The sequence below is a fragment of the Hesperophylax consimilis genome, chromosome 5 (genome assembly GCF_061612785.1).
Source record: "Hesperophylax consimilis isolate HC1 chromosome 5, BYU_Hcon_1.0, whole genome shotgun sequence".
NCBI lineage: Eukaryota > Metazoa > Arthropoda > Insecta > Trichoptera > Limnephilidae > Hesperophylax > Hesperophylax consimilis.
The window spans coordinates 36,333,547-36,457,269 of record NC_142840.1 but is presented as its reverse complement, the minus strand read 5'-3'; the positions used below and the strand labels follow the sequence as shown (position 1 = coordinate 36,457,269).

At 34.0% G+C, this 123,723-nt stretch overlaps 6 protein-coding genes and 1 pseudogene across 7 annotated transcripts; 3 read left to right on the top strand and 4 right to left on the bottom strand.

Annotated features, from left to right (window-relative positions):
- Positions 1-3,516: 3,516 nt before the first annotated feature.
- Positions 3,517-5,037, bottom strand: SkpA (S-phase kinase associated protein 1 SKP1-related A). The gene is made up of 2 exons (XM_089632162.1): positions 4,897-5,037; positions 3,517-4,749 (listed from the first exon to the last, which is right to left on the bottom strand). The coding sequence occupies exon 2, from the start codon at positions 4,747-4,749 to the stop codon at positions 4,261-4,263; it is 489 nt and encodes a 162-aa protein (XP_089488288.1). The 5' UTR covers positions 4,897-5,037; the 3' UTR covers positions 3,517-4,260.
- A 2,293-nt stretch (positions 5,038-7,330) lies between these two features.
- LOC149423867 (non-canonical pre-mRNAs endonuclease FASTKD5, mitochondrial-like) lies at positions 7,331-11,202 on the top strand. The gene is made up of 3 exons (XM_089632161.1): positions 7,331-9,110; positions 9,466-9,689; positions 11,088-11,202. The coding sequence occupies exons 1-3, from the start codon at positions 7,463-7,465 to the stop codon at positions 11,166-11,168; spliced, it is 1,953 nt and encodes a 650-aa protein (XP_089488287.1). The 5' UTR covers positions 7,331-7,462; the 3' UTR covers positions 11,169-11,202.
- A 60-nt stretch (positions 11,203-11,262) lies between these two features.
- On the bottom strand, positions 11,263-34,754 carry LOC149423866 (mitochondrial ornithine transporter 1). The gene is made up of 7 exons (XM_089632160.1): positions 34,613-34,754; positions 34,205-34,311; positions 25,486-25,730; positions 23,337-23,480; positions 17,869-18,001; positions 14,014-14,211; positions 11,263-11,526 (listed from the first exon to the last, which is right to left on the bottom strand). The coding sequence occupies exons 2-7, from the start codon at positions 34,275-34,277 to the stop codon at positions 11,402-11,404; spliced, it is 918 nt and encodes a 305-aa protein (XP_089488286.1). The 5' UTR covers positions 34,278-34,311; positions 34,613-34,754; the 3' UTR covers positions 11,263-11,401.
- An 829-nt stretch (positions 34,755-35,583) lies between these two features.
- Positions 35,584-45,395, top strand: Hmt4-20 (Histone methyltransferase 4-20). 2 transcript variants are annotated; one of them, XM_089631839.1, is made up of 3 exons: positions 35,584-36,212; positions 36,709-37,038; positions 37,990-45,395. In XM_089631839.1, the coding sequence occupies exons 2-3, from the start codon at positions 36,718-36,720 to the stop codon at positions 39,877-39,879; spliced, it is 2,211 nt and encodes a 736-aa protein (XP_089487965.1). In that variant the 5' UTR covers positions 35,584-36,212; positions 36,709-36,717; the 3' UTR covers positions 39,880-45,395. The 2 variants fall into 2 exon arrangements, with proteins under 2 accessions (XP_089487965.1, XP_089487966.1); XM_089631840.1 differs by lacking the exon at positions 35,584-36,212 and adding an exon at positions 36,223-36,583.
- A 149-nt stretch (positions 45,396-45,544) lies between these two features.
- Roc1a (Regulator of cullins 1a) lies at positions 45,545-51,757 on the bottom strand. Its single transcript, XM_089631841.1, has 5 exons — positions 51,539-51,757; positions 51,424-51,451; positions 51,020-51,141; positions 48,328-48,413; positions 45,545-45,751 (listed from the first exon to the last, which is right to left on the bottom strand). The coding sequence occupies exons 1-5, from the start codon at positions 51,629-51,631 to the stop codon at positions 45,739-45,741; spliced, it is 342 nt and encodes a 113-aa protein (XP_089487967.1). The 5' UTR covers positions 51,632-51,757; the 3' UTR covers positions 45,545-45,738.
- Positions 51,758-52,505: 748 nt separating this feature from the next.
- On the top strand, positions 52,506-57,581 carry LOC149423863 (UDP-N-acetylglucosamine--peptide N-acetylglucosaminyltransferase 110 kDa subunit pseudogene; annotated as a pseudogene).
- Positions 57,582-83,830: 26,249 nt separating this feature from the next.
- Positions 83,831-93,425, bottom strand: OtopLb (Otopetrin-like b). The gene is made up of 12 exons (XM_089631908.1): positions 93,388-93,425; positions 92,514-92,628; positions 91,668-91,770; positions 90,767-90,856; positions 89,742-89,902; positions 87,923-88,089; positions 87,079-87,247; positions 85,813-85,936; positions 85,156-85,313; positions 84,959-85,073; positions 84,625-84,785; positions 83,831-84,154 (listed from the first exon to the last, which is right to left on the bottom strand). The coding sequence occupies exons 1-12, from the start codon at positions 93,408-93,410 to the stop codon at positions 83,831-83,833; spliced, it is 1,710 nt and encodes a 569-aa protein (XP_089488034.1). The 5' UTR covers positions 93,411-93,425.
- Between the last annotated feature and the right edge of the window lie 30,298 nt (positions 93,426-123,723).

Below are 123,723 nucleotides of genomic sequence, written 5' to 3'. Positions count from 1 at the left end.
GGCGCTATATAAATTAGCCAAATATTATAAAAAAATATTTTTTGGGAATTATTTGGGATTGCTGGCCATAGATAATATGAAATATTTGTTAATGAAACCTTTTGATTTACCTTAATTACTATAAAAGGAAACTGACTTTAATTTTTAATTACGTAAAATGGAAATTCACTTTCGTTGTGATGGCAGCCAGAATAATTTCTGTTGATGATATTTTCTTATGTTGGTATTCTTGATACCATGAGTGGCTAGAATTTTTACCATTTACTCTATGCAAATACTTGGTAGGTACTATTTTGGCTGAACTCGAAAAATAAAATAAAGGTATTTAGGCATGTTTTATAAATAAATATTTTTTTTAAAAGGTTAGATATATATAGGTTATTTTAGTTTAGGTTAGGGTGTTATAGGTTAGGTTATTATAGGTTAGGTTGAGTTATTATAGGTTAGGTTAGGTTGGGTTATTATGGAGTAGGTTAGGTTTGGTCATAGGTTGGGTCTGTCATCACAACGAAAGCGAATTTTCATTTTACGTAATTAAAAATTAAAATGCTAATAATAATAAATATATAGCACGGTCAAGGGAACCAAATACTTTGGAAAGTATGCGAATAGTCAAGGCCATGTCAAGAGTCAGAATAACAAAAGGGTATGTATGAATATGAATGTGAATGAAACAGGGAGTGCCAAGACAAAGTTGATTGGCGGCCCATCCTCTCTGCCTATCCCTTAGAAAACGAGATGGTTAGTTAGTAATAAATATAATCATGTTTGAAAGAAAAATTAAGTTGAAAACACGTTAGTTGATCTCTGCCATTGAGAGCTCCATTGTAAAAAGTAACAGTTCATAGTCACCGAGAATGAGTTTAAAGAGAAAAAATAATTTGTTTTAAATCTCCATTCACATAAAATCTATCAAATTTTTACTATGTTTAAATTTAATATTTAATTATTAAAAACCAGCGGACCCGGCAACACTTTGCTATTGCGAATATTTCCCCCCGGCTTCTCTGACTTCTTCCACTATTCACTAATATATACCACAATGTTACTGTTAAAATAACTACATTATATCAATGTTAATTAGACTCCGTATCTCATTCCAGTGCAGAGAGATATTGCATTAAGTATTCCTCGGGCACCTCCGACTTCTTCTGCCATTTAAACCACTCTCTAAAAACTCCTGGTGCTAGTGAGAAAAAACTTTGAAATTTTCAGCAAAATCGGTTGAGTAGTTTTGAGTCTTTTACGTAAATAGATGTAAAAATATAGGAAAAGTGATAAAACCCAAACAATGTTTTGTGCACCCAATAATAATTTCTAATTGACTTTCACTTTCCCCCAAGGCCCTCACAATGACATTATTCGAAAGCTAAATTTGGCTAATTTTATAAAAGCTCGCACGAAAGCTCCAAGCAAAATGTCAAAAGCAGAAAATGCTAGCATAAGGTGCACAGAGTAAATATGAATATTTGGACTCCATCCACAAGACAGAAAATTTTGTTTTATCAAATGTTCTGTGTTCAGCTCTCTGTGCGTCTTTTTTTAGTTTTTGCTATTGTTTTACTGAATTTGCATGACGATGCAAGAAAGATGACGTGGTAACAAAAAACCACAATTGGATTGGTTTATTAAAATAATTTAATTTGCAGATGGAGCTATCACAAAGAAGCAATCAGGCATTACTTTCCCATATTTGGGATGAGTATTCTGGGATTCATCACCACGGTAGTTCTGTGTCTCCAAGCCGGCAACATGGCCTGCAGTTCTGACACCAACCACATGCAGAGCATTCCCCGCATTATCAACATTATTGACATGTTGCTAAACTCCGAGAAGAGTGATAACTATCATGGTGTTTACTAATGAAAAATATTAAAACTTTACGAGTGTTGAAATTAAATATTGAAAAACAATTTTTCATAATCATATAAGAAAATCACAAAAAAAAATTTTTTGTTTCGACCACGATTTCAACTTCGGCACTCTGGGTAGCTGCTATAACCACTGAGCTTTTACATCAATCCTCAGTCCCACCACATTTCCCCGACACGTACAGTGTTAAAATGAAGTTGAAATTATCAACATTACAGTTCTGCCTTATTCACCCCTACACCCCCTACCCCTGACTTGAACACTCCTATGGGATGAAGCCAATAAAAAGAAAGAGTTTTTCCTTAGGCTGGAAATAGCAGCTTAAGAATTTGTGAACTGTTGTTTGTTCATTGGCGATCTGCAGTCATTCTCCGGAACAATGAAGAGTTACCGACATTATCGATAAAAGGGTCACTTTCTCGAATGTGTTAGTGCGTGTTTTCATGTTAAATATTTAATCTATATTATGAGCAGAAGTCGCTTCAAGTTGTGCCATTACTAAATAATTAAGTTTAAAGTTTCACTTTAAGCATTAAATAAATATTTTTTTTAAATTCTTAGAATAAATAAAAATCTTTAAATTTTTCCGAAATAATCAATATTTTGTTATCCACAGAAGTTATTTTTGGACATGAAACTTTTAACATAGTTCTTTAATAATGCCACAACTTAAAGCCATTTATGCTAATAATATAGTAAATAATTAACATGAAAATCACGCAAAAAATTTTGACCTGCTCGGGGGAATAACCCAAAACCTTTATTGATCGACCGTGCTAGATACCCATGTAATAATTTCTTTTTTTAATTATACCTTACAAAGTTGACGAATATAAAGCAATCCTGATGAGAAAAAACTAAATTTGTTTTAAACAATTTTACATATACAAGATAATTTGGCATTATTATAATTAATGGGCACAATCTTGTTTAGTTTTGATGCAATCGCTGAAATGAGCATGTTCAGTTGTGATCATTTTTCAAAGAAAAACTACACATCGTTAATCACCTTAATTACCGAATTGGCATTTTCGAGTTACATGCAAATAGACCATATATACATGAGCAAGGAAAAAAAATTATGCTTTTGGGTGTAACTCCAGAAAGCGGATATCGGAGTTACCTGGTTGTAGTGATCATCCTTCAATATTATTTATATAAACTTTACATCGGTAATCAATATTATAAACATTTTAAAATGGTCAGTTTTTCATTTATATGTCTTTGGTGATAAATTATTAGAAATAGTTTGCTTGCCCTGAAAAATGCCTGAATTGGTATGTCAAGTTTTGAAAAATAATTTTTATTGGATAACTTATCTACTTGATTCTGCAGACCCGTTGAGAGCCAGAGCATAAAACAGAAAAATATTTTTCAAGCATTCAGACTGGCGCAAATTAAATTAATAAAATTCAGTGGAATCTAAAGTTTTATAAAGCGACACCGATTTTGTTTTTCATACATTTTTCGAAGCATTAAGGTCAAAATTGCAACCCAAATTATTCTAAAAAGGATAATATTAGAATGCTCGCATGTTCTCTAGAGACATATCGGCTTTCCACTGGTTAACATCAACATGTTTACAAAAGAGAGAAATGAATATGGTATAAAAAAATTATGACATAGTCTTTGTATAATTACATAACCAGGTTATTTAATTACATATGTTTGTGAAGTAATTCTTAATAATAACGCTAGCTTCACGCTGGCGACTTAGCAGCGGGATCGGTAATCGCAAGGCTATACACATTAGCTACTTAGCCGCGTGATTGATTTATATATTAAACAATGTACAGCGGCTGAAGCGCGCTGCGCTTGCAATGTGAAACTAGCCTAAATGCAAACAGTGGTAGACGTGAGGCTAATCTAGGTGTCCATTTTTTATGATGAGCAGTAAAAAAACAGATCCACATGAGTTTCCGTAAGATTGGTAAACGTATTTAAAAACGTAAACAATAGACTTGTAATTTTAATCAATAAAACTGTTGATGTATAATCTTAAGTGAATACAAACAGACAGTAAATAATCAAGAAACATTTAGGTTTGAACATAATTATTATTACACAATAAAGAAGGAAATCAACTCCTCACAACAATAATCAATGGTTACATTGGGAAATATGTTTTTTTATACATGAATTGAGATTAAGTCACTCGGGTAAACATTGGCTAAAGAATACATTAAAACCTTCAAAGGTAAAAATTAACGAATAATTATGGTTTCAATTTTTATTTATTATGTGTGGTAAGTATAGAAATAAAGAGATAAAATACTGTAACAGGCCGAAAGCGGTGTTAAGGAAACCAATCATTTCAAAATGATATATTATTCAAATGTATAAATAAAAAAGGAATCTAAATTAAATGCATACTTAAGCTAGCTGTCTTCACTTCTCTTCACACCACTCATTTTCCTTGCGGACCTGGTCTTCTTCGGCGGCAGAGAAGTCGTTTTTAATGTTAAAAGTCTTTCTTATTTCTTCTGGGGTCTTTCCTTTGATCATATTTGCGACAGTTTTGCATGTGACGTCGAGGAGTCCTTTAATGTCAAGATAGTTTGCTGCTAAAATTAGCTCGAATAGAGTGCCCTGGTCAACTTTCAGGAAGTCAGCATCCCACGAAGAAATATCATCGGTTCGCTTTTCCTTGTTTTCATCGTCTTCGGGTAGGGGTGGGTCATCTTTGTGATAAGTCGCCCACTGAATCACTTTTTTTAGAATGGCTGAGTTGACGTTTGGTAGAGGAACAATTTCCTCTTCGTCATCGTCCATTCCTAAATCTTCTAACATGGTTTTGATTGTAACGGAGCACTTGGCTATTTCAACATCGACATCGAACACCTCACTGTCCGAAGATTGCAGTTTTATATTCGGCATCTGAAAAATAACAATGTTTATATTTCAACTGTCAAGCGTCCATCTTTGTTTGCAAAATTTTAGATAGCTTGGTAAATAATTTTTCTATATCCCGGATAGCAAAGGGACACAGTGGAGAGCGGTAAACATTTAAAGAGGTATATTTACCTTAGAAAATGATTAAAAAACGAGATTGAAGGGCAGATGATCTGAGATTACTTTTTGTTTTTTATTAATTTGGCGGCGATCGCCGGGTAAAAGATGATACTTGACAAAAATCGTACTGGCGCTAGCAGCGGCAGCGAAATCTTTACATAATAATTATCTATCTATGTAATTTGGAATTGAGACTAGAGGCTAGATGAACGGCAGGCATAAATATACCACTCTCACGGCAGGCCTTGTGCTTTTTGCTACAGAGCGAATTTGCTTAGAGTTATAGATAATAATAATAATAATAATATTTGACTAATTTATTTTTAAATACAGCTGGCTTACAACTAGGATTCATAATAACTACTTACATCTAAGACTTATATATTAAGTGTCATAAGACTAAGGCCTATAACTACTGCTATGTGTATGTACATACATATGCACAGACTTAAAACTAACATAATTACATTTAAAAATACATCGATAAATACTCTTTCTAATTTTTTTAGCGCCAGAAGAAGAAGATAGTTCTATAATATTAGGATGTTTAGAACACGGGTGCAAAACTCGCCCATGGTTTAGCTGGATTTATAGAAAAGTTTACAAATATATCTTAAATGATTTAATGAAATAAATCGTCGATCTTTACCGCATTTAGATGATTCATCTGCCAACAATTAAGCCGGTTGACGTGTTATGTTTCCACTGATATTGTCCAATGGTAGGCAAGTCAATAGCATTTTGACTTTTTCATAAGTAGTTGAACGGAATCGTTAGAGAATTTATGTGTGTTCATCAACTATTAAAGTATAACAAAAAGGAAAAATTAAAAATGTTGTATACAATGACGGATTTATGAAAATGAGTGTCTGAAAAAGTATGTTTTTAGTTTGGATCTAAATTCTGTTCGGCTGGTTACACATGTCAATTTCATGGGTAGTTTATTTCAAGCCTTAGGGCCGTATATTCCGAATGCACGATCACCAAACTTAGTGTTCGGATTTCGCTTAGGCTCTTTCAACCTTCCAATGGAGCTGGATAGCCTCCGGGTCCTCGGGTCCTCGGGGCGGGGATGCTGGGATGCGGGGACCGTGAATAGTACGGTCCCTGTCTTCTGTCGGAGTGCCAGCTGGTGGGCGTCGGGCGCCGGGGAGTCTTCGTGGTCCACGGGAAGAGCCTCGTGAGGAACATAGTTGTGACGGGTATTCTATACTTCCTCTTCAGTATAGGATTCCTGTTCTGCGGCGTAGGTGGGGCCAGCGTGGGTCTGCGTAGGTGAGTTTTATGGTGAGCTGTAGTGGTGTTTTCTTTTTATCCAGAAAGAGTGCATTTTCACCAGAATAATGAATACGTCATAAGTAATATTTTAAATAATTTCTAAATTGAAACAATATTTCTGTTAAGTAGTAACTTTAAACATTTTTTTGTTATTTTTATTAATTCATTAGTACAGAAAACAAAATTGTGTAAACTTATATTACAATTTGCCACATTTATTACTAATGTAAAAAAAACAGTTGGATTCAACTTAATTACTGTAAAAGACAACTATTTGCAATCGGGAGGAATGGAAAATATTGCATTTAAAATTACAATGACGTGAAATGAACATTTGCTTTAGTATGGGATTAACAATTTGATGTATCTCTAGTCCTGATATTTCTTTTTAAATATAAAATAAGTTTTCAGGGATTTTTTTTATTTAAGTTTGAAATTTAAAGAACGCGTGTTATTTTATAATTGCAAACCATCAGTATGGCATGGCGGGGATCCCATATAAAAGAAAATTTTCATTTCATGTAACTTTAATTTTAAATGCAGTATTCTCCCGAATGTAGATAGTTATCTTATATAGTAACTGAGTTGAATCAAAAATTTTTTTCAAATAATATTAGTATAAAGTGAGGCCAGCTGTTCTTAAAGTTTAATAAAATGTTTAAACTGTCCAATTAGTAAGCTTAGCATTTATTGTATGTATTTCAAACGTTAGAACTGTAAAAATGCATTTTTTTCCAATTTCTGTAATTTTAATATTTTTTCATTCAGTATTTAAATTGATACAATCTACTAAAAAACTTTAATGACGTACCTTATTTCTTGTCTCATCAAAATTCATATAACTGCATTAACAACACAAAAATAAAATAATAATAGTTCATTGTGCACCACTTTACACACAAATCAATTCAAAAGTAGTCATACAAGATGGCTGCCGGGCAATTTCCCCTCACCCTAGATTTGGCTTCAATGCCAATCATAAAAAATCGCATTAATGCTATGTCCAGGGCTTTTTAGCTCCATGGTAGAAAATGCTTTTTAGGTGTATCTATGGGCAATGGCACAATGGGTATACGGAATGTCTATGGTAGTACATGTGATATCTCTTTCGTCTGTCGATGACATATATTTATGGTCGATGATCTGTCATAAGCACTGCCGTCTCTGGTCAGTGGTCATAAGTAATAAGTCATAACATAACCAACAATATAAAGTTTTCGACAGATCATTTATTTTAGTTTCCTTGAATCTGATATTTTATTAACCTATCTGTATATACAGACTTGAAACTATTAGTTTGATGGCTATGTTTCTGAGGCCATGTACTAGTATTTTTAACACAGCCAGAGTTAAAGGCTCTAATTTGGCATTAAACAAATATAAATCAAGTATTTTTAATGTCAAAGATGTATTTAATGACAAACAGAATACTACAAATCTCAACTCAAACTCAGAATCAACTTGGATACAGTACGAAGCCAATGAAAGTGGTTTTGCTCACAATATTATGTCCGAATTTTCTGATAAATATGTCATTGCTAAAAAGCATGTGGTCCCTTTAAAAGCGATATCAAGAAGCGACGTTTTGAAATCTGACCAAGATCTTTCTCAATGGAATAGTAAAACCTCCACAGAAATTGTCGAGTACTTAAAATCGCTCTGTAACTATGCTGCTAATGACAGCGTTGACTTATGTTCAAAAACATTTAGTTCATTCTTTATGAAATTAGAAAAAATCATAAAAGACTTAAATGAAGACGAATTAGTAATTGTATTAACTAGCCTCAATAATCTGCCAAGAGCTCAGGACATGGAAAATAGAAACATTATCAATAACTTGTACCGTGAGTTAGACAATGCAATGATAAGTAAGATGAATGATTGGAACTCTAATAAATTACTCCTATTCTCAGATTACATATATAATGCAACTGTGCCAAAAAAACATCTAAAATATACGAGTCTAGCTCTAGATAAGCTCGCATGCAGCAAGTTAACATCTCAGCAACTCGTGCAGACCCTGTTTTACGTGAGCACTTGGAGGGGACAGCCAAATAATATACTGGGTCTAGAACGAAGCTTTAAAAATTATTTAAATACATTAACAATAGACGAAATTGCCATTTGCTGTATGGGCTTTTTCAAAAGTAAAACTCGGCTTACGGATGACATCATAGTTGAAAAACTTATTGATAAAATAATAGCTGAAGCTGATACAGTCAGTGATATAACACTGGCAGCTATTCTAAAGTTAATACGTTATTCAAATCAAAAGTACAATAAAAAACTTCCTTTCCTGCTCGACTCACTAGTTAAAGAAATTCCCCGACTGTCATTCTTAGCATGCGTTCATGTTGCCTTAGTGGGAACAACCAGCCTATTGGTCCACAGACAAACTCTGGCTGCTCTACAGAAGAAGGTTATTGAATCAGCATCTTCAGCGAGGTTGAAAGACTTGGAAAGATTGGCCTTTGTTTTCTCTACATTTGTGACTGAAACAGACCCATCATTGTTCAGAGTAATCGTACACGAGTTGAGAAGTCCTAGCAAATCTGAAGAAATAGCTATATATGGAAGTTGCCTCGCTAGCTGTTTGTCTTACTTAGTTATCAACGGAACATTTCCTGAGGACTTGATAAGTAACGTTCTTCATGAAGACTTTGTCAAAGAAGCATATAGAGATTCTCTCTCCAGTGGAAGGGCTCTAAAAGTTATTGATTTGTCTGTTGAAATTGAATGTGAAAATTACAAAGGAAACCGTTTGAATACCAAGACTAAAAACATGTTGATTGCCGAATACAAAGAACAAATACCAGATGTTCAAAATATGCAAAGACTCAATTTCAATCAAAAATATATGTTTGAAGTAATGTGTATCATAGAGCAATTAAGAGGCGGTAAAAATTATCTATTCACTGGACATTTACTACCACACTTCATCAGAGCAGGTAAATACATTTTACATTAGTATCTTCATTTTACAATAATTGACTTAGGTACATTGTCTAAATTTTCTAGGACTGGGAACAGCTTAGCGCAAAAATATTTTTTCTTTATACATGTGGGCCTTGTACGTCTCGGTATGACTTTACAGTTCTCTGGTCAAGAACCAACGATATATAAATCAGAACAATTATTTTTAAATTCATTCAATGTCCATATTGAGAGTCCAAACCTGCGAGAGGCACCTGCTGTCTTTTTTGTAACTTGTCACAGGCCTTGGGAACCTTTTCACTATTTCAGCAGAATAACACAACATGTGCAATTGAAATAAAAACATGTTTCTCATCATTTAATTTACAGATATAGTCATAGCAAATGACGCTAGCGGAAAGCCAATTGAAACAGCAAAGTATTTCCGGAATCAGGATATCGGTTCAATTTTGCGACCACCCACCAATGAACATAAATGGGTGGCAATTGTGATAGCCGGCAGACATTGCTTCACCTGCAATTCGCGGGAACTCCTGGCAGGACCGCAGATGAAGATAAGGCAACTGAGAAAGATTGGCTACACACCGGTTGTGGTAAGCGATGATCTTTCAGGAGGCTGAAGTATTTTTTGTAGCAAATTGAAAAAACTTTTGAGCATATCTTAAAAATGCATAAAATATTTATTTGTGGGCAGTGTTGGCCGGTGACTTTTTTCTTGCTATAGTTGGCTGAGTGTAGCGAAGTCCTGTTTTAATTCATCCATTTTGCATTTCGTCTGTCTGTAGATTTGTTTTTACGTTTCGATTCAAGATGGTGGCCGTTTTAATGCTTCAGTAAGGATTAATTTTTCTAATGTGAATACGTCTTATTTATTTGGACTCTCTTATTCGCATTTTTTTTCAATATTATTTTAGGTACTAATCAGCCTGAAAAAATTTTTGAAAAAAGAATTGTCATTTAATAGTGACTATTCTTTAAACAATTGTGTAACTGCTTAGTCCATCCACTCACGGGGCAACTGAAAAAAAACCAGTTGGCAACTTTAGTTGCTCTTATTATTTCAATGGTGGTCCGCACACGGCACAACCTACCAAAAAATGACACAACCAGTCACTCGTAACTCGCCGTGCTTATCGCCTTCATGTTTTCAGTTGCCAATTGCACATACATATGTTAGTTTTCAAGAAATTTGCAATTTGTCCGTGCCTCAAGAGTTGTCAGATTACGATATGTTCGAGCAGGAAAACATTAAATTTGTTAAGAAGGTTAAAAATTCAAGTGTATTTATGACTATAGGCTTCCTGATTATGCAAGAAAAGAAAAAAATTATGGCGGCTTCATCATCACTTGATTCTGTATACATTTTTTGACGTATGATAGTGACAGCTGAAGTATTCTTCTTAATTCTATGGTTAAACAAGCTTAGATAATTTGTGAAATCGTAAACTATAGTTGGGCCATGAGAGAAGCTCGATTGCCAACCAGTTTGCAACCGGTAATTGCCAACCAGTTTCAGTTGTCCCGTGAGCGGATCAACTTATTTGAAATAAAAAAAAATGTTCCATAAAATATATGGTTTATAATTAAGCCGGTACCTACTTACAAATTGTATAATTTCCGAGGAAATTTTGATTTAGATTAATCAATAGAAACACTCTTTCCGGCGTGAGGCCTACTGTCAGCAGAACTATTAGCGCTAATATTGAATAAATGTATTTATTTATACAATTTGTTCGGTAATAAAGTACAGAAACTTTAGGAGGTGATTGATTATACATGTTGTTGTAATATTATTTTATTTTGTATTTGAATGAAGTTGTTGCGGCAGTCAAAATCTTTAAAATCTTAAAAAATTGGTACATGTATATAATTTATTTTGTTCCTCTGTTGATTTCTGGATATTTTTTCTTATTGAATTGAAAAATGAGATACAAAAAGCATGGCAATTTTTTATGCTGAACTGCTATTTAAGTAAAAAAATTCTTTTACAGGTTTCATGGGTGGAATGGAGGAATTTGAAACGCCAAGAAAACAAAGTGCATTATCTACAATATATTATAAATTCTGCCTAGGTAAATCAATTTATACAAACACAATATATATACTCAAATAAATTATCTGTATAAAAATATTTTTATTATTAAATAATATGTAAAAAAAACCCAACAACATACCTGTAAATAAAATAATCCTTAGTCATAAATATACATTATTTGGTAACACTACAAATAAAACTATTTAACAATATGTTAGGAAGTACTTTACAATGTGGTTAAATGCAACAATTCTTGTACATTTTCTTGCATCAATCGTCTCCAAACATCCCCTTCATCAATTTTTTTGAGTATTCGTAGACTACAAATAATACTGCAGTGGCGGGGATGGTTCGAACTAGAGTTGGCTTCAGACCGTTGTACAAGGCCAGAGGACCTAGAATTTAAAATAAAATTGAATTAATAAAATAACAGTATGTAGTGATTGTTTTGTCATGATTAAGGTTTGGAGATATTGTTGAAATTTGTAAATAATATTGGGGATAATAGCAAAAAAAGTGGAGGGGTGGAGGAATCTTGGGTCAATGTGCCCAGGAGTGATGGACGTATGGATCCATCCCTCCCACTGCGGTGCAAGGCGATGGGTCGAGAGAGTCCGGCTGGAGACGTAAAAGGTCTCCCTCAACCAGTCTCTCCCGATCCGGCCCGCTACGTAGTACTGCCAAGACCTAGACAACCTCTCCCTATGAACCCGGGCACTCCTGCTAAGTCACTAAACGCAACTAACCATTTGGGGTGACCTATGGCAAGGGTGTTGGTTATCCAATAAATGGTTCCCGGGGTGGCGGTACCCATACAAGCCTCCTAAATTGGAGTTGTATTTCCATTTATTGATACATAATTCAAAGCTCTGGTTAAGAGCAGTCACCTGTCTAGTGAAGATCATAAGTATTTGGAAATTTTTTTTTTAACCCTTTTTTAACTCAAAGCATTTTTTAAGAAAATAAATCATTTAAATTGAAATATAATTAAATACATAAAAATACAAATATGTATTAATTTTTTTTTTTTAATTTGTTTTGGTAAAATAGAATTCCGTAACTTATTGATATTTAAATCTTTGCACGCGGCTGTATCAACTGTTGTTACGGCAAAAAGTCTATACTCACACGCGGCTGTATCAACAGTTGATACGGAAACTTTGACGGCCAATATTCCAGCGCTCTTTCGTCATAAATGTATTTCTTGCTCACTTGGACATTCGTAGAACTATAACGATGCTGACATCTACAAGAATTTCTCATAAATAAAATTGTATTTCATAAAAAAAGATCGATAATCAAGTGCGCCTCTTCGCGCCTTTTAGTCCTTTAGTTTACATTTTTGTCAACGGATGGCATTAGTACTAGTATGTCATTCACAACTTTTCATAACTAAAAATGATAAGTGATCATGGTGTCCCACTTGTGTCTATCACCTAAGTACACACGCCGAGTGAATGGCGGGACCACATTCAAAAGGTACGTCTTTGTATGAAATTTTATGTTTTTGTTTTTATAAACATCTAAGAGTGTTGACACACGGGGATTTGTTTTCATATTGTGGAGAATAATCTGTTCTGTCTATATAGTCCAATAAATCATGCCATAATGCTATAATTTGACATTTAATTGCGTGCATAGGTATTTGAAAATATGTACCGCGTACGGGTATAGATAAAATGGAGCAAATTAACGCGTTCGAAAGGTTAATTGTAGTAATATAGTAATTGACGGCCGGCATAGTCCAGTGGTAACGCATTGGACTGCCATTCCGAAGGTCGCGGGTTCGAACCCGGCGTGCGCAAATAAATTTTATTTGATTTAATTAATTTGTGTTATTTCACAATTAATTAATTAAAATAATATACACGGTGTCCGGAAACTCGTAGTACAAGCGGGAAACTGGAGAATCTACACCACATGGGGAACCCAAAAAAACATAAAGTTTTTTGATTTGAGCATTTTCAAAAAAAAAAAAAAAAAACCAAAAAAAAATATTTTTCGGCTATTTTAGGGTTAAAGTTTTTTCTGGTGTTTAGGGTTGAATAACAGATGTTTTAACCCTGCAGAGCAGAAATATTTTATGATTACACCGGGTTAAATGAAGGGTGATTTCAAAATAATGCTTCAAATCCGAGTTTCTTCATTTGTTTTACTTTCAAATAGTTTTAATTAGTTGGGTACTTTGATCTTCAGTAATAATTTATAAGAATTTGATTAAAAAAAAAAAAAATTAAAAAAAAAAAAATCAACTTCAAACTCGATTTACTCGATAACGAAAGCTCAAATAAAAAAAAATATATACTACAAAATCGACTCCAAATGTGATGTAGATTCACCAGTTTCCCGCTTGTACTACGAGTTTCCGGACACCCTGTATAGTACATAATATATAGTATATTTGCGGCACGTTCCAGAGTGGAAGATACTACCAGTATCGCCCTGGTGTAAGACCACCATTCAGAATTGAAATGTTGCTCCAAATGGCTTTAGCCGTGTTTAGTGACTAGATCTGAATAGCCAGGTACTTCCCCACCTTCCTCTTTCCCTTCCCCACTTACCTTCAGCCTCACAACATCCCCCAATTGGGGATGCCATAGTCTCACTGGCTCCAGACGGGAGCAGTTGGGACTCTTGTGAGGTATTCACTATAAAAAAAAATTAAAAAAAATATGAATCTGGTTAAATTATATTGAGAAGTAAAAAAACCAATATTTTAAAAATATTGAGAAATAAGACTTTATTTTCCATCGCCATAGCGGCACTCGAGTAATACGGCAAACCATGCATGCCACCCTTGTAGCGGCACTCGAGTGCTAAGGGTTAAATCAACAAAAGGGTGTATTTACTCTCATCAAAAAGTTTTTATTTAGTTTGTTTACCTTCAGTCCTGCAGATCTTCAGGGTGATGGCTGTGAATGAGTCGTTGAGATTGGCAACTTGGATCCTGGACTTCACCACGTCAGCGGGGAATATGACGGTCCAGAGAATCAGACCACCAGCTGCACCGGCTATCATGGTTCGGACTAAACCGATATCATCCTTGTTTTGACCGGGTTTTGCTAGCAATGATCTTGCCCCTGTAATATTAAAATTATATGAATATATTTTATGTAAATTTTTGATCATTTTACTGAAAATTTTTTTTGGAAAGGAGCATTTTGCACTTCCACAATAGCTTTTAACCACTGGGATGCCAAGCTCCCAAAAGTACAGACCCCCTCGCCTCGTGTACCAGCTGACAGTCTTTTTGTGATTATGCAACATTAAGCGCACTAGAAGTGAAACAACACAAAACTGCGCTATATAAATGCTATGTTATTATTATTATGTTTTTGTAAATTGTACTACCAGAGTCTTACCAGACAATGTTTTTATCTATTTATTAAAATTTTATGTTTATTGCAGCGCCCTTGAGGTAATTTTTCACAAAAATGGCGCTATATATATTAGCCAAATATTATTATAAGTAGTTTCCATAGAATAGCTACTTATGTTCAAAGTGATTTTTTCTCCCTGATTTTATATTAAAAAGTTAAATATAGAAATCCAAAGATATTTTTATGGTGGATACTTTTCTAAATAACAAATGTAGATCCTAGGAAATAAATTGTACAGCGCCCTTGAGGTGATTTTTCACAAAAACGGCGCTTTACAAATTATCCAATTATTTTTTTATGCTTCCGATTTTGTTGTCCGGGTTAAATCTTCCCCATAGGAAAAACTAAACCCTTCCACTCACTTTTCCACAAATGATCAGCTAGTCAATCAACACTATGCAAGTGCATTATATAAGTAAAATAAATACAAGAACAACAACACGTCAACTCACCAGAGATCAAATGGGAAAAAAAAAAATTCACCAACTCCAGATATTTTCATATCAGAGGGTTCGGCTCGGTAGTACTTCTAACAGGGCCTATAAATCCTACTGATCCCTCAACATAAATATTTAAAAAATCTTTCGTTATCCTACATGTATTCAAAATGACCGACTTTTGCATCTTTATATATAAATTTTTTGATAGATCTAATACGCCCAAATTTTTAATGAGAGAGCTAGGTATAATGCCAGTAGCCGAAATAACGAATGGTAATATTTTTATAGTCTGAGAATGCCAAATTCTTTTTATTTCGTTTCCTAAATCTGTGTATTTTCTAATTTTTTCATTAACAGATTTTTGAATGTTACAGGAATTTGGAATAGCGACATCAATGATATAAGTTTTTTTTTTAATTTTGTCATGTAAAACTATATCGGGTCTATTATGACTAATCGTTCGGTCTGTTAGTATAGTTTTATCATAATATATTTTATAAAATTCGTTTTCTAAAAATGAATTTGGTTCGTATTCATAGTATGGTACTATATTACGGCAGTCAATCAAGTTATGTTTAATTACCAAATTTTGGTGAATTATTTTTAAAACTTGATTGTGCCTAAATGTATACTCGGACGGTGCTAATATAGAACATCCAGATATAATATTATGTTCTATAGTTTCCGGAAAAGCCAAACATTTTCTACACAAATCATCAATTTGATTTGTATCTTTGATTATATGCTTTCTATAATTTTTAGTATTAATGACTCTATCCTGAATGGCAAGCATAAATCCTTCTATTTCTGCGCTCAACTCTCCAATACTCAACCATTTGTTTGACGAAAATTTGTCAACATATGTTTGGTTGAGATAATTGAAGTGTTTTACGTGTAAAATTTTATTTGACCAGGAATCTAATAATTCCTGGTTGGGATTTATAAAAATGTTGGCATTCTCATCGTATAAATTTAAAGGTGTAATATTTCTATCTGCCTTGCAAATTATTTTGTGCATTTCTGAGCTATGAGCTTTCCTATGGAAAAAAGTTCTTAGCATTTCTACCTGATTATGTTTTAAAGAAGTTATTTTGACTATACCTCTACCTCCTAAATTTCTAGGTAAATTAACTCGTTCTATAGCTGAATTTGGATGATGGCAATCAAACTTTGTTAGCGTAGTTCTAATTAATCTTTCTAAGTTATCTAAATCTGTATTAGACCATTTAATTATGCCAAATGAGTACGTTAATAGAGGTATTGCCCAAGTATTTATTGCTTTTACTAAATTTTTAGCAGATAGATTGCATTTTAAAATTTTCCTGATCTTAGTTTGAAATTTAATCCTAATATCATTTTTAATACTAGTATTATTATTATTATTATTATTTTATAATATTTTCATAAAGCTAAATAAGTGTCCTTCACAATGAATCTAAATAAATATAGCAATACTAGCTGTACCCCGCGTTGCGGTGGCTCAGTCGGTCTGTGCAGATAGAAAAACAATAGTGCGTGTTGCTTTTACGTCCAACAGATTGCACTGTTATTAAAAAAAAATAATGTTTGTCTAACAGATGGCACTGTTTTTCAAAAAAGCCAAAGTTTTTTCTGTCACAATTGACAAAAAGCATGTTTTTACCTGTCACAGGTGACATCTATGTAATATAGATATATAAAATAGAATGCAACATAGCACTCTTTTTAGGGTGAATTGCCTAATACAAAAAAAAAAATAGAATGCAACTTTGTGTCAAAATTTTAAAGCAATCTGTAAAGAACTTTTGAAGATTTAAGATAGACGACAAACAAACGCAAGAAGTCTGTTGCAAGTTCGATGAAATTTCCATTATTGCAATGCACTTTTTCACAGATAAAATAAACATATTTGCAAATGACGAAATGACAAGCTAGAATAATATAAAGATATATGTATTACTTACTTGCCAAGTGAATAAAATATATTTTAACATGCTAGAAACATTTAAGGTTCCAAATTGAGTCAAGTACGATTCGCCGACTTCAAGCTTTTAAGTGTAACTTTTTATGAATCTCTAGTAAATTTTTTATCCCCTTTCTCTTATTTTGCATCTTATAGCTTATAAATAGGATTGAAATGTTTCGTTTTTGTCCTATGTCCAAGACTTCTTAAATAGTAAAGCTTCTGACTAGATTCCATAGTATCGATTAGCCTAAAATTATGTTATCTTAAAATGTTGAAAAGTGAACTTGGTAAGATAACAGAATTAGGTCATGATTTGGGTGACACTGAAGAGTCAACGGTGTGAAAGATCTAGGCATACAAATAAAAATATGTTGATGGCAATGTTATCTATCAACTGTTCTATTATTTATTTCATAGAACCTATGAAATAGATCAGTGAGAACAGGTTTTCTATGCGATAGAAATCGAAAGTTTAATCAACTTAAACTTTCGGTCTGTGAAATAGAGCGTAGAATGGATAAGGTGTGAACTCAGCGTTAGAATATGTATTAAACTCTTTACATTGCACATTTTTGACGACCTCTGTGGTCGAGGGGTAAGGCTCTCCTCAACTATGAATCTGGAGGTCGCGGGTTCAAATCCCGGCGTGGGCCAGTAAATTTATTTAATTAATATGTTTTGTTTCACAATGAATCCATTCAAAATAATAAGTGTATTTGCTACACGTTGCAGAGTAGAAGATACTCTCGGTATCACCCTGGTGAAAGACCACCATTCAGAATTGAAAGATTGCTTGAAATGGCTTTAGTCGTGTTTGGTGACCAGATCTAAATAGCCAGGTACTTCCCCCACCTTCCTCTTACCCAACGGCTTTTCCCTTCCCCACTTCCTCCAGCCTCATAATATACCCCAATTGGGGATGCCGTCTCATTCGCTCCAGATGGTTGGCAGCAAGGTAAATGTATTAAGTACCTTCATATCCTCCAAAGAAGAAGAAGTATCCAGGCATCTCCCTCATGAATGTAGAAGTGAGACCTTTGAACATTCCCCTCACCCCTCGCTCCCTCAAGATCTGCTGCGTCAACTGGATGGGACCTATACGCACCTGGAATATAAATAAAAGATTATGGGTAAGCTAAACGGATAATTTTTTGCCGTACAGCTGTGCACCTATCACATCAAAAGGTCCAGAACTCGGATAACGAAATATGATAACAAAATTAAAATAGACTTTATGAACTGACTTGGGGGGGGGCATAGTGCTTAAGGCTACTTAAATAAATTTATCTTACACAAATATAGTTGATCCGAAAATAAACAGGGAAATTTCACATACAAATGATATATTTGTATATGAAATTTAAATTGATATATTTTTTAATAAAAACATCGCTTCCTTTAAAAAGCGTATATGTATGCAGATATTAAGCAAAAATCCTGTTGATTGTTAACAATAACAAACTTAATACTCTGTAACTATTTTCATAATACCTACTTCTTTTTGTATGTAATTGTTGTGTACCTTTTATTTTTGTCATAATAATAACAAACTTACGTACATTTATAATTGCAAAAAAAAAAAAAAAAACAAATTATATATTTTAAATAACAAGAATATTACCTACTTTTATAAATCGCTAGAAAATGTTTTACACCACTGCCAACCGGTATGCTTCGAGTATGTTTGTAATTATGTTTTGTGTATTATTGTGACAACTATAATTGCTGAATGCACTGTAGCCTGAGCCCAAATAAGTATTTGCTGGTTGAACTCCTTTATACAATATACAATTTACTTATCGTATACTAATGCCTACCTGTGTTGTGCCTACTTACGTCTTTCATGCTCAGCTTATTATTCTATTTACTATGTTATATTTCTTATGATGCTATATACTTGTTATAATGCTCCTGTATGCTTTACCTTTCATGTAAAAGCCGTCAAGGCGAGAACAAACAAATAAATAAATTTTGTCATGTATCACATTTAGCCATTCACATGCAATTTTGTAATTGTTAACATACCTACTAGTTTATCTCTTTTTTATTGCAATGAATTAACTCTACCTTAACTTATCTATTCACCTACTTACCTTTCATATTATGTTAACTTTTATATTTATTTTTATAGTCTATCTTTTTCCATTTAAAAATGTTTCTGTATGTTTTGTTATGTAAAAGCTTGTTATGTAAAAAAACTTGTTATGTAAAAGCCCACCAGGGCGTTGAAATTAATAATAAATAAAAATTAATAATAAATAAATAAATAAATCTCTTTGATTTGTTCACGGCCACAATTACCAGTTGGTAACTTGGACTAAAATTTGATAAATTTGCAGTCTTTAAATTATCTAAATATATTTTATATAATGCAATTGATAAATATGTAAAATTACAGTATATAATATCGAAAATACATGTGAGCATTATTAAGAAAAAAATATATCTGACCTTTATGATAACATTTCTATTACTATTTAAGAGTACGGACATTGACTTAACTATATTTTTATTTTATTGAATAATATTACGTAGCAGATAAAGTGTAGAATTTTTAAAATAAATTAGTATTTTCAGGAAAATGAATGGAGCGTTTGTAGATAACATGTTGTCTTGTGAATAATGAAATCCCCCTTGCGTCACTGGTGTTTTGTTATCAGAGCCTGCCATCACTCAAATACATGATAATTGCCCTGGGACCAGCATATTTATAATTACAAACAGTGAAACACTCCAACCAATAGTGTTTATCGTTCCTGCATTTTATTGGCTTCTCTTATTTTAGGATCAAGGGAGAAATACACACATTTATCAAAGGCAAAGCGTAATGTTCGTAAGAAATCATCATAAAAGATTGGGAGGCTAAATTCTTATGGTTCATATAAAAGGAAGTTTTCAAAAATAAAGCACATACCATAAAATTTAGTTATTACAAATTTTAGTTATTGACATCTAATTTAAATAGTATTTTAATTAGATGATTACAACTTATTTCTTCTAAACTAAGCAACGGATTTTGTTAGGGTTTTCACTATCATTTAGAGAATTTTCTTCCGGAAGGTTTAATCGTTTGATTGCCAATCGTCGACTTTCGTCGATTCGTGTTTTAACGAAGATTGCCGATCGTCGATTTCCGTCGATTGCGTCAGTCGTGTTCTGATTTGCGCGTACGTCGGGTTGTGGTGCTGCGGCGTTGGTAAATATTATTCTAATATTATCTTAATAGTTGTAAGATCGTAGTAAACCGTTTAAATTTCAGATTCATTTATTATTTTTTTATTTTAGTTAATTGAAAAAATATAACGTCGAGGGCGTCCTCTGAAATGTCTGACAGCGGGAGCGACGATTTCCACTCCTCTAATTCAAGTTCGAGTAAGAGTAGCTCTGATGAGAGTGATGTCATACCTGTGTTTCCCAACCGCAGGATGCGAATTTCCAGTAATTCTTCGGATCGTGACCAAGAAATGGAGAGTAACACCGGAAATTACTTATTTTCAAATGTACCTCCCGGAACCAATTTTTCTACAGAAAATTCTCATTTTTTCGAAACGCCTGGACTTCAGGATCCTCCTCCGCGTGATTCTAAACCAATATCATATTTTGATTTATCGAAATCCTTGAAAATTCAAAGAATTTATGGGGTTTTAAAAAAATATATAGTTTCATAAAAAATAATGTTTTTTTGGTGGCATTTTAAAAGCAAATGTATGAATTTTTTGGCACTCAAACGGTTAAATATATAATACATGCACATTATTTTTATTTAAAATGTTTTGTAATCCTGTCATAAAAAAAAGTATTTTCTAGCACTTACATTGCTAACGCTGGCTAAACTTTATGAGATACACCCATAGACATATGAATATTAGTAGACCTGCCCTAAGTGATTAAAAGCGTATTATCCCCACTCCCCATACCGGTTCCATTGGAGCCGGCTGGGCTCGCGTATGGCCTCAAGTGAAATTTGAAAACGTGACGTCATCATTCTTGTGCGAACTATGGTCGAGGCATCATCGGTTCATTTTACGAAATAACACGGCAAAATGTTGACTTGTACTATGAAAACTTGTAAAAATAGATGTGAAAAAGAGAATAAACCCAATTGTCGTATTACATTCCATATATAAGCATTATTTTACTTTATTTTAAGCATATTCACATCGTATAATATAGATCAGTTTTAGAAACATATACTATCACATCGAGAAACGTCTGGACGCGAAACACAAAGCTGGTTGGTTGCTGGGAAGTAAATTATGAACTTTTATAAAAGTGTCTTAACTAAATACTTAAACGAAATATTCGACTCTGAAAATAGAACCGAATTTTTTTGCCGAATTTGGACTTCGCAAATTTGTTCATAACGTGGCGAGTAATTTGCGCTCCCATGTAAAAATGTCTATTCATTCAAAAGCAGATTTTACTTTTAAGAAGTAAATGGTGATATTATAATGCGAGATGCCTATTTACTGTCAGATTGATTTATTGACGAATCACAGTCAGCCTTACGCCCTTCGTTCTTCAACAGTTGATTTTACCCCTCGCCATTATCTTCTCGTCTATTAATTCCTATGTCTGTGGATACACCATACATGTACTACGGAATTGGTTCCATGATAACTCAACACAGTGACAATTCAACACACTTTTAAAAGGTGATATAAAGTCATTAGGAACAATGAAAATATATATTTTTTTTTAACCTAACCTACATAACCCAGAATAAAGTTTTTGTTTCATCACTTTCCATGACTTTATATAACTTTTTAAAGATGTGATGAATTATCATTGTGATGAGTTATCCGGTTACCTACGGAATTGTATATATTAAACGGACTTTTGTCCGCAATGGCATATGTCTATCTCATAGGATAACCCCCAACAACATCGGGTACATGTCAGGTAGTTTATAAAATAAAAACTTAACTAACAAACAGAAAATTAATTGTTTGAAGCACTAAAACTATTACATACATATTATCTATACAAATAAAAATTTAAATGTTCGTTTGTTCAAAATCTTAAATCTCCGAAAGTTCATCACCAATTGCTTTGAAATTTTGACACAACTTTACATTTGAATATGCGTGTTTTTATATACATATATTGTATAGTTGTCACCTGTAACACGTAAAAACATGCACTTTTTGAAAAACAGTGCCGTCTGATGGACATAAAAGCAAAACTCGTTATTGTTTCTCTATCAGCACAGACAGACTGAGCTACAGCAATGTGTGGCGGTGTACAGCCAGTATAAATTATAAAACTAATTAAAAAGAAAAAAATGTTATGAAATAGATTGAAAATTAAAAAGACATTAAGAACCATAATAATATACATAGTTCTCACACTCAAATACAGCGTGAGAAAAGTATTGATTACGACATATTGATTGTATAATCAAAAGTTTATCGATAATTAAACACATTATTACAACAGATCTTAATTTATATTTAATGACAGAAATCAAAGATGGCGAGAAAATAAATAATTTTAGTGTGTAAGTTAAATAAAATCAAATTAGTATCAACTAATGATCATTATTAATTGAAGAAATTACCCGCAGCCAACAACAATACAAATAACAACAATATTATACATATTATGTATTAACCCAAAATAATTTACTTTTATTGAATTCATTGATAAAAATATGTTTTTCAAGGTAAAAAGTTTTTTTTTTTTCATTAGTACATTTTGTATTTTTATAATAACCAAATTAGCTGCCTTTGAAAGAAAAAAAAACAGCAAAAAAAATTTGGATCTACGCCAGACAATGGGTCCTACAGAATTAAAATGAACGAAGAACTCAAGATCTAATTGTGAATGAAACTATAGTAAGATTCTGCATGTGTCAAAGACAGAAATGGGCTGATCATGTGAGTGCACCAGTTTAAGCAAGCAAGAGGAAGAAGAGAGATGGTCTGAAACAGGTTGGGAAGGTCCGAGGACAGGATACGAATGACCATGGACTAGAACTGATTGATTTGTGGAGGAAGCCAAATCCCACCTTGGGACGTGATGACGATAATCTATTTTGAATGTTTTGTTTTCAAATTACGTAGGGAGGTGTGTGCGTTGTATAACATTGTTTACTATAAAATATTTCTCAGAGATTTATTAACCAGCTCCTTTTAGAAAACATTATTTGAAAAAGATAGGCTATCATTATGTAAACAGTGAAAAACTGATAGGAAAATGTATCTATATAGTTTAGAGGTATTTTGAAAGATCACCAAAACAAATGCTTTGTTGTAGAAATAAATTATGTTACTACAAGGCTAAATGAGAAGTTTCAAGGCAGGATTGATCTGTGATATAAAATACATTTCATTATTGTTTGTTGCTTGTCCATCTATGTATCTGTCTTATTTACTTCAGTATTCGTAGGTCAATAAATACTTTCACAAGGTTAATTTACTTAGCCTCTGTTGACTTACGGTTTGTCCATTGCCGACGGAGACCTCCCTCATGGCCTGCAGCTGGCACTTGACCAGTTCGGTGGGGCACAGCGTGAAGGAACTGAAGAAAGCGGCCAGGAATCCAGCCGTTGCATTCTCCAAGGTGGACAGATCATTCACACGCTGGAAAAAGAAGAAGATATTTATTATATTTACCATAGGTCAAACAAAATCATAAAATTGGCCGATATCTAATGTTGTTATGAAACTCAATCCTGTTATCTAAGAATCAATGTCTCTTGTATCTCTTCTGCATTAACTATGTAACAATTTGTAAACATTTTGTCGTTGAAGAGTTATATTTGACAATGAACACATCGTTTCTTATTTTATATAATTAGCTACCAGTTTCGACACCCACCTAACAATTTATTATTTCTGTACTTGAATAATTTTAAGTTAGTTTTGAAAACGGTAGTGAATGACATGGAAATGGGTTAAAAACAAATTAACACATAATCTAATCAAAAATATTAATTTCGGTTGTATGTGTGTCCTGCGTAACACTGGTTCAATTAACTCAAATTTGCTTTGAATTTAAGTGTAATTTTCAAAATTGGAACCAATTGAGTGAAGAATTCTGCCAAGCGATAAAGTGCCTACATATTATACACCGTGTTCCGTGCTCATACTGCGAAACTTTGCAGGGTGGTTATTCATGATAATCTAAGAAAAAAATCCCAATAAAGTTTTTTTTACTAAGTTATAAATTTTTTTACATAGTTTCACGGTGTGATTGGGAACACAGTGTACAATATTTTTAACAGAAAATTATTCTAATTGCTCTTTTCTAAATTGAAACTGACTTTCAAGAATTCAGACCATCCTGTGATTTTTCACGGGTCTGCACTAGTGCACAACAAAGTACAGTAATAAAAGTAACATCAGGATTATAAATAAAATATGTATGTAGTAAGTTATAATTATAGATAATGAAATTCACAAGAAAACAGTTACAAATCAAAAACAAGTTTATTGTTATTATTGTTAATACTATTTATCAAACTTTCAATGAATGAATGATTCACTAACCAGCTGGCATGAATTTCAATTAAAATCGTGCTATATAAAAATATTGAATTCTAATGCATTGGTAAATTGAACAAATAATTTATCAAATTTTCACTTGCAGCAAACACTTTGTATTTGATATAGAATAAAAATCATTTTTGAATTTCAACGTTTTAAGATACAAAAGTTGATTTTTTTCTACGGAGAAAATAATATTGTTCTTTGGAAAAATATTCTTGTATGAAAAAAAGGCGGAATTTCGAAAAAAAAAATTTAATTTTTTACTTCTACCATCATGTAGAATCACTTTCCGAAGTTTGTGGACTATACCTCCGAGCATCCTCTGTATATATATTTGTAATAAAAATCCTGTATATATATATATTGGTACTTAAGTAAAAACACAGTGTCCTCCTTAAATGTCTCATGTCGCAGTTTTATCTTTTATAAGCATAAACTTTTTAATATAAGTGTGTTTGTCGGAAGTGACTTGCCAGGTAAGTATGTTTTGGTATCTTTTCTAAATAACAAATGTAGATCCTAGGAAATAAATTGTACAGCCCCCTTGAGGTGATTTTTCACAAAAACGGCGCTCTACAAATTATCCAATTATTATTATTATTAGGGAAGATGCTGTGTTTTTACTTAGCACAGCAGTATTATTATTATATGTTGACTTACTTCTCGTAAAGCACTAAATCTACGCCATGCACCTCACTATCTTATTTTTTTAATGTTTCTATGTCCGCATATCTACATACCAACTTCCTTCTATCCTTCTACAACACATTTTTTTTCACTCTACAATATATGACAAATCCTGTTTGTACTCATGGTGTGCCGACGCAAAATTTTTGCCGCCAGCCCGGTGTTTGTATTTTTGTAATAGCTTATTTGTTTTTTCGCAATATTATACCTAGTAAATTGTACTGTCTTACCAGATAATGTGTTATATATGTATTTATAAAAATTGCATATAATCTACCATAAGGAGTTTCCCCAGAACAACTTAGACATGATTTTTTTAACTGTGCCTACCGGCGACGGCGGTACACAAGAGGTTTAGTCATCTTTATCTTTTAAATATGTTCACGCTTTAGCCAATTCATTTAAATACCTGCGTACCAGTCACGCCCATGACCACCTTCTGGCAAACTCCATACGCGGCGAAGAGGACAGAGTTTTCCGCCACGTTTGCGGCAATGGCCGGCGTCGTGCCAGCGTACAGCCCCCTTACGAAGCCGTCACTGCGGAGAGTGCTCTTGATGCAGCTGTACATCCCCGTGTACATGTGCGGGAAGGTCTGCATCTTCACCTTCACGGTGTCCAGAGGTTGGCCTACATAGACCAAGGCTATGCCACCTGGAAGATAACAAATAAAAATAAGGAAAAAAAAACTTTATTATTTGGAGCAGCCGCTTTTCAACCTTTAAAGTGATTTACGCAATCTATCTCATCACAGGGCACGATTTGACACAATGTATGTGTTTTAGTGGCACTTCATGAATCAAATAATATAAGCAGAATTCTTGCCTGAACAGATTATGCAATAATTACAATAGCGTATTATCCAAGGTTGATATTTTCAGTTGCGAACTTACCAAATAGAAGATGTCCATAAAAGAATATTTCTCTGGTGGTTTGTGAATAATGTTTATTTCTCTATTGTTTATATCTCTATTATGATTTGATTTATATCTACAACCTCTCTCCATGGCTATAAATGTATTGTTTGGTAAATTTTTCATTTTATATAATCTTTTGTTTTATATAATTGTTTAATTCATATTCCTTTCTCACAAATTTTAATTTAATTTACTTATTCCATATTATGCTGTCTCAGTAGAGGTAAAATCACAAGGAGGAAATCCATAATTGGTTTTATTTTACTATATAATACTCATGTACAAACTGATTAAATGTAAACTGTCGATTTCCCGAAAATGAAAAAATAAATATGTGACATTGAAAAGAGAGACAACAACAATAAGCATTTCATAAATTCAATGGTATGAAAAAAAGTTACCACAAAATAAATTTGCCCTTCGTAGCCTGATGACATGAGAAAAATGATGACTCTAGATGGAAGAGTGTGCAGCAAAACTGGATACAATAATAATTGAGGGAGGACTATCTTCAAAGCTGGATGTTATTAGACTTTTTTTATACATACCTTTTATTTTTCTATGTTACATAATTAAATTAAATTTCCGTTAAACTGCTACATAGATACATAGAATAAAGAAGTGCTTCCTATACAAATTTGAATAGAAACAAATGTTCCGTATAGCCCAATAGCACTCGCCCAATAGCACTTGCCTAGCATCGTAGATCCCAACCCATTTGAATTTCGTAAACTGTGGTACTCGGTACCTACCTACGGGCCGCGAGGTGCGGGGAGCACTTCGGCGGTAGTCTGTATTGCCATTCGGTATTCTGTAGTCTCACAGTTAACAAGCAATAAACGATCTCTGTAAATATTCAACCAGCCTTACGTATTTATAATCAATCCTGAACCCAAGTCCCTTTTAAGGTGAATCTACAGGATACTACAGTGGCGACGAGGAAACTAAGTCATTATCAAAACAGTGGCGAAGTTTAAAAGAATTTACGCGGCAAACGTGTTGTTAAAATTCAAGAAATTCGGAGAGTATTCACGTAATGGCGGTGCTTTTTTAAATGTGACGGACGGGGAGTCTCGCTACATTAATAGAACAGGATCGTTGAATCTTTGTAAGATAAGATTGAAAATAATTCAGCGGGGAGCTGAATTACGAAACCAGAATCAAAAAAAAAAAAAATAGTTCCAGATAATCACGCGGGAGCGGAGTTATCGTGAAGAGGATAAATATTCAGCGGGGAGCTGTATATATATATATTTCAAACCATAAGAAGCCGGGGGCTGAACAACAGCAGCACAGCTGGGAGCTGTATTGGAGCAAGGAGCAGCTGAGAGCGGATCCTTGGGAACTATCGGTCGAGAGCTATTCTTGGAGTACAGCCGAGGTTAAGAAGGAAGATCTGCAACAGGAGGGAGTAGATGACCAGAACCAGAGGTTAAGAAGGAAGATCTGCAACAGGAGGGAGTAGATGACCAGAACCAGAGCTTCAACATCATTAGCCTTAAGTTAAGTCCATAGTTTAAGTTTTGTGTTGATAATTTTTTTTTTTAATAATATTGTTGTAATTTTGTTGTAATTTTGTTGTAAAATCATGGCTCAAATCAAACCATTAGAGACATTCAGTCACAAGTCAGATTGTTTCGGGGTGTTCAAAGCAAGATTGGAGAATTACTTCATATTATATGATGAGAAAATTTCTGCCGAAAAGAAACGAGCTATATTCTTGAACGCTTTGGAGGAGGAAACTTTTAAATTATTGATTGAGTTGGTTACTCCTAAAAAAATAAATGATGTCACAGTAGAAATTTTGTGTGAATTTTTGGGTAATTATTGTGAAAATGTTACTTCGTTGTTTGAAGAAAGATCAAAATTTTATAATGTAGTTAATGAATCAGGAGAAAGTGTAAAAGAATTTGCGGCACGGTTAAAAAGTTTATCCATAAATTGTAAATTCGGTACTAGATTTGAAGATAATTTAAAAGATTTATTCATTTGTAAAGTAAGAAACCCTAAAATTAGAGAACGGTTATTCATTGAGGGCGAAAAAAATTCGTTTGAGAAATTAATTTCAATCGCAGCGTGTTTAGAGGCTTCTGAAGCAAATTTTAAAGATGAAAAAGTGTGTTATCAAGTAGCTAGTTCACGTTCACGTTCAAAAAGTCCGAAAAATAATCCATCAGCATCGAAACATCGAAGTGTTTATTTAAATTCGAGGCATAGTAGAAGTTCATCGCGCGATAGTAATAATTTTAAACCGAAATTGAAGCATCTAGATTCGGAACAGAAAAAGTGTTTTAATTGTAATAAATTCGGGCACTTTAAATCAGAGTGCAAGGTTGTGAATAATAAATTTTCGAAGTGTTTTGAATGCGGTCAAAAAGGTCACATTGCTAAATTTTGTAGAAATATTTCTTGCATTAAAAAAAAGATTTTTGTATCAAGTATTAATAAGAGGATTGAACCGTATATAATTAAATTGAAAATAAACGATATTTCATTCGAGGCAATGATAGATTCAGGAGCGGGAATTAGTGCCATACCCGAACGTATCTATAAATTATATTTTAATCATGTTAATTTAATACAATTTAATTTACACTTAGCGAGTTACGATAACAAGCCGCTAAAAGCGAGCGGTAAAATAAATTTATTGGTTACATGTAATAATAATCAACAAAATTTTGAATTTGTGGTTATTGAAAATGGATCGGATTTAATTTTAGGTAGGGATTTTATGGAATTATTTGGGATTAGCATTAGTTTTTTGAATAATTGCACGGTAGTAAATAATTTTGGTGCTAATGAAGAAAGCAATTTAGATGTCGATAAGTTGAAAACACAATTTGGAGACGTATTAACGAATAAATTAGGGAAATTTAATAAATATAGCGTTGAGCTGGAATTAATAGAGGGATTTCAGTCAAAAATGTGCAATGCAAGGCAAATACCTTTAGCTATTAAAGATAAAGTCGAACATGAAATTAATAGACTAGTTTCAGAGGGAATATTACAATCAGTAGAAACGAGTAGATATGCATCTCCCATTGTTCCAATAATTAAAAAAGATGGATCAGTTAGGATCTGTGGAGATTATAAATTAACAGTTAATCCAGGTTTGGTTGTAAATAAATTTCCAGTACCCGTAATTACGGATTTATTGACACAAATCAGTGGAGCGGTAATGTTTTCTAAATTAGATTTAAAAATGGCATATTCACAATTACAGTTAAGTGAAGGTAGTAGAGATATAACTACAATAGCTACACATATAGGTTTATATAGATATACTCGACTGGTGTATGGTTTGAATGCAGCACCAGGTATATTTATGCGGGTTATGTTTAATTCATTGCAAGGTTTAAACGGAACAATTATATTTTACGATGATATTTTGATTACGGGCAAATCAGTTGCGGAACATAATAAAAATTTATTAGCAGTTTTGAATAGATTGAAACTTTGTGGTCTCACGGTAAATGAAGAAAAGTGTGAATTTTTCAAAACAAGTATTGAATACTTGGGGTACTTTATTTCGAAGGAAGGTTTTAGACCATTAGAAAGTAAAGTTAAAGCAATAATGGAGTCTAGTAGCCCATGTAATATTAATCAGTTAAGAAGTTTCTTAGGTTTAGTTAACTATTATAGAAATTTTATTCCGAATATATCTAGTTTGTTAGGACCTCTATATAAATTATTAAAAAAAGATTCGGAGTGGATTTGGTCAAAGGACTGTGAAAATGCAGTTTTAGAACTTAAAAAAGAAATTTCTTCTGATTGCGTGTTAGTACATTTTGATCCACGTTTACCAGTAAAATTAGTAACGGATGCATCCTTAGAGGGATTGGGTGCGACAATTTTACATACTTATTCAAATGGTAGTAGTAGACCTATAGCGTTTGCATCAAGGAAATTGACAGACACAGAGAGTAAATATAGTATTTTAGATTTAGAAGCAACAGCGATAGTGTTTGCATTAAAAAAATTCTTTGTATATTTATACGGTAGGAAATTCAAATTAGAATGCGACAATCAAGCGTTAGTACGAATTTTGTCAGAAAAGAAGGGCATTCCTGTATTGAGTGCTAATAGATTGCAACGTTACAGTTTAATTTTGGCGGGGTTTAACTATGAAATTGAATATGTAGCATCAGAAAAAAAATTTTCAGATTTTTTATCAAGATTACCAATAGAAGAGACAAATAAATCGGAGGATTTATATATTGAGAAGCTGAGTTCCATTAATTTTCAGGATATTGAAAAAGAGTTGTTATTTTATGTTAGTGATAACTCTCAGGTTCCATTAAATGTTGATAATTTAAAGGAAACCACTATTAAAGATGACGTATTATCATTGGTAAAACTATATTTAAGGCAGGGTTGGCCAAGGAAAATTCCAAAAGATAGTGAGTTATGGGCTTTTTGGAAAATTAGAGATGAGTTGTCTTTAGTAGAAGATTGTATTTTTTGGGGACATAAAGCCATCATTCCAAATACTATGAGAGGGGATTTGTTAAATATGTTACATCGTTCACATTTAGGTATAGCTAAAACTAAAGGGTTAGCAAGAGGTTATTTCTGGTGGCCAAAAATGGGCAAAGATATAGAAAATTTAGTTAGATCATGTAAAGAGTGTTTGGAAAATCAGGCGAATCCACCAAAAACTCCTTTACAACATTGGCCAATTGAGGAAAAGCCGTGGACAAGGATACATATTGATTTTTTTGGTCCGATGGCTAATACAAATTTTTTAATTATAGTAGATGCAAGTACCAAGTGGATAGAATGCATTAATTTAAAACAAGCTAATACGGATAATACTTTAAGGGAATTAAAGAGGATCTTTGCTCAATTTGGTACTGTAGAAACTATTGTATCGGATAACGGGTCTGTTTTCTGTTCAGAAGAATTTAAGCGTTTTTGTAAAGATAGAAAAATCCAGCACATCACTTCTCCTGTGAATCATCCGCAGAGTAATGGGTTAGCTGAAAACGGAGTTAAAACGTGTAAAAATTTTTTAAAAAAGATTTTACATAATGGGGGGTTACCGAGAGACGTCGATGATAGGTTAACCAAATTCCTAATTGATTATAGGAATACCCCAAATATCACGACTGGTGTAGAACCAGCGGTGGCTATGTTAGGACGACGATTAAGGTCCGTGTTTGATTTCATTTCTCCAGTGATTGCGGAAAGGAGGAGGGAGAGGTGTATGTCGGATAAAGTAAAGAGTAAAATATTAGTTAGTAGAGAAAATCAGAAAAAGAGTTATAAATCTAAGAAAAGAAATATGAATATATTTGTGGTGGGGAAAAAGGTGATGACTAAGGATTTTAGAGGAAAAAAAGGTTGGGTGGTAGGTATCATTAAAAAAAGAATTGGATTTAATACCTACTTAATTTACATAAAAGACACAGGGCAAATCTGGAAAAGACATGAGGATCAACTGACACCAATGAGTGTAAGGTGGAATCCTAAAGAGCGTGAAAAAGTGTATAGTGACGATCTAGGCTCTGATATGAGAGTATCAGACCTAGACCTTTCCCATTATTTTCGGAAAGGGGCTAATGGGTCTTCTCCTCTGTTTCAGGAACCACCGTGGCAGTCTCCTTGGACTGGAAGGCTGCGGCATAGAAAAAACTAATGTCTAACAACCTATAGATAATGTATTACTATTATTATAATTTTGCTACATATGATAACTCTATAAATATGTTGTAAACAGGCTCAGGTAAGATGTAAACCTGGTAGGAGTTCTCCTCTTAAGTGGGGGAGAATGTGGTACTCGGTACCTACCTACGGGCCGCGAGGTGCGGGGAGCACTTCGGCGGTAGTCTGTATTGCCATTCGGTATTCTGTAGTCTCACAGTTAACAAGCAATAAACGATCTCTGTAAATATTCAACCAGCCTTACGTATTTATAATCAATCCTGAACCCAAGTCCCTTTTAAGGTGAATCTACAGGATACTACAGTTTTGTACTTTAATTTAATTTTAGCCAATTAGGCAAATATTTGAATCACGAAACACATAAGGCACGCACATCATATGATATTCTTTATTCTTTGTCTAGAAAGCAGTTTGTCGACGGGAACTTAAAACAATGTATATTTTTTTTAATTTAGGATTGGTACATATTATTTAACCCTGTTCTCTGGCATATTGCTCGTTCTTAAAGACGCTGTCAGAAAGTTTGAGAATTTGTGTGTATTACTACCGCTTTACAAAAAATCCAAATAAATGGAATATTTTTGAACTTATCCGAAAACTAAAAACAGCTTTTGAAACATGGTATAAATGTTAAAATTTAGAAACCAAACATCAAAAAGTTTTAAAATGGCTCTCAACCTTTGCAACCAAACGGAACCTTTGGTTTCATAGAGGTGAACATTTTAATTCTTCTGTGCTGAACTTCTGGATTTGAATATAAAGAGTGGTGTTTTTTTCTTTCTAACACCGTTTAGTTCATTTTCTCACCATGACAGAGATACAACGATTTCTATGATAATAGCTGTTTTTTTCACAAAACTGAACAAATAAGCCTGAGGGATTAATCATAGACATAGGATATTTATAGAAATTAAAAAAAAAAAAAAAAAACAAAACAAAAAATGAATATAGAATCAGAAAGAAATTAATGTAAGTACCTACAAAAAACAGAGAAAAAAGTGTAGCACAAAAATCTTGGAAACAATACAATGTCTCTAAACAAATTGCATGAAAAATATTATGCAGATAAGGGTCACATTTTGTAAAGGAAAATGACGACCAGTGATGAAATAACACAATCTAAAGAAATATGATCTAAACGGTGTTAGAAAGAGAAAACACCACACTTTATATTCAAATCTAGCAGTTAATCACAGAAGGATTAAAATGTGCAGCTTTATGAAACCAAAGATTCCAACAGCAAACTTTGGAACTTTGTGAATTTTGTATTAATTATTTTTATATGAAATGAAAAAAGTCAGGTGACGTTAACGTTTGTTATACATTTGTCTAATAAAATAAGTATGTGTTGATATATTTTTCGTTATCACTAATTTTAGTAATAAAAAAAAATATTTTAATATTTAAAAAAATATATGTTAATTTCTAATTATAAAATTTGAAAGCATATTTCATCACCTTTAAAAAACAATTTTCAGATACATTCAGAAATATTCCATTTATTTGGATTCGATTGCAAAGTAGAAATACTCCGACCTTCTGACAGAATATGCCAGAGACATGAGGAGTTAAGTGGATTTCTTATTAGGGTAAGAATAACTTTTTGGAATTTAATGTTTGAAAGACCCAATCGGCAATCATGTCTAAACTAAAACTAAAAGGGAACAAAATGACAATCTAGCCTAATCCTCCGATGAAGGATCATCGGAGGAAAACTTCCCAACATGCCTTCCATTGATATAGTCGGTGTAACTTTAAGTGATCGACTCAGGCATGGAGGCTCCATCGAAATCAGTTAAGTTAGCCCCTCAGAAGTTGGGTTTTCTGCCCAGGGATACTTTAATACACAACTACTGACCCTGTACAAATCACAAGCGTGCCACATTTTGAATTATTCAGTCCCCTCTGTTCTAAAGCCCCAAAATACCTGAAAAATAAACACTTGGCTCTGTGCAAAAACGGACAGTCCATTTGAGATAAGACTTGACAAGTTGATGGATAGACCTTGATTTTGATACTAGCCGGTACAAGCATTCCACTTTGTGTCACAAAGTGAATAAACAAAACAGCTCTATCGTCATACCATAGAACAATATTTCATGTGTAAAATTTTGTAAAAATAATTAAAATTGGGTTTTTTTTTTTTAAACTTGATCACGACACAACTTATATGAAGGCAAAATACCGTACTTTAACGTATTAAAAGCGGATTTTAATCTTTAGACAAATAATTCAAATGGAAATAATTTAGATAAAAACGAAACCTTTCGCAAATGTCACCCAATACTAAAAAAATTCAAAATGGTGACATAAGATTGTTTTGTAAGGGAAATTTTAAACATTGATTGAATAAAAATCGAATTTCAATGCATCTTTTACCATCTCTCCCGACATAAATAGCTGTTTCTCATATAAATAAGTTGAAACGAAATTCCATAACCTGTGTCTTTTAAAAGTGTGGCAGTTAGGCAAATATTTACCGTGTTATATACAATGAAGTTTATTGATGTAAATGTGTAATTATAGTAAAGTAAAACATTTTCATACCCAGAGAACCTGCGGTGAAGTCAATGAAACCACTCTTGAAGCTTTGCTTTCCCTCTCCGCCACCGTGAGCCATTATAATTTATTGTTCGAGGTGTTTTTAAATATATCTGTTGAAAATTTGACGCAAAGTTGCGTTATTAAAATATCAGAGAAAAAATACATGAAGGTCTTTACAAATCTAAAATTGTATTAAACCAATTTATTGTAAATAATGCAACGAATAAAACTTAAGACGTATTGAAATAAACAGAAAGTTTGGTTATTTAGAAAAAATCATAAGAATATGATTTGTAATTTTTGGTTAGTCCTTATTGCACCATAATCAGTAATCAAAACAAAAACAACAAAAAAACAGTGATGTAAAATTAATTTAGATTGCAAATATATTTTATATAACTTAAATAATACCTAAAAATTATGTTGTGATATTTTACTGCGATAAACAAAACTTTTGATTAGTTAATACGTGAATATTTCGACGAATTTAAACAATTTATTTTCAAAACACCGCCGGGAGCAGAAGGCACGTGCAGTCAGAAAATTACGTTTTGTTTCTATGGCAAAAGAATAAAAGATAAAGACAGTTTTATAAACACAAATGTCAAAATCAAAGCTAGGGCTGCGTTTTTATAAATCGCTATTATGATGTCCTTTTTCCGACATTTTGGAGCCTACTTACGTGTTTTTAGGAAAAATCATAAAACAATTTTACAAAAATTCATAAAATGGAAAACATGAAAAAAAATTTGTTAAAATTGTTACTTGTTGATTACTTACAAAATTTTGAAAATGAAAGAAAAATAAAAATCGTTCCGCAAAGTGAATGAGTCGGGAATCACTTAATAATTATATCGACTCATCCGAGTGCCAGCTGACTGGTTTAGAGATACTGACTCAAATTAATTAAAGCACTTATGAATCTTTGCTATCAGATATTTTAACAATCTTTAAGCACTCCAATGAAAACCCAAGTTTTCAATTTTACCCCATTTTTTTTCTTTTACTGATTTTACCATACAACTAGAACAAAAATTCAGAATAAAATATATATTGAATACCTATGTATAAACAATCTCCCCAGTTTGCAGAAACATGATATTGAAATATATAAAAATGGATGAACAATGGAAAAAAGTTCGTACTCCGTTTAACGCCGTAAAATAATTATTCACATCTCTGAAAATATTTAGTATGAAATATACGCCTTTCATGACTTTACAATAAGAGCTACTTTTGCATGTATATAAAATAAATTCGGTGTAATCTCTAAAGAACTTAATATTTCCTTCGATTGGCGGCCGCTAGATGGCGAAAATAGACCAAAACTTGAATGGAATGCTTGAAATATGTAATCATTTAAAACCAACATTTTTAAAAGGTTGTAAAAACTTATAAGATACTTCCAAAATTCCACTGAACATAAAAAAATATGGCAAAATTCATCTATTTATATAAAATTAAAAAAATAACCGTTTATGAACCGTATCAGCTGGTACTGAGATCCAAACAAAAGCAAAACCATACCTACTGACAGCATGTTCGTCCCGTACCTGCTTCAAAGTTGTTGAATGCTGGATATAAAAAAATCAAAATAAAATATTTTTTTCAAAAAGTCGCGTCGTTAGTTTAGTTAATTAAATAATTTCAATTTTTTTAATTTTCTTCCGTGTCTGGGAAGAAATATTCATTTGAAAAACTTCAAAATCTCGGGAACATAACTTTATACTTGTGAGGCTGGCGGATGAGAGTGCCTCTTTGTGATTACATTTAGAATTAAAACAATTATGTGTTATAAAATGTTTAAACAATTCAGTTTAGTATTTTAAGCTACATTATTATGTGTAATTTCAGTGTTTCTAAGTGCAAGCTATCCAATGGATACATAAAGAACATTGTTCAACTCCGTAAAGTGCTGCCATGATTGATTTCAGGCGTCTCTTCTGTCTGTTGAAAAGATTTACTAATTATTATTATGTGTTGTATTTGGAAGCTTGCTGATGGTCTAGTGGTAAATGATTAATATTTTTTCTGTAAACGTTAACCTCTATAAGGTCTAAAAGAGCGTCTGAGTGTTCTCATTAATTCATTTAATTTTGACGTGTCTGGTAATGGCGATTTTCATCGGCAGCCATTTTTACAATGCCGTTCTTTGACATATTCCCTGAAAATCATCCCTGGAAAACTAAAACTGACTTTTTACTGCCCGGACACACATTATTCGACATCCACGGTCATTAATTTCATCAACCGTCTGAAATTTTTATGCAAGATATTGTATTGAGTGTGTTATATAGTTTCAATGTCGGGGCTCTTTTCGCCAGATTTTTGTTATTATTTTAGTCAAACTTCCACCACTCATTGATGGACGCATTGATACTGGTATACCAAAACTTAAACAGTAGAATAACAATTGATCAATTTAGGTAACAATTCATTTCGATAGAAACAGGTGGAAGAGCAGAGCAAGTGGTCTAAGAGCGGATTGTTTGTTTGTTTGGTTTTAGTAAATCAGGATGGTTGTGGGCTCGGCTAGCGCGCCCCCTAGAAACGCGACTAGCAAGATGCAGCCCACGGGCATGACGCCCCGCGAGCTGTCGGAGAACGATGACCTGGCCACATCCCTCGTCCTGGACCCTTTCCTCGGTTTCACCACGCACAAGATGAACATCCGCTATCGCCCTCTCAAAGCCAACAAGGAGGAACTCAAGACCATCGTGGAGGACTTTGTGCGGACACAGGCCTATGAGAAAGCTTACATGAAGATATTGTGTGGCGAATGGATGCCGAGGACCCTGCACAAAAATAAACAACAAACAAGTCGGCTGCGAGAACATGTTAGTTTTGATTTGTTTTTACTTATTTGTTTGCTGTTATTAATTATTTTAGCGCTTATGTTCATTATTCAATAATACTCCTTGTCTGTATAACTTATTTATATATTTTATTAGAAAATATACAGAAAATAAGAACACGCTTAGTATCAATATTTTATTTAAAAAATTCTTTTTAGTAGTTAGATAATAGTGAGGAGTAAGTATTTCAGTTTTCGGAAATGGAAAATGATGCATTTTAATAGCTATTTCGTTAAAACCGATTGTTACTTGGCGGCCTTTGTTATTGATGTCAAATGTTTTTCTTCCATTATTTGCACCAAAATATGAACCTATGACCCTAAAATAGGTTGTCAGTTTGGATTTAATTAAAACATAAGTAAAAAACAAGCCCAAAAAAAAACAATTCAAAATTATTAAAAATCAAAACGTGGCGTGAAGAAAAGTCGTCAAATTTAATTTTTTTTTTTACAAAATAGCTACTAAAATGCATTATTTTCCATTTGCAGCAAATGAAATACTTCTCATTGTTATCTAACTGATGCACAGTGGTTTTTCTATTAAAAGTGCTTATTAACCGTGTTCCTATTTTCTGTATACATATTACCATTTTTTCTTCTGTCAAAAAAATTTTCTTTTTTTTTCTTTCGGAATATTGGAAATTTTTAATGGAATAGTGTGAATATGACATTTTCAATATATATATATTTTAGAAATCTAATAGTTTATTTTAATTCTATTCAAATTATGATTTCTTTGTCTGCTCGGTAGTCCTTATGCAATTTTTGGTTGTGGTTTAGAGGTTAGCTTTTATCTGAAAATATTATATTAATATATATAATAGTTTCAACTGTCACTTTTTTTCAGCTGTCAAATGTGAATAATCATAATTATTTGTGTACTTTTTTTAGTTTCCTCCATTGCCATTCTCTAATACTGAATTATTTTTTCTAGGTGTACCGTTATCTGCGAGTTTTTGATAAGGATTCTGGGTTTGAGATTCAGCCTTGCTTTAGATATTCTTTGGAGGGTCAGGTGGGAGCTAAAATAGCGGCCACGAAAAAATGGTTTAAACACGAAAAAATAGAATGCCTGGTTGGATGCATCGCGGAGCTCACGGAGGAGGAAGAGTCACAGCTCTTGCACCCGGGGAAAAATGATTTCTCCGTTATGTACAGCTGCCGGAAGAACTGCGCCCAACTCTGGCTTGGCCCAGCCGCCTATATCAACCACGACTGCAGAGCCAACTGCAAGTTCGTCGCCACCGGCCGGGACACCGCCTGCGTCAAGGTCCTGCGGGACATTCAGGTGGGAGAAGAAATCACTTGCTTTTACGGTGAGGACTTCTTTGGAGATGGTAATTGCTACTGCGAGTGTGAGACCTGCGAGAGACGGAGCACCGGGGCTTACACGGTCCAGAAATCCGACACGGAAGACCACGCCACCAGGTACAGACTGCGCGAAACGGATAATAGGATTAACAGGACCAAGTCTAACAAAACACAAAAAGATAACATTATAGATAAAGCTTCACTCCCAGAAAATAATTGCACTCAAACACGAAGGGAGAGCAAGATTATTAGTCCGTTAAGTATGAAGGAATTGAAACAGAAGGGTCTCACTAAATATGATGCGGAGCTGCTGATAGCGCAGGGCTGTAAGTTCTCCGATGTCGGTGATGAAGACATGAAGGAAAAGATGATGCAAGGAGCCAGCGGCCGGGAGTCCCCCGTCCCCGTGGTGGAGGCTTTGGATCCTCCCGTGCCGCCGCCTGAGATGGCTGAAGCTGTCAGCGAACGCGCCTGTCGCCTGCAGCGGAGGAGGGCGCGAGCCTCACCCACGCCACCGCCGGCCTCCACCACCACCGCCACCACCACTACTAACACTACCAACACTACCACCAACAGCACCACCGACAACCACTGCCAGCCCGAGCCGGACAAGCCCTTCCTCCCCAGTGATAGTGTGGACAGTGGACCCACCCAAGGTATAGTTCTCCGTAACCATAAGAGATTGAATGATGAAAATAATGAAGAGTGTGTTAGCAAGGAGCAAAAACCGTTTAACGATGTTGTTTTCCCTAAATTAGAAGTCGCTATAGAGCAATTAGATAATAATTTTGTAGAAAAAATTGACGATAAAACTGACATTTCAAATAATAAAATCGATTCTTTTCGGAAAAAAACCAAAGTCAAGAAAAAAGTTAAGCCCGATGAGGGAAATTCGGAAAACATTCAGTGTAATATGGAAGCCACTACAGACCATTGTACGTCTGAAGTTAACCATAACACTACGGAAGCCCAAGACTCTGGACACCATTCTCTTCCTGATGTTCCCAGCCTAGCTACCGAGCCCATGGATACCGCTGAAGTCAACCACCGTATAAGAAAGGATATTTACGAGTTCAACGAGGTGGAAGAATTTGTTTCGGACGAACCTCGCCTACGGAAAGCGTCCAAATGCAGCGAGTCAGTGAAGAGTGAGAGCAGCTCTTCGTGGGAGAACAAGACCCCCAGCTGGGAGAACGGGGCGGACAGATGTCCGTGCACTCCGCCCGGGAGGGGCCGCCTTAAGCTGACCCTGCGCATGAAGCGAAGCCCCATGTTGGACGAGTTGATCGAGTCGGGCACTAGTCTCAGCGAGGATTCCTACGAGCCCGAGTACGAGGTGCTGCGGGTGGAAGGGCTGGATGGCCCCCGACGGCGTAAGAGGCACAAAGCCAAGCAGCACCGCCGTGCGCGCCCCCCCACCCCAGACATGCCGCTCCCGCCCATGAAGAGACTCCGCCTTATCTTCGGAAACGAGAGCCGGACCATCGACATCCCCCCCTCCAGTGCCAACTGACAATTCACCCCACTCCTGAATAAAGTCTGCTCCATTATGTGAGGTGTCCGCATTATTAACATTTACATCACTTCGACGTTATTTTCACAGTTGGTCAATTTCTCAAATTCTTTCATTTGCCCAACTGTTGGTAAATTTTTCAATTTGAATCGTTAAAATATTTGGTTTGGTTGATCGAGAAACTTTTTACGCTTTTTAGGTTAGCATTGTACAAAATGAATGAATATTGGGTTAGGAAGAGCGATTGTAAGGTGATTATTGATTTGAGGGCGTGAAGCAATTGAGCGGGGTTGACCAATGCGAATGCGAATGAGCCGTGTGTTTCATACGAAGTAGAATATGTCGGGGAACCAAGCTGGAAGAGAGATTGTGGTTTCTAATACATAATATAGAAGTAACTGAAGAAGCGTAGTTGAAATTGAACTTGTAACTGAACATAATTTTTAGTTACGGAAATATATTTAGACAAGTCAGTATTAGAAGATAATTTGTAAATAGTAAAATGGCTGTAATTTATATTTTTATTGAACACGAAGTAACATAATCTACCCTTTGCCCTCACTAAGTCATTTAGTTGAATCAGTGAATTATTTGTATTTCCTTGATTTTGAGTTGTATATTTATTTTTTTTTTACTACAAATGACAAAATGACTGAACTTTCTCAATGATATTTATGCGATTTTTATCAAATTATGTCAAAACTTTTTTTTATTGTTTTATCTACACAATTTATTTAATAAACATTTATGAAAAAAAAAACTATTTCTTTCTAAATTTATTGACTGTATTTAATTTTTACAGTTTAATGTAAATTTGCGCCATTTATAATAAAGTGTTATAACTTTTGGGGTTTGAACAATTGGCTTTTCTTCTTCCACTTGTAAAATAATAAACAGTATACTTTATTAGTTGGTATTCTTTCGCCCGTGTTCATCAGAGTAGGAAGGATGGTTGGAATTGTTCCGTGCTATCGCAAGTGTACATTTTCGTTTATAACTAGTATAAAGTATGGTGGGATGTGATATGCGTAGTTTATAATAGTTAGGCACTATCATCTATTGGTTATGTTGGTATACGTTTAGAATACGCCAGATTCACCTTTTCATTTATCTAACAGAGCCCACAAGTATGTCATTCATCAATTTATTGCTATTTTTATTATTGATAATATGGATAGGTACAATCTAAAATTTGAAACGTCAAAATGATTATTTGAAATTGTAATCAAATTGCAAATGCAAGACTATTATTCTTCCGCACCTATCAGAATTACGGGAGGCTGGATAACATAAGTGACGCCGCAACCCCTGATACTTAAACTCAGATTACGGTTAATCCTTTATCGGAAATTCCTCAAAGAATTGACTGCGTTTACTTTTCCCCAGCATTCTTGTTTATTCATCTACATAATAGTTTTTAAACAATTGTAAGAATCTGATTAAACAAAAAATATTCAGTTATTTAAGAACCTTTAAATAATCATTACAATGTTTGAATAATCATTCCATTACTGATTTTACAATCAGTAAGCAATCCTTTAATATCCCCAGCATAGTGCAATTATTGTTTTTGTTTTCATGCTTACAATGTGTGTTAATATCCATCCATCCAAGGGGACAGGCCGCGGTGCCCGGAAGAAAAATAGACAAGCATTTTCAAATTTCCCTTGCAAGAATTTTTATCACCGAGGACAAAAAAATAGCCACCAAACACCATTGAATTTTTTTTTACAAAAGGCTTCTTCCGTATTCTATACCAATTGGTAGCATTTGTATTATGCAATAAGATTTTACGTAAATCTTTGTGCATACAATTTACAGTTAATTTTATTTTAATGAATTTTTTAATAAGTTATTGAATTAACTTGGTAATAAATTGTATGTATTTGATGCTAAAAATCAAGTTCAAAACTGCTTTAACAACCCAGTTTTTTTGTTCTTATACAATATTATAATCAGCTTGTTACGTTTGGAAACTTAATTAAAAACATTAATTAACTTATCAAAGTGCATCTTCAATCACTATTTAGGTGTCTATCTGTAATGACCATTTATTTCTGTAACAATATAAAATAGATATGATTTTGATTAATAAAATAAAAAAAAATGGTTTTCTGCCATTTTTAACATTATTATTGAAATATTTATAAAATCTCACTGGCCATAGATTGTTCCAAGGACAGAACTGTATCATGAAATTATGTAAAATGTAATCTACCATCCAAGCTTATATTGCTACATAATTATTTATCCACCTATCACTGCTATGAAAAAAAAAAACAATACATATTTTGTCATCAGTTCTTATTGAATTTTAGTTATTTCAGTTTTCAGTCATTTTGACTACGACAAAAGCATCTTTTACAAGGAAGGAAAACGGATGTAAATAAAGATTACTTTCTTTTAGTATAATTACTTTCCTATTTGTATTTCTATTTATTATCATCACATGAAACAATGTGATAAAATAATTGTATATAATTTTTATTCCATCAAATTGATTCAAAAGATTGTATTTCTATCAAAATAGAATAATATTCTAATTTACATCACACATTTTGGCTATTTTGTATATGCATGTATATATTATATATGTACATTCTATTTAACAGTATTGAAAGGTTGCAGATTTTGTATAATATTACTATTGCTAGAGCTAAAGTGCATAGAATCAAGACATGTGACGAAGTTAAAATAAATAGTTGATATCTCCATTATCATAATAATTATTTATAATTGAATTGTTCTTGTGAAACATACCTATTTCTGTACCTAGAAAAATAATTATTACAAAACACTTGTGGAAAATTGATGTTGAACCATTGAAGAGAAAAATTGAAAGAAATACTTTGTGTGCCGGAAGTGAGCTCAACAATAACTATTGTTCCCTGTTTCTGATGAAATTGAATATTCAAATGCAGTGAAATCTCTATCTACCGCTTTTGAAGGGTCCTATTGAAATAATATATGAATGTAGGAAACTACTGGATGCAGGAATATAGAAAAAAATACATATAAAATTAATGCTGTGATTCCTAAACGCTTGGTGATTCCTGCATCCTTGAGGTGATTTTCTCACGAAAACGGCACTATACAAATAATCCAATCATTATTACATCAATGCTCTTTTCAGTCCAAATTTCTTTCTTGAAGAGTACGCACTTTTTTCAACGGACCTTTCATTTTTAATGTTGAAACGCTCAAAAGTAAAAAAATAACCACCGCTGCGTTTGAATGTCTAATGTCAGAAGCGACCGCTGGCAGCTATAGATATGGTAAAATAGTACAAAAACTGTATGATTTAAACAATTAAACGGTAAAACGATGCATTGAGCAATGATCGATACAATCTATTTTTGTGAGTTTTGTACGAAATTGATTTGGGACTGGAATAAATGAAGGAGACAAGCGGTAAAATGATTATTCGAAGAACAATCGATTGAGATTTCACTGTATTAAAATGATTTCTTGAACAGATTATCAATTTCAGAGTCAAAAGGTCTTTTGTAATTTGGTATCATCAGTTGTTTCTTGCAAATTGTTACAGATCACAATTCTTGGGATTATCTAATCTGTTTATTGACCCTTGTGATGCTCTGTTCATTTTGTAATCAAAAAGCTTCCAATGAATTTTTTTAAGACACCTTCAAAAAAGTGTCACCATTGTTTGGGCAGTTGCAATTGACTAGAACAAAATGCAGGGAACTTTTAGACTCCCAATATGAACAGGGCTTAGTTTTTGTTACCTTTCAAATTACACATGCTTGATCTGCCCATGGGAGTGATTTGCACTGAACTGGTTAAGCATTTCTAAGTTCAAACCAAATCTATCATTTATTTATCATGGAAGGAAATCATACTCGAATCTCATGTGAATAAACCACAACTCCTTCTTATCACAATATATTGTGATATAGACAGTAAAGTATCCAGATCTTGACTTATTAATGTAGTTCCATTTAATGCAAAAAAATCCAATTAAAACCTCTCTCACTTTTATCTGCTTAATCCTTAAACAAACCCAAATTTCTTAGTTAATCCACGTGTAACTCATATTGTGCAAAGTGTAGACTTAGAAAATTACCAATTTGGAAAATCTACTTTAATTTCAAAATTTTTTTGATTCATATAAAATAATCATAATTTACATATTATATTATCTATTTCTGATGAAATTTCCCTTTCCGGATTAAAAAATATTTTCAAAGGAAAACCATTTTGTATTCTCCGTTTCACAACATTATTTTAACAGCTTCCTTAATCCTTTGTATGAGAATGCACAAAGAAACACCTTTGAATTGAGTTTAATTCTGCTCACTGTTTTCTAAACCAGAATTTGGCACAGTGATTGACCACCAAACAAACTCTAGAATAATGTATTTACACTGGTTAAAGATAATGGTCTTGTTTTTTTTGCTCACACTATCAAAACTCACAATAAGTAATCCTATCAATTTTGTTTGAACACTTCTATGGGTTATCGATTAAAAAATTATTTTTCTCTTTATTGTATTCTAAATTTGTTTGAATTTTGCATCATTGGAGAATGTAAGAAATAATTAATGTGTCCTTAAATTGTTACTGCCACTATATTGTAGGTATTGAATGTAATATTAAAATTATTCTTAATATAATGACTATTTCTATGATTGATAAACTGAAAATTTATTCTGATGATCAAATTTTAATGAAAATCTAATATTTAATGAGTAAAATATTATTTAAGAAAGAAACATTTCTGCATTTTTCCATGGTTTGATTAATGCTTTTTTTGATGGCCCATTCTGCATTGCCATGTCTTTGGTAAACCCAACTGAACATATAACTTACATGGCAAGGTCTGATACATGCAAATGCAGGTAAAGGGGGTGACAGATTACGCTATAAGTTCAAAGCGTTTTATATAACTCCATAATGCTCGCCACACAATCCCATACAGACCTGTCACACCTAAAAAGATGATTTGTTATAAGTGTGGGCGTGGCGACGATATGCGCTGTGATCTTCTAGCCAGGCTGTATTTGAAAATTATGCGACCCCCTATCCTACCTACGGCAAGAGAAGGGGACGGTACAATTAATTACGCGGCTGTCATCTGTCAAGTGACAGATCCCATACAAAGAAATGATATTCCTCGGCAGTCCCCCAATTGATGTGACCCCCTCTCCCGAGGAAGATTATAGCTTAGTGTGTTACCCCAACATATAGCACATATATGCCTTGCTGAAATTATGCGCGCATAATATAGCATAATGTGTAAGTCTTAATGTTCAAATTGTGGAAAAATACAGACAAGTTTAGAAAAAAATTGGCCTTGCAAAATGCTTTTTCCCATTTTCTCTGCTTACTTTATATAATATGTATTCGAAACTGAGCTCTTGTAATCTAGTAAACAAAATGGTCCTGTATCAATATTCTTTTGGCTGATTTTTTAGTGTACGCATAATATTGCAAGCACAGAAATGTGGAAACAGCATATGCACGGAAGGGTTGATCCCTCTGGTGACTTCATTAAGCAGTATGGGGGTGTTATATATGATATATTTATAGGGTTAATAATGACATTTCCAATATTATTAATTATTTCTCATATTCATTTCAGAACCTAGATATATTCGATTATGTACTCTTTAAACCTTGTTGCAATTTATAATTAAACAAAACATTTCTGTATAAAAAGCTTTTTTATTTGAGATTATTAATTTTGGTTACAAAATAATACATTTTATAGCAGATGAAAAACAGTTATTATTTATTTAAAGAACTGCTTGGAAGCAGCTTAAGTATTCAATACGGTAAGAGTAGTATCCTGCGGTGATTCATAACTTATAAAATTATTTCCAATCTTCTACTAATCCTCTAGTGGCCATACCTGGAAAAGAAGATTTTTTTACAATAAACCCATCGAGAGTTAAGTCACTTACTCATCTGCAAGCTGTGACCACTACCAAAAATCATAGTGTGGACGTGGTTCAGCAAGCTTATGCCGACTTGCCGGTGTGGACACGGCGTACACCCTAGAGCAGGGGTTCCCAACCTTTTTGTACTCTAGAGCACATTCTTAGGCTACCTTTACACTTGTAAGTTTTTTACTGTAAGTTGCTCACGTAAGCGACTTACGACAAATTTACCAATGTAAACGACACCATAAGTCACTTACCGTAATTTATACCAAGTTACGGAAGTTTTTTTTACGTAAGTTTTTGACAGGTCTAATCGCTCACGCGGGAATTTACAGCTCTCTCACAGCTTATCAAAACAGATTGATAAGTTGAGACGCTTACAGTAAGTTTTGACGTCACTGTCGGGATGGTAAAACAGAAATCTGCAACACTGACAGGTCTTTCTGCCGTTGCTCCTCGGGACTTGTTTATTTGTCGCCATGAACAGCTTTATGAAATAATACACTGCAATAATCTATGGAGACTAACATAACATTATTTATCATTAACACAATGTCATCTTTAAAAAATGCCTGCGTAAATGTGTGATAATGATTCTAGTATTCGACTTCACGAACTGACGGATCAGCTATCAAACTTCACAACAAATTAATATCTCCAATGAATGCATACAAAAATGCAATACAAGAATACATAGAAAACATTACCTGACGCCAAAAATTAGTAAGATTCAATATTAGTAATTTTTATGCCTCTGCCTATGAACATTTAAGCAACCAACTAACCATCACGCCGTTTCCCCGCAGGGGTAGGCTGAGAGGACGGACCGCCAAACAACTCGGTCTTGGCACACACTTCTTGCCTCATTCACATTCATACATCGTCTAATACATAGGTACTCTTCTATTATTCTGACTCTTGACATGGCCCGACTCGAGTATCTGATTCACTTGGTCGTGCCATGTCTTCCTCGGGCGTCCCCGACTTCTGCTACCATTCACATTTGCATCGTATATTCTCCTTACACTCCTTTCTTTGCTCATTCGCTCTACATGCCCAAACCATCTAAGCGTCCCTTTCTTGATCTTACTCATTACGCTTACATCAGCCTTGTACTCTTTGCTGATCTCCGCATTTCTCACACGATCGTACATGGTGTTACACACATACGCCTCAGGAATCTCATTAATTTTTCAGCTGGTGAAATAGCATTCCGAAAACGAGTATCATTCTTTTTAATTAGCGGTCCAACCATTTCCAATATGTATTAGAAGTCAGTTTCTCTAATTTGGAAAAAATTAAAGAATTTTCGTTGTTCCTCAATTATTAATTCTGCCGTTAAACGAACGAAATCCCCATCAGTACTTTTTCTTTGAAGCCAACTCCTAATCCAACGCACTCTGCGGGCCCTTACGTTTTTGTTTGACAAAATTGTGCATATTATCGCAGCGGCAATCCGTTGTGTGCGGAAATGGGTATTATATGGGGATCCATGATCTAACCGTACATAAACAAATTTAATCCCTTATCAAATATTACTAACTGACAGCTGTCAAAGTCGGCGGCAACGCGTTGTTGCATGTTGTCAGGAAGCCATCTTACGAAAAATAGAATTACTGGTGTAGCGGTCTCTGTGAGAAGTTCGTAAGTTAAACTTCCAAACAACTTCCGTGAGCATTATTTACGATAAGTTGGATGCATATGTAATCGCTCCTGTGAGTAACTTATCAAAAATTTACGAAAGTCGTAAATTTTACTTACAAGTGTAAACCCAGCCTTAAATATCAGTAGGGTGGCGGGCACCACCTATTTTTAATCGACAAACTCGGGGCAGCAATCACAATCAAAATGACAACAACGCGGTTCCAGGCAGGGAATGCTATTTTATCACTCCTTGTACACGCCGAAAACCCGAACATAGGTTGCAACAAGTACTGTCATCAAAGGAACCACTCATACATACAATATCTACTCAAAAAAATTGGCACGGGGTTGGGAACCCCTGCCCATGGTTACTGGGTCTGCAACGGTTACAATTGCAACTCGCAGATGACTCGTATACTCAGTTGTGGGACATTGGGTATGAAAATAATTGAAGGCGATCTGCCCCATAAGAATTTCTAGTCTATGCCATAAGAACTTAATTTTACCTCACCTTTACCTTAACATCTTACGAAATAGCGGGCTATTCAAAATAACACCTCTTATTGGAAAACCCTGTATTAAAAATATTTAGTCTCAGTATAAAATACTTGTGAGTATTTTGGAACCAGGTATTTTGGAGATTTGTCAGAAGTAAAAAGTATCGCATGAAAATACCCGGTACTTTTACTGGGTACGATAAATACGCCTCACCTCTACAATCATGTAGTTAGCGCACTTTACCCCCGGACACCCTGTACAGGTACTTATTAAAAATCCTATATTAAATTATGTGGCTTATTTCTAATGTGCATATATTGGCTGTAAAGAGAGGCAGTAAAGGTGTAGTATAAGTTTGAGAAGCAAGTATTGATGATATGTAGAAAGGCCAGATTTAACTTACTTTTGGAATTCCCACTCTCTATTATCCAGAGGACAAACTTGTCGAGTTTTTAGCCAACGTGAGATACAGTGGAAGTGGAAAGCGTGCTGTGAACAAAAAAAAAACAACTTATATACATTAATTAAGTAACAAAGATTTTGGTATCAAATTCACAATTGACTAAATTCAATTGTGAATGAGTCTCCATTCAATACATTTAAAAAAAAATCTATGCATGGGTGCTTGCAGGAGGTTCAGCACGGTCAGTCAATACGATATTGACTAATTCGTCATCTATGGTCAGTTAGTGATATTTGCGAACACGGTCAACAATTAATAAGAAATGTTCCGACGGCCAAATAGACAAATTTTAGCGCGGGTTTCCAAAGTATCTGATAATCTTCGGTTAACTGTCAATGTACATATCTTTTTGAATAATGTCATTAGTTATGCGAAATTACCGGCTTATTAAGGAACTTAGAATAAGAATTAACTCTGAATTGAAAGAAGTCGTATAAGCGTTGAGTAATGGGGCAATGACGCTACATTGGTTCGGGCTTGGAGAAACGAAAGCTGTTCACATGACAAGTTGTGAATAAAGACATCATTAACTAATTAACTACCTTTTTAGTGTCAAAAAGTAAATGCGGACTTCAAATGCATATTTAGATTGGATTTCAATTCAACATAGTCCTTTCAAATTTTCTTAATATTTTTTGTAGCTGTTGACGTTTCGGAATGTCAATTTATAGACAATGAATTGACTCAAGTGTTCCCATCTTATATCAATTTCTTAGTTATTGCATTATCAATATTGGTTTGGCTATTGCCAGCGCAACTGTACTCGGGAAATCGGTATAAAATCGTTGGTAAATTAGGTCTCTCAATCTGATAATGTAAAGTTATCGATTTCACTTTGCTAGAACCCCCAGTTCTGGGTGTAACGATGTTGATAGTTAACTTTGATAGACCTAGAAAATGGCTTAATGGCTGTTGTACAAGACATTAATAGATAAAATTTAAATCAATAAAAAAAAAACTTGAGCAGAAGATCGTCATTACATAAATTTTTTAGTGAGCAAGAAAATTAACAGAAGAGTCTCATTGATATTATATTGTTTATCTAGTTTAAACCAGTGATGCACAGCCTTTTTAGCCAGAGGGACAATTTATCCATTTTTAATATATTGACGACATGGTTGACTTTGCAGTCATTGACAACGCTAGTGTAGTTTTTGTGAATACTGTGAAAATGTCAAAACTTGGCAGACAGAGATATTGAAAAAAGGGTAAATGCAGGTGACTCCATTAATGGAGGACTGAACGCAGTTGGCATTAACAAATAATTTTCCAAAGAAGCGAAGCTAGCAGTCTAAAATGGAGTGCTGGTACCTACCCTGATGTATGAAAGTGAGGCATGGAACTGGCAGAGAAAGGATGCAAGTAGACTGAATGCTGTAGAAATGAGATCCCTGAGGCGTATGTGTGGTAAAACCATGTATGATTGTGTGAGTAACGTGGAGATCCGCAAAGAGTACAAGGCTAACGTAAGCGTAATGAGTAAGATTAAGAAAGGAACGCTTTGATGGTTTGGGCATGTAGAGCGAATGAGCGAAGAAAGGAGTGTAAGGAGAATATATAACGCAAATGTGAATAGTAGCAGAAGTCGGGGATGCCTGAAGAAGACATAGCACGATCAAGTCGAGTGAGTCGGGCCATGTCGAGAGTCAGAATAATAGAAGAGTATGTATTAGACGATTTATGAATGTGAATGAGGCAAGGGGTGTGTGCCAAGATCGAGTTGTTTGGCGGTCCGTCCTGTCTGCTTACCCCTGCGTCATGGTTAGTTAGTTATGTCAGAACTTTCCGAAGCCAGTGGGTATATACCTATTATAAACTAAAAATTTAACTAGTTACCCCCTACCTAAAATATCTCAATTCATAAGAACTTAATACAAAATCTTTAGATGCCACATCAAAATGAATTTTAATAAATCATGCATAAGTTATAAATCAGGGTTTTTAAATAAAATTTGATCTGATAACAATTTTGTAAAATGAATGTGCTCATTGGTTGTGCATCACCGCTTTAATCTGCATCTGGGGCAATTACAACCCCTATTTAAATTAATCTTGGGTTGTAGATTGCTTTTCAAGATTCAACCAAAGTCACTTTATAATATTGGATGGTATTGTAGGCATTTATTTATTTACATACTGTAACAAAAAACCCATAGACTTATAGAACAGCTGGCCCCGCTTTATACAAGTATTTTTATGAAAAAAAAACTCTTTGAGACAACTTAATTACTATAAAAGGCAACTATTTGCCTTTGGGGGAATGGAAAATACTGCATTTTGTAAAGCATAGCCAACTGTTCTAAAAGTTTACCAAAACTTGATATAACACCATTGATGTATCGTTGTCTGATAGTAGGCAGATGCACTTAAATATTTTAATTTATAAAGTTAGTAAGAGTTATTGATAAAAATAAATAAACAAACCGGTAAATCTGACATTAAGGTCGTCGTCCTATGAATGGGTAAGAAATTAACATAAACCGAGTGCTGCAGTCCATTGTCAGGCACTGCGCAAGGTCTTACAGCACTCCGTTTATGTCGATTCCTTACTGACCCATGGGAAAACGGCCTAAATCAAAGTTACTTTCACCCGAAATAAGCAAACAAAGAATGAAGGAAGAGCCTTGCTTACATTACACACTCCCCAGGCCACGGTGCATTCCTCGCTGGTGGCAGAAGCCTGGTTAGCCTGGCATTCAATGCACAGGTCCATTATGTGATTCCTACAAATAGCGCAATTGTCCACAACGATATCTGAAATATCAAACAAATTATAAACACGCGAAATATACACTAATAAATTGTTTTAGAACTTTTGGATACTACATAATTTGTTCTTATTTATTCTATAAGCAAAATATACTTAATTACCAATGCTTGAAAGTGCGAGCTAACTCTGTATCTAAATACTTCCTGGTTTTATACAAAATTAAAAACAATTTTTCCACTAAACACGAAATTTTCCGAAAACGAATGATTGGATGAAAATCTAAATAACCAAATTTAATTAATAAAAATAATGGATTTTGCACAAACCCCAGGCCCAAAGAGCAACGGCGTTCCACTGAAACAAAGGAAAAAACATATTATTATAGCCGACATTTTTACAATGCAAAACGTTTGATGGGGGTTATAAATATTTTTCGTGTACCTTTTTCACTTCAAAACGTTTCTTTTCGCCTTTGCCGCTGCTGGATGAGGGCATCTCAATTTCTTCTTCATCGACATCCATTGCGGCTGCCATTATATTATTTAACTTGAGTTTTAATAAATATGAATGACGAAAACTAATGAGAATCCGTTTTCTCAAGGATCGAACAATTTTGCGAGTTGGAGTTTTGAAGTTTATTAAATTTGTCTGTGGTCATAGATATACAACTCATTCCGTGGTGTTGCAGTTGTTCGTGGACCGAAGCCAACCGAAGCTCTTACCAATGAGAACTAGCTACACATGAAATAAATAAGCTTCAAATTAGATCAAATTAAATAAATTGTCTCCCCATTAATAAAACAAACAGTTCATTTTCGAATGGAATATTATTCTGCTGTTAACTAATATCGTGTTGAGACCTTTCAATTTTAGTCGATCAACTAAATTAAATTGAACCACAAGATTTCTATCAAAAAACCCAATCAACTTTTATGAAAGAGGTTACACTAACTTAAAAAAAGTGTCGAGTTAATCAACTTTAATCGAAATGTCTGAACCAGCTTTACAAGATTGTTATAATTTACTAGCGGTACCCCGCCACGCGTTGCTGTGGCTCAGTTTGTCGGCGCAGATAGAGAAATAGTAGCGCGTGTTGCTTATACGTCCTTCAGATGGCGCTATTTTTTTCTTAAAGCTTGTTTTTTACCTCTCACAACTGACATCTGTTAAAATATAGGTACATAAAAACATTCGAGAATTCGAATACAAAGTTGTGTCACAATTTCAAAGCAATCGGTGAATAACTTTCGGAGATTTAAGATTTTGTATAAACGAACATTTACATTTTTATTAAAAATAATAAGATTTTCATGTATTTTCATGTTTTTTTATATATGCGTATTTCTCAGTGCATGTTGTCTATGCGTATTGTCGATGGTGTTATTTGAACGAGTTTCTAGAGATTTGTGATTGCTGAATGCTGACTGATGTCATGCAGCAAATTTGACATTTAATCAACGATCGACCCACGCTATTTATGGATCGACCTAATGAACAACAGTATTCTTTAAATCATTAATCGACAATCGTGAACTGTTTCCCCCGGATTTGTATTTGACAGTAGTCGTTCAGTGTTGATTTATTTTTAATGTTTTTCTTCGTACGTGTGTTCTTATGTTCTGATGCCAAATTAAATATAAAATGGATTTCAAAATACAGATGGTTGTAGTGCCGGTGGATGATCTCCCCGTAGCAAACCTTATTGAGTTGGCTCACAGCGAATACCAACACGGTCGCTATGATGCGTCGGAACTCTATTGTATGCAGCTATTGCGCGAGGACTCTTCAAACACCGGAGTGCTGCTTCTGTTGTCATCCATCCACTTTAGATGTCGGCGTTACGACAGATCCGCATATTTTTCAACAATGGCAATAAAGCAAAATCCCCTTCTGGCCGAAGCTTACAGCAACTTGGGTAATGTTTTCAAAGAGCGCGGGCAGCTTCAGGAGGCCCTGGAGCACTACCGGCACGCTATTCGCCTGAAACCTGACTTCAAAGATGGATATGTCAACCTCGCTGCTGCCCTCGTGACTGCCGGACAAATGGAACAAGCTGTTGAAGCTTATGTCACAGCCTTACATTATAATCCCAACTTGTATGATGTCCGAAGTGACCTAGGGAATCTTCTAAAATCTTTAGGCAGGCTGGAGGAAGCTAAGGCATGTTACTTAAAATCAATTGACACCCAGCCATGCTTCGCTGTGGCTTGGAGTAATCTTGGTTGCGTATTTAACTCCCAAGGAGAACTTTGGCTCGCTATACATCATTTTGAGAAAGCCATCGCTATGGATCCCAAATTCCTCGATGCACACATCAACCTTGGAAATGTGTTGAAGGAAGCTAAAATTTTCGAGAGGGCTGTCATGGCTTACTTGAATGCCTTGCAAATTGATCCTGAAAATGCCATTGTCCACGCCAACCTCGCTTTCGTCTATTGGGAGCAGGGACTGGTGGACCTCTCAGTGGACAGCAACCGCAGGGCCATCGAGCTGCAGCCCAACTTTCCCGATGCTTACTGCAACCTCGCTAATGCTCTCAAGATGAAGGGCTTGGTAAATGAAGCCATGGAGTGCTATAACATTGCCCTTCGACTGTTCCCATCCCACCCTGATTCTCTAAACAACCTCGCCATTATTAAAATAGAACAGGGGTTAGTGGATGAGGCCATCAGGCTTTACTTGAAGGCCTTAGAAGTGTTTCCTGACTACGCCTCTGCCCATAGCAACCTGGCAGTTGTCCTGCAGCAGCGCGGGAAGCTTGATGAAGCCTTGATGCATTATAAAGAAGCTATACGTATCCAGCCCACCTATGTGGAGGCGTATAACAACATGGGGGCCACCTTGAAGGAAATGCACGATGTGAGCGGAGCTATGCAGTGCTACCACCGTGCCATTGAAATAAATCCCGCTTACGCTGATGCTCACTCCAACCTTGCCAGCATGCATAAGGATCTTGGGAACATTTCGGAAGCTATTGAGTCATACAAGACAGCTTTAAAATATAAGCCGCATTTTCCTGATGCCTTTTGCAACCTTGCCCACTGTTTACAGACAACTTGCGATTGGACAGATTACGATGCGAGGATGTCAAAAATCCTTGGCATAATCGAGGAACAGTTGAAACTCAGCGGGCTGGTGTCTATTCACCCCCACCATACAATGCTCTATCCACTTAGGCAGGAAACCAGGAAGCAGATTGCATCACGCTTTGCCAACTTGTGCCTGGAGAGAATAAAGATGCTCGAGAAGTCCCCCTATCAGTTCAGTAAACAGCTACAAGGACGATTGCGTATTGGATATGTAAGCAGCGACTTTGGAAATCATCCAACCTCCCATCTCATGCAGTCTATTCCTGGTATGCATGACAAGTCTAAAGTTGAGATTTTCTGTTACGCCTTAAATGCCGATGATGGCACGGCCTTCCGGGCTAAAGTGGCTCGAGAGTCGGAACATTTTGTAGACTTATCGGTCATTTCCTGCAACGGCAAGGCGGCCGATCTCATCTATGAAGACGGAATCCACATCCTTGTCAACATGAATGGTTACACTAAGGGTGCGCGGAATGAGATATTTGCCTTGCGACCTGCCCCCATACAAGTCATGTGGCTGGGATACCCAGGGACAAGTGGTGCTCAATATATGGATTATATTGTTACAGATTCCGTAACCAGCCCTCTGGAACTGTCAAAACAATATTCCGAGAAGTTGGCCTACATGCCAAATACTTTCTTTGTAGGAGATCACCAACAGATGTTTCCACACCTGCGCCAGAGGGTAATTGTTAGTGACAGTACTCAGTCCATCTCTTCTCTTGCAGATAATGTCGCTGTTATCAATGCAGCCGATCTGTCTCACCTGGAGGAGAAATTATCAGTGAGTGAAGTGGGGACAGTGTTGGGCACTGCAGAAGCTGGAATGGTCTCTCACAAAGTTGCTGAGCTTCCAAATACATCCACCATAGTCTCCATGATCTCCTGCGGACAAGCTCAGACCTCTCTGAATGGAATTGTGGTTCAGAATGGCCAGGTGACCAATCATTCGGGTATTAAAGCGGCAATGGGAGAAGAGGTTCCTCGGAACATTCTCGTAACGACTCGTCAGCAGTATGGCTTGCCCGATAATGCTGTTGTGTTCTGTAATTTCAACCAGCTCTACAAGTTGGACCCTGATACATTCTCCATGTGGGTGAACATCCTGCTGAATGTGGAGAACTCTGTTCTTTGGCTGCTCCGGTTCCCGGCCATGGGAGAGAACAACTTGTTAGTTGCGGCCAATCAACAAGGGCTGCCACTCGGTAGGATAGTCTTCTCCGATGTGGCTGCCAAGGAGGAGCACGTGAGGAGAGGACAGTTGGCAGACATTTGCCTCGATACTCTCTTGTGCAATGGTCACACCACCTGCATGGACATTCTGTGGACCGGTACCCCCGTGGTCACCCTTCCTGGTGTGACGTTGGCTTCCAGAGTAGCCGCTTCCCAACTCTCCACTTTAGGCTGCCCGGAATTGATAGCCAAAACTCCCCAAGAGTACAAGGATATAGCCATACGCCTCGGTAACGACAAGGAGTACCTGAAGATGATTCGGGCTAAGGTGTGGGCGCGGCGGGAAGAGAGTCCGCTCTTTGACTGCCGTGAGTATGCGCGCGGACTAGAGGGGCTGTTTGCGCGCATGTGGGAGCGCTTCTCCCAAGGCCAGGAACCGGACCACATTACTACCACGAATTAGACTGATATGAGAAGCTAAATGCTTTTGATGTATCCTTGGATAATGTGATAGTAATTTTAATAAGTTACGCAAGTGTACCTTCAGACAAAATATTTCTTCTATGCATTTTCTTATAGCTATTCTATGTTTAAGCTTTTCTGTATGTTGAAGCTGTTCTCTTCAATTGTTTTCAGAATATACATAACGTTGGCCTAGCGCACACAGGTGTTAAGTGCAGTTTTAAGTAAAAACAATTAGGTGGTTTGTAAAGCAGCTGTCAAAATTACTTACTTGTGTTTCGTGAGAAATTTACCTTACTTATTTCATCTAGAATGGTTACAGTAATTTTGTTACTTTCAATCTTATAATTAACTTAAAGTATTCTGATAAAATGAATTTACAAATTACACTTAACACATGTGTGCGTTAAGCCACGGGTAATTTCATAAGCTGGATAATATATAAAATCAATAAGAAATAATCAAGCGAATATTTAGGTTCAGGAGCTTTCTCCCAAAGTCGCAAATTTCGTTATTGTCATCGACAATAACGAAATATATCGATGATTATTGTATATTAATTATTATTGATGTTAGATTTAGTGTTGTTAGACATTTGATTAATATAATGTTGTTCTTCAATTTCCTTTTTTTAATTATTTATGAAGAAACCTATTAACTTCTCAAGCGCCAAAAGTACCCATTATGATGAGTTACGAAAAATTTGTATCCGTTGAGCACCGACATATCCACGTTTGTGGGATTTTTACCCTCGGTGCACTACGGTGGGATTAAGCTGGGCGTTTCAAAGGTTAAATAATAATAACAATACACAGTTACAATAAACGAAACACTGATTTATTGATACATTTAATAATATCATTTTTTTAATAAATCTTGGGGTTTATAAAGTTTATTTTTCACTCCAGTTTCAGTAATATCGAATTAATAGAAAAATGAGAAAAAACAACTACTTATATTATGTTAGTGAATGCAAATCTCTTCAGAATCTGAACTAAATCAGATCATTAATTTGTCATTAGAACATTAATAGGTGTGGTTTTAATAAATAACCTTCAAATTGTTGAGACAAGTGTTATTTCCACATGTTTTATTTTTAAAATTATGCTTATATTAATTTTATTTACGTAAACATTGATTGTTAACCCATTTCTTATGATAATTCATGGGTCTGTATAATATTGCAATGGATAAATCAGTGCTTGAGTTATCAAGGGTACATTTTCCGTGTTAATATCGGTATGTGATAATACTTTTTGCGAAGTATGTAAGTTGCTATTTTGAGACATTGGTATAATAAACGTTCTATGATAAGACGTGGATTGACAAAGATTCCAAAGACTGCCGAAGAAAAGAAGAGTGTGAATATTTCTATTGAAAGTTTTGTGATATAAATTATGCTGTTATTTATTTTGCTTATCACATCATTTTGTTAATTTTGTTTTTAGAAATATCTTGCAATGCAAATTCTTGCCCTGCCATAAGATATTTCACTATTTGTTTGATAAGTTTTTTGTAATTGTAATAATTTATAGTTATGTTTTACAATATGAAATGATGATTGATGTATGTGGAGAATTGAACCTCGTGTTGGTAGAATAATGATGAATTTCAATTTTATTTTTTTACGTGTGCAAATAGTAATGGAGTGTATGAATTGTGTAGCTAGTAAATGTGACTGGCTCGCTGTAAACTTACAGTTTATTTAAAGGCCATTTATCCATCCTATAAAAATAAATGAGTTACTCCCTAAACCTTGTTTTATTCATTCGTGACTCAATGTCAAAATTTTATATTCATATTTTAATGGGGGTTTAAAAATTGTATTTGTTACTTGTAGTCGGTTAAAACGCATTTGAGACTAATGGTAAGTATACATTTGCGAACCGAGCCATGAGTTACGGGAAAGGAACGAAGCAACTGGAAGCGGCGTTTCGCGCCCTTTGCGGTTGCTTTGTTCCTTTCCCATAAGTTGAGGTTCAATTCGGCAGTTCGGCTCGCATATGTATACGTAGCAAAACACTTTCTTCTTTGCAACTCAGTGTATTGCACACACTCCATTTATCCATTGTTATTGTGTACTTAGAATATTATACAATGGATTAAAAATATATAATAAGAGTGACAGATGATTTAATCCTGAGGTTGCGGGTTCAAATCTCGGATGCGCAGTTAAATTTCATTTGATTGATGTGTTATTTCACAAATAAATCATTTGAAATACTATAAGGTATATTTATGGCACGTTCCTGAGTAGAAGATACTCTCAGTATCGCCCTGGTGAAGACCATCATTTGGTATCGAAAATGTGCTTGAAATGTCTTTAGCCATGTTTGGTGACCAGATCTGAATAGCCAAGTACTTCCCTACCTTCCTCTTCTCCATCTTCTTCCCCTCCCCACTACCTCCAGCCTCACAACATACCCTAATTGGGGGTGCCATAGTCTCACTGGCTCCTGACGGTTCGTAGCAGTTGGGACTCACATTAAGGTTAAACGCAACGCTCGTTGTATTCTACGTGTTCACAGATGGCGTTAATTAATTAATTTTGTTTAAATACGCTTTTGCAAGGTATTGCTTTACAGTATTAAGACAAATTATTTGTTTGCGCCCGTATATACGCAATATGAATATGAATCAATAGTTAATTCTTTCGAGAAAGGCACACAAATACAATATTTTACCGATGATTCAATCCAATATTGTATTTGTATGCCTTTCTCGATAGAATTGAGTTTTTATATGGACAAAACTATTTATTCACATTCATATTGCGTATATGAGGGCGCAAACAAATAATTTGTCTTAATACTGTAAAGCAATACCTTGCAAAAGCGTATTTAAACAAAATTAATTAATTAACGCCATCTTTGAACACGTAGAATACAACGAGCGTTGCGTTTAACCTTCGATAACTCAACACAGTGACAATTCAACACACTTTTAAAAAGTGATATAAAGTCATTAGAAACGATGAAAAATTTTTTTTTTTAACCTAACCTAACCTAACCTACATAACCCAGTTAATAAAGTTTTTGTTTCATCACTTTCCATGACTTTATATAACTTTTTAAAGATGTGATGAATTATCATTGTGATGATTTATCCGGTTACCCTTTAAAATATATGAAAAATAATTGTTTCTTCGCACCTGTACACACGGAATAAAAACTCAATTCTTTCAAGAAAGGCATACGAATATAATATTGAATCGAATCATCAAGATTGTATTTGTATCATACCATACTGTATTTGTATGCTTCTTGAAAGAATTTTATTAAACAGACAAAATTATTTATTCATATTCCGTATATAAAGGCGCAAACAAACTGTTAACGATAATTAGTATTGTACCTGCTTATATTGTCCGTACTCGGCCATACTCCTGATCAGTTTACCTTAAATATTGTAAACATGTAAAAGCCTCCATGGCGTGAAAAAATAAATAAATTCATCTTATTTTGAAGTCTAACTAGCAAAAGTGTTTTTTGCATTAGGCCAACTTGCCAAAGTGTGAACGCCGTCGCCAAAGTTGGTCGGTTGAAAACGGTCACGTCGTCCTTTAGGTGGCAAACCGAAAATGGCAAATTTTAAATCGTCATACAAAATTTATTCGTCAACATAAAATAAACTAAATCTTTATTTTTTTTTTAGTGTAAAAAAAACAAAAAAATGCCCTATGCTGCGTTGGCCATTCGATATATTTTTTAATGTGAATACCGCACAACTGCTTCTAACCGTCTGGAGCCAGTGAGACTATGGCACCCTTAATTGGGATATGTTGTGAGTAGCAGAGAGGGGAAGGAGATGGGGAAGAGGAAGGTAAGAGGAGTACCTGGCTATTCAGATCTGATCACCAAACACGGCTAAGCCATTTCAAGCAACGTTTCTGCATGGTGGTCTCACATCAGGGCGATACTGAGAGAATCTTCCATTCCGGAACGTGCCGCAAGTATACTATATATTATTTTTAAATTAATAAAATTCACCAAATAAAATTTATTTTCGCATGCCGGGATTTGAACCCGTTGACCTTCGGGTTGCTTGTGGAAAGCCTCACCCCTCGACCACAGAGGCCCCTTAAATCTAGATAGATGTGGAAATTATCGCAGCCGCAACAATATATTTGCATAGCATGTTTAATTATTAATAATCTTAATTCGTAAACGTTAATAATCTCTCACGCAATAATCAACACGACCGTCTCTGCTGAACGTGTATTGCGAACTGCGGACTGGGCCAACGTGTGAACGCTGTTAGCGGATTGGCGAGAGGATCCTTTGACGTGTGCACGAAAACCGACAATAGCAACGTCTAAGTCGTCCTGTACCGGTACCTCCAAGACCATAAATAAACCACTCACGGGTTCTCATACAATCTAAGGACTTAAAATCTAGTGATCTTCTGTAAGAACAAACAATCCATCCAATTGTGGTCCGAAGTGAAATCAATAACAAAATCTGCAAAAATAAGGTTCGCCAAGAATTTTAAGAAGAAATATTTTTTTTTTCGATTAGTCTAAAAAAACGTTTTAAAACTTCTTATTGCTCGAGACACTGTACAGTGTACACGTTGGGCCAACGTGGACTAACCGCATATTGATATACCCAGTAAGTGGTGTAATGTCTAGGAAAAAAAAACAAAAATTCTAGGGATATTAATGTCTGAAATTTAACCCCCCCAGAATTGAAAATATTTGGTACTGAGCACCTCATACAAACTCATTCTGGAATCTAGGGAAATTTTGATCTACAATCTGGCATCTAAATGTTGGGCATACCATTAGTGCAGTCACTTTGGAGGATCTTCTGAGGAACCGGCTATTTTTGGAACCTTATGCTTACTATGCTAAAGCCTAGGGCGCAATGTTTTTGGATGCGAATCTCTAGAGATCGGTCATAAGCTGGGGGCTTCTAAAATATTTTCAAACTTCTTCTAATTGGATTTTGTCATATTTGGTAAAGAGCCAGGCACTTCCCTTCCCTCTTCCTCATCTGCTGCCCTTTCCCACTTCTTCAGCCTCACGATATACCCCGATTGGGGATGACATAGTCCCACTGGCTCTGGGCGGTAAGGACCTTCTGCGGTAATCACAGTCCGTTGAATATCTTTAATTTACTCTAATTGGCTTTTCTCGTATTTGTTGACCAGATCTTCCCTCATCTTCCTTATCTGCTGCCCTTCCTCATCCTTTCAGCCTCAGCGCGCCGCCAAAGATCTTCGCTACAAGTATGTGTGGGTCAAGCATGGGCGCATTTACTTAAGAAAAGATGACATTTCTGCTTCAGGGCTAGTAAAAAACAAGGATTCACTCCTTAAACTATCTCAGTAATCCTCCGTGCTTAAAACTGATTTTATACATATGTCTTATAAAATACATAATGGATCTGAAAATTTTCTACCAAAACGAAAGGGGAGTTAAAACCAAAACAAATGACGTAAAAGATGAAGTTAAAATCAATAATTACGATGTAATCTGCTTCACTGAAACTTGGTTAAATTCATCAATATTCAATAATGAATTGTTTGACGAGCGTTACCTGGTTTTTCGGAGAGATCGGGAATCCACTAACTCTACATCTAGAAAAGGTGGGGGGGTATTAGCAGCAGTCAATAAAAAAATAATAACAATTCACAAATCATCTTGGGAAAGTGGTGGTGAAGATTTCAATCCATTGTTTAGAATGTGTCGTCTTTACAATTCTATTGAGTGTAACTACATATAAATATATATATATATTTTTTTTTTATTGTTTAACTTATAACATTGTTACGTTGTACATAAAATTAGGTAATAATAGGTAATAGTGAAAAACATATGTTATTGAAATTCTACTCCAATGAAGAGTGCTAGCTCTTGAGCTTGGCGTAGGAGTTATTTCACAATTATTTCATGTTTATATCAGTAATTAACATAAATACAGTACAATAAATATAAACTTAAAAGAGGATTGCGACATTAATTTTGGTTGTAACATGAATTGAAGTTATAACATTTGAAAGGTGATATTAATTTTTTTTAAAGATAAATTTGACCTTTTTTTTTAATAAAATAAAATCTGGTATTTTTTTCACTTCTTCGGGAAGACTATTAAAATATCTTATGCCTTTGTAAATGTAATTATTGTGCATTTGTTGAGTTGAAAATAGAGGAATTTGGATGTTAAAATTATGCCTTAAGGATGAGTTAAATTTAAGTTTTTTTATTACAGTTTCTTTATATATTTGTAATATTGCATCTTTTTTATAGAGGTCTTCAATTTTTGGTACTTCGAAAATTTTGAACAATGATGCTGAAGAGAATGTTGGTTGTTTTTTCAAAATTACTTTAATAATTAGTTTTTGTACCACTTTTACAGAGCTTAAAAATTTTTCATATGCACCTCCCCACCCAATGATTCCATACTGAAGTAATGATTGGACTAGTGCGTAATAGACTTTTTTCAGGTTGTTTAGCTTGAGAACATTTCTTAATCTAATTAATATATAGATACATTTTCTAATGCGCTTAACAAGTTCACATATGTGTCTGTTCCATTTCATATGTTGGTCTATGATTACACCGAGGTACTTTATTTCAGTTGTTTGGTTTAGTATGGTACATAATTTATTACAAACATCTTTGTTACATTTTTTGTTGTGTATTATTATATGAATGTTGGGGTAGGTTTTGAATTTATTTATTGTGAATGGTATATAAACTGTTTTTTTTTGCGTTAATTGTAAGTAGATTTGTATCGAACCAGTTTTTTAGGATTTGGATGTCATTATTTGCATTTTCATTTACAATTTTCCAGTCATTACCCTTAATTATGATAATTGTATCATCCGCGTAAGATATAACTGTTCCACTGAGGTTTTGTTTAAAAATATCGTTTACGTACATGATAAAAAGTAATGGACCCAAAACAGTACCTTGTGGTATCCCAAAATCACTTGTGAGTGGTAGACTAGATGCGTGATTAATTTTTACAACTTGTGTTATTTGGTGAAGATAACCTTTTAGCCAACTTAATGCTGTGTCATTAAAACCCACGATCTTTAATTTTTGTATTAGTTTGACATGAGATATGCTGTCGAAGGCTTTTTGGAGATCAACAAAAATACCAACACATTTTAAGGATTTGTCTAAAGCGTCTTGTATGGTACTAGATAATTTAGCAATGGCGTCTTTTATGCTTTTGTTTTCCATAAATCCAAACTGGTTTTCGTGAATTATATTATTAATCTTTATGAACTGAGTTATTCTTTTTTTGGCAATTTTTTCAAATATTTTTGCAATGTTTGATAGTAAAGAAATAGGGCGGTAATTGGTTGGTTCTTCCGGATTGCCGGTTTTAAATATTGATATAATTACAGATTGTTTGTACATGGATGGAAAAACTCCGCTTTGAAAACTTGTATTGATTATATGAGTTAATGGTTTTGATACTTGTGATTTTATACATTTCAGTGTTTGTATTGTGACTGTGACCCCATCAAAACCAGGGGCAGAACCTCCTTTCATACCTGAAATAATTTGTTCAATTTCTTCTGGTGTTGTCGGTTGAAATAATTCAAATTTATGCTCATTATTTACTGTAGTATTTGGGTCATTTGGGTAAGGCCTTGTTGGATTTTTTAGCGAGGTTTTTTCCTACATTAGCAAAAAAATTGTTAAATACATTTGCGGCTTCTAGAGGTTTATCTTTACAGCAGATTTTTGAATCATTAGGGTTTACATTGTTGATTGTTTTATTTTTTAAATGTTTTTTATCGACAATTTCATTTATGATGGACCAAATCCATTTACTGTCATTTCCAGATAATTCAAGTTTTTGTTTGTAGTAGTCATCTTTTGTGTTTTTTTATTAGATATGTAAGTTTTTTTTTATAAGCTTTGAAATGTTTTTGTAATGTTATATTTTCCGGTTGTTTTGTATATTGTTTGTAGAGTGTTTCTTTGTGTCTAATTGAGATGATTAATCCGTGAGTTATTCATGGTTTGATTGGCTTTAGTTTTGAAGATGTTTTGTTAGATGTAATATTTCTACAAGCATTTATGTGAAAACTCAGTTTTTTTATCAAATATTTTGCAGCATTCTTCTACATCGTTACATTGATATATTTCTTGCCATTCTTTTTCGTTACTTAATATTTTAGTGAGAGAATTTATATTAATACTATAGTTGTATTTATCAGTATTAAACGGCTGTTGTGGTTGGTAATGAGAGGTTTTGATGTTTGTAGTCATATTTAAATATACATGCAAAATGATCCGTTACAGCTGTTTTAATTACCGCAGATGATATATTTTGTATATCTTTGGTGTTTGTGAATATGTGATCGATACAAGATGGTCGTTGTCCGATAATGTTTCTGGTGTATGAATTTATACATGAAATGTAATTTAATTCTGCTAACATATTTAAATAGTTATCTTTATCGTTAGAGGAGTAGTCATTAGCGATATTTAAGTTAATATCTCCGATGAGTATTGTTTTTTTGTTTCTATGATGTTGTAATATATTTTTTAATTCTTCTATGTATGTGGTTATAGCAGAAGAGTGTGTCCGATAAATAGCAATGATATTAAATGAATAATTCATAAAATTTATCTCCAAGTTTAATAAATTGACATTACTCACCATTATTTCATTAACACTTGTGACAGCGTAAATATTTGATACAAATATGGCGACGCCGTTATTTCTGTTAATTTTATATTTTGTTGCATAGTACGAGTAACCCGGTATATTATAATTAATTTCACTCGATGAATGCGTTTCTGATAATATTATACAGTCAAGTCTATTTAATTGTTTAATAGTTATTAGAAATTCTTCGAAATTTTTTTCCAAGGATCTAATGGGACGTGGACACGGTCAAGCGGCTTGATCGCAAGCACGTAGTTTATTGTCTATGGCACTTTGTGTCAAGCATTTTGACCGTGTACCGAAGCTGGCTTGCAAGCATTGCGCAATTCTACGTGCTTGCGGCGAGGCTTGATGCGAATTAAAGGGACGTGGACACGGTCAAGCGGCTTGATCGCAAGCACGTAGTTTTTTTGTCTATTGTTGTCTATTGTTGTCTATTATTGTCTATGCTTAGCGGCTTGACAGCCCGCATCAAGCCTCTCCGTCAAGCATGGCCACGCCTTCCTGTGATTTCGTGGTGGTCTATGTATATGTACTTCTATGCCTTCCTGTCATTTCGTGACTGGCGGCAAAATGGAATCTGTCAAAGACAAAGCGTTCTTGGCTCTTACGTTAGCTTTATGTTTGAATAAAATAATAAAAAGAAACGAATTTGGTGTCAAGAATGGTACAAGTTAAGGTACCGCTTTACCCATGAGCAATTGCAAAGTGTATTACAGGCTACAGCTATTTTTGTATGAATATCTTGTGCGGTATTCATACAAAAAATATGTTTTCTCCATTGAAAATTCAGAAAATTATTTATTCTACAGTTTGATTATTAATGACCTTGAAAACCGCTGTCATAATTATTAAAAAATACTAAAATACTTCCAGAATTTTTAAATTAGATGGATTTCTACAAATTGAACACAAAAACAATAACTAAGTACCTATTTTATAACAATTTTATTCAATTTATATCATTGTTTATGATACGTGATATTTATTTGTCTATTGTCGTTTGTCTATTCCCACAAAAATATAAATTCGCATCAAGCCTCGCCGCAAGCACGTAGAATTGCGCAATGCTTGCAAGCCAGCTTCGGTACACGGTCAAAATGCTTGACACAAAGTGCCATAGACAATAAACTACGTGCTTGCGATCAAGCCGCTTGACCGTGTCCAAGTCCCATATTTTTGTGGGAATAGACAAACGACAATAGACAAATAAATATCACGTATCATAAACAATGATATAAATTGAATAAAATTGTTGTAAAATAGGTACTTAGTTATTGTTTTTGTGTTCAATTTGTAGAAATCCATCTAATTTAAAAATTTTGGAAGTATTTTAGTATTTTTTAATAATTATGACAGCGGTTTTTAAGGTCATTAATAATCAAACTGTAGAATAAATAATTTTCTGAATTTTCAATGGAGAAAACATATTTTTTGTATGAATACCGCACAAGATATTCATACAAAAAATAGCTGTAGCCTGTAATACACTTTGCAAATGCTCATGGGTAAAGCGGTACCTTAACTTGTACCATTCTTGACACCAAATTCGTTTCTTTTTATTATTTTATTCAAACATAAAGCTAACGTAAGAGCCAAGAACGCTTTGTCTTTGACAGATTCCATTTTGCCGCGAGTCACGAAATGACAGGAAGGCATAGAAGTACATATACATAGACCACCACGAAATCACAGGAAGGCGTGGCCATGCTTGACGGAGAGGCTTGATGCGGGCTGTCAAGCCGCTAAGCATAGACAATAATAGACAACAATAGACAACAATAGACAAAAAAACTACGTGCTTGCGATCAAGCCGCTTGACCGTGTCCAAGTCCCATGTTCATGTGTATTATTATTAGGCTGGCTGTAGGTTTTATATCTATAAAATCGTTTGTATTATTTACCGTGACAAAAATCCTTTCGTCTATTTTATATGAATTATCTATTGCGTTTATTATAAAGTCGTTCATTTTGAGGTAGTAATAAAATTAACAATAATGTTGGCGATGGGAATACACTTCACATTTGCAATTATAATATTACATGTGTTGGCTTGTATATTTTCACTGCGTGTTAACACTTTGCGGGCGGGCTTTTCGTAATATTTTTTTGAAATATTGTGCATATTATTTAGGTTTTCGTTAGATTTGTGATTAATAATATGCATCATTAGTCGTAATCGATGCGATCCCTCGCAATTTTCAGCATTTTGTTTGTATAGTTGCACCTAATACTGTTAACTGCGTGGTCCGTGGTGTTTTTTTCTCCATATTTTGAATTTTGTCTGGTGCAGTTTACACATGCTGGTACTGTTTTTTCTCTTCCCGGACATTTTGAAAGGATGTGATCGCCCATGCAGTGTGGGCAAATTGGAGGGCTGGTTCGGTGTAGGCATCTTTTGGCCGTATGCATGAACATACAGCAATGAAAACATTGAGTTAATGGATCACAATCTTCAATTTTTACTCGTTGAAACTGTATATTTAGTTTACCGAGTGCAAGGAGACTTTTTCGCATTTTGCCACTGGTTTCCATGATGTAGCTAGTGAATTGGCGCTGCTTTTCGCTTATGTTTGTGTTTTTTATCTCCGTTATAAGTGTGATTTTGTTGTCTTCACTTTCCTTGTAAACATCTTCAATTCCTTCGTTCTGGGTAATTATTCCGCAAACTATTTCGTCTTCAGTAAGATTGGATTTTAATCATTTTATTATTATTTTTGGTCTTTTCTTTTGAATTTCATTTACCACCAAATCGGTATTCAGTTTTTTTATTTCGAAAGTTAAGGTATTTGCATATTCCTTTTTTGGGCATGATATTATTATTTTTTCTTCTTTTGTTTTTCTCAAACCATTTATTCCTATTTTTATGTTACTTAAATTTATTTCTTTTTTATTATCTTTTCAATTTCTTCTGCTTTAGCATTATTTTTGGTCGACGAAATGATGATTGAGAATCTCTCTTCTTCTCGAGGAGTGACTTTGGTTGTTGATAATACCTGTGCATAGGATGGTGTTGATGCGCTTTTCATTATTTTTTCAAAGTTTCCCACCAGTTGGTCGTTTTTTTCGATAAGTTTGTCTTGTAGTTGAATTATTTGTTGTTGCATTTTTAATATTTCAGATTTCACTTCATTGTCAAGATCAATGATAATTTTTTAGATATTAGTTTTGGTTTTCGAGTCTTTAACGGTTTGTATTTTTTGAACTTCATTTTTTAGCGTACTTAACAACTCTTCTACCGTCATGAAAGTGTTACGTTGCGGTGTAACGAGAGCGCGAAGACAGTACCGTGGGACGGGCTGCCGTTACGAGCGTAAGGTTATAACTGTAATATATATTCTATAATTTTTTTATTCTTTTTTAAATTCTATTATATTTCAATCCTTTTCTATATTCTTTCAAATTATTTTAATGTTTTCATGAACACTACCTCGCACATATAAATTATCGACAGTAAATTTTTTTTCATATTTGTACTGTATTGTGTTTTTCATATTTCGTAAATTGAATTTATGTATATATTTTAATTGTGTACTACATGTATTATCTTAAACTCTATACTCCTTATTTTCTTTTAAATTATATACTTTTTATACTTATTTTAATTTCTTCTGTATTTCATATTGATTTATTATTTTAATGTACCTGAGTATTTCTCAAAATAAATGTACGTAACGAAAATGTAGTTACGAAATAGTGTTACGAAATAGTCATAAGACGTAACTAAATAGTAAACATAAGGCTTGTTTACACAATGGCAAATTTTATTTTACTTTTTTTATTATTTATTCAATTTAATTAGTTGTCGTCTTTTTTAAATGTAAGTAATTATCCTTTACTTTTTATTTATTGTACATACTACAAACATACATAAACTCACGACCCAAATATTTGTATTTTGTTAAACCAAAGGGGTTTAAAAAAAAACAAGGGAGTATAAATAAATGTTTTTAATCAAATTATCAGCTCCCAAATTGAAGTACCTAACACAATATACAACAAATCTTAAGAAATTAAAGAACAGGCACTGTTTAAACTATTAAAAATTTAATAACATACAATTATTTAGTTTGAATCACTATCCATTAGCGTTTTATAAATTTCTTCCTCATCTTTATAATAATTGAAATCTTTCCGAGACAAATTTGGTCAGTTTTTCAGTCTTTGGTTTATCACTCTGCTTTGGCGCATGAATATAGTCATTTAGTGATAGAGATTTAGAGATAAGGCCCTTACAAACCACTTTCTTTTTTGTATGTATATTTTCCAGTTTTTCGTTTTTAAGATAGTCACTCCACATGGTTTATCTTTGATTTTGTTAGAATCTTCATTTTCACTATTCATATTTTCAATATCAGCGTTATTTTCTATGGCATTATTATTTACTATTATAACATCTTCGATTTATTATATAATCCAGTTTCAATGGGAATAGCATCATTATTAGTCTTAGTTTGTTTATGCAATAATATTTTCAGAATATTCACTTGCCTTTTCATCCGATTACAGCACTGTCTTAAATTCTTATTTCGACTTTTTAATCGAGTATTTTCTTCAGTCAGCTTTTGTAGTCTTTCCTTTAGGATTTTTTTATTATTTTTTCTACGTTCAAATGTATTATTGTCTTGTGTCGTAGGATTAGCCTTTTTCTTTCTTTCAGCTCTTTTATCATTGGCTTGTCTCCACTTTGCCCGTAGCTCTTCTTTTTCTTCTTCTGTAAGAATTTCTTTTTTTATTTTTGATATTTTCTATAACTTTTGTTAAATGTTTAATTCGGATTTCCTCATATTTATTTGTATTTTCCTTTTTCAGTCTTTCTCTGTAAGCGTTTTGCCTTTTGGCATTGGTTTTTGGGGGCATTCCTAAAAAAAATTATGCTGTAGTTATGGTTTTATCAGAGTAAATAAAAATAAACTTATATTTAAATAAGCTTTTATAAAAAACTTAAGGCACTTATAAATATTGTATAGATCGCCTGTAGAACGGATAGTGTGTATGAGTGCCTCAAGCTTATTTAAAATAAAACCAGTATTGGACGGCTCAGCTTGATCTTCAAGTACTTGTCATTATGTATAATGCCATATAATCGCGATGATAAAACATACAAGTCCGACGACACCTGTTCTGCCATTGACCATCAGGAATTTCCAGCATCCTATGTATTACAACCTACCTACTTTCCAGCGCCATCAACAGATCTGCTCTATGGTATAATAAATTTTATTTTTTTCCTATTATATCTAAATACATATGTATATTTGTGCATTGTGCATAATATATTACATTATTACTAAACTTACATAAGACTTTCATAAAAATGCTAGACACACTTACAATATACTTACTTTTCTTAATCACGTTGTAACTGTGTACACTCAGCTTTACATTGAACTTTTTCGTTACGTTACGAAATTCATAACAAACGTTACGAAATTGTAATAAGAATTTATGTTATAAAAAGTCAATGGTTTGATAAAATTTAAAAGTGTTAATATGTAAGCTTAGCAATGTTCGTACCGCACATGTTACAAAAAGATAAGTAGAAAAAGACTTACCGTTTTGTGAAAAAAGGCTAAAATATTTTCTGTTACGAAATAGTGGTCCCACTAAAGAAACACGTTATTACTGATTTTAACAATTAATGTTATGGCGGAGAAGTCAGACCAACAATTAATCAGAAAGAGGCTAGTGTTTCCCATGTTAAATTTTACAAATGGGTTAAAAAATTACGGTGGAAGTACTAATAAAACGTAACTAAAGAGTAGTTACTAAAAAGTAAATGGTGATGTCTCACTTTGTTTTTTGTGCATAAATTATTAATTTATTATGAAACCCCATAGAAAATTACCCTTTTACAGAAACTACATTTAATCAAGACCCTAAAACATACAAAAAATCACATATTATAACGTTATTATCGCATTTTATGAAGTATAAACAAATGAGGTGGGTAGGGTGGCAATTTTATTTTGTATGGAAGGTAAAAATCGATATTTTTTAAAAAATTAAAATATTTGTGAATTAATACGATTGTAATGTTTATTTTTCGATATTTTAAAGCCTAATATTTATTCTACAAAATGGTGCATATTTTTTTTGTATGATTAATTAAAAACATGTGAAATTTTTGAACTGTTTGTAGGCACACTTTATTTTTCCAAAATGTACACTTTTTTTGAGAAATACTCACCTACTGTATATATAATCAACCACCAAAACACGGGCATGTGCCTAGCTTGGTGGTCTTAACATAAAAAAAATTTGTAATAACAAAAAAAACATAGATTAAAAAAAACAAATTGATAATTAACATACTTTTACAGACGATGTTTTGCATACGATCTTTTTTTAACGATCAAATCTAGACGTTGATTACCGTAATTTACACACTACAATGATCCAATATTGAATTTATGCCACCACTACAGGCAGGTGCCTACGTAGGTTCCTACTAGGTACCTGCACACATAATGCCACATATATTTAGGTTTATGTCACATATATGTAGGTAGATACTGCAGGGAAATATCGACGATACTACAATTACCTCTACAGCAAAAGTACCTACCTACAGCTTCCATTATAATAATATTATGTTCACCACACACCAGTATAGAGTAGATTTAGGTAGGTAGGTACCGACATTTTAGCATAGGAAGCGGCATTATCGGTGGCATGGTCCTGCTGCAATCAACGTTAAATTTGGTTACTAAAATTACGAGGAAATTGCCTTTCATTGTTCGGAATCAGTGACGCGTTTCAATATTTTGAATTTTAACGAAGTCATAAACCTACTAAGCCCATCACAACCTAAAATGACAAAAATATAATATATAAATACACAACATTAACTTATAAATTAAAAACTATATGAATTAAAAAAAATGGTATCTGGATGATTCGGACTGTTCGTTTTGCCTACAATGGGGAAATGTTCAGATGATTTCCCATTCTCATAAATCGATGAATCAGACTATGTATTTTTATTGCCGCGGGCAACACTTTATTTACAGTAGCAACACCTTCTAACTGTACAGATTAGTTTGAACAAGTAAGATTAAGAATTTATTTTATTTTTATGTAACCTCTCGGAAAATCCCCCGTGTGTGTACAGTATAAATGCAGGGGAACCATGTCGCCACCCGGTTGGACAGCGTTGTGAGGCGGGTTGATATAGTGGCTGTAGGAGGGGATTTATTAATGCCGTTCTTGAAGAGGCCCGGATTATAGGAAGGAGGAAAAAAAGATGCTGCTAGCTCGTTCCACATACGAGCCAACTTGAAGAAAAGGCCCGTTCTAAGCTAACATCAACTGTGATCGGGACTTCCGCTCGTGTCTGGCTCCTTAGATGAGGTTGCATTAAAATACAGTAGAACAGACTCAGACTCATACCTACCTGTGTCCCGCTCTGGAATATTTCTTAAGCTGGGATCCCATCCATCTATTCTTTGATCTATTTCATAGAGTCTATGAAATCGATCGGTGACCGCAGAATTTCCACTTGCATCTATTCTATCATCTATTTCTTAGAATCTATGAAAAATATCAGTAAGAAAAGAATTTCTATAGAAATAGAAAACCCAATGTTGAATCTAATTCAACTTTCATTCTATGCTGTATAGAATAGAGCATGTGTGAACGAATTATAATAGAGAAAGTGTGACCGCGTGACAACTTCTTTCCATTTTAAAATCTGTTACATCTAAGTACACACATAACGTGAATAGTTTTAAAAAAATCATAAAGACCATACTGAAGGTGCCCGTAAGAACGCCTTCGATTGAAATTTTCAATAGTTTTGATGTACCAAATGTACAACAAATGTGTGCCAAAAATATAATATTCAAAAATACAGAACCCTTCTACTAGATCTCCTATCCTTCACACTAGATCGAATCAAAACGACATAAAATACATTCAAACTTATAAACCACATTCGGACAAAGAAACTAAATTTATTTTGCAACAAAACATCACAATATCATCCCCCCAGATATAAAACGAATAGACAAGTTTATTGTTTGTTCAATGTATTGTAATTTTATATAATCGTGAAATTTATCGATCATAGAATAGATCGAGTGGGATCCCAGCTTAAGGTGAGAACCCAGCATATTTAGTAAAACCAGGTAAACCCAAACCAATTTTCATAAATGCACCAATCAAAAATAATTGGAAAATTTCAGACGCTTGATAAGAGAACTTAATTTCAAACGCTGAACATGTCAACGTGAAATATCGTATTTTCCACTTCAGAAAACGAGGAGCTAGAAGTTTTTTTTACTCTGGCGGGAGTCATTTTTCTATGATGTGGGGGACATTCTCTTATTATTATTTGTCATGCGCAGATATAAGTCAGGATTGAAAATGGGGATCATTCCCGCATCCCATGACCCGCCATGGTGGTAAATGGGAAATCCTGCACAGGGAATCGATGGAGAACATAGGGAATATCAGTGAACTCCTGACTAATTAATTAACCGTAGGCCAACCGCGACACTTGTGTGGAGTGGTCATTGCATAGTCAGGATTTCAAATCGATATGCCAATATTATTCTGTACACAGAAATCAAACTGTGCTGTCACACAGCCTAAATAATATATTGCTTTAATCGTATTTTTTATTTCACAAATTGAAGTTGTGGGATACACATTGATCATCTTCTGGCGCCATTTTCCATCAGGGCAGTATTTACCCTGCAGGCTGTAGCCTATACAACACATTATGGAACTGCACTAGTACCAGTTACGTTTCGAATGCATGAACTGCGGCATCACTTCCCCTGGATTGTGAATTGGAAGCAGTCATGTAGCAGCCAATAATGAATTGCCGATTCCCACAATAACGAATGATGTGTGGAGCGGACAGAGGAAGGGCGAGAGTAGTCAGAATGCAGTAGAAATGAAATCCACGAGTCGTACGTGTGGTAAAACGAAAGGAGGAGGAACGAAAGTAATGTAATTAGGTAAACATAAACATACTTTTCACGCTAAAACGCACTACGCTCACGTGAACTTACGAGTATCTCGTCACACTGACCCGCTTCGAGACGGCTCGCAGATATTTGGAACTCCTAATTTCTCAAGGGGCTCAATGGTGAGTATGTTATATCGAGTAAGCTAGCCACATTCTAACAATTTTGGTAATTAGAAGGATGTAATTCAGACATGAATACCTAGTACGTGGGTGTTATCTTTGCGTATGTCTAATGCGTTGTTTCAATCACTCCTTTAACCAGTATATTTTCTTTCGATTTAAGTCATAGACACATTACGATATATAATGCGCGCATAATTTGGTCGTGGCATTTACGTATTATAAGTTGGTGTGACACGCTACGCTTTAATAGCGCTATGTAAATTGTCCTGACCCCTTCTCCTGCCCTCAGTAACAAAAAACCTAAAAAGTAACAATTCCAAAAAAATGAGGCTGGAACACAGACATAGGAATTAATAGACGAGAAGATAATGGCGAGGGGTAAAATCAAATGTTGAAGAACGAAGGGGGTAAGGCAGACTGTGATTCGTCAATAAATCAATCTGACAGTAAATAGGCATCTCGCATTATAATATCACCATTTACTTCTTAAAAGTAAAATCTGCTTTTGAATGAATAGACATTTTTACATGGGAGCGCAAATTACTCGCCACGTTATGAACAAATTTGCGAAGTCCAAATTCGGCAAAAAAATTCGGTTCTATTTTCAGAGTCGAATATTTCGTTTAAGTATTTAGTTAAGACACTTTTATAAATGTTCATAATTTACTTCCCAGCAACCAACCAGCTTTGTGTTTCGCGTCCAGACGTTTCTCGGTGTGGTAGTATATGTTTCTAAAACTGATCTATATTATACGATGTGAATATGCTTAAAATAAAGTAAAATAATGCTTATATATGGAATGTAATACGACAATTGGGTTTATTCTCTTTTTCACATCTATTTTTACAAGTTTTCATAGTACAAGTCAACATTTTGCCGTGTCATTTCGTAAAATGAACCGATGATGCCTCGACCATAGTTCGCACAAGAATGATGACGTCACTTTTTCAAATTTCACTTGAGGCCATACGCGAGCACAGCCGGCTCCAATGGAACCGGTATGGGGAGTGGGGATAATACGCTTTTAATCACTTAGGGCAGGTCTACTAATATTCATATGTCTATGGGCTGGAAAGATTTTACCGAAGTAAAGACAAAATATATTTTGTGAAATAAGTAACATCCACTGTAGTTGCAAGATTCCGGACATATTTATGTAGCGATAGCCCTCAGAACTTTACATTTCTTGAATGTTTTGTTTTAACTTGACTTCACAACTCAAACTTTACTGTCTCTTGTTTTGTTTTTGTTTTACATACATACTTATTGTTTATTTTTTTGCTATTTACATATAGAATATCTATTCTAAAACTACTAATAATATTCTATTACCTATGTACTAAAACATGGACTTCAAAAAATTAATTCTTTTATGTTTAGATGTTGTCGTACACAGTTATTGGACGTTTGGTATTTATTCTTTTTTATTGCGTTGTCATTTTTTTATGTTAACCTTCTGTCTGACGTGTAAATAAAAGAGTCAGTGAGGAGGGATTGAAAATAATTGATATGTTTTCCTCGTTACATATGTTGTCACCTGCTAAATAATCCCGTTATAATATGGTGATCAGTATTTCGGTGTCAATTCTTTTGTTGCGTGTGCAGCTGACGGAGTTCGTTGCTACGCACATATATGTAATGTAAATAGATTTGTTATATTTATTTTATTTTATTTAACGCCAAGAAGGCGTTCACATAATAAAATACATTTTTTAAATTAAACATAATGAGGTTGAACATGAGGTTGAAAATAACTACATATTCAAAATATAAGAAATAAAAAAAAGAAGGAATAAATCGATACATTTCTTGGTTTTTAATAACCTGCCAGTATTTATCAGTCTAACGATCTTTTTTTTAAATTTTCTGTGAATTTTTCTGTTTCAGGTTGTTTGTTTTTTTATTAATATTGTTTGAATATTTAAATATCATCGTGAAGCAGCTTTAAAAAGATAAAAAAATTCCGTATTCCACTTCCTTCTAAATCTGCCCAAATTATTCAAATGACAATACGAGAAACAATTACTTACGGGGAGATGGAAAAAACATGCGCTTAAATTCATATTTGCTAAAAACTTTCAAGGGCGAATAATTTTGTCGTTAGAATTGTCGCTATGTTTAATCTTGTTAGTATGATGTGACGTTGCCGGTAGTATCGCTTCTATATAAATACGCACACACTATTGAAATAAACCAAACTAAGAATCTTGGAACTTTAAAACAAAATAAGTTATCAGTTTCATAGTTCAAGTTTATTTAAAAATATAAATTATATATGATTTTGTTATACGGTATCAAAGTAATTAACCACTGAAAAAAGTCCCCCGCAACACAACTGAACTCGTAGATTGGACGACAATATAGAATATCTTTGTATGAAAAAGCTTCGGAATATTACTAGCCACAAAACATTAGAGCTTTCCAGGGACAGATCTGACCCCGGGCGTCCACATTATAAAAGTATTTGATTTTTTTATTTTTTATAATGGGATATATAATTTGTTCACCTTTAGATAGAGAAATAATTATGTTCTATGTTTATCTAAGATATTAAGATAAATAATAAAATTAATTAATTTTTATTGGCATAAAAATGATGTGACAGTTTAATTAATTATTCCCTAAATACTGTTTTTAATATCGAATGCTGTTTTATAAATATCAAATTCTCTAAAATTATGGGCTTTTGAGAAACAATGTTGGGGACTTTTTTGTTATTTTATAATTTCATGTTTATTTACTTTATCTGAAAGACCCAGTTTCTAAAATTGTTTTTGTTTTTACGGCAATTAAATAAAAGAAATATACCTCTGAAGCTTACTTAGAGGAAAAAAAAATATTTAAAAGCCCGAATAGTTAAAAAGTAGAAATCATTTAAAGGGCGTTATAAATTTAAAAGAATGTAATAAAGAACACAAATATACCGCTGGTTTGCTGCAATAATGACACAATTCAAAATAAACAAAGTTTCCGGAAACGTGTTTTGAATGTTTTTAGTTATTGTGAAGCAATACTGACACTTACTGCTGTCTCGCGTCAACTTTTGTTAGTTCAGGCACGTCGTCCTACAAGTAAATGGAAAGTGGAAATTGTTAGTTTTGACCAAACAAGTAATTATGTATATACATATTTTTATGTTTGATTTATGTCGCTATTGCAGTAAACGAGCGATGTGTAATAATAATTTATATGCACCTGTTAGCAAGCCTTATGTTTGGCTTAGCAGGACTAAAGAATCGAATCTTAAGGCGGAGCTTAATGCTAAAACACTATTTTTATTAATCTTTATAACGAATTAGTGTACATTATGAATACCTAAAAATATGATTACGATAAATTAAAGGTTTTCCTATCGTTTCACTTGAGCAGAATACAAATAAAAAAATAAATGACTTAATTAAAATATATATATAGAAATGTATGAACGAGTAAAGAAAACAACTTTAAAAACTACAGTATTATAGCTAAGATTATCTGTGACAGTTTCACTTGATTAACTTTTTTGCTTTCTTTTAAAATTATTTACAAAATAAATAAAAACCAGTTTCGTGCTTAAAATCGAACGTTTTTAGACTCCGTTTGTCAAGCGATTTTAATGCCTATTACCTACAATATAAGGTATACCAAGAACATACACATTTTTGGCTTGTAGCTTCCTCTTAAAAAAAACACACATTTAAAAAAAAGTCTTAGAAAGGAACATTAATGCATCCTTTTCAATCTTCCCTGACGTAAATGGCTGCTGTTTCTAGTAGTAATTAATTTGAAACGATGTGTTATTTATTGTTATTATTGGAAATTTTACCTAAAAATATTATATAAAATTATTTTTAAGAGGTGGAAGAACAAAAACAGTTTTAGAATCGCTGGCATCCTATATTGGCACTCGAGAATGACGTCAAACGTGAAAACAAAATTTGGTTCGGCCTTTTCCTATCCGAGCGCCAAGAGACGTCATATCACAACCAAATCTATCTGCATACAGCCACAGATATAATATGTAGTAGCCACGTATGTTAATATAATTCTGTCCTTTATTCGAGGGGAAGAAGATTGGTGGGTGATATGGCAATAAGCGGTCACATAAATTTTATTTAGGAAATCGAGTCCGCCCATCCGTAAACACTCCCGATTAGGACGGGTGGCCAGGTATCCCTCCACGGGAGAGGAGGGAGGGGAGGGACAGGATGTCCGGTTTATTGTTAAATGGCCAAAAATCTTAAAATGAAATTTCATCTTCATGGCTTTTTTTAATGTCTGAACGAGGAGATTTTTGCCACCGTTCTTTTTTTATATGAGTACTGCACAAGAGTTCCAACTACACCCAACCGTCTGGAGCCAATGACACCATGGCCTCCCCAATTGGGTTATGTTGTGAGGCGAAGGTAGTGGAAAGGGGAATGAGAAGGGGAAGAGAAAGATGGAAAAGAATCTGGCTAGTCAAATCTGGTTACCAAACACGGCAAAAGCCATTTCAAGCAATGTTTCGATTGTGAATGGTGGTATTTGAACAGGGCGATACTGAAAGAATCCACTAATATGGAACATGCCGCAAATATAGCTTATAATATTATTTTAACCATGTATGAAATATGTGAACAAATGATTTGAGAAAAGAATTGCAAAGAATGCAAGGTTGATGTAAGCGTAGTGAGTAGGATCAAGAAAGGGATGCATAGGTGGTTGGACGCCCGGAGAAGACAAGACACGATCAAGTGAACCAAATACTCATATGAGACGATGTATGAATGAGAACGAAGCAGGGAGTGTCTGCCATGACAGAGTCGTTTACCTTTGCGAAAAAACGGCGAAAGATTAGTAATTTATTTTAAATTAATAAGTTGTAAAATAATACAAACAAACCTTTTATAATTTATTTGCACTTGCCGGGATTTGAACGCGCGAATTCCGGATTCGTAGTCAAGCACCGTTACCACTCAATCACGGAGGCCATCAAATTTCACTAACTTCATTTTTTTATAGAATGCCACACAGAAGAAATCCTAACTGCCTGGAGCCTGTAGGACTATGGGATCCCCGATTGCGGACTAATGTGAAGAAGCAGAAGGTTAGGAAGTACCTACCTATAAGTTCAGAGCTGGTCAGTTAAGATAGCTAAAACCATTTCAATTAACTTGACGCTTCTTTAATTTGTGACTCAGCATAATTCTTGTTTATAGTGTAATATTGCTTTGTTAACTCTTGACAAACCAAGATGCCAAACAAAACATCCGTAACCAAGTGGGTCTTCTGACGAAACCATGCATTTTTCTGTCTCGTGGACTTTTAAAATATAGAAATACCAATTATTGATTGTAACTTATGTACTTGCGCAGAAATACGTAAAACACCAAAATGATATGTCAAGTATTTAAGCTAATATAAGGAGGATATTAATTTTGGTTACTACCTATTCCCCCACTTGGCTGCGGGATAGTTAAAAAAAAACTAACTACATAATTAATTATACATGACAATTAAAAAAAAAAAAAACATAATAAAAAACTGTTCCAAATTGAAAATTTCAAATAAAATTATATACTTAGGAATAATAATAGACAAAAACCTAAACTGGAAAGATCAAATCAACCAAACCGTCAACAAAAGAAGAAAATTAATTTATATATTTTTGAAAATTAGAAATTTTCTCTCTTTGGAAATTCTAACATCAGTCTACCACGCTTTAGTACAATCAAATCTCCAATACGCTGTAATCAGCTGGGGAGCTGCATACAAAACAAATCTACTCCCTGTTGAAATTGTTCAACGTTTAATTATAAAACTGAAAAAAAGAGATTATCCAACACACGTAATTTTTTAAGAATTAAAATTATTAAAATTTAATGATCTTGTCCAAAAAACATAATAACTCAAATAGTAAAAGAAAAAGAAAATGACTGCTTTTTAACTGAAAGTCATACTCGTCAAAAACATATATTACCAACACAAAAATGTAACACCACTTTTGCTCAACATCATTAAATATATCTAGGGAAAAAATACTTCAACAGCCTACCAGAAAATAACAAAACAATAGAAAACGATAAACACCTACTAAAAGCAATTAAAGAGAAGTTCAATGTAAAAATACCAAAATGATGAAACTATCTTTTTATTAATTATAAATTTTAATATTCATAATTACAAACACTAAATATTCTTCATCTTGATGCTGACCACTCTTCACAAGAGCCACTTTCTATAGAAGATGAAACATTAAAAAATCAAAAGCAGTGAAAACTAATTGTATGAATTATTTTAGTTAACAATATTGATTATACTCTGTTAAATTGATTAATTATTCAATAAATATTTAGTTAAAAAAGCATTTGATTATTTCTGTGTTCACTGAAACTCACACGTTTTTATCGGGGTTTACGAAATGCTTACGTATCGGAGAAGACAACTTACCTTTGATTAATTTAATAACTAACTAAAATGTACTTGGCGTTACTCTGGGTTATGAATGATTTGCAGTAAAATTTTGAGGTTCTGAATTCTAGTGTACTTGAGAACTGGGTGCATTTTTAAGGTGGATAAAGAATTGAAAAATTTGGTTTTTTAACGTATTTGTTATACTTGATCGTGCCATGTCTTCCTCGGGCGTCTTCGACTTCTTCTATCATTTTCTTCCACGTCATACATTATAATTGCAACCCTTTATTCGTCCATCACTTACGCCACATTAAGAAAAACAACATTAAATGGAATAATTTTTTTTTTATTTGTTATATTTTTGTATCGCTAAATTCATATGTTACAATTTGACCGTAAATAGGTACATTTCTAGATAAGTACGTTCCACGATTAACCTGCGAAAATGAAAATATTTAATAAATAGGATAAAGAAGCGATATGTTGAGTAGATGGACAGAGAAAGCAGTAACAGATGAATAAATGCCATGGAATGGAATAAGAAGTCGGGAATGTTCCAGGGAGAAATGGCACGATCAACTGAACCAAATACTTTTGTCATGAGTTGGGTCATGTCGAGTATTGCAACATGTTTTGGGACAATTAATAAAAGTGATTGAAGTTAGAATGTATGCGAAGAATGAGTTGAATCTTCTCGTTCCCGTGCAGTGAAAATACATATTTGTTAGTTAATTTTCAGGATGTAAAAAGATAAAAAAACATTTAAAGAGCTAATAGACAGAAAGAATAGTTTTTCTATATTTCAAAAAATGACGAAGTTATGAGCTTTCAATGTGAATTTAGGTAAAACGTACGAAATAGTGTCTGGTGACGTCACACGATATACGATTCAATACTATTATTAATTCGAGTGGCAATGCTGTAGTACTGCGGCGTACGTATCGTGATGCCACAAGCTGTTCGGCCAGACGCAAATATCAACGTGAAGGATTATATTCGGCCTAATTAATGTGATACATTTCTAAAAACATGAATTTTCGTTGTTGTAGGCAACCTCATTCAGGAAATAATATTATGTCAACACACCGTAATTATTAGTTAAGGCGATGCCATACGTAGTAATGCATAATCATGTGTTTTTGGTTTGAAAATTTTGTCGCCTAGAAATGTTTCAGATGCTTTAATTAAATACTGCGAGTAGAATACATCTTGGCCTTTGAAATAATCGAGTATTTTTTAGATAAACCTTTTTATAAGCCCAGAAAAAAATAATGTATAAGGTCTATGAAAATTGCTTTAAAGTTCAAAATCTCCTACTTACGAAACCATTTTTGTTTATACTTTTATTGTATAATGTGGCAAATTATGTAATTTATAAAATGATCGAAAAAAAAACATGCACAAAATAAAATAAAATGCACTTTTTGGTCATGTTTTTTTCTTGCATAAATCAAAGCCGGCGGATGGTGTTAAGCGGGAATTTAAACCTTATCGCCGCAGCTTAATTTAAAATATTACATGACGTAGTGCATCGCCTTAAGGTAATCTAATCAGGAGTACAATAATGTATTATATTAAATAACATAATAGGCCGAGTGCAGACAATATAAACAAGTACAATACTAGTTATCGTTGAGAGTGGTGTGTTTTGCGCCATTACATACGGAATATGAATAAATAATTTGGTCCTCATTATAAAATTCTTTCAAGAAGCACACAAATACAGTATGGTATGATACAAAAACAATCTTGGTGATTCGATCCAATATTATATTCGTATGCCTTTCTTCAAACAATTGCGTTTTTCATTCATACAGTCCGTGTGTACAGGTGCAAAGAAACAATTATTCATCTCAATATATTTCAAAGCATAACTAGCAAAAATAGTTTTTTCTAAAATTCTTCAAAGGATGGAAAGTTAATTTATTCATGTGAAAAGTTAATTTATTTATAAAATGATCGAAAAAAATTAAATATTTATGCCTGAACATCCATAAAATAAAATGAAAGGCACTTTTTGGCCACGTTTTTTTCTTGCATAAATCAAAACAGGCGGATGGTTTTAAGTGGGACCTTATCGCCATCTACGTAAGGGTTGTTATTGATAACGGCTCAATTTAAAATATTACACGACGTAGTGCATCGCCTTAAGCATAATTTTAACTTTTTTTTTTTCGCCCATCTGGGCGTTTACACGAATTATAAGAACAGAATATACCTAGTGAGCTATCGAAAGTTATACACAATGTTTTTAAAGCATATAATAATATTGAAATGATTAACTCAATATGAAAGAGTATTAGTGAAGCATAAAAGGAACATAAAATAATAAAAAAATATAATAATACTACATATAAGACAAGTCACTAAAACTAATAATTCTATGAATGACGTCAGTAAATATATCAATAATACACCCATACTTGTTGCCTAGATCATTCCTATTGGTTAATGAGTATGTCTGATAGTTGGCTGTGTATGTATTGCAGACGAATGTTACATTTAGCCTTGTGTTCCTAGTCGGTATTTGGAATTTATTAGTGGCGAAGATGGCAGGGCTGTCAATTAATTTGTTGCAGACAATAATTCCATTGGAATTTTGAGCTTAAGATTTATGTACCTAAGAAATTTGTGCCAAACTGGTTCTATATTATTAGATTGAATTTGTTATTCAAAAGGGACCAAATAATGCACTTACTTTCATTCTAAACACGCCCTGTACTTAAAAACTAAAAAAAGTTTTAATAATATTCCGGCAATCCCTTTTATATCCATGTGGAAAATGATGCACTCCAAACAGTCCGTTCTCGTTCCCAGTCTTTGATGCCGTTCAAAGGTCTTCACTTTGTCCAAAGTCCCGAGTCCCGAGCCGAAGTCCCGACTCCCGATTCAAAGTCCCGCATCCCCGTTCGTGTTCCGCATCCGCATCTACTGTCCAGTGGGTAACGGGGAAGGGGCGGATGGGGTAGGAGGTGGGGTACTTCTTTGTGAACACATTATTAACATATGAGAGAAGGCTTTGATGGAATTGTCACCCTCAACTGGACCGGATTAGGAGAGGGTGGGGGCTGGGAAGGGTTACTACTGTAAAAGTATTCGGTTGGGTAGTTTTAAAATACCACTGCATTTCGGAATGGAATGGGACGAAAATTTAGTATTTTGGACTGTGGAGATAGTTTTGGTTGAAAAAGAGAATTAAACTCTTGAATTTCTTTATTTTTGAAAAGATTTAAACGTATGTTATGAATTTATCTATTTTGTAATATTCGGGAAGACGTTTTTTCTAAAACTGATGAAACGTTCATTGTTCTTATTTCCTGTAAAATAACTATTCTACTTAAATAATTAAGAAAAAGGTTCATTTTGAGTTCAGTGTTAACTTGAACAAAAATCAATCCAGTGATAGCCAGGTATTGTGAAATAATTTTTACAGACGTTTTAGTTGGGATATGAAAAATAACATTTGGAAAGTGAATTGAGAATATCTTTTTTAATCTGATATATGAAAAACGTTAATATTAATTTTTATTCTTATTTGATTAAACATATAGTACGACATTGTAAAAATAAATTGTAAGATTCATGTAGGTAAGTATATACCTAAATCAAGATGAAATAATACAAAAAAAATCTACGTCTCTAATATTGACAACTACATGAACATTACGATTATGATACCAGGCAGCAGGGTGAAGATAATTGCGATGTAATTCAACATTCGACTGGAGATGACGTCAGAAGATGAAAAATACTTTAGGTGATACTTTCTACACCCGTGCTGGAAGATGTAAATGTCACCATCACAAGATGATGTGCCCACATGACTTGATAAGATAGGGTACCGAAAAAACATTGACCCTGTACCCATAATTTCACGTTGGATGATCCAATGTGTTTTTAACGGCTCGGTAAGTACTCGGGCTTCATCTTATATCCGGTCTTCCAAATCTCAAACAGGCAGATGGTGGAATGGAACCTGTAGAAGATAGCCATGGGCATGGAGACGTGCGTGATGATTGTCCAGGCCCAGATCCCGAAGAACTTGAGGTGAGTAGGGCGGAACTGCGCGCGGTTTTTCTCCAGCGTGTTGACGGTCCACATGGCCATGTTGGCCACGATCAGGAAAGTGACCACCTGGCGCCCTGGCTTCTCGCGGGCCTGCTCTTCGGAGCGGCAGCGGCGCCACCAAGCGTCCAGCACGAACATGGTCTGTATGACAGTCTGCAAAATAACACACGTCATAACAACTCTTTCTAAGGAGCTTTTGTGCAGCGCGCCACTTACACCTTTTTATAAAAAATCCACGTTCCTGGCCTGTGCGACAATCCAGCTATGAACAGATAATTCCTATGGAATATTTCATAGGAACAATAATATTATGTCACGTAGAGTGAGGGGTACGTACCGTACGAAAATCTATTCATAAGGGCGGAATCAAGAACGCACCTCCGGACAAATTATTCAATGGAATATTTCATACAAACACTAATATTATGTCTCGTAGAGTGAGAGGTACGGACCACACTATCTCCAGAGTATTGTACAGTACAGTTTTGAGAGCGGGAGAACATATTTTGTTGAATTAAATTCGCTAAAACTGGCATTCGTGGAAACATTACGAAAATTTGTGAATCTTTATCTTGCTCCATAATAAAATACGTCTTAATTTTAACAGAAAAAATGGCACTAACTTGGATAAGAGAAAACAATTCAGCCACTAGCCCTGTGGTCCCAGAACCCTCAGGTTCTGTGATGGAGAAATAGCAGCCAATGATACTGAACATGCTGTATATGAAAACTCCAGTCTGAGCCATCACCAGCAAAGTGGTATCCAGGCCGAGAGTATGTTGACCTGCAGCTGGAAGTTAAATTAAATCAGATATTACATATTTATTAAAATAGAAATAAATGTTAGAAATAATTGATAATTTGAGCGTTTTGAGAAGATCCTCTCTAAACGGGTTGTTAAATGGGTTTTTGAGTAAAGTTGCTTTATCTGTAATGTCTGTTTATATAACTACTAACTTCCTTTCTTCCTGTAATATTTCAGGTCTCTCATTTGATACATGGCTACGAGAACTCCGACAAGACTCACGATATACAGCACCAGTTCACATACATTTACTTCTAATATAGCCATCTGAAAAGGAAAACAAAATTAGTAGAAACAATGCTCATCTGGATAGAAAATTGATTTAAGATGTAAACGAACAAAATGTTACGCTGTGCAGAGTTGGATCTTTGTTGAGCACGAAGAACATGATAAGAGAGATGATGGTCATGACAATGATAATGATTCCAGCAAATAATCCTCTGTGTGCTTTTGCACAATCGACTGAGAATTGGTTGGTTGAGCGACGTTCACGACCTCCGGAGAAAACTGAAAGAATAGAAATAGATAATTCTACGAGACGTGTAGATTCAACTTTAATCTTTGTTTTATAAAAGAGGACCCACGCTAAGCCATTGTGGTATTCCGATAAACTGAAATACACCGAGAAAAATGAGTAAGGATTTTTTTAAATCAAGATATAAGATAAAAAGGTGGCTACATGACCATTTCATAATAAAATATCAATCATCTATATATCTGTATATCTGAACACGTGTTCACGCAGGTGCTCTTGTCCGAATAAATTTAATGGATGAGATACAGGAATATTATTATTTTAAAGAACACGTATTCCGACTTTATCATAACATAATCGTGCTTTACTGATAGTTTGTTTTATGTTTGTCAAATCATTTGTTATAGGCCTCTAGTCTCGTTTTTAACAGACAAACGAATAATTTAATAAGATTTTTAATAAATTAAAAATATATCATATCAGCTAGCTTTCCCCGTGTAGGTTGATCTAGATGTTAATGTGGATACTTACGATATGTAAAATGTTGAGCAAGTTTTTCTTGTGTCATTGAGCTCTCTCTGGATTTTGAAGGCCTGCTGCGTATTGAACTTGAGAGGGCAGCCTTTTTTATTTTGATATTCTCTTCTGACCTGGTCTAGAAATGAATAAAAGTTAATTCGATCAGCCGACCACCATAATGACTTCTACATAATAAGTTTGCTGGACGAAGAAGTGTCGAGAGTTTAAGAGGCTAACATTTAATATAGTTGGGTGAACGTGGAGTGGAGGCGTTTCACAGAGGATTCTTATTATTATGATAAACAATAAATATTATACTGGACAAGTATGAACACGAATTTCAATCAGCGTTGCATGTGTTAGTGTGAACGATGATTTTACAGGGTGGGTTGACATCACAAAAAGTGTTGAGCAAGATGCATGATGTCAACGTGGTTATTCAATATATGCACAGATAATCGCATGCAAGAGTTGAAAGAGGTAGGTTGCCTGTTGTATGCTGATGATGCATTGTTGATTTATAACAGTATGGTAGATCTACACAGTCTCTCGTATGTAGGATGAATGAAGTATGTGTGAAGAATTAACTAATGTTGAATGTAGTAACTCTGTAGGCATGGTGTTTAAAAGAAAGAGAGCGCTAAACCAGTGTAATGTAGTTGTGAATGATGACTACTTAAAGCAGGTGGATGAGTTTGTTTATTTGAGAAGAATGTTTACGAGAGATGAAAAGGCTGCTAGGGGTAGATATTTGGGATATTGAAAGAAGAGTAAATGTAGGAAACTTCAGTTGGCGCTAACAAAAAAATTACAAAAGTAGCGTAGCTAGCAGTCCACAACAGAGTGCTGATACCAACCCTGATGTATGGCATGGGCAGGCATGGAACTGCCAGAGGAATGATGAAAGTATGACCATGTATGGCCGTGTGAAAAATGTGGTGATCCGCAAAGAATGCAAGGCTGATGTAAGTGTTATGAGTAAGATTAAAAAGACACTTGTGCAAGATGACTTGATAAGATGTTTTGTACATGTAGAGAAGATGAACGAGGAAAGGAGATTATATAACGGAAATGTGAATGGTGTAAAAAGTCAGGGAAGCCCGAGGAAGACATGACACCATCAAGTGAACCAAGTACCTACTTGATTTATGAACGTGAATCAAACAAGGAGTGTGTGTGCCAAGACCGATTTGTATGGCAGTCCGTCCCCTCTGCCCACCCCTGCAGGGCAAAAGGTGTAATGTTTATTTAGGTATGAAATCTGAAAAATTAACTTACACTGATGTTCTTCCACATTTCGAATAATATGACGGCGCATATGAGTGAATACTCAATGGTACACGGGAAGAGGAATGGCGAAGCATTCTGCACAAGAGAACCCATGATGTTAGTTCTCATGCACTCATAGATGTCATGGCGGGTGGAGTTCTCTTTCCCAGCGTGATGGCTGTCGTTGTTGATCGTCAATATTTCCGCTGAAGGAGTGAATAAAAATTGCTTAATCTTTCAAAAATTTCGAACAATAGGTAAAATCCTCGTAAGATGTTAACGAAGCATACGAACATAAATTGATATTCTTAAAGTCATTCTTTCACAAGCGGAATGGCAATTTGGATTTTACCACAAAATACATGACCAAACAGAATATATTTTTTAAATAGTGTAGCAAATATCTAAAAATAATCTTTTTTGGGTAGAAATTTTAATTTACATTTAAATAATTTTTTTTCCGACGTAAATTGGCAGTTTTGCGGTAATTGTAGTTTTTGATTTTTCATATTTATCTAGTTAATAAAAAAACATTATCTTTTTAAATAATTATCATTACCTCACAAATAATTGCCAAAGTTTCCTATAAAATCACGAAAAATCAAATTTTAAATGACCTGTATTTCATAATTTGAAACACAAAAAATATAATAGTACATAAACGTACCACATATTTGATATACCTTTTGACTACAAAAATATTTCTTCGGTTTGGTTTGGTATTTTGGCCACAAATCAAAATTTAAGTTTTGCGTGAAAAAGGCCGTGCCACTGTTAAAACTCCACAACAATGGACATAATAATATATAAGAAAAACACACGGTAATATTGACGTAGGTATTTGATAACAAACTTACAGATCGGCCGCAGCGCGTCAGCTCTCAAAATTTCGTGTTGAAGATGGACAATTTCGTGTTTTGTTTCTTCCACCAGGATGTAAATCCATTCGCACATGTTGGTGGCTATCATGTGCATCATGCCGAACCTGGCTATCATCTTGTAGCGATTCATTTCCATTTCCTAGGGAAAATATTTCAACCTTTAAAATTTTATGTACTTCTTTAGTTCGAAGTCAATTCGAATATAACTCCTTAATCTGGTCCTCCCATTTTAAAATACAATCAGATTAAATTGAAAAAATCAACATAGATTCCCAAGACACATTACTTTTAAACTCTGTATTCCCATGAAAGCATAAACTATAATTATTTGATGAAAGAATTAAATCTACAAAAACTCTTAGATCGAAGAATTATATTCGTCTAAATATTTGAAAAATTGTAAATGGTAGTATAGAAAGCCCGGATTTACTTAATCTTATTGATTTCCACATAACGAGAAAACTCATTCTAAAATCATGTTCGATCATTTTTGTAACAAAACACAAGGTCTGAGCATTTCAAACATTCGCTTGTACCTAGATTACATGAAGTTAGTTATAGATACGCAGTACTGGCGGATCTATTTAACTGCACATAATGTAGGTACAAGAAGGCTGTAATATAATATACTTTCAATCAATATTAATTTAACCTAAATTTACTTATAAGTTTTGCTTGTACTTGTCTCTTACTTTTAAATCCGTCTAGAATATCTGTTCATTTTATACTTTCTGATGTCCGATGTGATGATATACTATATAAACTTAAAGTACATTTGCTAAATTGTTGAGGAGAGGGATTAGATGTTTCAAGTGTACCTCTAGAAGTAAAAGTTAATTTTTTTTAAACTACATAATACCGAAAGTTAATAGGAGAATTGAAGGTAGAGAATTATTCTTTTTATAAAAATATGTAACCTATCTGGTTTACAATAATTTCTCCTTGTTGGACTTCACTATTAAAAGTAATTTAGAATATATGATGAAAACAACATATTTATAAAATTTTAAAGAGGTTTTTTTGGAACATTAGCTTGGTTTTGCTCCGAAGCAAGCAATTCATAAATCTTACAGACGTTAAGGTCACTCTACAAATAGTTCTTCTGGACTTCCAAACTTTTATATTTTCAAATCTTGTTCCAGTCATAGCTACAAGTATGTAAATTATTAGACATCAGGACGTTCAGCTCTTAAGTACATATTATTGTACTACCGATGTTTTAGCCAATACTATTATTTTAGAAGTGGTAAATCATGCAGTGTTTTCAGCATTAATACAGTGTGTGAAATTGTTAAATTGGCAGTATTAAATGGAATTTCGGAAAAACATGTAACTTTAAATTTGAAGGTACAGTATTTATTTGCAAAAACAGGCAAGTTTCTGCTGTTTTAAATACAAAACGTTGTAAGAAAACATTTTCAATGAATGAATAACTTGAAATAAATGATAAGGAAAATGACGAGGATGACAAATCTTATTTTGATGGTCAATTGACGACAAATATCTTCTTATAATATGATGAAGCGAAACAAATTTCACCGGAATAGTATGAATTGTGTGTAAATAAGGCGTAATAAAGTTTTCTTGAATATAACAATTTGTATTAATCGTGTTCATAATAATTTAAGACCCTAGAAATACCGACGGTGTGTAGGTACAAGCTTTTTAAAATGATTTATATCTAATAATGATTATTTTTTTTGGGACAAATTTTGGTGATGAAATGGGTCCGAGGAAGGAGTTCGAGGATAAACAATTGGGAAAGTCATTGGTATACCAGAAGCAACTTACTTTACTGTTGATGAAGATGAACTGCATCTGCGCAATTGCGAGGAGCATCCTGGCTAATGGAGTCAACGCTATTAGGACGTTGTGGCAGTGGGAATCCTTCTTCAGCTCGAAGTATTGGCCAAACTCTAGGCCAGAGTAAACCATGGAACCGATGCCGAAAGCTAAACAAAATGATAAAAATTGTAAAACATTCATTTCAGTGTTAATTTTTTTTATCTATTGCATAAACAAAATATGGATTACCGAATTATTATTTTGATAACACTTAATATTGGCTTATTTTAGAACTATGAAATACGAATTTAGAAAACGGAAACCTATGCGGGGGGTAAACTACAATGATTAACAACTTACGACAGTATCATGCACCTAATAACTCAAAATAATTTATGCCAAACTGACGCACTCCGGCAAAATTCTCTTGATGTAAACTCTTTTTGTCGAGCGCGTGAGCATTATTTTGTGCTCTACAAGTGTTGCTGCATTTCTACCCAGAGCCAGCCCTGTGCAACTGTGCAGGCGCAATAGGAGCAGTTCACTCCGGGCGCCGACTTGCCAAGGCGCCAAGGAACTAAGGCGCTGATATTACCTTACCGTTGGTGCCGTTTGAATCAGGGCCGGCCCTGTAAATTTCTGCCTAACCAAAGAAAAGTGTATACAGCAGAAATGAGATTCGGAAATGTCGAGCGGAATGATCAGTAAAATATGACGCACAAATGAATGAAATATAAGTTGCAGATGACCAGGAAGATATTGCAATAAATTCAAATACTAGAATCAGAATAACTGTTAAGGCACTAAACAAAAAGGAGTTTGTGCCATCATATAGTGAATTTGAAAGAGTTTTCTGAAGTTCCATGGTCTTTGTCTACTTATTATGTAGTTGGTAAATTATTTTTTAACTTCTAGTGTTCCTCTAGCGAACGTACTGATTATGATACAACGGATTGGTTGCATTAACTGTAATAGAGATAAGGCAGGTGATGTTCGCCGCAAGTAAGAACTAACTAATATTCAGTACTAACCGATAGCGCCGAGTCTCAGATAGAAGCTGCCATACCTCATCACCGGCCGTACTTCCCGCTTGGGACTGTAGGTATGCTTATCTCTGTGATCTGAAACAGAGTTGCAGGAAGCGGTTATACATTTTAAGGGTGAGGAGATGTAATAGTGCAAATTCGATTGCCGATATGTGATATTTAACTAACATAAAATACAGCATATAATAACAGTAGAAGCACACAGGATGAAATTGCAAAATTAACTTGCCTTGTTTATAATTCATTAGATAAATCATATAAGTGCATTGAAATTTTTATAGATCCTAAAAATGATAGCATTTCACATGACAAATTTATGATAAAATTAAGTAATATAAGATTGAATAGTACAGCTCCAGAATGGGTAAAAAGCTATATTTTCAATCGACCTCAAGTGGTAAAAAACAAAGATGTGCTTAGTCAACCAAAAATAAGCAATTTCGGCATACCTCAAGGTACAGTCCAGGGACCTTTACTGTTTATCACTACGGTTTTTTTTAAAATTATTATTATCTATTTGCTGTTTACTATCTACGTTAATTACATATTCAAAAAAGGTACACGGAAAAAATAAAATCAAATGCATATCATAATTGAAGGTGCCTACTGGCTGAAATAAGTTAATAACCTAGAAAAGTCCCATTTTTAGACATTCCAATTAAACTCAAATCATCTTAAAAACAAATAATCGTTTTTTACATTGATAGGTATAACCTTCAAAGGTTGTTCCGATAAAATACGATTTTTTTTCAGTTAAATGAACAAAAAGTGGGTACCTATTTGTATTTCTTAACTGCTCTCAACCCTGAATCATACCGCGCGCCGTTTGCACTTTCGGATACGACGTCTCAATATGATTTGAATAGATACAAAATGAGTAACTTACGAACTGAGTTCAATATAGACGTTAGAGCCTTCTCTCGTATTAGCGTTGCATACATGAAGATCACAAAGAGAACGCTTCCAGTGTAGAGATATAAATAGAAGCCCTGAAAACAATCATTTGATTAGCTATTTTTTTACGTTAACCCCACACAGTAGGCCCTGAAAAAAAATTCTTTTGGGATGCTGTGTAGAGGGTCTTTATTAAGGAAACGAATAAGAAAAGTTCTGGGCAGGTAAAATGTATGATGGTTGGGAAGGAACCCAGGGATCAGTATGTCCAGTATTGACGAACACATGAATGTATCACTCCCACTGCGGCACAAGGCGATGGGTCGAGAGATCAGTTGGAGAGGTAAAAAGGTCTCCCTAAACCAGCCTTTCCTGATCTGGCACGCCACCCAGCTGCCCACGCGCATCCTGAACACACCTCACACGATGAACCCGGGAACCCCTGCTAAATCACAAAACCTAGCGAACAAACGATTTTGAAAAGTTTTATATAACTAGACCTATAATGCGATCATTTATGTTGTATTTAAAGTTGTGCTGGAAAAGATTTTAAAAAATCTCTAAAGGAGATGAAACTATTATCACTTGGCTTCCATTGTAGGTAAGGGAGGTTGTCTAACAGATTTTATTTCAGAAAATGCAAAAGGATTACCATACAAGTTATATTTATATACTTCTTTTACTGCCCGGTATGGCACGATACAAAATAATACTAATGTATTATAGTATAAATCATGACATAATTGTGATCTTCTTTCAGATAAAAATGCAAAGTAGACCTACACAATAGCATATATTATTATGTACGTAGTTATTAAATTGATTAAATATCTGGTACCTGGTAAAAAGTGGACGGAATTCTCAAAGAAATGATTTCTGTAACTGGAAAAGCTATGCCCAGAACAACGATGAGTTTGGCGTAGAGCGCAGAAACTGCTATGGTCAGCGCATCCCTAAAATAATATTCTTAATTACACCACAATGAAATACAGAAAACAGTTACATTTTTACAATTAAATATTTTTGAAGAACATGATAATGATGTTGTATTCTTGTTCAAATTAAAACGTACAACCTAAATAGTTTAAATCAGACAATCAGATACAAATCCATGTTACAACTTATATCCTACGTAAATGTAAAATTCAATCTTAGTTGATAAATCAATTGTTTGAAAAGAAGATGTCACCCAATTAAATGTACTTGCACATTCTTGTGTCTATTAAAAATGTGTTAATTTAAAACAAACTGGAAACAAAATTCTTACAAACCAATTATTTTATTGGTCAAGGTATATATTTTATATAAGCTAAAATACAAATTATAAAATAGCTAAAATCCGTACTAGACCTTTTGATTAAAAAATTCTCGGGAATTTTGATCATCTTTGTATGGTCTGAGTTAACTTTAGCCCAAGCTAAAAACTTAATAACCTATTTTGGGCATGGGTTTCGGTGTCTTCTGACTTAAATAGTTATCTCATTAATAATTTAGTAAAAATCAAGTGTTATTTAAAAAAAAAACATATTAAGCCCACCATTCAGAACGAAGTTATTTAATCTGGAAATAGTGCCGCGTACCGTCGGTCGACCGACAACGTAGCGCTGACGAGCTGGACCGATGGTCCTCGTACGCAGCGCGTAGCACTACATCTCTCCATTCATTTCAACGTGACGCGTACGCTTGGTACTATTTCCAGTCGTAGTACTCACTGGCCACGCTTCCTATTTTCCATCTGCTTTTTCCTCTCCTTCTCTGTGACTTCCTTTTTCTCCGCACTATCTTCCTCATTGTCCTTCTGCAGCAGCTCAATGACAAGGCGACGTTGGTGCATGATGGTACTGGCAGCCGACAGTGCTAAGGCCTGCGATGGACGCCTCAGCGCGGCGAGTATTGCTGAGGGTCTCCTGCTGAAATTTTTATCTCATGTAAATATTTTTTACATATATTTTTCTTACACCAAAAACGCAACTTGTGTGTTGGATGGTTACATGAAGAAATTAAGCATGTGTGAATTTCACGAAACAATAGTATATCGAACGTGTATCGAAGATTTAATTACATGACGACATTTCGAATAAAAGTCATATTCACATGAAATTTGAGAGATCGTTTTTTTTTCATTTTTTATATTCTTATTTGCAATGAAATGGTGAATCATTTAAATTTAGTAAATTTAAAGTAACTGTTCTTTATACAAATAGAACGGCGTCATTACGCCTCACAATTTTTACCTCATATGGCCTTGTATTTTCTTATCTTTCTTGGAAAAAATTATTACCCATGAGATCCTATGACCTAGACCCCAAATATTTCAGATACCGTGCCGCTGACAAATATTTTACATTTATTAATTCTATCAAATGCAAGGACGTATGTAATTTTAAAAAAATATTACGTGCAACGACAATAATAGGTCTAAGGGACTGCCTACCACTACCTACCGAATTAAACAGGAAACTTCTACCGAAACGCAAAATACACCTAGATAATTTACACCAACTTGTATTAAATTGAAAAAAAAACCTAACATAACCTAAATTTTTTATTCCTATTCTGGAATTATTAGCCACTTAAACGCTAAAAAATTTAAACCTGTTAAACAGATTTATTGAAGCCCTTCATTCCAGTAGGTATGATTTGTAGTTACCCTTAAATTAAATATAAAATTTCTGAGAGAAAGTCCAGTTATATTCAATTTTCCAATTATGTCCTAAATCCTGTATCTAAATTTCGCCAACAAACAGTTAGTTAAAGTTAATTAAGTGTTAATCTCAAGTGACCTACTAGGTAAGTATTGTACTGCATATGTTAGTAATAACATAGATCATAGTAGAAATGTATTATATATTTGTACAGCGCCCTTGAGGTGATGCAAATAAAAACAGCGCTGGACAAATCATCCAAATATTATTATTATTATATTCTTATTATATTAGAAGGAGAAGAACTTCTGTCAATCAGTGTGTCCAGACTGTCCAGTCCAGGCCAATCTAGGGATGACTGTTTATATCCCTCCCACTGCAACGCAAGGCGATGGGTCGAAAGACCATTTGGAGAGGTCAAATGGTCTCCCCAAACCAGCCTCTCCTGATCTGGCACACCACACAGCTAGTGGGCATGCGCATCCTGAACACACCTCACCCGATGAACCCGGGTGCCCCTACTAAATCACCAAACGTAGCGAACCACTTTGGCTGACCTATGGCAGAGGTGTTGGTTATCCAATAAATGGTTTCCGGGGCGGCGGTACCCGAACCCGCCTCCCAAATCGTGTGAAATACCTTCATACTATTTTCAATCGACTATACCAAGGAATATGTTTTGCTTCCTAATACAGAGTTTTCCAATGAGAGGTGTTATTTTGAATAGCCCGCTATTTCGGTAGATGTTACTTTTGAAGCTGTCATTTTTTTAATATTTCACAAGTAGAAACTACGTCATTAATAAAAATGGAACGATAGACACTTTGATTGGGTCCTTGAAATGCGTGAAAATGATCCGGAATGCCACCGAAGACTGATCTGGAGTGATTAGGCCCATTTCCACCTCGGTGGCTTCGTCAACAGGCAAAATTGTCGCATCTGGGGCTCGGAAAACCCAAGAGTTATTGTTGAAAAACCTCTCTATCCTCAACGTGTGACTCTTTGGTGCGGTTTATGGTCCGGTGGAGTCATTAAACCTTACTTTTTCGAAAATGAGACTGGAGCAACAGTTACGGTGAATGGATTGAGCTATCGAGAGATGATTAATGATTTTTTATGGCCGGAATTAAATGGTATTGATTTGAACAACGTTTGTTTTCAACAAAACGGCGCTACGTGCCACACAAGCAACGAAACTATTGATCTTTTACGATTGAATATCAAAATAACACCCCTTATTGGAAAACCCTGTACATTTGTTTGCTTTTTAAAACTTTTCATGTGATGCTTGGCATTATTTATACTATATATATTACTTTTAGGGTTTGGACATATATGTTCAAATAATGCTAAAATGCAAACTAAAATAATTATTGCGTAATTTCTCAATAATATTAAGTTAGAAAGACGCAGAATTTCTTTTTGTTTCGATGAATACAGAAAACATGCATTACTTTCCACACGATTTCCTATTGTGACTGGTGTTCCCCAAGGATTGACATTAGAGCCCGATAAAGTATTTTTTGTTTATTATTTAAGATACCTGGAATTGTTGATATGTCTCATTCCTTCCACATCTAGTGAGTCGCCAGTCATTCTCCTGGAGGGGTTGTGTGGTAGCACCTCGTAAGACTCCGCTTCTTTAATTTCACTAGAACCAAGTAAACAATAATTAACATAAATAAAAATAATGAGCATAATCCAAAGAGCAATCACAAATAAAATAGACGGTCCCTACGAAACATTGTGCAACAACGGCATATTCCAATTTTTGTAAGAAATGCACTTTCCTCTGGAAAGTAATTCCGTCGATCTTTTAAAACTTTTTGGAGTTGTTATTGCATTTATGTAACACACAGCGCACATATATTTCGATTCATCATAGACCACCTCGGTCGATGGCTGTAGGTCAACTAAAGTGGTGGTTTCGACGTTCAGTAATGTTCACTATATCCAACACAGTGGAACCACCTTTTCGCTAAGTGTCTCATATAGTTATATACTCACTACTATGGTATTATAGATTAATAAAACAAAATCTAGAAACGATTTTTAAAATCTCGATTATGAACGCCATTAAAACGCCCTGAATGGGAAATGTGAAATTGATCAGATTAATTTCAACTACACAAATGCTTTCTTAATAAAGCTAAGTGTTAACCAGTGAGTTAATTCCAATATTTGACAAGGTTTTCTTGGAAATAGAAAACAAAACAAAAAACAGATTAAACACTTTCTTAAAATATTTATTAATATGAAAAGCGGAATGAAATATCTTGTCAAAATTAAAATTAAAATAAAAAAAACACATTGTTTTCTATTTTTTTTACGTACGGCGTCCTTGCAACTACATCGAGAATATCTAATATGGCTCCATGTTGTTCAATAGTTATTGTTGGTATTATTCTTGGCATACTAAATATATACCAGTATATAAATGTATTGTAATCTGTTCTATTTGATGGTCTATAACAAAGTAACTTCACTCAGGTCACAAACTGAAGATCAAATGAAATCTTTGAGGGGGCTTTCCTAATCCTAATAAGACAGATATAACACTTCACGATGATGTAATATAATATTCATATTGTTTGAATAAAACATCGCGGAAACTATAAATGGTTATTATTTGATATACAAGCAGCTAGAATCCTATGGCTGTCTACGGGTGTGCATCGTAAGTTTATCGAAATAATATATCAATGTCATCCAATTTTCGTAACATCACGTTTCTTAAAAAAACTTAAAATACGTAGGTGGCTGATTCAGATGGGTTGCAATTTATATATATATATATGGCTATATAGAAAAAGAAAAAAAACAAAACTGTTTCGGAGGTGATAAATAAACAGTTGAATATTCAATATGCCAACACCTTTGGTTCGTGAACTGAACAAAACAGCAGTATTTTAAATGCTTTTATTAGAAAATTCTTTGTTGATGAGCTCAAGTTTAAACTTAAATAATTAGGTTTCTGGAAACTTTAACATTTTAACAAAGAATTTCCGGAATCCGCTGGAAACCTGTTGGATGGCAACACTGATTAATATCAAGCACGAGGACATGACTCTTTGCAGAAAAGCATTTAATGAAAGGAATCAATACGAACACTAAACATATGCGGAATACAGCTGATATATTATATTATTCTAACCAGCTTGCACACACCGTACTAATGTAAGTCATGATCCACTCATTATCGGAAGAGACAAAAATGTCCATGCGCAGGAGAATATAAATAAACGAGGATTTTGTGAACATATCCGAAATTTTCTGGTATTTAGTGCTTAATTGAAAAACTTTTCATTGTGTAGATTACATAGATTCTACAATGCAAACAATTTGGTTATAAACACCACGTATTAAAAGAGTTTTTGAAAAATTTTTGAACTAGGGTTAGCCCATCTTGTCACAAACAAAAATTATCGACGTGGACAGCAATACTGCTGGAAAATTTAGAAATAATATTTTGTTGATCAATCGTAGAGCTACAAGAGTCAATTTTCTGAATATTTTCCCTATAGAGAAAGCGTTGTTTAACCTAGAAGCTAAATTTCAATGTATTGTATTTCAATGGAATTGGCTGCTTGGTTACTCCAATGCAATTTAAAGGTTTCGTTTTCAAATAAATTTTCCTACCAAAAAGGTCCGTTACGTCAAACACAAAGCTGGGTTATATAATCACTATACAATACTTCTCATAGCTTACACCTGAAAATGATTAATTTTTAACGTTTTCTTAGAATGAAAACTCCTAAGTTTAAAAATGACAATCGAACTAATTAAAAAACTTTTTTTTCCTTAAAATGTTTGGTTGGGTAAGTTTATGACGCTGAAACAAAACAGATGAATATCTACTAAGTTCCAGCTTTGCCCATAATTTGAAGTTGCAGCGAGTTACTTTATTCGTCTGGTTCCAGAAAGAGATTTCGTATCATTTAATTAAAGTTTCCCAACCGTATTAATTATTAGAAATGCAAGGAGAGGCAACAGGCAACAGGCAACTGGTACAAGTATTCAGAAACAGACAACGGTTAAATTACTAGGGAGGATAGGTTTCAGCGGAAATTGTGAAAATAATATCTAGCAAACAGATAATGTAATTATTTTTTACTTTCTCACTGTAATGTACTTAATACAACACGTAATTGATATCATATTGTTAATTACTTATAAATAACTACAATAATGTACTGAGCACTCTTATTCCAAACACAAGCTAACGCCTCTTTGAAAGAGTAGTATTCAAATATAATATGTAAAAACCAAATGTAAATATGATTTTATGTGTGATTACAATATTTGTTTACTAAATAAATTGTTCTTAAAAGTTTGAATTAAAAAATACAGATTTTAAAAAGTGACAAGTTTTTTCTTGGCCTTTTTTTGTCAATCTTTTTGGGAATCAGAAATCTTTTGGACCAACTCTTTGATAAGGAAACAAATTTGGCAGATAGAAAGAGCGGAAAACGCATCCTATTATTTAAATACACACAAACCAAATTTGTACCTATTATTTTTTTTCCTTTCGTCCGTTAGAGGCATTATAAAATTGCCAACAAACTTAATAACAATGAATATTTATGATGGTATCGTGATATTTCAGAAATAGTTATGGAAACACATCGAGCGTCATGAACAAATTAAATCAAACGCATTAGAAAAAAATAATAAAATTCAAAAAAGTTATGTTAAATGTAAATATAAATGGTGACCGGATAACTCAAAATGGTAAATCAACACACTTTTAAAAATAGATAAAAAGTCATGAAAAGTGATTAAATAGAAAATAGATTAAATAAGTTACGCTGGTTAATTTTAAATATTACTTTTCTTCATCGTTTTTATTAGCACATTTTTATTATCACTTTTTAAAGATGTGTTGAATCAAATATCTTATAATATTAATAATACTTCCAACTTCTCACGTTTCGATACACTAGCGCCCCCGGCATAGCGGCATGAATTGTGCGCCTTTGTTTTTTCTCATACATTTCATTGGGTTTTATTTGAAATTAAATTCTTTATTTCACTTTAATAAATCGTAGAAATCGAACTTACAACTAAAAAATTAGATATCCCACATTCGACCTAACTGTTTTTTCACGTAAAACAATATTAAAGCGGCTATTAACTCTGTCTTTGATGGTTTAGAAAGGTAATAAAATACTAAAGAAATTTTACAAAAAGATGTCAATATTTTTGATAATATGAAAGTGTTAAAAAATTGTAATTTTTAATATTATATATCAATATATTCAATAAATTCGATAATTTAAAACACATGGAAATTTCTGTTTTTCCTCCTTCATATATTCCGGAACATCAACTTGAACACATAATGCTACATGGAACTAGCACAGCTTTACTGAATTAACCTTAAAATTATATTTTCATGGTTAAATCCACGTTTTACGTAATCAATAACATTTTATGGGCTAGGTTAGGTTAGGTTAGGTTATATGTTTAAATATTATTGTTCACTGTTATTGGACGGTTTGTGTTTGTTCTTTGTTATATCTTTGTATTCTTTTAAATCTTGACCCTCTGTCCATTGTGTACATTGATAAACTAAACTAAAATAAAATAAACTGTAAAAAATTCAAAATCCAGTACATGCACACTGAAAAATATGGAACCGTTTGAAAATTCTCAAATAATGAATTCATATCGCCTCGCGAAAATTGGAATTCATCTTTGTATTGCATCCTCTACCACCTTAAATTGTTGCGGTAATCAGAAATACTGGGAAAATTAATGGTTGAACCGTACAAGTCTTTTCCATTTTTTAAATGCGCTAGAAGCAAGATGTGTAAAATATCTCAAACTAATGTTATGGCTTCGCAAAAAATATTTTTCAATACATTCAAATAAAATTTTTCGGGTTAAATCGCTAAATGACTTTTTCCTCTCCCGTAGTCCTCTTCTTCTTGTTTCCCATCTCCTTCCCATTACCACTGTTTTTAGCTCCACCCCAATTGGGGATGACACATTCTTACTGGCTCCAGAAGGTTGGGAGCTATTGGGACTCTTGTAGGATTTTCACATGAAAAAGAAAAATATTATAATTTTACCCAAACAATACTTTTTTGTAACTTATAAGTAACAATAATTTATTTTACTCTTGTTTTAATTTCAATTTCAATTGTAACGTTTGTCCGGGTCTTGGTGGCGGATGTATCTGTCCACCTACTGCGTGGCATGCTGATTCGGGAGAGATTGGTTGAAAAGGACCTTTTGTCCTCTCAGTAGAGGGATGGATGGACTAGTCACTCACCTGTTCCTGTTCTTCATTTTACTTTACTTAACTTCACTTTATTTTGGTAATATTTTTATATTTTTTTAATACCTGCATCAACTGTAAAGCGCCCCTGAGGTGATAACTCACAAAAGCGGCGCTATAAAAATAGTCCAATATTTATTTATTATTTATTATTTTATGGACACACTGTCCCCAGGTTCCTATCCACTCCTTGTACCTTATTTCTTCCGAAGACTTCCTCTCCTTACTTCCCTAAAAATACCTTCCACACAACATCCCCAAAGATGACTAAGGCAGTGAGGTTATCATTTTCCTCAGTGCCACCTGTGTGGAGCTAATGTAAAAAACAATAATATTAAAATGTTTTCATCATATCCATATTCCAATGGGACCTCGAAAATTAAAATTGATCAAAAACAACTAATTTTAATTGAGGGTTATGTTATCAAAGCAATAGCAGATACAATTTTGAGAAATTTTCAATTCAATCACAGAGACATAATCTCAGCCCTTTGAATGCATTGAACAATTTCCAGTGATAGAGTGAAAGAACATTTTCTATTTATGTGAATTCGCAGAAACTTTACTTTTAAACGCCGAGGATACGCATGACTTCAACTGAAATGGGTAGGTAAAGAGAAGAACACAATCAATGCGATATGAGCAAGTTTTGTTACCCGAAAGAATGGACATAAATTTAAATTATTTTAGAAATTTTCAGGGTATCTAGCACTGTAAATCGATATCAATAAAATGTTGACGAAATCCGTCATCTAAGGCCAATTAGCGATATTTGCGAGCACGGTCAGAATATGATTCCGTCAGTTGGTAGACAAGGAGCTACTGAGGGGGACATTTATAGTGACGGAGCAACTTTTCCAACTTTAACCCTTCCCCTACGGTGCTAGTAAATCCCTCGAGCTCCGGTGCTGTGTACTCAATGCACGGGGTATACATTAACCCCCTTCGTAATAAACGTGTTTTTAATTTTATACATATGATAAACAACCATTTACCATATATTATTGATTATTTAGCAGATGCATAAAATTTAAAACACTTTTATTTTTTTATTTATTACTATGGCCCGAAGAATTTTGTAATTTTTACGTTGGATAAAGATGAATAGTTTAGATTCATTACAAATATATATAATTTTATTATGTAGTTATGAACATATTGATAAAAGTAAAATATGATGTATTCGTTCTGATAACGAGGAAAATAGATCGACCACGCATAAAACGCATGGTACGTCCATTACAGCCGGCAAACTGCTGGCTGCTATTGATAACCGTAAGAATGGTGAACAAAAGTGACTCGTGGAGTGGTGAACAAAACCCTGTATCCCTCTCGCTTACTATCACACCACTGCAAATTATCAATGCATCCAGACATATATACATAAGGTGTACGGGGTTAAATTGTGTTAACTTCGGAATATGATTTTATATTCCACATGATAGTACAAGTAAAAAAGAAACATAATCTTTAGCTGGCTGATTGCCCCACAGGTAGCCGTGATTTCTGGTCACTCGCTAGCTCAATCGGAAGAAATTTCTGCAGAACTACTTTCCTACCTCTGACCAAGCCTGATTGTCAGCTGGCTAACTCGGCCCGCGAGATAGCTGAATTATTGGGCAAAATTTTCGCGGAAAACTCAACTCTTCAAGATAACGGAGAGACTCCCCCTTCCATTCCGCACAGCGGTTTTCAAATGGAGGAACCGAAGATCCGGAACAGAGAGGTTCTCCGAGTCTTGAACGAGCTGAAAGTCGACAAAGCCAGTGGGCCGGACGGAATACCTGCCTTGGTCCTCAAGAGGTGTTCTGCAGAAATGACTCCAGTGCTCGCGAAATTATTTAGGCTCTCTCTCAAAGGTGGAAAGGTGAAAAAAGCAATCGTCCACCCAATCCCAAAAAAGGGGGACCACTCCGACCCTTCTAACTACCGCCCCATAGCCATCACTTCCATACTCTCGAAGGTATTAGAAAGGGTGGTTAACAACAAATTGCTCACATATCTCGAGAATAACAATATCCCAAGCGATCGGCAATATGGATTTCGTCGAAACCGATCGTGTGGCGATCTACTCGGATATGTAACGCATATTTGGGGGCGGTACATGGAACGTTTTGGTGAAACTTAAACCGTTGGGTTGGATATCTCCAAAGCCTTTGACAGAGTCTGGCACCGGGCGCTTATTGGGAAGTTACCATCGTATGGGATCCACCCAACCCTGCATAGTTGGATATCGGACTTTCTGAGGGGAAGAACAATTCAAACCGTGGTTGACGGCTCTTCTTCCTCACCGCACCAAATCAATGCGGGGGTGCCACAAGGATCTGTGCTGTCTCCGACGCTGTTTTTATTGCACATCAACGATCTCGTTGAATGTGCACCAATTCACTGCTACGATGATGACAGCACCGTTCACGAGGGTTATCTTTTTGACAGGCTCCCTTCCACCTATGATGTCTGAACAGCTCGGGAAGTTTTGAAGCAAAAAATGACCAACACCTCGAGATGGTTTGTGCCTGGGGTAAGGCCAACTTGGTCAGTTTCAACGTCTCAAAAACCCAAGCGTGTCTGATTTCGGCAAAGAGGGAGATCAATGACTGTCTGGTGCAATTTGATGGGAGCACTCTCCCCAATAAAGACTCTATTGAAATGCATGGAGTTACTATATCAGACCAGCTCAAGTATCGGGGATCCATAGAAGCCCGAGTAAATCAGGCCTCCAAAAAGTTGGGCGTCTTGTACAGGGCTAGGAGATTATTCAACAGTGACCAGCTGCTGACCCTGTACAAGTCTAAGTCCGCCCAACTCTTGAATTTGGGAGCCACCTTTGGGATGGTGCCCCAAAATACTTGATAAACCTGCTTGAATCTGTGCAAAGGAGAGCGATCCGTCTGATTGACAATCCGTTGTTAACAGACTGATTGCCTTCTCTAATGCATAGACGCAATGTAGGCATGCTGTGTCTGTTCTACAGGTATTTCAATAGAGCCTGCTCCAAGGAGCTGCAGCATTGATTCCTGATGCACCGGTGCACGTGCGCGAAACTCGACGGACACGAACTGAACACCGTTCACGGTTGACGTTGGCTTCATGAGAACGGGCCGTTTTTACGACTCGTTTTTGTGTAAGTCAGCTCGTATGTGGAACGAGCTACCGGCATCTGTTTTTCCTCCCTCCTATAATCCGAGTCTCTTCAAGGCCCGCACTAACAAATCCCTTCCTACAGCCCCTACCTTATTCCGCTTCACAACGCCGCCCAACCGGGTGGTGACATAGTTCCCCTGTCTGTACACTGCACAGGCAGGGACACTCTTGTGAAGTGTCATATAAAAAATAAAAAAATTCTAACCTTTTAAGGTAGTTTTTACGTAAAAAAGTTGAACTGTTTGTATGGAAAAATAATATCCTTCTATATAAAAATATTATTGCATGAAAAAAAATAATGGAATTTCAAAAAAAAATATTAAATTTTGTACTTCTACCATCACGTAGAATTACCCCCCGAAGTTTGTGCACACTACCCCCAACACCCTGTAAATGTATATTAAAGAATTTTTTACCAAAACTATTTTTCTATTGCGTTCGTTAAATACTTACATAAGTGTATTGCCGCGGAGCACCTAAAATATAAATAATTATAGACGTGTCAAATAAGTTGACAGCACCGGCACGGAAAGGTTAAAATGTTAAACAAAAATTGCTAAATAACAAAATAAGTTGTACTTTCCCTGCATTGTAAATACATTGACTCGAAAAATATGTTAAAATGCGGTGGGTTATTTCATATTTATATTAGAATTTAAATAGTGCGTGGACGTTTTATTCCCGAGTGGAACTCGCTCCACTCGCTTTAAAAATCAGTTATAAATGCGCTCACATTTATTTCAATATTAGGCAGAGTCAGTCATTGCAAATAATGCATTGCTTTAGCTTTAGCAAAGACCTGACCTGGGTAAGATTGCACCAATACTGTACATAAAAAAAACGAAAATGCACGACTTCGCAGAAATAAAGCTACAATAATTACCTATTTTAATAATAATAATAATAAAAGTATCAACAGCTCTGACGTGGCCTCAATATTAATGGGTAGTAACCTCAAATATGGACGTTAAACGACATTAATAAGTTATTATGTTGATTTGTTTTTAGGGTATTGCGCTACCTCCCTTTTTTAGCCAACGTTTCGGACAGCAAATAATAATAATAATAAATGAGATAAAAAGAATTTGACCGGTCGGTGGCCGAGTTGACATCGCGCTTGGGTCCCACCCAGGCGTAGCGTGTTCAATTCCTCGGCTGGCTAAGTCCTCCATCACAACACAAGCAACATTTTCCGCTTTCTGTTGTGGTAGTAGGAGATTTTCACACCATTTGTTATTTCGGCTACTTGCATTATACCTAGCTCTCTCATTAAAAATTTAGGCGTATTAGATCTATCAAAAAATTTATATAAAAAGATGCAAAAGTCGGTCATTTTGAATACATGTAGGATAACCAAAGATTTTTTAAATATTTATGTTGAGGGATCAGTAGGATTTAAAGACCCTGTTAGGAGTTCTACCGAGCCGAACCCTCTGATATGAAAATATCTGGAGTCGGTGAATTATTTTCCCATTTGATCTCTCGTGAGTTGACGTGTTGTTCTTGTATTGTTTTATATTTATTTTGCTTATATAATGCACTTGCATAATGTTGATTGACTAGATGATCATTTGTGGAAAAGTGTGTGGAAGGGTTTAGTTTTTCCTATGGGGAAGATTTAGCCCGGACATAAAATCGATGATGATTTATTGTCTTCTTTTCATTGGTAACATATAGAGATAATGATATCCTCACTGAGATCTCCCGTGCTGAGGATGTCATTTACATATTATAATTTAATTATAAGAAATTAATATTACAACAAAGTAACATATGAATTTAATTATAAACATATTTATTTATTTTATATATATAAATTACAAATAATACATAACAAAATGAACCTTTGTCTGTCCAACTGGGAAGGATTCCCATATATCATGTAGTATAATTTTTTTTTTTTTTACATTACAGTGTCCATGATTTTCGAAACGTTGGCAAAAGAAGGAGGTAGCGCAACACGGCATAATACCCCAAAAACAAATCACTATAATACTTTTGGCCGTGAAAATCTCAAATAATATCTGATATGTATAAAATATGGAAAAAAAACAATGTGTTTTAAAACATTATGTTTAAGAAAGATTATGTTTGCCAAACAATGTACATGTTTATACCTATATTTATAAAACTATTAGCACACACGAAGATGTGAGCTAACTCAAGATTAATAAATAAAAAAATAATAAATAAAATAAAATAATATTTTTTATTTATTTTTACTGAGGATTGTTACTTCCTTCCCAGGGACTACAGCTAACAGTGCTAATAACCTCGCCAATTGCTGTTCGGGAAGGACCGACATTTATTTCGTTTATTAACAGCTATAATTTTTTTTACACAGGAGGCTATGAAGAAAATTATTTCTCTCATTGCCTATGCATCTTTTGTTTTTCGATGCTGTGTGGAGGGTCTTTTTTAACGGACGGAAGGAGAGGAAGTTTTGGGACGGTAAAATGTAAGAGGGTTGGGTAGGAATCTAGGGATCAGTGTGTCCGGGAGTGACGGACATATGAATATATCTCTTCCACAACGGCGCAAGGCAATAGGTCGTGATCCTGAATACACCTCACCTGATGAACCCGGGCACCCCCGCTAAATCACGAAACGTAGCGAACCACTTGTGGTGACCTATGGCAGGTTGATGTTGGTTATACAATAAATGGTTCCAAGGGAGACGGTACCTAAACCTGCCTCCCAAATAGTAATCCAATTTTAGAGAAATGCGTACATGTCCCCGTGTGTGTATGCGTGATTGCTACAAACAACGAAGTTGTTAGTTAAAATAACGCATTATCATCGACAACGAGTCTATCTGAGAAGATTTGCATTTATTAGTTCCCGAAAACAAGAGTCCAATACAAATAAATGCATGTAGATATTCTTTATGCTCTAATAGAAAAAAATAAGTTAAATACAACTAGTGGCCCATAGCTAACTGTTTTTCTAAACTTTTCTTAAAGTAGATATGTCAAAGAATGTAATTTTTTTCAATATAATTTAATCATTTATTAACTTTCAAAAATACATTTTTTTACTATTAAGTCCCGTTAAACTGATTGATATCAGTTTGTCAACGGGTTCTTTTAACAATTACTTTTTAAATACATATACAATTTTAACAAGTACATAAAATATACAAATAATTACATTAGTACAAAAAAATTCTTTCACATCACTGTGAGTCAATTCACAGCTTTTTAATGAGTTTGGTAACATGTTGTAAATTATTGGAACGAGGTATTCTAGAGTTCTTTGACCGTATTTATTCAGGTATCTGGGAACTACAAGTCCATCGTTTGCAATTAGTCTTGTATTATGAACATGTGTCACTATTTTATTATGTTCAGATTGAGATGTATGCTGACTCGCAATTTTAAGCCATAATATAGCACGAACAGATAATATATTTACAGAATTGTATAGTAATGACTTTGGTACGTCATTTCTTTTTTCGTATTTAGTTTTGTTTAATAATAATTTTACCAAAGAATATTGTACATTTTGGACTGAAAGAAGATTTTTTTTAGTTGAATGTCCCCATGAAGTTATTCCATATCTTATTAGGGATTCCGCCAATGACAGGTATACTATTCTAAGGGTATTTGGTGGAACAAAAAACTTCAATCTATAAAGTTTGCTCACTATAGCTCTAAGCCGTGTGCAGACTTTTTGTATATGTATATCCCATTTAAAATTACAATCAAATGTTAAGCCTAGATATACGTATTTTGAAACAAGTTCAATATTTTTACATAAGCATGGTTGTATTACAAAGTTATGGATGCAATTAAAATCATGAGAAATAATTTTAGGAGTTATGGTGATGTTATTATGAGGAGATCTGATGTGCATAAGCTTAGAAGCTAAGATTATTCAGATATTCAAATTCGTGTATATATTGCAATTTTTAAAGACGTGTTTACTTACTGAGTTTTTGACTTACTAAAGAAGCCATAAAAAAAGGTGACAAGATTTTTTTTAACCATAAAACGATCAACTGAAGAACGGAAGTGTATTGTAAATTGTGTGCCAAAAGTAAAACGTAAATTTTATCAAACTCCGAGTGAAATCGATCCAACATTGATAAATATCGAAAGTATTATTTGAACAGATATACAAATTTAATTTTTATCTAATTATCTAATTGGCGACTTTAGTTTTCTTTCACACCGGTGTATATCAATCTTCTACCACTATTAGTTTTTTATTACGATATCCAATAGCGCGTATGCCCTTGCGAGTCAGTTCGTGTCGTTTGCGATTGATTCGTTCCTTTTCAATGATTCGTGTCTCGGCTTGCAATTGTATACGCACTATTACCGTTAAGATTATCTCAATTTGATGTCGCGAGCGGCCCGCTTTTTGAAAATGGGACATTTCCACGTTTTGATGCATTCCTTTGGGACAATGGGACAGGGTTCCCAGAAACGGGACAGTTTCGTTTAAGACGGGACGTACGGTCACGATACATAAATCCTAAGATTTATAGTACATATATGTACATTTCCATTAAGGCGATGCACTACGTCGTGTAATATTTTCAATCGAGCCGCTTTTAATAACACACCTTACGTAGATGGCGATAAGGCTTAAATTCCCGCTTCACACCATCCACCTGTTTTGATTTATGCAAGAAAAAAACATGGCCAAGAAGTGCCTTTTATTTTATTTTGGCACAAATATTTAAATGTTTTTCGATAATTATATAAATAACTTAATTTTCCATATTATACAATAAAACCATAACCAAAAACGGGTTCATAAGTAGGAGATTTTGAACTTTAAATCAGCTTTCATAGGCATTTACATTATTTTTATCTGGACTTATAAAAAGACTTATCTAAAAAATACTCGATTATTTCAAAGGCCAAGATGTATTCTACTCGCAGTATTTAATTAAAGCATCTGAAACATTTCTAAGCGACCAAATTTTCAAACCAAAATCACATTATTTTGCATTCCTACGTAGTGCATCGCCTTAGGCATAACATGTGTCGTAAAGGGAGTAAGTCATTGCCCGCTGTGGGTATGGAACTCGATTCTACCGACAGGTAGTCGAGTGTCCTACCCACCGGGATATCAACCAAATCAATACAAAATAAACAAAATGCAAAAGCTCTCTTACCCAACTGGTTCTTCTTCGACGGTATCCATGGTCAATCAGCATTAAATTATTTTGAGCATTGTGAATCGTTTCAACAATTATTAAATAATCACCCTGTATCTATGTTTATTTGAAATTAAAACCGTATATAGATGATACGCTAAAAAATAAAAATAGAATTAGTCTATTGGTAAGTATTTTGCGAACGGAAGCATTAATTTCAATTACACCCAACTACTTCCATTAATTTTATCATTAATTTCACAGCCCCGACTATTATGAATATTTTTTCGTATAAAGATTACTCACTTACAAATTTGGAATAAAGATACGGAAATATGGTTTAATTAGTTTTGAGAAATAATATATTGTTTACTTTGTAAGGTCTAACGAACTTTTAAATGAATTTCATAACAGCAAGGCTGCTATTTTTTTAATAAAAAAAACTATGTTTATATATTTTTGCCTTCCGTGAGTCCACACGGAGGAAAATGAATACGAATGAATTTTGAATACTGTTACAAATGTGACTTAATTCCCATTTTTTAGTAAAATTTTAGTCATTCAGAATATATCTGAACACGTGTTCAAGCAGATGGCCTTGTCCTAATAAATATAATGGAGGAAACTTCGTACCTCCCCATAACATATTTGTGCTTTACTGATAGTTTGTTATGAAACCTGTCAATTTATTAGTTAAAGGCTTGCAGTCCCGTTTTTAACAGTAAACAAATAATTTGAACAAATTTCAATAAATATCAATTATTTCTTACTTAAAGTCAAATGTGCAGACGCAGACCGTTACGTGATAACGCGGCACAAATATATATATTTTTTATTGATTTTCACATTACTCTAAAATTTTTAACTTTCATCAAAAAAAGTATTTGTTTTATAGTTTCGAGATGAAGTTTAAAATGAATTTTGACGGCAATTGAAAGATAATGTCGATGCCCTAGCGTACACATGTGGTAAGTGCAGTTTTAAGTAAAACAATTACGTATTTTAAAAAGCATGTATCTAGATTACTTACTTTGTAAATAGATATTTCGAAAGAAATTACATTTATACATACATTTCTTATATCATTAATTAATTAATAATTTACATTAAATTTGTTGCTTAACATGTTAAAATTTAACGGGAGTATTTTTATAAATTGAATTTTAAATTGTACTTAATGTCTGTGTACGCCAGGCCATTTATATATACATATTGTAATTAACCTGGAGTATTGTTATAAATTGAATTTTAAATTGCACTTAATGTCTGTGTACGCTAGGCCATCGATATATAAATATTCTAATTAACCTGGAGTATTGTTATAAATTGAATTTAAAATTGCACTTAATACGTGTGTATGCTAGGCCACCGATATGTATGACACAGAATATATTAATGCTAATTTAAAAAAAAAAACATAATTAAAAGTAACTAACTAAAAAATGCTCTGCTTTGTAACGTGAGCGCAATTCTTTATTTGAGTAATTAATGCCTTAATACTACGACTCCTAAGAACTGAAGACTCATTTCAAAATCAAAATTTAAATGAGAAGTCGGGATTTGATTCAAAATGATATTTAAAAAACAACTCCGAATGAAAGTCACCTATACCTATACGTATTTTATTTAAATTTCCAGCCTGCATTATATTTGGAAATTACGTCCCTCATTCGTGCTATTTATTATCAGGATTAAAGCCTTATCGAATAACCCCGCAGATCGGCGCAATGTAAATTGATATGATATGAAGAAGAATGCAAAACAGCCCCTGAACGCCTCTTCCTCCTCTCCTCCTCCTACCACCCCTTCCACCCTTGACACCGCCAGCCACCTAACCCCATCTGTGAGCGCGAAGCCGAAGTTTTTGAATTAGACGCTAGAAACTTTTCTCATCCCGAGATTACCATCAAGTGTTTACTATAAAATTATAAATACATTTTTTTAAGTTTCGAAGCATTTTCATTTGTATCCGTGTCTCCCAAAAGTTTTTACGACCGTGGATAATGAAATTTTGCATACGATTTTTTAAATATTTTGTTGATTTTACTCCTGAAACGGCAACAGGTCCCGTTTTATTGAATCAATAAACCAAAACATTTCAGGATTTGAGTGGAAAAAAAATGTTGTCGTGAGGAAAAGTAATACCATTTTAAAAACAAAAGTTTGAAAGGATTTACTCATTTATTATAAATTAAATTGTACTAGAAACAAATCAGTTTTTTGCACGGGTAGAATGAAGGAATTTAAACACCTACGATTTTTTTTTAAATCTGTCTTATTTACTCCGCTTTAGTTAATGTTTTGTTTAAGGTAGAACGTAAAACATAATGAGTGAAAATGTCGTGAAAAGCACACCCAAAAAAATATGATTTACACTTATTTCATACTAACAATATTTAAAAAGCACTTCACTCCGCGGTACGCAATACTTTGCTTTACCAAAAAACATAAATCCTCCATCGAAATTTTCCGGACATAATACAATCACGTGCATATTGACGGTGCCATTACATAACGATATTGCTTTACACTATTGCAAAATCCATTCAGTTTATAAGCTAAGCACGAAAACTTATTTAAACCACCGACAAAATAGGTAAGTTTTTAGATTCTCACGGCCAAAAGCATTTTTGTTGTTTGTTTTTGGGGTGTTATGCCGTGTTGCGCTAACTCCTTCTTAGCGCAACACGGCATAACACCCCAAAAACAAACAGCAAAAACACCGACAAAATGTTACAAATATTTTACGCCTTTTTTCAGAGCCATTTATTTCAAAATTCGTTCAATTTATTAGAAAATTTCCAGCCCTATGTTGTAACGCTTTCTTTAATTTAAATAAGGGATTTTCAACAAATTTTTTCTTCAAGTTAACTCAGCTAATGACTACTACACTTTCCTATTCGAAATTTAAAATAATTGAAACAAATGCATTGCGCAAGTGTTAAGTGTTTATTGTCTTTGTATTTCCATTTTTTAATTAATTTCCGGTAGATAACATTTTATGGAAGCAGCTCAGACTATAAAATGGGGAAAAGATTTTTCTTTGACTATCACGTTAGGAAATTTCAAGGATTACTTGTAAATAGTCAATTATGTCCATGAATATTTGTAATTGCTACGTATTTAACATAACTGAGCGAACAGAATTGACGCGTTTCCACCTAAACTATTCAATGATCTATTTCATAGAATGCACGAAATAGATCAGTGAGAACGGGCTTTCTATACAAAAAGTGCCCTATAGAAATAGAAATACAATGTTGAATCCACTTCAACGTTCTTTCTATTCTATATGGAATAGAACCGAGTTAACGGCAGACTGCATTACAGTACAGTAATGTTAACGGTTATTTCAAATAAATAAATGTCATAGAAATAGAACTAGCGTGAATGCGTGACAATTCCTTTCTATTTCAGGTGCTGAGGCAATCCAAAGTACTCATAAACGGACCAGACCCTAGATGAACTATGCAACTACTCAATATGGACAGAAACTCACGGAGGGAACTGGTAGAACTAATAAAAAGATACTGCCATCTCAGGAGACACATGCAATTGTTGGGATTGGAAAACACCAATATATGCAGGAAATGTGAATAGTATGAAAAGATTATGGTGCCAATGTCCCGCTGTGTTGAAAACAAGTCTCAAATACCTGAGAAGATACATCGTGGAACCAGGAGACTTAGCCACAAATCCAATGGCAAACCTGGTGTACCATATAAAGGGTAACCGTACGTAGGTAACTCATATTGTTTTCTTAAAACCCATACACGTTCGTTTGTGAATGATTTTCATTGAGCTGTAGACCAAAAGAGGCAGAGTGTGTTTTAGTATTTTTTTACAAATGTTACTCATTTTCACTGAAGAAAGCGGCCTTTAATTAGCATAGTTGGCTTATATCACTATTAGCATGGCACAAATATTAAATTTCGGATACTTTTTATTCATCATACTATTATAATCCTCAGCACGGGAGATCCCAGTAAGATCCCATTATATCTATTCGTAACAAAGAAAAAACATTTATTATTATTATTATTGAAATAATTACTCCACGTTTGTGACGCTATTCAACGACACCGATCATGAAGGCTGTTGACTTTTAGAATCAAGATAATAAGTAACTGAAATACGAGAAGCCTTCCGATGGAGGTTGTAGAAGGCTTCGAGTCATTTCAATCTGCGCTGTTTACTTTGCATGGATATGGAGGGGGACGCTAAGGACGACATACGCATCAGTATTTATATCGATATCTGTGTGTTGTGTATCTTATGTATTACGAAGGTAAATAATGTGTTTGTAGTTACCACGTGGAACCTATTTTGTATACCATGCGAAATGCGCATGCAATTCATTGAATATTCTTATCAAACGGTCGTGTCCGTATTTCTGTACACTAGAAGTGTCGTAGCGATAAAATTTTAGAACCCGGGCTCTTTTTAGAAACTTTAAATTACTCCGTGAGATTGCACCCTAGTTCAGAATATTTTTTTGTTAATAGTAAGTATTCAAAAATTGAGTGTTGAGTGGCTGGACTGTGTAGAGGCATGTTCCGTGTGTCTGAGTGGCTGGACTGTGTAGAGGCATGTTCCGTGTGTCTGAGTGGCTGGACTGTGTAGAGGCATACACCATATGTTTAAGTGCCTGGACTGTGTAGAGGCATACACCATATGTTTAAGTGCCTGGACTGTGTAGAGGCATACACCATATGTTTAAGTGCCTGGACTGTGTAGAGGCATACACCATATGTTTAAGTGTCTGGACTGTGTAGAGGCATACACCATATGTTTAAGTGCCTGGACTGTGTAGAGGCTTACACCATACGTCTAAGTGGCTGGCCTGTGTAGAGGCATACACCATATGTCTAAGTGGCTGGGTTGTGTAGAGGCATGCACCGTATGTTTGGGAGACGAGTGAATTTCTTTATATAGGCGGCCGGGACGCTTGGTTTTTTTAATAGACTTGACTTTTGAACTTGAATAGTAATTTTATTCACTGATTCTAACAACATAAGTTGAAATAAAAATAAATATCATGAGTTCTTCCATCATTTTTTTATGTACTTTCAAACTTTAATGAAGGCCTCTTCGTTGACGTGCTTATTGGATGGCTTCGCAGGCTAATCTATCGAAAGAATATGATATTTAGCAATTTTGCTGCGGCTAATTTAATTTTTCTTGCATTTACTCCAGAGGCTCTGAGAAAAATGACTTCCCTTAGGGACTATGTCATATTTCGGGATGCTGTGTGAAAGAGTGAACATGGATCTTGAAGAAACATATATTTTAGGAGGGAGGAAACACAGAAGACGGGAAAACGACCCTTTTTTTATGTGACAAATGTAAACAATCATTGAAAAACACTTGCCATTTGCGGCCTTCTTTCCTGATATAGGTACAGGTTTTTGAAAGCTGAACTGAAAAAACAAGAATCATCAATAAATTACCTGTTTATAAAATTTTAAGTACCTATACTTTAACAAGAATTTGTACCTGTTATATGTTGCATGTATTTGACAATGTTAAAACCATATTTCGGCAACATATTGCATGTAATTTGAAGTCCCTTTCATATGTTTTCTTTTAAAAAATACGTATATTCCCACGTTATAACTTGGCAATATTTGAATTCCTATTAAAGTGGGAAAATGTTGCTCGTGTAATAATGGAGGATATAGCTAACATAAGACTAAACTCCTCGACCGCTAACTGGTCATATCTATACGATAATTCTTTAAATACATTTTTTATCCCAATAAGTTATCACATTAAAACGACCCTGCTGGTGATAGTATATTGATGGCTTAGAATTAAAATATTGTATCTCCAAAAAATTTCATATTGAGAAAAATGAGTTTGACGATTTGCAAACCTGGAAATATTAGATTTTGTGATATAATATTTTAGTATTATATTACAATATATGTATTTTATGTAAATAATATATTTTTGAATAGACTTTTGTTTATCATAAAGAAAAATGTAATGAAATACTGAAGTCCATTTTTTCTATCAATAATGACCTTCAAAATTAAATGCCTCTATATTTTTTATTCTTATAGTTATCAGTTAAAATAATTTTCAAAGTTTTAATTTTTAATGTTTGCCAAAACGCATCAAATCTGTGAAGGTGACCAGCGACTTGTCCAGTCAACCGCCTCAAAAAGCCTACGCAATTTTTTCAACCGTATTTTGTATGAAAATCAGACGTTTTTTATTCTTAAGATAACTCGCTTCAAACATCAAAGAACACCTGGTAAAATAACAGCATCTCATCACTAATGTTATCGTATTGAATCAAGTGCAAAACGCAAGTGCACAAAAGCATCCATGACCGCACTTGATAAAAAAATTACCGGTGCTTAAAAACCCACACTAAAATATTAACATCGGTTCAAATGTGGACAAGAATTGCCAACGCATGTTCTGAAATTCCTCCCTAGAAATAAAGAGATTTTCAAATTCCCCACAATATCCCACAAGTTCCTTTACCTCACCTAAAAAAAGAAACAATTCTATTAAAATTAAAATTGTTTTTTTCATTATCTAGTAATTAAAGAATTTTCTCTTTCCTCCTTAAATTGATTTTTTTTTTTGAAAATTAGCTGCAAACGAAAACAAATTATAGTGTATACAATTATTGTAAAGATTAGTTTTCAAAATTTCATTAATACATACATTTTCCCCACAAAAAGTTTCTCCCAGCAAAAAAGCAAATTCTTGAAAATTTTAGAAATTCCCACTATCGGAAAACACTCCACGATGTGGCAACTCTGACGTGGATGTTTTAAACCATAGATATATTACTGAAATAGATTGGTAATTAATCAGCAGATTATTCCCACTAACCAAACGGTGTGTTTTAATGACATGGTGTTTTATTCGTTTTCAAATGATGAGTTATAAATTCTACGCATAATAAAACTTACATATATATTCAGAATCAGCATGACTATATTTTTTAAGAGCCATAATATTATTCACTACAGTTCCTTATTGTTAAGGATATATAATATCTGTGCTCATAAACACGTTGTTTGGAGAATTTATAAAACATTTTAATATGTTTAAATCTTTGGTAGGTTCAGGAGATATTTCAGAAGAATATTTGAACCCGTAAAAATATATGCTATCTTTGGTTCATTTCAACCAAAATTAAAGACACAATATTTTAACTCTAAGCCATTGATACATGTAATGCTGTTTACTTTTAAAGTGCAGTACCTCCATTGAATAGCAATATTAAAGACTCTAGGAAGGTGTTCAGGTGTTACAGCCGTTGCGACAGTGCGCAAACGGCTTCGTCGGGATCATTAAGGTGGAGCTATTGCCCAATGACGTCGGAATGTATTGAGTGCTGACGTCGTAAGGTGCTGACTAACGACGTCATAAGGCATTAGTGTTGGCATTAAATCTCATCACGTGAGGCTACAATTGCATTATTGGATTATTGGGCATCGGATGGAAATAGGGGCGAAGATTTTTTTGATTGCAGAATAAATTATTATTGTTTGTTACTGATCGATACTGGTTTTTATTTTAAATGTTTGGGTGGCTGTAAATGCACTTTACTAACAAATAACCGGTGACGTCTATGCAAAACCATTATCTTTCAGTGAATATTTATAGCCTATCTGGATATTTACAAGATGTTATAAATGTACTATTTATATACAGGAGAGTGTCTGTAACGGCGTGATTTGATAAAAATCTACGTTTTATTACGAAACTAATTTTTTCACAAATGACCTTCAAAACGAGTGGAAGGTCACAGTCTAAGTTTAATTTTGAAAAACTCTGTGTACAGCTCGAGCAACGCCGGGACGTACATAGTTTTATTAAAGAAAAAAATTCATACAAAATTTTTATAGAGCATTTCATGATATTTCACCTCCTTATATTATATGTCCATAAGGGCTTTTACATACTTTTAGCATAATTTTATAGTGCAACAGGAGTAAAAGGAGTAAATTTAGTTAATACAAATATGTAGCACCAGTGAATGATATGGAATATAAATATGTTTTCATATTTAAAATTGTTTAGGAGGTGTGCTATTGTAGCCTTCTTGTAATTACATTCTGTTATTCAACATATTTACTATTTCTGTGAAAGTATTGCCAAGTGCATGCAATCTAGGTAAAAGCGAGAGTCTAAATAGAACGTTTGTGATATTATTGCTATAGTTCAAAATAATTTTGGATAGGTTAGTAAAATTTTTACTGGTATTTGAAAGGCAGTTAACCCTCGCAATACCGACCTCCTGCGATCTTGTACTCCTTAGTGTTCCAGGGGTAAAATGCAGATCGCCCGCCTTATACCGGCTAACACTATTTTCTTAATAATTTACTTATCTTTTACAAATTTTTATTTTTTGATAATTTTTACAAAATATTTTCATTAATTTTTATTTTTTTTAATTGTTTAAAAAATAATGTTATATCATTAACAGAAAGTGTGATAAAATGTACAAGTAATCATTTCACATAATGTACCACCATACAACATATTTATAAAAAACATTGTGTTGGCTTAGGTAGGGAAGAGTCTGAAAAACTATTATATAATGTCACTTAAAACTATACATGTTTACCTATGTCATATTTAGTAAAAACTAAGACTGAAAAACTATTATATAATGTCACTTAAAACTATACATGTTTAATTATTAATGACAATTTTAGTAAAAACTTAATATAAGACTGAAAAACTATTATATAATGTCACTTAAAACTATACATATTTACCTATTAATATTAAATTTAGTAAAAACTTAATGTAAGTATACTTAATTTTAAAAAAAAGAGTAAAAAGTAAATTACATTTGGCATTTCACAAACATTTTGTTCCTTAGAACAGGCAATCTGCCTAGCTAGGAACTAAATTCGACCTAACAAAACGTAATAACACTTGTACCTACTCATTTTAAATATATGCTCTCATAATGCTATGTTATTACTGTTATGTCTGCTTTATGTATCTTATGTAAAAATAAATAAATAAATCTCTCCTTTATGTGTTTCCCCAGGATAGTTTTTTAATCTTCTATAACCAGAGAGATGTTTTTTCTCTTCAATGTTATGAGAAATATATTATAAAGACTAACGAAAATGTTTTTGGATATTACTTTATTTTCCATAAAGCCTGTGACAGACCACGCTATAAGCGCGCAATATTTTCGTGGCTTCGTCTGTTTCAATGGCGAACGATATGCTGAAATAGACTAAGCCATGATGCGTATACAGCGTAATTTCGCCTACCTAAAGCGAAATAAGTGATCTATACACTTAAGAAAATAAATCATGTGAGACAGAAATGTCAGTTTTCAGGACAATTGATATTTGTCAGCAACGAATGATCTGCACTTGATATCTCTTTCAATATAAAGGTGAACCCAAAATCTTCTTTTTAGAGGCCTCCGCCTAGTAATAAATAATTATGTCTTCATCATCACTTTATTCTGCAGACGTTTTGAACGCAGTATGATAGTGCCAATGACAGCTGAGGTATTATTCTTCATTCTTCAAATTAAACCAGCTCCAGTTTAATTTCAGTTGCCCCGTGAGCGGATGGCCTAAGGACTTATATTATTCAAAGATAACTTAAATAAATAAAAATCAGGTCGAAAAAAGTGGTTTTGTATTTGAAAGTTTTAATCATTCAATTCTTTCATTGAGTAATTGTGTGGTTTCAATAGGGATACCCAGTGTATGTTTATTGCATCTTAGAATTGTACGTTGAGTATTTTTTAATGAATCGGAGTGGAATTTAAAATAATGGGGCCAGATAGAAGGTTATGAAAATCAATTTGGTTATTTTATAACATTTTTCGTAAGCTGCAAAACATATTAAATACTATTTCAGTTGTGACTTTTTCTGTAACTCTAGTTCAATAAACTACAGAACTTGCATTTAATTTATATTTAAATATCATTTTAAAAATTGGAACTGATTGTGGGAACAATTCAGACGACAAGTAAATGAGTTACCAAAAGCGTTTCATTTAAATGAATCAATAAATTCAAATTCACTTTGTGTCGTCATTTTAATTTAAATAAAACAAATTACTCCGTATACACCACTATTTATTCAAACTAACCCACGTGTTTCAAAACTAACGGGTTGAAAATGAATTAATTTCTTCTGTTCTTAATTTTCGCCCTGACGAAGAAACCAATGGTTTTGAAACATATCGATTATTTTGATTAAATGGTGGTGTTTAGAAAATTATTATTTATAATAATTTAATAATACTGTATTTGAAATGTGTCTTTCTTTTCTGTCAAAAAAAGCTGTCGTATTTTTTAAAGTGTGCTAGCGGTGTTCATTCGAAAGGTAAATTTCTGATCGTCTCTCAAATTGAAAACGTTTGTTTTCGAAAGGCAATGATCCCAGAGCAAATATCGTTTGAAAAAATATTTTCAGCTTAACAAATTCTACAGTTGTAATATCCCGTGATTTTTCACGGCTATGCGCTTGTATAAACTAAAATTAATCGAAAGGATAGATCAAAAATTTTGACCGTGTAACAGAACCCTTTGTTTGATTTTGGGCACCACGCTAGCAAAATAATCACATTAATCAAAATAACCCACATTTAGTCAAAAACATCCAGTTATTCGAGCACTTCCCTCATCTCTCTTCCCCCTACCGCCATCACGATGGAGTTGCGGGTTATTAAATAATGCGTTTCGTGATGTAATAATTAAGTTTTTCCGAATTCGTGTACTGATATTAAGTGCTCACCCTATTCTACGCCAGGTCCACCCACTACTGTGGTGTTGGGGGGTTTTTATGACATTTATGTAAAAGTGTTAGGCTCTTCGTACACAAAAATACTCACAAGCCATGAAATTGTGACGCAACCATAAGTACCCTACCGATATGCTACTCTTTAAATCTGTTTGGCGCTTCCCGAATTGTACTGCAATGCAACTATAAGTGCAGTCGTGGAATTGATACGAAGTCAAGTGACTCTAGCGACAAAGACAGTAATTGTGTTCTTCTTTATATTTAAAAACATAAAACGATCTAAAAGAAAATTTTGGTTTCATCCATACAATGAAATAAATTTTAATTGTGAGGCATTCGTCACCGCTAAGGAACTAAATGAGAATGATGTCAAATTAACTTTTCTTTCCAACTTCAATCCACACCTTCTCCGCTAAATTCTATCTAACGTATTCCAGTAAATTATAGTTATATAAAGATATTTTCCCACCTCCAGAATAATGTTAATATTCAAATCGTCACGAGTACTGTCAGTAGCCTGTAACCGATGTCAAACCCGTCGCGTATTGTACAAACATTACCAAAGTAGTATGGCGGATACTGAAAAGCGACGCGTATGCTACGCGCACAAAACTCGAGTCGCTTTAAGTATCTCCGTGTACGAATGGCCTTACATTTAAAAAAATTATTATCCACACTATGACTATAGAAAGGAATATTAGGTATATGCATATACTATGCTAAAATGTTTTTAATAAGTTGGAAACAATTCATGGTGGAGATTTTGTTTTCATTTATGGTATGTATTTAGTTAATCAATGTCCTTTATGGAAACTGTAAAGCTATTGTAGTAAAACGTCAAAGAATATATTTTAACCCGAACCTGAAAGCGCTCATTATTCCAGGTTCGGGTTACAGAGTATATATTGTAACCCGAACATGCAAGAACTCATTTTTCCAGGTTCGGGTTACAAAGAATATATTGTAACCCGAACATGGAAGAGCTTATTTTTCAGATTCGGGTTACAAATAATATATTGTAACCCAAAACTGGAAGAGATCATTATTTATTTTTGATAATATATAGGTAGGTATTATTAGTTGATCATGCAATGTTTTCCTGGCCTTCCTAGACTTCTTTTATAACTAATATATTTTTTTTCATTAACTTTGTAGGTAGGTACCAAATAATTAGGCATCATCTTTTTAATAAATTTATTTATTTATACGCCCATACGGGCTTTTACAAACATGTGACATATTTATACAACTGCATGCAATCTAGGTATAATCGAATATCTTAACTAAATGATGAGTCCTGATATTGTTGTTGCAATTAAAAAGTTTTTTTACCGAGTATTTCTGATTGGTATATTGAACGTAATAAGGCTATGCAAATCAGGGCTATCTATAATTACATTAACAGTCTTTAAAATAAAATTCAAGTCGGAGACAAGCCTTTTATCTGAGAGTTTTAAATTCTTTCATCAAGTGGTTGGAATTTATGATTTCTATTGGTAGACCGAGATTAAAGTTAATAAATCTTAGAAATTTATGCTGAATATTTTCAATGTAATTTCAATGAGTGGATTTTAAAGTGAGGGGACCAGATAGAAGAATTATATTCAACTTGACTTCGATTTAAAGAAGAATATTTTTTAAGATTCTGCCATTACGGAGAATGAAGCCAAGTATTTTTAAATTATGTGTGAAATAAATAATTCATAATGATAAATAATTAAATAATACAAACCAATCTGATAAAATATATATTTTATTGACGGTATTTGAATATATTCATATATAAAGCTTCATGACAATTTTAAAGCAAATAATTTTTTTTTTCCTGCGAAATCTCTTTCTTAATAGAACCCTCTAAATTAAAATTCAATCTCATGTGCAGACGCTTTTAAATTATTTTAGAACGCATATTTAATTTTAAAGACATTTCACACTGTCATTCGCTCCCCGTCACCGGCACGGATTTCCTTCCGGCAGAAAATGGGCAAGGAATTTGATTAAGCCCCGTTTTGGAGTTGCCCTGTCGCGCGCCAAACTAATCTGAACCAAGTTAAAATGTATTCCAACTTTGGACAAATCACATTTAGTTCCGGCACATTACCCGACTGAAAAAGTTCCGCCGACTTCCCAACTCGTCCGGGCGGGGGAGGGGCGACCAACTGGACGGGGCCTGCACATCACTTCCCGTCTTTCTGTTTATCCCTCGCCCCTTAGCCTTGATGGATAGGGGAGTAGTCCATTGCAACCTCCAAAATGTGTCAACCCTAACTAGTACTTATATCATATCAGCTTTCGGGACAGGTTATTTCATATTTGCCAAATTTATATACTATACTACAGCAAAACATCTTTTTTTTTCTCCCGATCTAACATTAATATTAATATTATATTATATATCTAACCTTAATATGTATATAATATTGTTGGTTTATAGATGTATATGTGTAATTTACCTGAGAAATTAATTACAGATTTCATTACTATACTAACACATTATGTATTTAATAATTAAACAGTACAGCTACTATATTTTATTTAAAATTACAACAATTTCGTAATGTGAAGTTTTGGAAAAATAAATTCAACATGAATGAATAAAAAATTACTAATCTTTAAATTAAAAGAACCATCACAAAACGGAGACCAAAATATCATTAAATTTTTAAACTTCAAATGATGTCAGGAACCATTGGTTAAAGTCAAGTAGGTACGTCCCTCAACGCCTTTTATTGTTGATAGAAACTTTACTGAATTCTTCACACAATCAGTTCTAATTTTGAAAATGACACTTAAATTCAAAGCAAATTTGAGTTCATTGAACCAGAGTTACACGGACCGACACCCAACTAAAATCAGTATTATCGATGATTCTTAGGAACGTGGTTCAAATAAAAATAAAAATATTGTATTTATAATTAATAGTGCACGTGCCGGAAAGTTTCGCCCTATAAAAAACAATAATACGTAATCATTTGTTTACGCGGGTATCTACTCCAAAAAAGAAGCTCAATCTTTACACATTAATTTTTATATTTTCCTGAAATGAAATTTTCTTTTTAAATTAATTCTCAGAATAATGTGTTTAACATTTGAGAATAATTTATTAATAATGTCAAAACTTATAAAGTTTGGGGAATTTTATTTGTTTTAAGGAATATTTATTATTTTATCCAAATACGAATAAAATTTATTGTGATTATTACATCGCATTGAATTTTAAACATTTCGTTAAACGACGAGGAGGATACACGAGTAAATTAAAGACTGGTGATGCGTATGATGGTACGGTGGCCATCAACAGGTCGCGACGTTGGTGCTGATCCATTCAAACTAAGACAATTTACCTAAAGAATAATAATGAAAACATTTATAAGGAGTTCATAATAATAGTATCTCAACACAATTCTTTGAGAATTTTTTATTTTTATTATCAATTAGCTGAAGTGTACCCGGCGTTTCTCGACTTTTATTATTAATTAGCTGAAGTGTACCCGGCGTTGCTCGACTTTTATTATTAATTAGCTGAAGTGTACCCGGCGTTGCTCGACTTTTATTATTAATTAGCTGAAGTGTACCCGGCGTTGCTCGACTTTTATTATTAATTAGCTGAAGTGTACCCGGCGTTGCTCGACTTTTATTATTAATTAGCTGAAGTGTACCCGGCGTTGCTCGACTTTTATTATTAATTAGCTGAAGTGTACCCGGCGTTGCTCGACTTTTATTATTAATTAGCTGAAGTGTACCCGGCGTTGCTCGACTTTTATTATTAATTAGCTGAAGTGTACCCGGCGTTGCTCGACTTTTATTATTAATTAGCTGAAGTGTACCCGGCGTTGCTCGAATTTTATTATTAATTAGCTGAAGTGTACCCGGCGTTTCTCGACTTTTATTATTAATTAGCTGAAGTGTACCCGAAGTTGCTCGACTTTTATTATTAATTAGCTGAAGTGTACCCGAAGTTGCTCGACTTTTATTATTAATTAGCTGAAGTGTACCGACTTGCTCGACTTTTCTCGTATATCGTATTTTCTCAACGATCGGGTCCTGTGTTCAATTCCTAGATGCCACCGAATCTTTTTCTGATTTTGTTGATTCAAATTTTCGTTTAGGA

Bases quoted from the DNA above. Each gene is read 5' to 3' on its own strand.
- SkpA (XM_089632162.1), bottom strand. From the start codon at position 4,749: ATGCCGAATATAAAACTGCAATCTTCGGACAGTGAGGTGTTCGATGTC.
- LOC149423867 (XM_089632161.1), top strand. From the start codon at position 7,463: ATGGCTATGTTTCTGAGGCCATGTACTAGTATTTTTAACACAGCCAGA. The intron at 9,111-9,465 runs GTAAATACATTT...TTTAATTTACAG, and splicing joins ACCACACTTCATCAGAGCAG to ATATAGTCATAGCAAATGAC. The intron at 9,690-11,087 runs GTAAGCGATGAT...ATTCTTTTACAG, and splicing joins TTGGCTACACACCGGTTGTG to GTTTCATGGGTGGAATGGAG.
- LOC149423866 (XM_089632160.1), bottom strand. From the start codon at position 34,277: ATGGCTCACGGTGGCGGAGAGGGAAAGCAAAGCTTCAAGAGTGGTTTC. The intron at 25,731-34,204 runs GTATGAAAATGT...GTTATCTTCCAG, and splicing joins CTTCACCGCAGGTTCTCTGG to GTGGCATAGCCTTGGTCTAT. The intron at 14,212-17,868 runs GTACTTAATACA...TTAATATTACAG, and splicing joins CTTCTTTGGAGGATATGAAG to GGGCAAGATCATTGCTAGCA.
- Hmt4-20 (XM_089631839.1), top strand. From the start codon at position 36,718: ATGGTTGTGGGCTCGGCTAGCGCGCCCCCTAGAAACGCGACTAGCAAG. The intron at 37,039-37,989 runs GTTAGTTTTGAT...TATTTTTTCTAG, and splicing joins CAAGTCGGCTGCGAGAACAT to GTGTACCGTTATCTGCGAGT.
- Roc1a (XM_089631841.1), bottom strand. From the start codon at position 51,631: ATGGCAGCCGCAATGGATGTCGATGAAGAAGAAATTGAGATGCCCTCA. The intron at 51,452-51,538 runs GTACACGAAAAA...CCTTTGTTTCAG, and splicing joins AACGTTTTGAAGTGAAAAAG to TGGAACGCCGTTGCTCTTTG. The intron at 51,142-51,423 runs GTTTGTGCAAAA...TTGATATTTCAG, and splicing joins CGTTGCTCTTTGGGCCTGGG to ATATCGTTGTGGACAATTGC.
- OtopLb (XM_089631908.1), bottom strand. From the start codon at position 93,410: ATGGAAAATAGGAAGCGTGGCCA. The intron at 89,903-90,766 runs GTTAGTACTGAA...CATTTTGTTTAG, and splicing joins TCTGAGACTCGGCGCTATCG to CTTTCGGCATCGGTTCCATG. The intron at 84,155-84,624 runs GTTAGTGCCATT...GTTATTTTGCAG, and splicing joins AATTGTTTTCTCTTATCCAA to ACTGTCATACAGACCATGTT.